The sequence below is a fragment of the Phyllobates terribilis genome, unplaced genomic scaffold, assembly GCF_046119375.1.
Source record: "Phyllobates terribilis strain yellow unplaced genomic scaffold, ASM4611937v1 Scaffold_7__3_contigs__length_470593459, whole genome shotgun sequence".
In the NCBI taxonomy this organism is placed as follows: Eukaryota; Metazoa; Chordata; class Amphibia; order Anura; family Dendrobatidae; genus Phyllobates; species Phyllobates terribilis.
This window is the reverse complement of record NW_027362767.1, coordinates 372,717,427-372,861,605: the sequence shown is the minus strand read 5'-3', so window position 1 is coordinate 372,861,605 and position 144,179 is coordinate 372,717,427. Positions and strand designations below refer to the sequence as shown.

The 144,179-nt window shown below is 43.6% G+C and overlaps 2 protein-coding genes across 3 annotated transcripts in view; one reads left to right on the top strand and one right to left on the bottom strand.

Annotated features, from left to right (window-relative positions):
- The first annotated feature begins 29,359 nt into the window (after positions 1-29,359).
- On the top strand, positions 29,360-138,872 carry LOC141154854 (fibronectin type-III domain-containing protein 3A-like). Of its 2 annotated transcripts, none has more exons than XM_073641360.1 (26): positions 29,360-29,529; positions 77,783-77,920; positions 94,485-94,560; positions 95,065-95,141; positions 101,673-101,904; positions 102,750-103,028; positions 105,974-106,032; positions 107,949-108,106; positions 114,889-114,948; positions 115,115-115,253; positions 115,374-115,427; positions 116,736-116,857; positions 117,766-117,940; positions 118,062-118,148; positions 119,419-119,557; positions 119,644-119,712; positions 121,943-122,061; positions 122,664-122,769; positions 123,325-123,500; positions 123,698-123,811; positions 126,245-126,394; positions 127,869-128,152; positions 128,320-128,532; positions 128,955-129,121; positions 129,745-129,866; positions 130,287-138,872. In XM_073641360.1, exons 2-26 carry the CDS (start codon positions 77,810-77,812, stop codon positions 130,602-130,604), a joined length of 3,606 nt encoding a protein of 1,201 aa, XP_073497461.1. In that variant the 5' UTR covers positions 29,360-29,529; positions 77,783-77,809; the 3' UTR covers positions 130,605-138,872. The 2 variants fall into 2 exon arrangements, with proteins under 2 accessions (XP_073497461.1, XP_073497460.1); XM_073641359.1 differs by having other exon boundaries at positions 94,470-94,560.
- Positions 138,873-140,721: 1,849 nt separating this feature from the next.
- Positions 140,722-144,179, bottom strand: part of LOC141155515 (growth hormone secretagogue receptor type 1-like) — a 10,250-nt gene continuing 6,792 nt past the window's right edge. The window contains exon 2 of the mRNA XM_073642383.1: positions 140,722-141,023. Within this exon, the coding sequence (XP_073498484.1) occupies positions 140,722-141,023 (302 nt within the window). The remainder of the gene's footprint in view (positions 141,024-144,179) is intronic.

Here is a 144,179-nt window from a genome sequence, read left to right as displayed (position 1 = left end):
GGTGACTACCTATTGAAGCTCATCAAGAGAATGCCAAGAGTGTGCAAAGCAGTCATCAAAGCAAAAGGTGGCTACTTTGAAGAACCTAGAATATAAGACATATTTTCAGTTGTTTCACACTTATTTGTTAAGTATATAATTCCACATGTGTTAATTCATAGTTTTGATGCCTTCAGTGTGAATGTACAATTTTCATAGTAATGTAAATACAGAAAAATCTTTAAATGAGAAGGTGTGTCCAAACTTTTGGTCTGTACTGTATATAATAAGTACAGTGACAGTGTTGGTTACTGTACTTGTCATTTAGTGTTAAAATAAAGGATTTATTAAAAAAAAAATTGGCGTGGGGTTCCCTGTAATTTTAGTCTCTAGCGGAGGTTAAGCAGATGGCTGGGGCAGATGTTTGAAGCCTGGGAAGTGGGTAATACCCACGGAGCTTCCCAGGCTACTAATATCAGCCCCCAGCTGAATACCTAGCCTTTACTAGCTATTAAAATGGGGGACCCCAAAAAAATGACGTGGGGTCGCCCCTATTTTAATAGCTAGCAAAGGCTAGGCAGACAGCTGGGGGCTGATATTAATAGCCCAGGAAGGGTGCCATGAATATTGGTCCCCTCCCAGGCTAGAAACACCAGTCGTCAGCCGCCCCAGAATGGAATGGGCGATACGGTAAGTAGAGTTTAATTTAGAATATTTAAGTATTGGGTCTTTATTTCAATTAACCGGTTCCCGACCACCCACTGTAGATAAACGTCGGCGCTTGCTGGGCTCTGTGCAGCGCCGACGCTTAAAAACGGTGGGTGGTCTCGCAGCGCTCAGAACCCCCAGGGTCCTGCAAGCGCTACGATTCCGGTGCAGAGCGTTAGCTCTGACAGGGGACATCATCGGGATCTGATTGGATCAGGTCCCAATGATGCTAACCCTTTGCTGTCTTCTATATGCCGCGATCTATAGTGATCGCGGCATACAGAAGACAGCAGGAGGAGAGGGGGTCGTCCACTTACCTCTCCGACGGCCCCCTTATACCTTCCAGGACCTGACGTTGCTATGGCAGCTGGAGGTCACATGACCGCCTCCAGATCTGCCATATATGGTGTCTTGCCTGGCTCAGCCTGCAGCTGAAGCCTGGCAGGAGACTCTGACTGTGAAACAGTCAGCGAAGATCTCATGTAATGTAATACATGTCTATTACATTACATGAGATCAGTGATCAGAAAAATACAAATTAATGTCCCATACAGGGACTAAGTAAAATGTAAAAAAAAGTAAAAAAAAATGTTTTTAAACTGTTAAAAAAAAAAATCACAAAATAAATAAAAATAAATAAATAAAATATTAAACCAATAAATCCGTATATTTATGCAAAACCAAAAAAAGTACACATATTTGGTATTGCCGCGTCCGAAACAACCCGATCTATAACACTGTCACACTAATTAACTCCTTCTGTGCACACCGTAATAAAAATAAATAAAAAACGGAGCAAAAAAATATGCTTTTTCATCATATCGCCAAACAAAAAGTGGAAAAAAATGCGATCAAAAAGGAAAATGGAAATAAAAATGGTACCGCTGAAAACGTCATCTTGTTCCGCAAAAAAAAAGCCGCCATACAGCTCCATCAGCCGAAAAATAAAAAAGTTATAGCGCTCAGAATAAAGCAATGCAAAAAAAATATTTTTTCTATAAAATTGTTTTATTGTGTAAAAGCGCCAAAACATAAAAAAAATATACAGTAAGTGTAGTATCGCTGTAAACGTACCGACCCGAAGAATAACGCTGCCTGATCACTTTTACCACACGCAGAACGGCATAAAAAAAACCTCAAAAAACAATTCCTGAATTGTTGGTTTTTGTTAATTTTACCTCCCAAAAAACGGAATAGAAAGCGATCAAAAATGTCAAATACCCAAAAATGGCACCAATAAAAATGTCAACTCGTCCCGCAAAAAACAAGCCGTCACATGACTCTGTCGGCTGAAATATGGAAAAATTATAGCTCTCAAAATATGGCGATGCAAAAACTAGATTTTGCAAAAAAAAGCGTCTCTTAGTGTGTGACAGCTGTCAGTCATAAAAACCCGATATAAATCTGGTATCTCTGTAATCGCACCGACCCGAAGAATAAAGTAATCTCATCACTTATACCGCACGGGGAACGGCGTAAAAAATAAATAAAACCAATTCTTCACCTGCTACTGATTTGTTTATTATGTCTCCCAAAGATCGCAGTAACGCTCTGCTCACATTTATCCTGCGCTCTGCGCTAAGCACTTGCGCCAGAGTTTCCGTGTAAATCTCTGAAATACGTGATTCAGACGGAACCCATGACGGAAGATTCCCTGTAATGAGGCAGATATAGGCCACTGTGGATGCCGTCTGGCCTGTGATCCCACGGTGTCATCTGTTTTAGGCGTGCATAAAAGTGCGGTTGGCCACAGTTTTGTGCACTTTTGAAAAAAAGGACACCGCAAAACAGAGGCCAGACGGAGTCCAGAGTAACTCTGCTGCCTCATTACAGTGAATGGATCCCACAGGGGTTTCATCTGAATTACATCACTTGGAAATTTAGATGGAAACCCCAATGTACAGTACAGACCAAAAGTTTGGACACTCCTTCTCATTTAAAGATTTTTCTGTATTTTCATGACTATAAAAATTGTACATTCACACTGAAGGCATCAAAACTATGAATTAACACATGTGGAATTATATACTTAACAAAAAAGTGTGAAACAACTGAAAATATGTCTCATATTCTAGGTTCTTCAAGGTAGCCACCTTTTGTTTTGATGACTGCTTTGCGCACACTTGGCTTTCTCTTGATGAGCTTCAAGAGATAGTCACTGGAAATGGTCTTCCAACAATCTTGAAGGAGTTCCCAGAGATGCTTAGCACTTGCTGGCCCTTTTGCCTTCACTCTGCGGTCCAGCTCACCCCAAACCATCTCGATTGGGTTCAGATCTGGTGACTGTGGCGGCCAGGTCATCTGGCGTAGCACCCCATCACTCTCCTTCTTGGTCAAATAGCCCTTACACAGCCTGGAGGTGTGTTTGGGGTCATTGTCCTGTTGAAAAATAAATGATGGTCCAACTAAACGCAAACTGGATGGAATAGCATGCCGCTGCAAGATGCTGTGGTAGCCATGCTGGTTCAGTATACCTTCAATTTTGAATAAATCCCCAACAGTGTCACCAGTAAAGCACCCCCACACCATCACACTTCCTCTTCCATGCTTCACGGTGGGAACCAGGCATGTAGAGTCCATCCGTTCACCTTTTCTGCGTCGCCCAAAGACACTGTGGTTGGAACCAAAGATCTCAAATTTGGACTCATCAGACCAAAGCAGATTTCCACTGGTCTAATGTCCATTCCTTGTGTTCTTTAGCCCAAACAAGTCTCTTCTGCTTGTTGCCTGTCCTTAGCAGTGGTTTCCTAGCAGCTATTTTACCATGAAGGCCTGCTGCACAAAGTCTCCTCTTAACAGTTGTTGAAAAGATGTGTCTGCTGCTAGAACTCTGTGTGGCATTGACCTGGTCTCTAATCTGAGCTGCTGTTAACCTGCGATTTCTGAGGCTGGTGACTCGGATAAACTTATCCTCAGAAGCAGAGGTGACTCTTGGTCTTCCTTTCCTGGGGCGGTCCTCATGTGAGCCAGTTTCTTTGTAGCTCTTGATGGTTTTTGCAACTTCACTTGAGGACACTTTCAAAGTTTTCCCAATTTTTCACACTGGCTGACCTTCATTTCTTAAAGTAATGATGACCACTCGTTTTTCTTTACTTAGAATTTGTATTATGGCAAGAAAAAAGCAGCTAACAGTCTATTCAGTAGGACTATCAGCTGTGTTTCCACCAGACTTCTGCACAACACAACTGATGGTCCCAACCCTATTTATAAGGCAGGAAATCCCACTTATTAAACCTGACAGGGCACACCTGTGAAGTGAAAACCATTTCCGGTGACTACCTCTTGAAGCTCATCAAAAGAATGCCAAGAGTGTGCAAAGCAGTCATCAAAGCAAAAGGTGACTACTTTGAAGAACCTAGAATATAAGACATATTTTCAGTTGTTTCACACTTTTTTCTTAAGTATATAATTCCATGTGTTAATTCATAGTTTTGATGCCTTCAGTGTGAATGTACAATTTTCATAGTCATGAAAATGCAGAAAAATCTTTAAATGAGAAGGTGTGTCCAAACTTTTGGTCTGTACTGTAAGTGCTCAGCCTACAGCGCCGGATAAATGTTACGTAAAATGTTCCCAATAAAAGCTTCAACTCAGTCCTCAAAAAAGCTAGTCCCCACTCAGGTCCGTCATCTGTTAAAAATATAAGGGACTTCCAAGTTACTGGTATCAGAAAGGCTCTGGAAAAGCGAAATGGCCCTTGCCCCCCAAAAGAAATTCAGAAAATTTTGTGCTCCCAAATCCTAATGCCTATTCTACAATAATTTGTTCTCCAATTGTAAAATAGCGCTTCGTCCCCCCCAGATCTCGCCGTATGGCTGAGCGGTATGATACAGCCACATATGGGGTATTGACACTTTTAGAAGAAATTGTGTGACACATTTCGGCACCATTTTTACCCATTGCCCTGTGTTAAAATGTAAAATCTGAGGGTAAAACATTTTTTTGTGGTAAAAATATAATTATGCTTTTTTCACTGCCCAATGGTGTAAATTAAAAAATACTCACTACTTCCCTAGATGAATTCCTTGAGAGGTGTAGTTTACAAAATGGGGTCACTTGTGGGGGTTTCTGCTGTTTCGGCATGTCAGCGACTCTTCAAATGTGACATGGTGTCTGCAACCTATCCCAGCCAACATAGCGCTCCTTTCTCTTCCGAACCCTGCCGTATACCAAAGCAGTGGTTTTCCCACACATATGGGGTAGCGGCGTACTCAGGAGAAATTGCACAACAAATTTCATGGTGCAATTTCTCCTGTTATCCTTATGATAATGCAAAATTAGGGAATGAAAAACATTTTTTGTGGGAAAAGTGTGAAAATTTTATTTTTACAGCTCATTATTATAAACTTCTGTGAAGCAGCTGGGGGCGCAAGGTGCTCACCACACATCTAGATAAGTTCCCTAAGGGGTCTAGTTTCCAAAATGGTGTCACTTGTGGGGGGTTTCCACTGTTTAGGCACATCAGGGGCTCCCCAAATGCAACATGGCGTCCGCTAATTATTCAAACAAATTTTACATTCAAAAAGTCAAATGGCGCTTCTTCCCTTTCAAACCCTGCCGTGCGCCCAAACAGTGGTTTGCCTCCACATATGGGGTATCAGCGTGTTCAGGAGAAATTGCACAACAAATTTCATGGTGCAATTTCTCCTTTTACCCTTATGATAATGCAAAATTAAGGGATGAAAAACGTTTTTGTGGGAAAAATGTGAAAATTTTATTTTTACAGCTCAATATTATAAACTTCTGTGAAGCACCTTTGGGTTCAATGTGCTCACCACACATCTAGATAAGTTCCCTAAGGGGTCTAGTTTACAAAATGGTGTCACTTGTGGGGGGTTTCCACTGTTTAGGAACATCAGGGGCTCTCCAAACGCAACATGGCGTCTGCTAATTATTCAGACAAATTTTACATTCAAAAAGTCTAATGGCGCTCCTTCCCTTCCGAACCCTGCAGTGCGCCCAAACAGTGGTTTTCCCTCACATGTGGGGTATCAGCGCGCTCAAGAGAAATTGCACAAAAAATTTTGGGGTCCATTTTTTCCTGTTACCCCTGTGAAAATAAAAAGTAAAAAAAATGGGTCTAAAGTAATATTTTTGTGAAAAAAGTTAAATGTTAATTTTTTTCTTCCACATTCCAAAAATTCCTGCGAAGCACCTGAAGGGTTAATAAACTTCTTGAATGTGGTTTTGAGCACCTTGAGGGGTGCAATTTTTAGAATGGTGTCACTTTTGGGTATTTTCTGTCATAAAGACCCCTCAAAGTGACTTCAAATATGATGTGGTCCCTAAAAAAATGTTTTTGTAAATTTTGTTGGAAAAATGAGAAATCGCTGGTCAACTTTTAACCCTTATAGCTCCCTAACAAAAAAAAATTTGGGTTCCAAAATTGTGCTGATGTAAAGTAGACATGTGGGAAATGTTATTTATTAACTATTTTGTGTGACATATCTCTCTGATTTAAGGGCATGAAAATTCAAAGTTTGAAAATTGCAAAATTTTCAAAATTTTCACCAAATTTCCGATTTTTTCACAAATAAACGCAAGTGATATCGAAGAAATTTTACCACTATCATGAAGTACAATATGAAAAAACAGTCTCAGAATCAGGGGGATCCGTTGAAGCGTTCCAGAGTAATTACCTCATAAAGTGACAGTGGTCAGAATTGTAAAAATTGGTTCGGTCACGAAGGCAAAAACAGGCTCTGGTGCGAAGCGGTTAAAGGATTTTATTCTGGGTGTTGGTTTTTTTTTAACTTTCACTATGGGGTTAGTAATGGGGGTGTCTTATAGACGCCTCTCCATTACTAACCTTGGCTTGATGTCAGCTGGCATTATAAGCTGACATCAACCCCAGCCCTATTACCCCACTGCCACCGCTACAGGGCAGTGGGAAGAGCGAGGCTAAGTGCCAGAATTGGCACATCCTATGAATGCGCCATTTCTGAGGCGGCTGACGGCTGGTGTTTCTAGCCTGGGAGGGGGCCAATATTCATGGCACCCTTCCTGGGCTATTAATATCAGCCCCCAGCTGTCTGCCTAGCCTTTGCTAGCTATTAAAATAGGGGGGACCCCACGTCATTTTTTGGGGGTCCCCCATTTTAATAGCTAGTAAAGGCTAGGTATTCAGCTGGGGGCTGATATTAGTAGCCTGGGAAGCTCCGTGGGTATTAACCCCTTCCTAGGCTTCAAACATCTGCCCCAGCCGTCTGCTTAACCTCCGCTAGAGACTAAAATTACAGGGAACCCCATGCCAATTTTTTTTTTAATAAATCCTTTATTTTAACACTAAATGACAAGTACAGCAATCAACACTGTCACTGTACTTATTATATATGTGACTGACATGTTTCTATCTATCTATCTAATCTATGTGTGATGCTCTATTCTTTCTGTTCTAAATTGTCGGGTACCGGTGTATGCCGCTGATGAATTGCCGGCCGCCTTTTTTAAAGAAACGGGTGCATGAAAATCGGAGGGCACTAGTGTGTTCTGAGTGCCCTGCTATGTTTTTCATGCACCCTCCTATATACCCTGCCTGCCTGTCTGCATATATATTCTGCCTGCCTGACGTTTAATTGAGCACTGTTCCCATTGATTTGGGCAATCTTTGACCTTCTGCAGACCGCCGGGGGGGGGACCGCCAGAAAAATGCTCGAGTTTCCCATAGACTTACATTGGGCTCGTTGCTCGGGTCGAGCACCTGAGTATTCCAATGTGCTCGACCTGAGCTTCGAGCACCCGAGCATTTTAGTGCTCGCTCATCACTAATTCCCTTTAAAGAATAGACATGGTGCAAATTTAAAAAATACTGCAGTTCTCACATTCAATCAAGGAATAAAAACAAAAACAAATGTGTGCAAATAAGCAGCAAAAAAACACAGGAAATACACAGCAAAAAAACGAAGCAAATACGTAGCAAAAATACGCAGCAAAAAAACGCAGCAAATTCGCGGCATAAAAATGCAGTAAATACACAGCAAAAAAAAACAAAAAATGCATCAAAAATGCAGAAAGACCTGCTTTTTGTAAGAAGCTTCTTTACTGCCAAAAGAGCAGGTTTTGCCTGCAGAAAAAAACGCAGCAAAAACGCAATGTGTGAACATTGCCTTAGACTCATACTTCCTGTTTCACACCTGGACATTAGAAAATTTTACAAGTAGTGCAGCCATTCTTGATAAAAACTTCTCCAACATTTTATTTCAGCAGCAGTAAAAATCCAGAAACACAGTCCATATAGAAAGTGATGCAAAAATATTTACAGCGTTAACCAAGCATATCAGACATACGTGTCCAAAATGCGATGGATTGATGCAATAAACATTTTTGCAACACTTTTTATATGGATTATGTTTCTAGATTTTCACTGATGTTGAAATAAAACGGTGAAGATGTTTTTCATCCAGAACGGCCGGTCTACTTGTATTTTTTTTTCGGCTCATGCTTACAAGGAAGCGCTGTCCATGCCAGGGATTCATCAAAAGTCTCTGAAGTAGCTGAGCTGGTTTTTCACTTACTTGCAATGTACGGACTCTGACCCTACAGAATTATATTGAATTATTTAATGTGTATTTCATACAAGCGATGGTAATTTTGAATGTATGGGGAGGAGGTGAGCTGTGACATCCCCTATTATGAATGGTGGAATTGTAACAGTAATTGTAATCCTGTCTCCAAAGATAATGAGACTGCTGAAAAGTCATCTGCATAGAGCAGGAGTTTAGTATCAAGCCTAGTGGCCAATGTGAAAAAGGAAATAATTCAGATTCTTTTAATATAGATGATTTTGAAAATTGTAAAAAAAATTATATATATTTTTTAAAATGTATATTTAATATAAAAACTTAATTTAAACGACAATACATTTTCTGATCATACATTCACATTAAGATGAAGAAACTTTTTTTTTGGAGGGGGGGAGGGTGATCTGTGTAGAAAAACAACAATCAAGCTCCAAAAAAGAAGCCTCCGCTCTGTCGACATGACGTCAGCAGAGGCAGCTGAATTGCAGGCAGGAGCGATCTGTGCCGAGCACAACAGGCAGGTAAGTAGCAACTATTGCACATTTTTTATTTTTTTTTACAAAGTTCTGGATATCCCCTTTAACCACAATCATCAGACTCCGACCCTACCTTTTGTACTGAAGTGTCTAATGAGCGTGTGCAAAGGTCATTGTAAAGGGAGAAGGAATGGCAGAAAAAATAAATATATCAGAAAGTTGTGAAACTTTTCATTGGATAGTAATTAAACTTTATTTATGGAAAATATAGAGAATCTACCATATACTGTATTCATGTACAGTACTGTTCAAAAGTTTGAGGTCATTTAGAAATTTCATTATTTTTAAAATAAAAGCACATTTTTTTCAATGAAGCTAACATTAAATGAATCAGAAATACACTCTATACATTGTTAATGTGGTAAATGACTATTCTATCTGCAAACGTCTTGTTTTTATCGCAATATCTAGATAGGTGTATACAGGCCCATTTCCAACAACCACCACTCCAGTGTTTTAATGGTACATTGTGTTTGCTAACTGTGTAAGAAGGCTAATAAATGTTTAGAAAACCCTAGAAAACCCTTGCATAAGTACAGTATGTTAGCCCAGCTGAAAACGGTTTGGCTGATTTGAGAAGCTATAAAATTGACTTTCCTTTGAGCTAGTTGAGAATCTGGAGCATTACATTTGTTTGTTCTATGAAACTCTCAAAATGGCCAGAAAAAGAGAACTTTCATGTGCAACTCAACAGTCTATTCTTGTTCTTAGAGATGAAGGCTATTCCATGCGAGAAATTGCCAAGAAACTGAAGATTTCCTACAACGGTGTGTACTACTCCCTTCAGAGGAGAGCACAAACAAGCTCTAACCAGAGTAGAAAGAGAAGTGGGGGGCCCTGCTGCACAACTGAGCAACAAGACAAGTACATTAGAGTCTCTAGTTTGAGAAATCGACACCTCACAGATCCTCAACTGGCCGCTCCATTAAATAGTACACGCAAAACGCCAGTGTCAACGTCTACAGTGAAGAGGCGACTCCAGGATGCTGGCCTTCAAGGCAAAGTGGCAAAGAAAAAGCCATATCTGAGACTGGCTAATAAAAGGAAAAGATTAATATGGGCAAAAGAACACAGACATTGGACAGAGGAAGATTGGAAAAAAGTTTTATGGACAGACGAATCAAAGTTTGAGGTGTTTGGATCACACAGAAGAACATTTGTGAGACGCAGAACAACTGAAAAGATGCTGGAAGAGTGCCTGACGCCATCTATCAAGCATGGTGGAGGTAATGTGATGGTCTGGGGTTGCTTTTGTGCTGGTAAAGTGGGAAATTTGTACAAGGTAAATGGGATTTTGAATAAGGAAGGCTATCACTCCATTTTGCAACGCCATGCCATACCCTGTGGACAGCGCTTGATTGGAGCCAATTTCATCCTACAACAGGACAATGACCCAAAGCACACCTCCAAATTATGCATGAACTATTTAGGGAAGAAGCAGGCAGCTGGTATTCTATCTGTAATGGAGTGGCCAGTGCAGTCACCAGATCTCAACCCCATTGAACTGTTGTGGGAGCAGCTTGACCGTATGGTTCGCAAAAAGTGCCCATCAAGACCATCCAACTTGTGGGAGTGGTTTCAGGAAGCATGAGGTGAAATTTCTCAAGATTACCTCAGCAAATTAACAGCTAGAATGCCAAAGATCTGCAATGCTGGAATTGCTGCTAAGGAGCATTCTGTGACCAAAGCATAGTCTGAAGGAGAAAATTATTCTTTCAAATAAAAATCATTATTTCTAACCTTGTCAATGTCTGGACTGTAAGTTCTATTCATTTTGCAACACATTTGATAAATAAAAGTATGAGTTTTCATTGAAAACACAAAATTATCTGGGTGACCCCAAACTTTTGAACGGTAGTGTATATGTACACCCACTGTCTCCATGTCTCTGGCATATTTCATCCGGTGAGCAATTGAGTAAAATAAAAAAACATTTACTCACTAATTTTAACCCACTGGAATTTTTTTTCTTCCTTGTTCGTCAGTCATGAAAGAAACACATTGGTTCTATTCAGGCTGGAAGTCACTGATCAGGATGTTTGGTGACCTAAAATGTTTGAGTCATATCTTTTCTTTGAAAAAGATGGTGAAGTTATGGCTAAATACAGAAATGTTCATGTCTCTCTGACTCACTTTCCACTTCCTTGTAAATGATGTCACTTCTCTAATGTCTCAGTCTAAGTCGTGTTTTCTAATACATCCTCTTCAATGAAGGTGTGAGGGCTACTCCATCAAGAGTACCAATATGTAAAAAAAAAATTTATATTTTATAAAATTCATGTGGGGTCCAGCTGTTAAGACCACCGCCAAGCGTGAAAAATAGGGGGGAGTTTAGTTCTGCATTGTCAGTAGGTTTCCGTTCTAATAAATGAATAGTGATCCTCTCCTCTCTGCAAATTGATCCCTACAATCTTAAGATTGTTGGGAGTTCCAGAGGAAACCCTATTACACCGGTGATATTTATTCATGTATACGGTTAATTTTACCATATAATGTACTGAAAAAATGGGAAAAATAGGGTGGAGTTTTGTTCTGCATTGTTAGTAGGTTTTCATTCTTATAAATGAATAGTTATCCACTCCTCTACACAGATTGATCCCTACAATCTTAAGATTGTTGGGGGTTCCAGAGGGAACCCCATTACACCAGTGATGTTTATTTATGCAAATGGTTAATTTTACCATATAATTGTTAGAACCCTCGTGTTTGTTTTTTCCATCTTGTGTTTTGCGGTCACGTGACCATCTGCCTTTATATTCCAGCTCCGCCTCTTTGGCTGTGCTGGACTTCAGTGTTTGACTGTTTTGCTAGCCAGGTGCTTCGGTGCCTATATCTCTCAGTTCGCTTGGTCTTTTGGGACCTCTAGTACCTTTTTGTCAGTTTATCTTTTGTTTTCTGCAACTACTTTCTCTGTTCAGGAGGTGTCCCATTTTTGTTCCAGTCCTTAGTTCTTTTAGGGACCCCTTCCCTTTATTCTATAGGTCTTCGTTTAGACTAGCTTAGGACTAAGGCGGGTCTGTTCGCTAGGAACAGGCAGCCCACTACATTGTATTGATTCGGCTTAGTCAATCTAATATTGATGCCTTATCTTAGAAATGTTGTCCACTACAACATTTTATCTTACATCCCTACAGAATCCCTGAGTCATTCTGCACCGCTGCCTGTGTCTCTCTACTGTCTATTCCCTTCATCTTCAAGCAGGGGACATCACTCGGCCACTGATTGCCTGCAGCCTTGACTTTTCTCTCTCTTATGGATGGAATGTCAAAACCTCAGCCAATCAGTGTCCACGGAATGTGGAAGAGAGGAGAACAGTGGGAAACAAAAATTACAGTGTGGAGGGTGGTGAGGATAGTCAGTAACTTTTTAAAGAGAACCTTCCTCTGGATTTTTTACCTCCTCCATCTGGGCCAATTCCACTAATTCTACAACAGTTTTTATTTCTTATTTTTTGTGCCCCTCTCTTCCAAAGTTATGCCCTTCCCATCCAAAAACAGAAATGAAAATTTTTACTACAACCAATACGGTGGATATCTAGTGGCGTAACTTGACGCTCCATGGGCCCCGAGGCAAAATCTCCAACAACGTCCTCCAACTATCACAGGTCATTAATAGTAATAGTCTTCTAATATGGGCCAAAGGGACATTTTGAGGCCCAGGTGCAATTGCAACCTGCACCTACTACTAGTTACGCCACTTCGGATACCACAGAACTGCTCAGTGGGCGCGGTTGTGTGTTTGATTGGTTAGTTTCAGAGGAGAACAAGAAAAAATCCACCCAGATGTTGTGTGCTATACGCCCAGTTGGTTGACAAGGAAAATTTGCACCATTATTACCAAGGGGTATAACTTTGGAACGGAGGGGCACAGAAAAAAAAGAAAAACTGTTCCTGAATTAGTGAAAGCAGCTTCAGTGGGAGTATATACTCAGTTAAAATTAAAAACTGCAGTGAAAGTTCCTCTTTGATATCACAGTGGGCCCATTTGTGTATAAAAAAAGTGTAGTGGACAACCCTTCAGGAACAGACATCATCAAGTTTAAAAATCGAGCCAAGCTCTTTAAGAAATTTGACCAGTGAATAAAATTACAAAAAAAAAGTCATATTCAACAGTAAGGAAATTGTAATTTGGCAATGAGTAACTTCGGGCACTTTTTATAGACAATGTAGGCAGTGTTTTGTGAGATGATCCTGGGTAGCGGACATTTCTTCCATACAGGAAATGTGTATCTAGGCTGCCTGTAATTTACACTTCTGGGTAAATTACACATTTACACAGTAAATACTGAAGTTTAACAACTCCCTCAGCAATTGCAGCACAAAAGCACTTTGATCTGCCGGGACAAAAAAAACAAAAACCTTTGAATTGCCCAAAAAATATTTAAATGCAAGTGAAAGGTTGTGCAAAAATACTTTCTATGTGACATCAACAGGTTTATGTCCCGAGGTTATACATTTGTATTATAGACACATCCCTCGGAGGACGGGGTGGAGTCATACTGAAATCCGAAACTTCAAGTTTCTCGAAAGTTACAAGTTTCATAGAACTACACAGATGATCTGTAGTAAAGGGACTCGGGCACCTTAGGACACTGAGGCTGCTTTTCGCTTTTTCATTATTCCACATTATTTGCTGCATTTTTGCCATTTTCCACTTTTGCAGTCTAGTTAGGATTATACTGCATTCGTTACATCTCTGGATCTTCAGACGACCGGTGCATTGTAGAAGCAATGTGGATGAGATTGGTACAGATGTTATCCACATGTAGCGGAAATTTACATGCAAATTTTGACTGGTGATGCAGGTTTTGCATGTTAATTTCAGTTTCAGAGATTTCTTTGCAGATTGTTCTCATTTGCTCCAATTAAGGGGAGTGAAAATCAGTAATCAAGTGTTTGTTTTACAAATTTTGCAAATGTTTCTGCAGAATACGCGAGGTTCTAGGGTAAAATCAATAAATGTGAAAAAAATTGTCCAAATAGAAATCAGTAAATGCAAGCAAGGCCATCCTAGGCTATGTTCACACGTTGGGTTTTTGCAGCATTTTTTGATGTGGTTTTTTTATGCAAATTTTCAGCTGCGTTTTACAGTACCAGCAATGTCTATGAGATTTCAGAAAGTTCATGCAGACACATTTTTTCTTTTTCCTGACCGTTTTGTCAAAGAACTTTGTTTTTGCAAAATGCAGCATGTCACTTCCTTCAGCGTTTTTGCAGCGTTTTTCATCCATTGAAAGCAATGAGTAGTGCAAAAACACTGAAAAAAAACGCAGGTATCAGGTTTTGCTGCGTTTTTGGTGCCAAAACCTGAGGAAAGTTGAATCAGGATTTTTTTTCTGCACTAAACTTTATCAGCACACAAGAGACAAATGTAACCTTTTTTACCACTCAGACCGAAAATACGGTGACGTGCATGAGCCCTAATATTGGGTGGGCGTCTTACTCTGATTTGGCACAGGGCCTTATTTTTCTTGCCAATGCCTTTGAGCTCTATGAAGTGAATTCATCATCAAGTTATGCCTTGTAAGGTACATATAGGAGAATTATATAGATCTATTTAGAAACATTGGAGGCAGGGCCGGCGTCAGCACCCAGGAAGTGCCGGGGCCCTGAGCAAGCGGGGGACCACACTCGCCTCCAGGGACCCTGGCATGCTATGGGGCGGGTGAGTCAGGAGAGCCCAGTACCTGCGTCCACGAGTGGGGCCCCCTGCTTTCTCAGGGCCCTGACCAGGCACTTTCAATAATTACCTCTCCTCGATCCTGCGCAGCTCCGGTGTTTTCTGCATCTTCTGACACTGTCACGTGTCAGGTCAGAGGACACGATGATGACGTCAGTACAGCGTGCCCTCTGTGCTGAGCAGTGGAGAGAGCTGGAAGACGGCGACACTGGAATCCTGACCTGCTGACAGCGAGGAGAGGTGAGTATTTGATTTTTTTTATGCATGGAGCAATATATGGGTCCCATACTGTATAGAGCATTATAAGGCGTCCATTATTCTGTATGGAGCATTATATGGGAAACATACTGTATGGAGCATTATATGGGTTCCATTATTCTGTATGGAGCATTACATGGTGCCTTTATTCTATATGGAACATTATATGGTGCCATTATTCGGTATGGAGCATTATATGGGGTCCATTGTTCTGTATGGAACATTGTATGGGGCCCATTATTCTTTATGGATCATTAAATGGGGTCCATTATTCAGTATGGAGCAATATATGGGGCCCATTATTCTGTATGGAGCATTATATGGGGTCCGTTGTTCTGTATGGAGCATTATATGGGGCCCATTATTCTTTACGGAGCATTAAATGCTGTAGCATTATTCTGTATGGAGCAATATATGGGGCCCATTTTTCTGTATGGAGCATTATATGGGGCCCATTATTCTGTATGGAGCATTAAATTGGGTCCTTTATTCTGTATGGAGCATTATATCGGGTCCATTATTCTGTATGGAGCATTATATGGGGTCCATTATACTGTATGGAGCATTTTATGGGGGTCCATTATTCTGTATGGAGCAATATATATGGGGCCCATTATTCTTTATGGAGCATTATATGGGGTGCATTATACTGTATAGAGCATTATATGGGGTCCATTATACTGTATGGAGCAATATATGGAGCCCATTTTCTGTATGGAGCATTATATGGGGATCATTATTCTGTATGGAGGACTGTGTGGTGCCCATAATACTGTATGGAGGACTACAGTATGTGGTGCCCATTATACTGTATGGAGGACTATGTGGTGCCCATTATACGTGGTGCCCACAATACTGTATGGAGGACTATGTGGGGCTCATTATTCTGTATGGAGGACTGTGTGGTGCCCATAATACCGTATGGAGGACTACAGTATGTGGTGCCCATTATACTGTATGGAGGACTATGTGGTGCCCATTATATGTGGTGCCCACAATACTGTATGGAGGACTATGTGGGGCTCATTATTCTGTTTGGAGGACTATGTGGGGCCATTATTCTGTATGGAGGACTATGTGGGGCCCATTATACTGTACGGAGGTGTCACGCTGTCTCTGTATACTGGAGGTAGGGGGCCTAAGCTGACCCTAAGCTGGGGCCCTGACTAATCCCTCAACCTGGAGGTACTGTTAAAGGTACAGAGGTCCAGGCCGCCAGCGTAACCCCTACCTCCTGAGGATCCCTGCACCTAAGTAATCTAGTCCTGAGAAGGACCCCGATCACAACAAAAGAGGACAAGTAATAATATGCCCACACACAGTACTTAGACGAACGAGACAGTACAAGGGAAAAACCAAAACCACCTTGCATACAAAAACTACACAACTACAACAGAGGAAACACCAACGGGAAAGGAGATAAATGATAAAGCGAGGAAGGGAAAAAACACTCCAAAAACACTTATCTCAGAAACTCCAAATACCACGATCCGCTCTGTAAGTCTGTATGAAATGCTTTCACCGACACTTCCCAAACAGACCAGCAGGCATTTGAAGGAGACTCACTACAGCAGCATTGATTGCAGCTGGGCGAGGCTGGACCTCGTCTAGCACAGAGAGAGAGAGAATTAACTCCCTCACTGCCGAAAACACAAAGCACCAAAAAGTCAGCTGCGAGAAGTCAGGCTGTGTAATCGTGACGATCTTCGTGGCGACACACCCGTGACAGTACCCCCCCTTCTACGAGGGGCCTCCGGACCCTCAGGGCCAGGTTTATCCGGGTGAGTCGTGTGGAAGGCCCGAACTAATCGGTCTGCGTTAATATCCGACGCAGGAACCCACATCCTCTCCTCAGGACCATACCCTTTCCAATGAACCAGGTACTGAAGGGACCGGCGATTAAAACGTGAATCGATGACCCTTGATACCTGGAACTCCAAGTTACCATTGACCACCACTGGAGGGGGAGGTAAAGGTGACGGTACCACCGGCGCCACATACCTCTTAAGCAACGATCTGTGGAACACGTTGTGAATTTTAAACGTAGGGGGGAGGTCAAGACGGAATGCCACCGGATTAATAATAGAACTGATTCTGTACGGCCCGATGAACCTGGGACCCAGTTTCCAGGAGGGAACCTTAAGTTTAATATTCCTGGTAGACAACCATACCCGATCGTTCACACTTAGGTCCGGACCAGACACTCTCCTCCTATCAGCCATACGTTTGTATCGGTTCCCCATAGTATTCAGATTCTTCAGCACCCCTCTCCATACTGAAGCGAGTGATGAGGAAAATCGTTCCTCCTCAGGAACCCCCGAAGAGCCCCCCCTACTGAAAGTACAAAACTGGGGGTGAAAACCATATGCCCCAAAAAACGGGGACTTACCAGTGGACTAGCTCCGCCTATTATTAAGAGCAAACTCTGCCAGAGGTAAGAAAGAAGCCCAGTCCTCCTGGTTCTCTGACACAAAACACCGGAGATATGTCTCCAAGCTCTGGTTCATACGTTCCGTCTGACCATTGGTCTGAGGGTGAAAAGCCGATGAGAATGACAAATGCATCCCCCGCCGTGCACAAAACGCCTTCCAGAACTTGGACACAAACTGAGACCCCCGATCAGACACTACATCGGAGGGTACCCCGTGAAGCCTCACAATCTCCCCAATGAACACCTGCGCAAGAGTTTTAGCATTAGGGAGAGCCGGAAGAGCGATAAAATGTGCCATCTTGCTGAACCTGTCCACTACAACGAGTATGACCGTTTTACCCGAAGACGGAGGGAGGTCCGTAATAAAGTCCATAGACAGATGAGTCCAAGGACGCTCCGGGATCTTCAAAGGTAAGAGGGCCCCAGACGGACGGGTATGTGAGGTCTTAGAGCACGCACAAACCCCACAGGACGCGACAAAAGTTACCACCTCCTTATGTAAGTTAGGCCACCAAAACCGACGCGAGAGGAGATCCACAGTTGCTTTACTCCCCGGGTGTCCTGCCAAAACTGAGTTATGGTGTGCCTCGATCACCTTTTGTCGCAACTGATCTGGAACAAACAGTCTCCCCGGAGGTCCAACAGGGGCGTCCCCCTGAGCCTCCAATACCTCCTCCTCCAGCTCAGAGCATACTGCCGAAACCACCACCCCCTCCTGAAGGATAGGAATCGGGTCGTCCGTATTCCCGGCCCCAGGGAAACTGCGAGATAAGGCATCCGCCTTTACATTTTTTGACCCAGGACGATATGTAACGACAAAATTAAACCTGGTAAAAAACAATGACCACCTAGCTTGTCTGGGATTCAGACGTTTCGCGGACTCCAGATATAGCAGGTTCTTGTGATCGGTGATGACGGTGACCGGATGGACTGCCCCCTCCAAAAAATGGCGCCACTCCTCAAAAGCTAACTTAATGGCCAAGAGTTCCCTATTGCCGACATCGTAATTCCTCTCAGCGGACGACAATTTTTTAGAGAAAAAGGCGCACGGATGCCACTTACCAGGGGACGAACCTTGTGACAATACTGCTCCCACCCCTACCTCGGAAGCGTCTACCTCTACAATGAATGGCTGTGACGCATCAGGTTGAATGAGTATGAGTGCCGAGGCAAAACATTTTTTCAAACAGGAGAATGCTTGACAAGCCTTGTCAGACCACCTAGAAAAATCCGTCCCCTTTTTAGTCATGTCTGTGAGAGGCTTAACCATGGACGAGAAATTACGAATGAACTTCCGGTAATAATTAGCAAACCCCAGGAAACGTTGTAGTGCCTTAAGATTCTCTGGCCGATCCCACTCAAGAACTGCCTGCACTTTCCCAGGATCCATACGAAAACCAGACGCTGAAACCAGGAAGCCTAAAAACTGGAGTTCCTGTACGGCGAACACACACTTTTCCCATTTGGCATACAGTTTATTATCCCGCAAGATCTGTAACACCTGCCTAACGTGCTCCTGATGAGACACCAGATCCGGCGAGTAAATTAAGATATCATCCAGATATATGACAACAAACTGTCCCACCAGGCGGCGAAAAATGTCATTAACAAAGTGTTGGAACACCGCCGGGGCATTAGTCAGACCGAATGGCATGACAAGGTTCTCATAATGCCCCTCCGGAGTGTTAAACGCCGTCTTCCACTCATCCCCCTCCTTCATCCTAATCAGATTGTACGCCCCCCTGAGATCCAACTTAGAGAACCATTTGGCGCCCACGATCTGATTAAAGAGATCGGGAATAAGGGGGAGTGGATACGGATCTCGGACCGTAATCCGATTAAGTTCACGGAAATCCAGGCAAGGGCGTAGGCCTCCATCTTTCTTCTTAACAAAGAAGAACCCCGCAGCCACCGGTGAAGATGAAGGTCTAATATGCCCCTTAGCCAGACTTTCTGAAATATAATCCTTCATGGCCTGCCTCTCAGGACCAGAAAGGTTATACAACCTAGCTTTAGGTAACTTGGCCTCAGGGAGCAGTTTTACAGAACAATCATACTCGCGATGAGGAGGTAGTTCCTGACACCCTTTCTCCGAGAATACATCCTCAAAGTCCGCCAGAAATGGAGGTAAGACCCAAGGAGTAACCGCACCGATGACCGTGTTCATGCAGTTTTTATTACAGAATTTACTCCATTGGCTTATCTCTCTGGTTTGCCAATTAATAACCGGGTTATGCTTAGTTAACCAAGGAAGGCCCAACACTATAGGAGTGGGAAGACCCTCCAACACGTAGCAAGACAACAGTTCTTTATGTATCGCCCCCACTTGAAGTTTTACGTCATGCACAGCTTGCAAAAAACTTCCCTGACCGAGAGGCCTGGCATCGATCGAGAATATGGGGATGGGTTTAGCCAACTCACTCAATCGCATACCTTGAACCCGGGCAAACCGAGCATCAACCAGATTAGCCCCGGCCCCACTATCCAGAAGAACAGATATCCTCTCAGTTCTCGTACCCACCACCACCTCCGCCGGTACGAGAAACTGAGACGAACCTAGGGACGAAATACCTACTCCCAGATTGCCGTCCACCACACAACCTGGGATCAACAGTTTTCCGACGACTCTTCACTCTGCAAGGGACGGGATGGACACCCCCCAATAAAATGTCCCTTTCTCCCGCAGAAGAAACACCTTCCTGTCTTATGGCGCACCACCGGTCCCCTCCCCCGAAATGATGTCCCTCCTAATTGCATAGGCTCCTCTGGACTGACCAGGGGAACCACCATATGAGGGGACCTTGTAGGAGGTGGAGTCATCACAGGGGGTCGAGTTATCCCGCACCTCTCCCGAAGCCGTCTGTCAACGCGAATAGCCAGGGCCATAGCGGCTTCCAGTGACGCGGGAGAGTCATACTGTGCCAACACATCCTGTAATTTGTCGGATAAACCTTGACAAAACTGGCTCCTAAGAGCCGGGTCATTCCACTGGGTGTCCGTGGCCCACCTACGGAACTCCGAACAGAATTCCTCCGCCGGACGATCTCCCTGCTGGATCCTACGTAACTTAGACTCAGCAAGGGAGATCCGATCTGGGTCATCATATACGAGTCCCAGAGCAGCGAAAAACCTATCCACTGACTGGAGAGCCGGGGAGCCCGGGGGAAGAGAGAACGCCCAAGATTGTGGGTCCCCTTGTAGGAGCGAGATGACAATTCCCACCCTTTGTTCTTCACTCCCCGATGACCGAGGCCGCAGCCGAAAGTACAATTTGCATGCCTCCCGGAAAACAAAAAAATTGTCCCGCCCCCCAGTGAACCTGTCAGGGAGAGCTACTTTAGGTTCTGGTCCGGCTTGCTCCTGAGGATGCAAAACCTTGGACCTAACGTCCGCCAGCTCCATGGACAAACTCTGCAACTGCCGAGCTAGACCGGCTACTGGATCCATGGTAGCTGGAGAAAAACTAAGTGGGTCGGTGAAAATGTCACGCTGTCTCTGTATACTGGAGGTAGGGGGCCTAAGCTGACCCTAAGCTGGGGCCCTGACTAATCCCTCAACCTGGAGGTACTGTTAAAGGTACAGAGGTCCAGGCCGCCAGCGTAACCCCTACCTCCTGAGGATCCCTGCACCTAAGTAATCTAGTCCTGAGAAGGACCCCGATCACAACAAAAGAGGACAAGTAATAATATGCCCACACACAGTACTTAGACGAACGAGACAGTACAAGGGAAAAACCAAAACCACCTTGCATACAAAAACTACACAACTACAACAGAGGGAACACCAACGGGAAAGGAGATAAATGATAAAGCGAGGAAGGGAAAAAACACTCCAAAAACACTTATCTCAGAAACTCCAAATACCACGATCCGCTCTGTAAGTCTGTATGAAATGCTTTCACCGACACTTCCCAAACAGACCAGCAGGCATTTGAAGGAGACTCACTACAGCAGCATTGATTGCAGCTGGGCGAGGCTGGACCTCGTCTAGCACAGAGAGAGAGAGAATTAACTCCCTCACTGCCGAAAACACAAAGCACCAAAAAGTCAGCTGCGAGAAGTCAGGCTGTGTAATCGTGACGATCTTCGTGGCGACACACCCGTGACAGGAGGACTATGTGGTGCTCATTATTCTTTATGGAGGACTATGTGGGGCCATTATTCTGTACGGAGGACTATGTGGGGCCATTATTCTGTAAGGAGGACTATGTGGGGCCCATTATGCTGTATGGAGGACTATGTGGTGCTCATTATTCTGTATGGAGGACTGTGTGGTGCCCATAATACTGTATGGAAGGCTACAGTATGTGGTGCCCATTATACTGTATGGAGGACTATGTGGTGCCCATTATACGTGGTGCCCATAATACTCTATGGAGGACTATGTGGGGCTCATTATTCTGTTTGGAGGACTATGTGGGGCCATTCTGTATGGAGGACTATGTGGGGCCCATTATATTGTACGGAGGACTATGTGGTGCTCATTATTCTTTATAGAGGACTATGTGGGGCCATTATTCTGTACGGAGGACTATGTGGGGCCATTATTCTGTACGGAGGACTATGTGGGGCCCATTATGCTGTATGGAGGACTATGTGGTGCTCATTATTCTGTATGGAGGACTATGTAGGGCCCATTATACTGTATGGAGGACTATGTGGGGCCCATTATTCTGTATGGAGGACTATTGTGGCGCCCCTGAGGGTTCGACTGCCACAGGGATGCTGCACTTCTCTAATGGAGTGTAGTGTTCCTCCTCTGAGGTAAGAACAGCGTGATGGTCGGGACCCAACCCTTACATGCATCACCACATTTTTCCACCAGAAGGGGCTAGTATGCACTAGGTGCTGCCCTCCTGGTTACAGGGAGACTGGGGAACCAAGAGTTAGGGGAACCAGTTAGTGGGTGAGGGTGGAGGACTCACAATTTAGTGACACTTTAAAATTCATATTTAATAAAAAGCCATTTTGGTTCTAAGTCTTTTGGTAGTCTAGCCCTTTGATGGTCTTTGGCGCTCAAGTACTGTGATCTCCCACCCTGATAGTGGATCCTGTGTGGGCCTGCAGTGAATGGAGACACAGCCCTCGTACCTTGGCCTTGGGACGGGGGGCAGGTTGTAGACAAGGAATGTCTCGACCTGGTCGAGGACCACGACCAAGAAGGCCCGGAGCTTAGGAGTGTAGCTCCACAGCAAATGGATCCCAGGGAGGATGCAGACGGAGCGGCGTACGCCACCTGTCCTCATCACCTGATATATTCAGAGGGAGTCCGGCTGCAAGAGGGTTACCGGCCCCCGACACTGCTACTCTATGTCCTGGTCGGGAAAGCCCGGTAGGCCCTGAGGATCCCACCGGGTATCGGAAGGAGCGGAGCTGCCACCCGTGCCCTTGTTCTGACAGGAGTTCAGAGGGAGACCTGGCCTATCTACACGCACAGACCGGAAAGGATACAGTCTGTAGTTCAGGAACACTCTGGTGCGGGGTCCCGATTGAACGCTGGACTTGCTCGGAGGTAGTCGGATCCCCGTCCCCGGTGACCGCAGGACTCCGCGGGGAGCAGGGAGTCGCCTTCCTAATGCCATCTCTACAGTGAGTAAAGCCTTGGAAGTTCACCCCTATGGCCTCCGGACTGTTTATTCTGCACTATACCGCACGACGAGGCAACCGTTTCCCTCTACTACTATCCCCTCCATCCTGTCTCTCTGCCCTGAGGCCCTTCTCCGCCTGTGGGGAGTAGTAACAATGCCGGCTGCCCTAACACCGGGCCTCAGCGGACTGCAGCAGCGCTGGTGGTCTTCACCAGGTACCACAGGTGGCGTAGTCGTAATCAGCCACTCAACCCGGATAAGCCCACACTATCCTTTTTAATGTGACGGCCCTGAGCAGGTGTGGGTCCGGGCCACGGCTGCACCCCATCTCTCCATCACAGGACCCGTCTCCGAGTCCCCCATCTCCCAGGGTAAAGAGAAGGGCTTCCGAGAAGAGGTGTCACACTATGTGGAGCCTATTATACTGTATGGAGGACTATATTGTCTGGTCTAAAATGAAAACTTTTGACTCCCCCCAGGGCTCGCACTGTGCGCTGCGAGGATTCGCCAGTTTCTGAGCTATTGTAGAATTTACTTCTTACATTACATGAGACAATACCTATTGTAAGTGAAATCTTCGGCCTTGTACTATATATATATTTCTCTGCGGTATCTGTGAATCATGAATCGTGGTATGTGTTACAGGGGCCCACGAAAACCTGGCACCGGCCCTGATTGGAGGTCTCAAAATTAGCAAATCGAAAACACAAAGGCCCCGATTCATCATTTGAGGGTTTTTTAAGTCACTTTTCTTTTTTGCCTACTGGCATTAGTTTTAGTTTTTGGCAACAAATTCATCAAAATCGGCACAAGATTCATGAATTTGGAGCAAAGTAAAATAAAAAGGGCTTTCTTCCTATCTTAAACTGTTTTTGAAACCTTTGGCGCCTAAAGTTGCAAGAATTACGTGTACTCAAAATACACTGGAGGGGGGAGACACAAGTAGAGTTGCACCAAATTTTGCAACTTTTTGAAAAGTCACAATTGATGAATCAGGTTAAAACATCTGGAATTGCTGGACTCGGAAGCGGAAAACCAAAAAAACATCCGAGCACATAAAACAAACTTCAAAAAGGGCACAAATAGAATAATGAGTTGAGTGCAAACAAAAAAAAGGCACAAAACAGACACAACAAGACAAAAAACATGTGCAAAAGAAATGATGGATCTGATCAGCTGACATGTGCCCCTAACAGCTGTGGATGGAATCGCGATCCACCTGCGGCTGTTAACATGTTAAATGCCACTGTCAAACTCCGACAGCGGCATTTAACATGGCCGGGTCATAACACCCCCCATCGGAGTGCTCGTCATATGATCGCGGGTCGCCGATGGGTTGGCATGGCAACCAAGGGTCTACAGGAGACCCCTGTGGTTGTCATAGCCAATCTGCTGTGAGCACTGCCCAGCAGTCGGCGTTCATAGCAGATGGGCATTTCTGCTACACATAGTGCTATGTGTAACACAAGCTATCAGATGATCGCAGCTTCAAGTCTCCCATGGAGACTATTGAAGCATGTAAAAAGTATAAAAAATGAAAAAAAATATATAATTTATATTTTAAAAATATAAAAGGTCTAAAGCACCCCCTTTTCACCCCATTCAAAATAAAACAATAATAATAATAAAAAAAACCACACATACTTGGTATCACCGCGTTCAGAATCACCCAATCTATCAATATATAAAAAGAATGAATCCAATTGGTGAACGGCGTAACAAGGAAAAAAATCAACACGACACAATTTGTTATTTTGGTCGCTGCAACACTGCAAAAAAATGCAATAACAGGCAATCAATAACATCGGATCTACCCCAAAATAGTATCAATAAAAATGTCAATAAAAATGTCAGCTCGGTGTGCAAAAAATAAACCCACACCAGGGGCCAGAAAATAGCTTTTTTTTTTTTTAACAAACTTACGATTTTTTTTTTCACACCTAATTAAAAAAGGACTTATACATGTTTGGTATCTACGAACTCGTAATGACCTGTAGAGTCATAATGGCAGGTCAGATTTTGCATTTAGTGAACACAGTAAAGAAAAAAACAACAACTGTGGAATTACACTTTTTTTCAATTTCACCACACTTGGAATTTTTTTCCCGTTTTCCAGTACACTATATGGCAAAACCAATGGTGTCGTTCAAAAGTACAACCTGCCCCGCAAAAAACAAGCCCTTATACGGCCATATTAACTGAGAAATAAAAAAGTAATGGCTCTGGGAAGAAGGGGAGCAAAAAACAAAAGCACAAAAACTGAAAATGGCCCCCGGGGCCAAGTGGAGGGATATTTTGCCAAGTTATCACCTAACTACTACATAGGTAATAACTTGATGATCAATGGGACCCCCACTGCTCTGAAACGCCCTGTTGGAATAGTGTGGTGGCCAGGCAGCGCTCGACTTTCTCCAGCGGTTCTTTAGACAATGGATGGAACAGGGGTCACCACTCCATTCCAGGGGGGGGCGTTCTCAGGTTTGCTGACCCCATTAACCATCATGTTCTCACCAATCCCATAGAATAGATCTTCTGATATGAGAATATAGCTGTGGACTAGAGTATAAGTAAATACCCATGATGCAGATGTCCGTTGATCTCTGAACGATCACAGACCACAATGCACAGACGACCTGAGTGTGACAGCCTCATACAAATATGTGAAGTGGTCATGATCCGGTCGGGAGTCTCATGGACAATCGGACCGAGATCTACGCACGTCTGCATCAGCCTTAAGTCTTTTCACGTAGATTATATCTATAAGTCGTCTATCTACTAACGTTCACAGGAGATGATGGCCGCACGGCTCAGCTACAGTATATAGCGAGTGACCATCCTATATTTGATCTACCAGTACATCAAAGGCTAGCAAGGTTCATAGGGACACACTCCGGAGATTACAGGTGCATGGAATCCCCCGCAAAACCAGATCAACCGGTTCATATATATGAAACACGTGCGCTGACCTTTCACTACTGAAGAGTTAATTTTAGGTTTATCATCAGGAAGTATAGACGGTGTGCAATATACGTGCAGTATAGAGGGTTTGTCTGCATGTTTCAAGAAAATGAAACCTCAAATTCCATAATGACTTAGTGTTTATTTAGTAGAATCAAAAGTGAAGGCAAAAAAAGTGAGATTCCAAAGGTGGGAATATAGATATGTGGCCAATAGGAAATTAGTATTTAAAGGGATTGATTGTACAGAGCAAGGCATGTTAGCTCTAAATAGATCTCCTTTTGGTCCTCCAAATAGATCTCCTTTTGGCCCTCCAAATAGATCTCCTTTTGGCCCTCCAAATAGATCTGCTTTTGGCCCTCCAAAGAGATCTCCTTTTGGCCCTCCAAAGAGATCTCCTTTTGGCCCTTCAAATAGATCTCCTTTTGGCCCTCCAAATAGATCTCCTTTTGGTCCTCCAAATAGATCTCCTTTTGGCCCTCCAAACAGATCTTCTTTTGGCCCTCCAAATTGATCTCCTTTTGGTCCTCCAAATTGATCTCCTTTTGGTCCTCCAATTAGATCTCCTTTCAGTCCTCCAAATAGATCTCCTTTCGGCCCTCCAAATAGATCTCCTTTTGGCCCTCCTAACAGATCTCCTTTTGGCCCTCCAAATAGATCTCCTTTTGGCCCTCCAAATAGATCTCATTTTGGCCCTCCAAATAGATCTCCTTTTGGCCCTCTAAACAGATCTCCTTTTGGCCATCATTAATATTCTATTAAAGGCTGTGTCTCATGTCCTATTAGGGCATAAAAACACCATAGAGGGAAGACCCCAACATTATGAGCCACATAGGGTGGATTTTGTGCCGTCAGATGTGGCTTGTTTGTGTATTACGAGGACACAAATTAAATTGAATGGCAGCATATAGTACCACCGCAGGTCATAGGTTCTGACTCACTGGGCCATCTTTAACCCCTTAGCGACTGCAGCTGGATACATGGGTGCTGTCTGTATTAAGTAGCTGGCACCCAAGCGTAAATGATGCGATTGGAACGAGCTTTGATTGCATTATTTTAACTTCTTTAAAAATTGACAATGGCATTTAAAAGGCACCTCCCCCCCAAGATGGCCACCGTCAGTTCTGAGCCCATGAGCCCACCGTGAGACGAGATTGCAGGGTGCGGATGGCTTGCCTTCTGAAGGTCTCCATTTCTGCCATGGCATTTCCTAGGAAGCTCAGCCTGTGGCTAGGCTTCACTGGAGACCAATAATTATATACTGTAATATTGCAGTGTAGTGTAATGGTGATCGCACGTTCAAGATCCCTAAAGGGATTAAAAAAAGAAGTGAAAAAAAAAATAGAAAAAGCCTAAATCTCCATATTTTCTCTAAACGTAAATATCAAAATGTAAAATATAAAAAAAAACAACAAAAAAAAAATTTGGAATCACTGCATGCATAATCAACCAAAGTTATAGGATAGAAAAATATGCATCTCATATAGCGAGCACCGAAAAAATAAAGGGTATAATTGTCGTTTTTCATTGGCTGAACTTTCCTTCCAAAAAATATATAAAAAAGCGATCAAAACATCGTAGGACTCCAAAATGTTATCAGTAAAAATATCAGTAAGAAACACGTCATCGCACTGATGATTCTATAGAAAGAAATGTAAAAAGTTATAGACCTCAGAAAATGATTTTTTTTACAATGTTATGGATTTTTATAAACCGTTTAAATATCATTTCTGCACAATGAACGACGTAAATGCAATACAAAAAAAAAGCAAAGGTGGAAAAGCATTTTTTCACCATTCTGCCAGACTTGGAATTTATTTTCCTTTTTTTCTATTACATTATACAGTAAAATGAATGGTGTCACTCAAAACTACAACTCCTGCAAAAAAACAAGCCCTCACATGGGTATTTCCATTGGGAAAAAAAAGTTCTGGCTCTAGGAAAAAGGGGAGGAAAAAAAAAAGGAAAAGTTTAAAAAAGGGTTTTTACCACGTAATATGAGAGCAGCATAATGTAGGGGCAGAGACCCTGATTCCAGTTATGTATCACTTACTGGGTTGCTTGCTGTAGTTTTGATATAATCACAGCCTTATTTGCTGCAGATTTCTGAATGCTGAGCTCGGTATAAGCCCGCCCCCAGCACTGATTGGCTGCTTTCTACCTATGCAGTGTGAAACACAAAGCTGCCAATCAGTGTTGTGGGCAGGGGTTATACAAAGCTCAGCATTCAGAAGAAAGCTGCAGCAAATAAAACAGTGATTTTATCAAAACTGCAGCAAGTAGCCCTGTAAGTGATACATAGCTGGAATCAGGGTCTCTGCCTTTACATCATGCTGCTCTCTCCTAGTGTAGCAAACACCTGGTGACAGATTCATTTCAAAGACATGTGTGCGTATCCTAAGGGTGTGTTCACACTGAGTTTTATAAAAGCAACTTTTTAGGGTGGATTTTGGACAGTTCTGCTCCAAAAAAACCTCATCCCTTAGGCTGTGTGCCCATTATGCGTTTTTTCAAGCGTTTTTGCAGCAGAATTTCCGCAGTGAAAACGCTTAAAAAACGCTTGGTAATACGCGCCCCATGGTCCCCAATGATAATCCGCATGTGCTGTGCACATGCTGCGGAAATTGTCCATTAATTTTGCGGACAAGCAGCGTAATTGCCGTCATTGACTTGCATTGAATCGCTTAATATCCGCATCACTACATGTGCACATACGGATATTAAGCGATTCAATGTGCGGATGGTGCCCGGGTTTGGAGAAGAGGAGACTCTCCTCCAGACCCGGGTACCATAGTACCTGCAAAAAAAAAATTAAAATAAAAAATATACATTATACTCACCTTCTGATGGCCCCCGGTCTCCTCTATGGTGCGTCCTGGCTCCCCGACGGCTCGCGATGGTGTGAAAGGACCTTCCATGACGTCATTTAGTCATGTGACGCTGGCGGTCGTGTGACCTGTCACATGAATAAATGACGTCATGGAAGGTCCTTTTACACCACCGCGAGCCGTACAAGACACTGGACGCACCGGAGAGAAGACCGCGGGCCATCAGAAGGTGAGTATTACGTTTTTTGTTTTTACCATTTTTATTCTTTTTTCAACTATTAACTTGGTCACACTATATAAATCTATGCCGGTTGCATGGATTTATATAGTGTGACCAAGCTGTCAAGTACTTTTCAAGTGATGCTAAAATCGCTTGTAAAGCGCTTGATAACCCGCATGCAGAAATGCATGTGAAGAACGCCTGACAAACGCTTCTACCTCGCAGGAAAAACGCATGTAAAATCCGCATGTACAATCCGCATGTACAATCCGCATGCGTTTTTCCTGCCAGGGAGAAGCGGAAAAAATCTGTAGCATTTCTGCATCGTGGGCACAAAGCCTTATTAGAAATGAATAGAAAGTTTTCCAAGCGGTTTTTGAGGAGGAATTTGGAGCGGATCCACCAAAAAAAAAAAGCTTAGCCTGAAGGGGCAGCCTGTGTGCAGACAGAACAGTGCAGGCTTCAGCAGCCTGTGCACAATGAGGGGCTGTGTGTGGATTTCCCATGCAGTGAAACTATTTGCACAGAGGAGGAGGAGGGGGTCGCTCGGATTCTCCTGGCGGTGCACAGAGGAGGGGGCTGTCTCTGCCACTGAGTGGGCTGCTCCTGTCTGGGCTGCTGCCTGTGCCCGGCCTCCTGCCTGTGCCCGGCCTCCTCTGCGCCTGCGCACTCCCCGCATTCCAGCATGGCGCTGCAGCCCGGCAGTGGAGGAGCTGCGCACTGAGATTGCAGCGGCCCCGGGGGACACGGAGCGGAGCACGGGAAGAAACGGACACCGGGTGATCCCCTCTCACCTCCCGGCACCGGGGCACCGGCCGCACACAGGTAAGGGCTGCGGGGTCCGCTCCGGTTCTCCCAGCTCCTGGGTACCCGCGGTCGGCTCTGTGCAGCCGGCATCACCCTCCACCCAGCTCCACATGCCTGCAGGAAGACTGGAGCATCCGAGGCCGCCTTCCCGCTCCTCCTCCGTGGCACACATTGCAGCAATGCACTTCTAGTCACCGATCACGATCGTGCTGTGTCCTGACTTGCTCCGATTTTTCTTTTTTGCATTGCACTGATGTGTCAAGAAGGGGTTAATTGTAGGTGCAGACCCCTGGATTTGCCCTCTCAGCCTGTAGCCCCCTCCCTCTTGTCTTTGCCTCCTGGAAATGCCACGTAGGCTTCAGTGACTGCAGATGGAGAGGTTCCTGCGCCCTCCCTGCTCACTTTTTTTTTTCTCCCCCCCCCCCCCCCTCCTCCTTTTTCCTCCTTCAGTTCCTTCTTGCATTTAGTTGAGTCTGATTTTTTTTTTTTACCTTTTTTCCTCTTTATTTTAGGACTTTTTGTTCTTTCTTACCCCTTTCCTCATTCAGGCGGTGCAGGTTACCCCCCTCTCCTTTTGGTCCAAGTCATAACAAAGGGCTATTGACTTTTTGGTTGACGTCACCCCTATGGACAGTTACTTGTTGCAGGCGGTCTCTAATGTCAGTAAGAAAAGTGGGGGTGGGAGTGAGTTTTGGGGGTGCAGAAATATTGCAGAATGGCTTTAATCTCTGCTCATCGCTGGGTGGACACATTGTAACTTTGTGTTTTTTTTTTTTTTTTTTCTTTAATTGTAAACAGTTGTGAAAAGTTTGGGAAGTGACAAAAGTTTTGTTACGGATGATCAGAAGGTTTTGCTGCTGTTTTCTCTACTATAACTCCCAGTATCCTCCTGTATTGTCGTCTCATCAGGCTCCTTCTCTTGGTGCTTAGGTGGTTATTCTAGATGGAGTTCTGTAATATTTGCTGCACTGTGGGCGCCTTTCCTTGTGAGAATGGAGGACTCTGGACTTTACAGGAATATTTGCCCTGGGGTTATACTAGTTGTGCAGGGCAGGAGGGCACCGCACCATAGTGGCACCAAAGTCAGAAAAGTCCATGGGAAGGAAGTGTCATGGCATTCTTCACCAAGCGTATGGTAAAGTTTTTGCCTAGGTTGTAAAGACATAATTTTACTTTTTTATGGTCCTGCTTGATAGGTCTATAAAGAAAATACATGCAATTAATTTGCTTTTACTATATTTTCAGATCCAAGTGTCCTTTTTTTTTTCTTTTTCCCCAAATATGATCCTGAACAGGGGTCATAAAGTGGCCAAAATCCAGTACTGACTTTTCATGTGAAGTAACTGTGGTTCTCATCCCAATTATGATTGATAGTAATTTAATAGAACTTCTCAATTCTATTGTTCATATCGAGACATTTCAGTAAGGCCTCATTCACACGTGTTCTTTTTTTTAAACGTGAAAGTTTTATCAGTGATTTTAATCAGAGTTTCATCAGAGTGTGGTCCAGGTGTCATCAGTTTTTCTCGTACATGATAAAAAAAAAAAAAAAAAAAAGTTTCTCCACCTTTTTCTGTCTAAAAGGCCTGTGCACATGTTGAAGATTTGGCATTGATTAGTGACCTCCATCTCGCTCCATGAAACACTGGCAGGTCACAAACTGCAGGAGACAGACTGGAGCAGGGGCGAAGACAGATGAAAACGCCGGAAGCGGAGTATCAGATAGGGACAGGGGACTTGGATTTTAATCACCAATCCAGTGGTGAAATAAAAAAAAACCCAAAAAACACCGGAGTGGTGCAGTCAGGTGTCAACCGAGTGCTGTCCGTTTTTTTTCCAAGGGTCCCACAGGCTTGCATTGCCAATTTTGATCCGACACGTCTCAGCGATTTTCCGTGGGAAAAAAAAAAAGCACAAACGTGCACAACCCTGTTCACTATTATAAGTATGAGTGCGATTTGTGATAAGCACAGACAGCGCTCGTACACAAAAAACAGTTGTGTGAATGAGCCCTAACCGAAAGTAGAATGTTCCATTCATCTGCTATATCTAGGAGTTTGGAGTGATGCAAATGAATGTAAAGTGCAGGAAAATGTTATAATCCTATGAATTCCATGTATTTTTTTAAGGGTTTTTTGCATGACCAGTGTCTACTTGGAACAATATGGCCACGGAGCAGCCGCTTCTTGGTGGTCGCTTGCTCTGTTCTCATCCATTGTTTTTACCGGTGGCAGACAGGGGCGCTGGTTACTGTGCTGATGAATTAGCTTTGGGGCCACAATTGGTTTGGATACTTGCACTACTTAGGTATAGCCGTGCCTTTTGCATGCACACATGGATCAACCCACTTATTGACTGTGTGCTTTGTTCTGGAGACCTGACAAATGGGGGGGGGGGGGGGAACCCTAACATCCCATGGACAGGACAAGGACCGAATATCCACATGAAAAAAATGGTAGCATGCACTAACTCTACCGTAATTCAGGTGAGAATCAAGTTTATGGGTGCGCAAAAAAAACAAAAATGAATAAAGTGCATAGCATCTGATTTTTATGGATACGTTACGATTCTTAACATAGAAAACTGTATCTGGTCTTATACATTTTATTTTTTTTCTGTATAAAAGTGCATGTCATACAGATGACAATACTGATGAAAAATCATCTGTTTTCTGCATGAAAATCAGACAGTTTTTTTAATTATTATTATATATTTTTTTACAGTCATGTGAACTTTGCCTTGGCATGCCATACGCCAATGTTTGACGGCATTGGTGCATTTGATGTAGCCTTTTTCTTTTTTTTTTTTTTTGCTGCCTTCTACCCTCATAACTTTTACGTATGCAAAAAAAACCTGAACGTTTTTCTTCCGTGCTTTTCATCACAGTGTAAATTTTTAGCATCAAAGTTTGGTCAGTTTCATCAATTTTTATGTGTATGCAAAAAAACCCCCAAAAAACTGATTTGAGGTTTCTCAAGCTTCTCCTATCGAATAGTTCAAGGAAAACGGATCGCATCCGAATCGGATTTTTTTTTTTACAGGAGCCCATAGACTTACGAGTTGGATGAATGATTTGAATTAAAGTCTGACTTCTCCATGTTTCACTGCATCCTATAACCTTGTCTATAAAAAATGCACAGACGTGTGAACAGCTCCATAGACTATAGTGGGATCTATCCTAATGAATGAGCCCTTACAGTGTCTGTGTGATGGGGCGGCTTACTAATAGGACAGTCTGAGTGCCTTTTTTTTTTATTTTTTTTTATAGACTGCTGTGCTATATAGGACACATCTGTACATATGTTGTAGCCATCATGTCCTCGGTGCCTTCTTTTTCTCCTTGTTGCAGAGAGTGACGCTTCGTGCCAGGTTGCACATTATTATTGCCGTAATTTCCTTATTGACACTTATCTGGAAATGAGCGTCCTTCTCAGAATGACAGCAAGAGGAAATGCCTGACTCAACAGTTTCTCCAAATATAGGCTTTATCAGTCATGTGAGTCTTTCTGACTCCAGTATTGCAATTTATGGGAAAGAAAGAGAACGAATTCAGCAGCGTAATGAAAAAGGGAGGGCATTGGGGCAGAATTTACCTCTAGGATTAGCTACTTAAAATGTTCAATTCTATTTCACCGGGAGGAAATGGCATGAAATAAATTAGACGCATTACTTACCTGATAGATCCAGCTCGGTTCTTATGCTGGCGGAGCTCCTCGCTTGTCTTGTCAATGGTGATTGCATCCCAGATTACCCACATGAAAGCGTCAGTCAGTTATATTGGTTTGTGATGGGCTGCAGCGGTAACGTGGGTAGTCAGCAGGATAATTGCTGGACATTCCTGTCTTTGTTTACCGTACTTGAGTGACGGCGACCCCGACTACCCACATGACCAGAGCTGCCGAATACTGCCCTCAAATATAACGCTGAGGTCAGTGATAGACTTCGTGACCACTGCAGCCAATCAGGATTTCTTTAGATGGGTGCTGAAACGGCAAAGATTTATCAGGTAACAGAAATAGTACGAATCAATTCACAAGACCTGGTTCAGCAGCGCGTCTTCAGTCTTTGGCTGCCAGACTTGGAGTCGTGCTTACCCTTTCCTACCTGCCGGCACCCTCGGCCTGGCGCAACGATGCCATCACGCTAGGCCGGCTAATAAAAAAAACGAGCATTGGATTCTGTAATATAAGGCGGTTCGCAGGGCTCGCAGCCTACAGATGTTGAGGTCACCGGACCGAGTCTGATGAATCAATTCACACCATTTTTAGTAAGCAGTTTGTCTTTAATTTTTTTTAATCTATTTAAAAAAAAAAAAAAAAAAAGAGTTGGAAGTGTACCTCCACTGACCCTCTCCCACCCAATCAGACGTGTGGGGTGACCAAACCGCTTATTCGGCGGTACAGGTGCCGAATTGGGCAGTAGAGTATCGGTGGAAGTGCTTTTTTACTTCTCCTTTAAGATCCGCCTCGTCCTCCTTTTCTTTAGAAATGGATGACTCTCCTCTCCAGCTGTTCCTACCTATGAGATGTTCTCATCTTTGGCAAGTACGGACAGCTTCAGTGGAACAGCTGTGGAATTGGCACCGGCTCCTTCTCTACCATATGATTCAGCCTCAACTTCTCCATTCTCTAAGCCGTCCCAGGGCGTTGAGGTTGAATTCCACAACAATGAATCCCGATCCATCTTGAAAAATTGTAATGGAGTGAATTTGCTCTGCTGGCGAGGTGGGCCGCCCGTCCCTCAGATCTGCAAACATTCTTTTTTTTTCTTTCCACCTTGTCTGTCTTTCCACATTATTACATGGAACAAGCCGTCACTAGCGCGACTTCGGTTTACCTGCTCACGTACTGTTGGGACAAGCTCACCCACCCTCACCGCTCCTCTTGGCCTGGGCTGGATTCAGGCAATACCTTGGCAATGACATTGGATAATGAACGTCTAGAAGTGTTTCCTGGCAGACCTTCTGCCTGCCTATAAATAGCCTTTTCAAAAAATGAGAAAGCTGATACTTTGCTGGGTTGGCTTTATTTTTGCTCATATAGATGCTCTCTCTTTCCCATAGAAGAACAGAGATTTCCTTGTTCTCCAGAAGATATCAGATCTCCTTTACCTGTCGTTGCGATGTTCAGTGATTAGCTCGCCGCTCTGCATTGCTAAGTGCTTCTTAAAATGACTGCCGAACAAAGATTCTTAAGTTTGGGCCCTTAAAGTGTAACTCTGGGGAAAACCTGACCCTTGAGAGCGAACTTCTACCTCTCGAAACCTCTCAGTTGCCAGAGTCTTTGACCGTTTCTTCTGGATTGCTTCTCGTGGGTCATGAATATCTAACGTGCGCCGCCAATACTGCATATATATTGCTTTGTCCTCTAATACCTACAAGAAGGAGAAATGGTTTCCACGGACATTTGCACATTATGGCTCATCTCTGCAGACATTGTCATGTTCTGATTGGAGGAGGTCCGGAGAAACCCTGAGATCTCCTTATCTAAGGACCACGTGTAAGGCCCCCGTATTCATTAGATAAGTCAGCTGTACCTGCTGATTTCGACAAGCAATCTAATATGGTTGGATGGCCTGCTGACCGTGTGTGCGTAGGTGGGGACCTGTGGACCTGAGAGGGCTTGTGGACTGGGGGGTGGGGGGGACACCTGCAGACTCTTTCCCTTCAGATGTCAGGGAGAGAGGGATCTTTGAGGCCTATTCTATTGTGTTTCTTTAAGGTAAGCTGCCAGAGGAGTCTGGAAGCTCAAATAGAGAACAAAGGAGTGCTCGACAAGCGTTCCTGTGTAGGGGGAGATATCTTTCCAGCATGTAAGGCCAGTTTAAGGTTTAACTGTCGTTTTAATCCTTATTTCATAAATCAATAGTACGTGAAAATAAGAGACTTCGCACTATATCTTATCAGAGAAATCTGCTTCTTTCTCCTCCTGCACTGATCTTTCATTCTCAAAATTCTCAATTCATGGATAAAATCTGTATTCAGTGAAGACAGATTTCCCCATTACAGAGATAGGAGATGACAGTTGGTGCTTATAAAATTCTATGGCGGAAGGAGGAGCTAGAGCCGGACAACAACATTCTGCTGCAAGTTCTCCTAAAACATCATTTACAGATCTCCATAAAACTTTGAGCACCAACTCCTCTTTCAGAAATGAGAAAGTGTCTTTGACGCACCCCCTGGGCCGTGTGTGGGGGAATACCCGGAGCCGGGTCTCTGTGTAATGCTAGGGGTTGTAGTCTCCGTGGCGGCGACCTGGTCCCGTGGCTCAGGGTGGTCAAACCAGTGGCGGATCTTTTTATTTGTTTTTTAATGTTCAAATGTCCGACTATGCCACCCTTGGATTGCGGTCACTGAGAACCGCCGCTGCGGGGCGGGGCAGACCGCTGAGGCTAATGTTGTGTGCGCAGCAGAGGGTAGTATAACTCCCCACGGGAGGAGTATAGCCTCAGGGCAGTGAGTGCAGATGGTGGGGGTGATGGTGCGCGGGAGCAACAGTAATGACTCAGAGTCCAGTGATGCAGTCCAGGGTCTTTACTCACAGTTTTACACTCCAAGCCACTTCTGCGCAGGTAATGGCTGCCCACGTCGTACTGTGCTCACCAGGTGAGGGGCTCGGCCAACTCGTGTGTCCTTTCTCTGGCCTGTCGTACCCCACAATTGACCACGTTTCTGTCCACCTGCCTCGAGCCTTGGCGGGCAAACGTATGTTCCGTTTCCCTGGGCCCTATATGGCACCTTCCTAACGGGTGTAGTGAGGGGCTGTAACACGTGCAATGCCACCGCCTCCGGTTACTAACTGAGGGTAGTTGCTCTCCTCCACTAGATGAGGGATCCGGTTCCCTTTCTTGGCCTGACCCCCCTACTCTGGTAGCGGCGGGCGTACGGTGGCGACTGGCTGGTCCACACCCCTGGTGTCCCTTCACTCCACTCCTGGAACCTCCTCCGTTCCTCTCCTCTCTGACTGAACTCAGCAGCTCTTCTCTTCTCTAGGCTTAGGCCTTGAGACTTGGCCTCCCTGCGGAGCAGAGCCCGTACAGAGCCCCTGCTCCCAGTCTTCTTCTCTCTCTGACTCCAAGATGGTGCCCACCTTATATACTCCCCTTCCAGTGCACCCTGGATCTACTCTCCCCACCCACACACTACCGGGTTCCCCCTTTCTAGGTGTTCCCTCCCCCCCCCCCCCCACTCCAGCCAGGGACAGGAGCAGTTGTGCTCACTCTTGGGTGCATTGTCGCCCTGCCCCCCGGAAATGTAGTGTAGTGCATGTGGGTGTTAGGGTTCTGAGCCACACTCCATCCTTACCTGGAAGTGGGATATTACACCTCTGGGTGAGATGCAATACCTCTGTAGCGACCGAACCCTCTGCGCGCTACATCTTCACTGAATACTGATTTTTACCAATGAAATTAGAATTTTGAGAATGAAAAATCAGTCCAGGAGGAGAAAGAAGGATGAAAACTTTTTTTTTTTTTCCCCTCTATTTTGAGGATGTAAAGGGTGATAAAATACCTCTCAAATTAAAACAAGAACCAACTGGAATCCATGAGCAGCTTTGTATCACTTTCCAAAGAATATTACAACTGTTCTCCAGTTTCATCTTGACAGCTTTTTTTTTTCTTCAAGTTTTTTTTTTGCATTATAAAGCCTCATCCATAAATAATTGAGACATATTTGATTATGATCAAATTCACCAATGCAAGTCTATGGGAAAAACTCGGGCAGCATAGTGATGGCGTCTTAGTTGCAAGGACAGACATACCATTGGTGCAACCTATGCAGCTATACTGGAGCCCAAAAGGTAAGGGGGCCCATTTCACCCCCAATGCAGCTTCTGTCATAGAAAGAACTATTGGTCTGTGCCTGGCCCACATACTGTTCTTGCAATGGAGCTTAGAAAGATAGGGGACAGGAGTGATGAGGATCGATAAGATAAACGGGTGTGGGACCAGACAACATCAGAACGGGATCCTCCACCACTCCCATTATTTTGCTTTCCAGTCACTGTATTTTCTACGTATCCTTTTTTTGTTGTCCCTACTAGGGATGGGCGGGACCGTTGTAAGTTCGGGTTCTGGTACTTGACCCGAACTTTTGAGAAAGTTCGGCTACCATAACTGTACCTGAACTCCCACCAGAACCTGATCCCCATTGAAAATAATGGAGACTCAGATTGGTAAGAAAAAGTCTCTCTTCGGCATTCAGGCGTGAACAGTGTCTGTCCGGTACAAACGCCAAACATTTCTGTTCGGGTTCTCCCATCTCTAGTCACCACTAAAGCAAAAAATACAGGGACTGGCTGGGGACCAGTTAGTGTTAGGTTGGGGGCAACTGGGGATCGGTACGTGGACTTTGTAAACTTGTATTATGTTAATAAAGCATGCAAAGATTGTTTGCAATTTTGCAAAAAGTTCTGAGTAATATTGGAGGTACCACCTGGGTCCATAGATTTGTGATCCCAAATAGATCACTTTTTTTTCTCGTGACACGATTGTCAGGACAAGTTTTGCTGGAAAAATGAAAGCAGCCATGTGATTAGAGGCAAAGGGCAATACCCCATGTTTTTCTCATCTCTAGTTTCTATCCCCTGGGAAGTGAGGAGGAGATGGTTTATGTAACAGCTAAACATGTTTCTGGACTGGGGAAAACCCCCACTGAGATGTGGAGAAAACTATGGCTGGAGGGGATTGTGGAGGGGATTGTCAGGCCCCTCCTTAGTATACATAGCTTAACCCTCAGAACTGGAAAAGATAAAAACCACATCAAGTTACCTAAAGACTAGAGCTGTCTCGGTGCTCCAGTAGGATTTCACAGAGGGTGAAATGGTCCCATGACTGTTTTTAAATTTTTGAATTGCGGTACGAAAAGAAAAAGAAGGCCTGAGTTATCATTTTTGTCAAGATCTTTTTTGATATCTGATGCTCTTTTTGTCTCGTGTGAGGCAACTAAGGATATTTCTATAGTGTGCGCCTATAAAAATAAATGTGGGATATTTCGAAATGTTGTCTGTCGAAGATTTTGGGTCACATTCACTCTTGCATGAGGAAGTAGGTAAGTATTTTGTGTCAACAGGTTTTGGCCACTTCCAGATGTCTATAATACGAGCCACCTTTTACGCTTTTGCTATGGATGCAACCTTTGGTAGTTTGTCAGAACTTGACATGGGGCTCCCCAGGCTTCTCCCGTACATTAAAATGGTTTTCTCATGTTTGAAAGTTATCTCCTATCTAAAATCGGTCGCTGAGGGTCCAATTGCCTTGGCCCTCACTGATCCCGAGAACTAGAATGAATGGAGCAGAAGTCGATCATGCACACTGCCGTGGATAGGGAATGAGTTTTAAACTTTAGAACATCCCTTTAAGGGACCGCTCACAATGCTTTTATATTCTCTTGCCAGAGAATCGGGCGATTATGCTCATGACACTCGGATGAAACTGTCAGAATTTGATCAGAGTGTCATCTTACTGTTATCCGATTCTCTGGCATAAGAATATCGGATCACTGAGGAGAAGACGGAGAACTTATATTCTCCATCTTCTCCATTGTCTCTGAGCGTACATCGGACTGCACTTGGCTGACATTCAAGTGCAGTCCGATGTTTCACATGCACCCATAGACTTGTATGGGTGAGCGAGATCTGAATATCTGTGCCACATGCACCATGCTGAAAGGGTTTGCTGGTGCCGAATTGGCATGAGAAAATAATTGCAGATCTGCAGTGCCCCATAGTATAACATTGGGCCGAGTGCTATCCTATAAAACATCACATAACATTGGGCTGTGTTTTACGGTAGTGTGAACGGGCCCGTAAAGAGTTGTCCACTTGTGGCTAAAATAATTTTTGCAGTTGTTTCATTAAACATTTTGCACCGTTTGGCTATTATAGGCTCTTCAACATTCAACTTTTTTGTGGTCTGTGGTCATAAATCTGCTGAGAAGGGCTCAGAAAAAGACAATGAGTTACAAACTCCCTGTCAGGCCCTCATAGCGGGCTGACTGACTCATTAGCCGTTGACTCATTCTGCAGTCAGCAATAGACAGTTCAACAAACAGGGTATAGAAGTCAAATGGTGAAAAATTCTTAATGAATGCCTTGTAGAATAAAATTTGCAAACAATCTAAAAATTGACATTTTCTAATATCTAATAAATGCGGCAGAGCTAATCGAGGCGGGGCAAGGGCGAGCGGGGCCGATAAATTCGACATAATAATTTACACCACAAAATTGGTGTAAATTACAACAGAAGTTTACCTGAATCCACTGGAGTACATCTCTTGTGCTTCACATGCAACAGCTTAAAGATGCGCCAAATCCACTCCTTTGGCTCAAGTCTGTACTCTGACATTAAAGGTTTGTTCCCCATTGCATTCGTTTTCCTAGATAAGGGTCACTTAATTTCTTAAAAGCCGATATAAAAGGAAGAAAGAAAAACAAAATTCTAGTGCTTTTTAGGTCTTTAAAGTGCAAAATCTTACAGAAGCACTTGCCAATTTTCCACTGGGTACCCGAGCAGAACGAAACTCTGGCCTAAAATCCACCCTCTCAGCCGCTGTAGCGTTACAGTTCAGCTCTGCCCTAAAGTTAACCATTGTCAGGATTAAATTAGAGCGTGCACCACCGTGCCCTGTAATTAATCCGTTATCCGGTTTCTACATTACGTGGAGCTGAGAACACGTTGACCCTATGAGTGAGCCGACCGTTTCCATGGTCCAGAAATCTTCACAAAGGGAAGGAATATTTTCGGTGACGTCATTACCTTGACATTATAAGGTTACCGGTGACCGGGTCGGATTATTACTTCTTTGTTTCCCTTGTCTTTTGTGTCAGATATTGCGGCAGCCTTACACGTCAGTAAGGTGTGTAGGTGGTGGTTTACCTGCGTTATTGGGCCTCAAAGTGGTTTTTATTTCCGATGTTTCCAGAGAATGTCACGTGGCATCTGTACACTAATTATTTTTAGGACGTTTGTGTTGCATCCATTGTAGTACGTACGTACGTACACGGGAGAAAAGCCAGAGCGTGCACCAGGGATTGATCTCCAGAGTCCTCAGTCCTAGAAGTAATAACTGAGACCTAGAAGTATTCGGAGTGACGCAACGAGATACAGATGACTTGTCTACCGTTGTATTTTATGGTGTGATGGTATAGGTCTACAATGTGAGCAATATTTCTGCATTCATCCACAAAGAAAGTGTAAAAACTATAGTGTAGACATTCACTTCTGTGGGATTGCAGAAACTGCTGACTCCCAAATCAGTCTCAAAGGGAGCAGCCCTGTTTTGCAGATCGGTGGGATTTCAAGAGGTGGATGGACCTCCGTCGATCATACATTTATCACTTATCTTGTATTTTTAAATAGAGGCTGACCTTGTAATTACCTGATCGTGGGTCTGGCTTCACTAACCCCCAAATAAGTTGTCACCAAAAAAAGCCACCCCCGCTCATTAATCTCTCACCCACTGCAGTTAATTCTAGCATTCAATGGCAGGCTTTAAAAAAAACCTTTCACTGGATGTTTTTAGTACCTTTTCCCTTTAGCCAACTAGGTGCATACAACAGAAATTCTCTGCAGGCAAGGCTGTGTTTTGATTGGCCAGCTTCAGAGGAGAAAAGGCAAACGCCCACAGAAAATTTTTTTGTGTACGCCCAGTTGGTTGAAGGGAAAGTTTGGCCTCCTTGGATACAACTTTGGAACAGAAGGGCACAAAATCGAAAGAAACTGTTCCAAAATTTGTGGAGCTGCGGCAGTTAGAGGAGGCATTAAATTAAAATTTTAAAAAATTCAGTCAATTCTTCAACAATAACTCTTTGGAGTTCCGAAGGTGTTGGTGTTATTGGACGTTCACTTTTGAAATTAGGGATAGGGATTTTAATGAAGATTTTAGCCTTCTAGTTAGATGATGAGCAGTGGTTTATTCTTAGTTTTCAGAGCCTGCTTCATGTATTCTTTTATTTTAAATTCACATTGGAAAACCCCTGGATAGCATTTTTTGGTATGTATTAGCCCGTGTATGTGTCATAACCTAGTTTTAAACGTTTGTAAAACGCGGACTGTGCTCAGTTTAGAATATTTTGCCTGACCACGGGTCTACTGACCTGTGATGACTACCTGGTCTGCCTATAAGGCCATAAGTTCTGGTCAGGAGACTAGCGGTCAGTCTGGGCTTGATGGTCCATATACAGTCATATGAAAAAGTTTGGGCACCCCTATTAATCTTAAGCTTAATGTTTTATAAAAATTGGTGTTTTTGCAACAGCTATTTCCGTTTGATATATGTAATAACTGTTGGATACAGTAATGTTTCTGCCTTGAAATGAGGTTTATTGTACTAACAGAAAATGTGCAATCTGCATTCAAACAAAATTTGACAGGTGCATAAGTATGGGCACCTCACCAGAAAAGTGACATTAATATTTAGTAGATCCTCCTTTTGCAAAAATAACAGCCTCTAGTCGCTTCCTGTAGCTTTTAATGAGTTCCTGGATCCTGGATGAAGGTATTTTTGACCATTCCTCTTTACAAAACAATTCCAGTTCAGTTAAGTTTGATGGTCGCCGAGCATGGACAGCCTCTTCAAATGATCCCACAGATGTTCAATGATATTCAGGTCTGGGGACTGGGATGGCCATTCCAGAACATTGTAATTGTTCCTCTGCATGAATGCCTGAGTAGATTTGGAGCGGTGTTTTGGATCATTGTCTTGCTGAAAGATCCATCCACTGCGTAACTTCAACTTTATCACTGATTCTTGAACACTATTGCCAAGAATCTGCTGATACTGAGTGGAATCCATGCGTCCCTCAACTTTAACAAGATTCCCAGTGCCGGCATTGACCACACAGCCCCAAAGCATGATGGAACCTCCACCAAATTTTACTGTGGGTAGCAAGTGTTTTTCTTGGAATGCTGTGTTTTTTTGCCACCATGCATAACGCCTTTTTGTATGACCAAACAACTCAATCTTGGTTTCATCAGTCCACAGGACCTTCTTCCAAAAAGAAATAGGCTTCTTCAAATGTGCTTTTGCATACCTCAGCCGACTCTGTTTGTGCGTACTTGCAGAAACGGCTTCTTTCGCATCACTCTCCCATACAGCTTCTCCTTGTGCAAAGTGCGTTGTATAGTTGACCGATGCACAGTGACACCATCTGCAGCAAGTTGATGCTGCAGCTCTCTGGAGGTGGTCTGAGGTTTGTCCTTGACTGATCTCACCATTCTTCTTCTCTGCCTTTCTGATGTTTTTCTTGTCCTGACACTTCTGGCCTTAACAAGAACTGTCCCTATGTTCTTCCATTTCCTTACTATGTTCCTCACAGTGGAAACTGACAGGTTAAATCTCTGAGACAGCTTTTTGTATCCTTCCCCTGAACAACTATGTTGAATAATCTTTGTTTTCAGATCATTTGACAGTTGTTTTGAGGAGCCCATGATGCCACTCTTCAGAGGAGATTCAAACAGGAGAACAACTTGCAAGTGGCCACTTTAAGTAGCTTTTCTCATGATTGCATACACCTGGCTATAAAGTTCAAAGCTCAATGAGGTTACAAAACCAAAAAAAGTGCTTTAGTAAGTCAGTAAAAAGTAGGCAGGAGTATTTAAAACAAGAAAATGATAAGGGTGCCCATACTTATGCACCGGTCAAATTTTGTTTGAATGCAGATTGCACATTTTCTGTTAGCACAATAAACCTCATTTCAAGGCAGAAACATTACTGTGTCCAACAGTTATTACATATATCAAACTGAAATAGCTGTTGCAAAAACACCAATTTTTATAAAACATTAAGCTTAAGATTAATAGGGGTGCCCAAACTTTTTCATATGACTGTATATGGACCATGCAATATGGCTCCTGGAAACTGTCCATGGATGGAGGTAACCCTACTCTGACATTCATATAATCTGGCAGAGCATATGGACAGGTCGTCACTGTTAATATCCACGAAAGAGATCGAGATGACTCTGTAGTGGCCGAAGAATTTTAAGACTTAGTTATGAAGTCCTTATCACTCGAGACACTTTGTAATTTGCTATAAGGCTGGCGTTGCAGCTTCTCGCTTGTCAGTGTTTTCCTGTTGTTAGAGAGTTCAGCACTGAGGTCGTTGATCCCAATTCCTGGACGCCTCTTGTTCACATGAGCAGTGCTACAAATTGGCCCGAGGACCTGAGATCGGAATTATCAGACATGTTGCTGCCAGCGCGGTAACAGCATTTCCGCTTTCTGCCTCCACCGGCAGCACAGGGTCTCTGTCATCTGAAGGAGCATTTAAAGTTAAATTTAACCAAGTTTATTGCACATGTAAAATAAGGTTGTATCCTTTTAAATAAAATTAAATAGGACAAAAATATAATTAATAAACAGTATTTATATTTTGATAAAGGGTCCCCCAGTATGGATGCTGAGACCACCAACCATCTGCTATTAACTATGATGGAACGAAGAGACATGTTTATTAAAACTGTCTAACACGGAGACTAGACAGTCTTAGTAGTGCCCATCTCAGCTAAGCGTATACGGCCGAAAATGATGCATCATAGAGCACACTGTGACTCTGTCTGCATCATTATAGTCAACGGCCCGGTCGGCGCATGTGCCCAAATCTCATATTGTGGGGAGGTTCGTATGTAAGCCCCAATAGGGCAACTGAACGTAGGAAAAACTGCTATGTGAACTCAGGCTTCTTATCCTAAGTCGTGGTAAGGCTGGTTAATTGATTGATATTTGCTTTTAGGATTGCTACCCCCAAAAGGTGTCTCTTGATTTCCAGTCCTCTTGCTCTCTGAAACCTCTAATTTGCATATTTAAATTCCCAGAGGAGCATTGCATGACCTATAAGTCTCCTTACACTGCTGGCTTGACACTCTACACAAGGAGAAATGTTCCATCTTGGACCCCTTTGTCTGCCCAGGTAATGCATGGACTTGCTGAGTTTTCTTGAGAGAAGACACTCTTTGTAGCCACTCACTCTCAACTCTGGCTTAGAGAAACGAGAATGAGACTCTCGTTAATTAAAGTTGGTGTCTGCCTTTTGGAACAATTTTTTTTTTTTTTACTTCTTAAAATCTCATAATTTTTGGCATTTGGTTTCATTAAGAGGGACCTGTTAAGGCGATTCATGCTCCCCAAACTTTCCCTCACTTGTACATAGCAAGAAACCTGTCAATCAGCGCTTAGAAAAACCAGAGCTTTTCATAGAATAATATATCTGACTGCAATCGTTCAGCCAGGCTGTGATTCACGCTACCCGTGGTTTGGACACCACAAATTGCCTGATGGGTTCTCTTTCTAGATGGGTGAATTTACTTGAGGAAAATTAAATTCTACTCAAATTTTTAAAAAAATCTGATTCTGGAGAGGATGGATTTTATTTTTTTTGTAATTTGCTCTGCACAAATTCAGCAAATTGGTGGGCACCTGTCTAAACACTAGAGGGACGGCAAAAAGTTAAAAAGATTAAAAAAAACCCATACACTCTCCAGTCTTCACTGCTCATCTCTCTGGCCAGCCCCGCTGCTCCCTACCCATTGTCGCGCCTCCGTTCCGTCTCTTCTCCGGCCTAGTGTCCGGTCTAGGCTGGAGTTCCTGGCTGTCAGCAGTCTGCGGAGTTCACTGCACATGCTGTAGGGTCTGCTCGCCAGGGCTGTGGAGTCGGTAACCCAAACCTTCGACTCCGACTCCTCAATTTCCATTACTCCGACTCCAACTCCGACACCACGACTCAGACTCCGACTCCCTCATATATGGGTCATGTTTAAGTGATAAATTTACGGACACATTTTTCTCACCTAAAAGTCTAGACGTTTGGATCAGGAATAGGACAGACATTTATAGGACATTTCCCAAATTCTTATAAAAAAATATTCCCCACAAACTGCATTGAACTACTGTACCCAGTTTATTATATATTTTAGGAGTCGGTCCATTTTATACTGACTCTGACTCCACCAAAATGGGCACAGACTCCACAGCCTACTGCTCGCGGCCAGAAGGCCTGGCCTAGAGTGAAGACCAGCATGGACAGCAGACTAGGAGCAGTGGGATGGGCTGGAGAGGTTAGCGGTGAGTATAAGGATTTTTTTTTTATTTTTAATATCTTACATTTGCTATGCTGTGTGGTCTACAGCAACCTCACAACATAATAAGGGACATTAAATTCACAGAAAAGTTCTCTGCAAATTGAATTTCCCAGAAAAATAACAAGAAACGTGCGAATTAGTATTTTGTCAGATCCGCTCGTCTCTACTTCCCTTGCCCATAACCTCTGTTTTGCACTGGTTATCACTGGCTGCAAAATTGTTTAAATTGTTTAAATGAGAGTCTGTTATTATAGGCTTATTTTCCACACTTTTTTTCTTACCTGCGTTTTTGAACACTTATTAAAAAAAAAAAAAAAACAACTAAAAATACCGCGTAGTGTGAAACTTCTTAGCTGCAGAGGTATCATCCGGTTAAAATCTGATCTGTCATGTCACGTCCTGCGTTGTAAATGCCATTGGTAGAAAAAAGTGTTATCTTTTCAGAAAGCAAAAGCTGTCATATTTTGGATTCCTGAGTTTACTGACCTTTCCAGAAGCCTTTAGGTCAAAAGAGAGAAAGAAATGTGATGGTTTCTTCTGAGAATATGCAGAGAATTTGCATGCTTTCAGATGCCGTCTTATCAAATGACCTTTTAAATTGTTTGCTAACAGGTGGGGTTTTGTCTCGGACCCCACAATACGCTTTTAATAGGTATTTAATAGGCTTTTTATTAGTATTTTGTCAATTATATTCCTTTCTTGTTTTAATACATTTCAAATAAAAAACTGAGCAAATATTCTTGATTTAAAAAAAAAAAAAAAAAATATTCTACTATTTTCGGTCCACTGCTCCAAAGCATACCTTATGTGTCTGCGTGGCGTCCGATTTACGCGTACAAGTGCTAGCCGTGGTTTCCACATGTCCGAATTTTTCCTCGGAGCGATTGATCTGCGGAGAATATCAGAAACATGTCCGATTTTTTTTTTTTGTCCGAGGGTCAGATCAAAATCAGCAATCGAGTCAATAGGTCAGTGAAAAATAAAGGACCAAACTTGGATGACACTTGAGTGCGGTCCAGTTTTCACGGCCTGTCAAAGGAGAAGGTGGAGACTTTTTTTTTTTTTTTTTTCCAGTGTACTAGAAAAATGGTTGACTATTGGACCACACTGATCAAACTCTGATCAGAATAATCGATCTGTTTTCCCCATACATGGAAAAAATTGGATGTGTGAATGATCCCTAGTACTGTATTTCTCCTCCTTTCCAGCCAACAGAGTCCACAAGGTTTTTGTTGTATAATCTGTTATCACGGAGACGCATAAATCTGCATGGGAGCAGATGAGACTTAATAGATTTAACCATCTTTAACGTTTCTTTTTACTAATTAGTGGAAACCCCCCCCCCATTTCTCATTCATAGGGATAAAGTATTGTATAGCTTAATATTTGAACTAAGATTTATCAACTTACCCTGACCAAGTTTTAAAAGTTGCTTGAATTTTCTATCCCTGAAAGATCTGCGGCTGCTGTGTTCTGGGGACCCCACAACTATATTTATAGGAACGTCCAGACAATCCTAATTGTGGTCCACTGCTTTAGAGACCCCCTGAGCAATGTTAGACCATTGCTATTGTCACTTCTCCAATTATTGACCCCATAATCACATTGATGAGAAATATCGGCTCGGGTGTGGCCAGACCCTACATTGCTTTCCCGTAGTGTTGGGATCCCACACTATAAGAGCTGGTCAGGCCGTCCATGGCGGAGTATATAGCTCTTTACATGCCATCCCCCCACATGTGAAGGGCGGGACCCCCTTTTCATATCGTACGCACGACAATGCCATGAAATGTAAAAGCCGTTGGTCCATTTGGTCTTGAGAGGGGTAACGACGGTGTGACATCTGGTTTTCTAGTTTTTTGGGGCTTTTTTGCGCCAAGGGTGTACTTGGTTTGTGCTGACAGACTCCTTTTTTTTAACCCCCTCAATATCACTGGTCAAGGAAGAGTCAGGAGGACCCTATACACATTAGATGTCAGGTGTTATTGACAGATTTTGGCCAACTTTAATGTGTATATGGGCGACTATGCCATGTTCACACGATACAAATTTTCTTTTTGGATTGCTTTCTTCAAACAGATCACTGGCAGGAAGCACCTTGACTATACTTGTATATTTCTATATTTTCCTGGAGAGGTGGAAAAAGCCTAGTTACTCATTTGAGGAATAGATCTATCGTTTCTTCTTGGGGATGACGGATAAGATTCTTTATAGTTGGATTAATAGAAAATGTCTTATGGGCAGACTAAATAGTTTTCTTATTATTTTTTGGACAACGAAGGGGTTAATCCTGTCGAAGCAGCGTAGGTTTGCTCGCCTCAGATATAGTGCTTGTGTCATCAATCATGTCCTGGTACAGAATTGGCACCGAGCGCCTGGGGATAATTGTATTTAGGCCGTTCTGCTTCGTCCTCTGTTCCGTGCCAGCTTCTCCTCCTCTGTGTTTTTGTGCCTCGTCGTCATTTATCTCCTCTCTGAGTCTTCAGCCTGAGGACTTCTCCCTTGCAGACTACACAACGACAGAGGGCTCACCGTTGTTCCCAGGTCATTTGTCGATATCGATCAGTTGGACAGTCTCCATCTGCAGTTTTGGGAAAGTTCTTCTGTTACTATCGTCATTCGGGCCTGTACGTCAATACTTCACACTCGTATCCTATTTTGGGCCTAAAATGGCAAAACGACTCCTAGACCTCACACGAAGTCCCCGGGACGCCGCGCTACTGAGCTGTCGACAGGCTGTGCGTCACTGTCAGGTGCTCCGCATCATGGCACAACATTTCAGAAATGTTTTCAAAGCTTTTAAGGAAGAACACTTTTGTAATACTATGTATGTTTGACTAAGAAATTATTTTTTTTGTTTTTTTCTTTTCAATTTGTATTCATTAGGCTCCATAGACTTCTATGTCGTCCATATTATAGCGATGTACAACTCCAAGGTTGTGAGGAGCTGTAGTAGGATTTATCGCTTGAGCTTTTAGTCTGTTCTGATTTCCACTGGTATCTGATTAAAGCTGGCCATACACGTCATTGCTGAAGGCCGAGCGTTCACACGGCAGACAGCCATCACTCCTGAATCCCTCAATGACATTTGGTGATTTTAAAATTCTATGGAGAGGTGGGGGGTAGCTAGATTAAGACCCAGACATTCTGCTGCAAATTCTCCTGAAACGACAGTTACAGTTCTCCATAGAACTTTATGAGCACCAACTGTCATATCCTGACCCAGGAACGGAAAAATCTGCAGTCACTGAAGACACATTTTACCTATTTTTGAATTTTGATTATCAGTTCAAGAGAATAAAGAAACTGATTTCTTTGAGATAATTAAGTTTTTTATCATCACATGTACTGTTGATTTATTAAAAAGAAAATTATTTAAAAGGACGGTAACTTTTTAAAGTGATGATGAGAGGTTTTTCTATCCAGCAAAGCGAATTAAAAGCAAAAATTATTTATTGTGACGTCATTAAAATAGTAGCATGGGCATGAAATTTTTTTGACGCGTTTTGAGTCTTGCTGAGTCTTAATCATAGATATAGTTTAAAAAAATAATAAAACTACTGGTATGTACGTTTTTTAAAGGTGTTGTCTACTACTGGGTAACACCTTCTTAAAAGAAGCATCCTAAAATAAAAAAAAATGACATACTTACCTCCTGGAATGGCAGCACCCGACCCCAGCGTGACTGCTTTATAAAAATATCTGCAGCCGTCACGCTCGGCTGAGGAGAGCCGCCGGCTAGTCCAAGCACTGCGTTACGATCTCTACGGCTGTCTGACTGCGCCCTTAAGATGTGAGTGCTATGCTTCTCTGTGGTCGCGGGACATTGTTGTTTCATGACCGCTGCATCTGATCAGCAGCCGCTGATTGACTGTGGTCTTCTCAATTCCTGCAAAGCGAACGTCCACTCTGATGAATACTCCATTCTTGGGAGATGATGATTTTTTTTTTTCACGTCCTCGCCCAGAATTAGATAACCCTTTTAGATGTAAAGTCACCATGATGTCACCCAATGTCTACCGTATTTTTCGGACTATAAGACGCACCTAGGTTTTAGAGGAGGAAAGTAATAATAAAAAAAAAATGTAAGCAAAAAATGTGTTCATGATGCACTTTTAAGGGGGAGGGGGTCTTCTGCTGACACTGGTATAGGGGAAATATCCCCCAATTCTGACAATATCCCCTATCCTGGTATATATCCCCCCCCCCCCCTTCCTTTTATTCGTGGTCCCCATCCTGGTATGCCTGTCATCCCTCCATCCTGGTATGCATGGCACCCCTCATCCCTGTCCTGGTATGCATGGCACCCCTCATCCCTGTCCTGGTATGCATGGCACCCCTCATCCCTGTCCTGGTATGCATGGCACCCCTCATCCCTGTCCTGGTATGCATGGCACCCCTCATCCCTGTCCTGGTATGCATGGCACCCCTCATCCCTGTCCTGGTATGCATGGCACCCCTCATCCCTGTCCTGGTATGCATGGCACCCCTCATCCCTGTCCTGGTATGCATGGCACCCCTCATCCCTGTCCTGGTATGCATGGCACCCCTCATCCCTGTCCTGGTATGCATGGCACCCCTCATCCCTGTCCTGGTATGCATGGCACCCCTCATCCCTGTCCTGGTATGCATGGCACCCCTCATCCCTGTCCTGGTATGCATGGCACCCCTCATCCCTGTCCTGGTATGCATGGCACCCCTCATCCCTGTCCTGGTATGCATGGCACCCCTCATCCCTGTCCTGGTATGCATGGCACCCCTCATCCCTGTCCTGGTATGCATGGCACCCCTCATCCCTGTCCTGGTATGCATGGCACCCCTCATCCCTGTCCTGGTATGCATGGCACCCCTCATCCCTGTCCTGGTATGCATGGCACCCCTCATCCCTGTCCTGGTATGCATGGCACCCCTCATCCCTGTCCTGGTATGCATGGCACCCCTCATCCCTGTCCTGGTATGCATGGCACCCCTCATCCCTGTCCTGGTATGCATGGCACCCCTCATCCCTGTCCTGGTATGCATGGCACCCCTCATCCCTGTCCTGGTATGCATGGCACCCCTCATCCCTGTCCTGGTATGCATGGCACCCCTCATCCCTGTCCTGGTATGCATGGCACCCCTCATCCCTGTCCTGGTATGCATGGCACCCCTCATCCCTGTCCTGGTATGCATGGCACCCCTCATCCCTGTCCTGGTATGCATGGCACCCCTCATCCCTGTCCTGGTATGCATGGCACCCCTCATCCCTGTCCTGGTATGCATGGCACCCCTCATCCCTGTCCTGGTATGCATGGCACCCCTCATCCCTGTCCTGGTATGCATGGCACCCCTCATCCCCGTCCTGGTATGCATGGCACCCCTCATCCCCGTCCTGGTATGCATGGCACCCCTCATCCCCGTCCTGGTATGCATGGCACCCCTCATCCCCGTCCTGGTATGCATGGCACCCCTCATCCCCGTCCTGGTTTGCATGGCCCCCTCATCCTTACCCTGGTTTGTATGGCCCCCTCATCCATACCCTAGTCACACTCCTATTCACCTTTCTTCTCTCCTCCAGCGCTGCGTCCTGTCTGCCTGCACTGATCTCTCCATGTGAGCCGCGCATGACGTCACTGCCATGCGCGGCTCACATGGAGAGCTCAGCTGCTGGAAGTCACTGCTCCCCACGCCGGGACTGTGCTTGCAGTGACTTCACTCTTCTTCATAGCCGGCACACAGCTTAGCCGCGCTGCGGCTCCTGCTGCTGCCGGGCTGTAGCGTGTGCCCGCTTATTAAAGGGCATGAATATTCACCCTTTATTCTCCATGGACGTGGAGAGAGGTTGAATATTCATGTCCTTTAACAGCGGGCACAGGCGATTCCGGCAGGAGCCGCAGCGCGGCTACACTGTGTGCTGTTATTAAGGACCATGAATATTCAGTGCTCCCCACACCCCATGGGCGTGGGGAGCAGTGAATATTCATTTTCTTTAGCAGCGGGGACAGTGTAGGCTGCAGCAGGCGGCTGCTGCCTCCTATGCCCCTCTCCTCCACCGCTACCGCTCCCCCCACACCCCACATATATATACACCCCCCCCCCCCTAACATTCGGACTATAAGACGCACCCCCCATTTTCCTCCAAAATTTTGGAGGAAAAAAGTGCGTCTTATAGTCCGAAAAATACGGTACTTCAGCATTCTCCGCTCTGGATGCTACCAGTACTTACATGTAGGGCTGGCTTTGCTTTGACTCCCGTCTCTCGGATTGCACTGAGCAGCCTAAATTACCGCTCAAGAGTTTTCAAAATAAGTAATTAGCGTTTTCATCCTTTCTGCAAGTTATCTAACTTGTGCTGGCAGCTCCATAACACTTAAGATAATGAGCCTGTACCTATGAATGACTTACAGCCTTATCTGGTGCTGATTAGGTAAAGGTCTGAAAATCTTTACAAGACTAATTAACCTCCATAAAAAGGCATGTGTGACAGATAGCGTGACCTCTTTTAGAAAACTCTTTTTATCTCCTTTCATATATAGATTACCATTGTTTAAAGCGGATCCGCAATACAAATTGCATACAATATTTGTTAGATCCCTTAGTTCTGATGAGGCTAGTGCACTTACTTTGAAAATCTGTCACCCCAGCTGTATAATTCTTAAATTAAAAAAAAAAAAAAATTAACTTGTGGTGGTGGATGCAGATGTTAATATTAGGGAGGGGGACTTTTAAAAGGGATGATACAGCTATTCTGACATGGACTTTCAGAATAAGTACACCAGCCTCATCAGGTGTAAGATTGATTTAATAATATAGGAAGTTTGTACTGTGAAATCTGGTGAAGAGGAGCTGATCTGCAGTACGGGGAGCAGTGTGTTGGAGCTGTGCTGTACACTGATTATCATAGAATTATAGAATGTTGGATGGGATTCCGGGGTCATCGTGTCCCATCGCCTGCTCAGTGCAGGAGTCACTAAACCATCTCAGACAGATATCTGTCCAGCCTCTATTTAAAGACTTCCATTGAAGGAGAACTTACCACCTCTCATGGCCGCCTGTTCCGCTCATTGATCACCTTCAGTGTCAACATTTTTTTTTTAATATCTAATCTGTATCTTCTCCCTTTCAGTTTCATCCCATTGCTTTTCATGTTTCCATGTGCGAATGAGAATAAGGATGTGACAGGCCTTGAGATATTTGTAGGCTGCTATTAAGTCTCCTCTTAGCCTTCTTTTTTGCAAGCTAAACATTACCAGATCCTTTAACCTTTCCTGGTAGGACATAGTTTGCAGTCCGCTCACCATCCTGGTAGCTCTTCTCTTGCATCCAGCTTCCGAAAGAGCTAGTAGCAGCAATCCCTTGGAGTGGTAGGTGATGGAGCCCAACTCATTTGTCATTTATAACAGATCATCAATATGCCTTTCAAGGACAGACCATTTAATGACCGTTTTGATTGGAAAAATTAGCAGCGTTTATCAGATGTGCCAAATTTACACAATTGCCCACTTTCTAGTTTACTACATTTGTGCATGTCTGATCTGCCTAGGCTGTCCAACATTTGTAAGGTCAAAAATGTTGCATGCTCTTAGGCCTTGTTCACATCATATTACATTATTGATGTACTATTAGCTTGCAGACAGGGAAGAGCACCCAGCATGCACACTAAGCGTATCCATAGGGCTCCAGGAACTCATTGGGTGGCCAAAGAATGTCCTTTTGGCCTCCACTTGGTTGGTATCTCATAAAGAAAAAGGTATGGAATAGCGTGAGAGATTCTGCTATTCCATGGAGTCCAATACATCAAAGGACTAGAAGTATTGGCTCCAGATTGGAAACTCTCGTTTGTCAAACCGGTGGTGCGTTGGTTTGGCCACCTCGTTTGGGTCTTTCTTGATATGAGACCAGAGCTGAACATTAGACATTCAGAATTTGTCTTCATCCTTTATATACCACTAGTTTGGAGATCTTGGTCATTGAGCCAGACACTAGTCCTAGCCTCGTAGATTTCTGATATTGCCTTCCAACCGCTGCATCTTTCCATGAGACACGTTGGCCAAATGTTTCCTTTGTAACAAAGCGTTTGCATTCTGTCAGAGTTCACATCAGCATCAAAACAAACAGTCGCGGTGGATTCCCAGGCACACTGGGCTTTTCAGACTTGGCTGAAAGGGTCAAAGTGACCTTTGCTTTTTTCTCTATGCAAACACAGGGCCGGAAACAAGGTCCTGGAGCTATTGTGCCCTGGTGTTCTTTGTTAATCCTTTGTTGTAAACTTGGAAGAAAACCGGCTGGTTTTACCATCTCTCTGCTTTGTACAACTTCTTCCATCCTTGATGTTTTTATAACTCTTTCCAGATCCTCGGCTAATTTTGTGGTTTCCTGTGTATTGATCACTTTCACTCCTGGCTTTCATCCAGATTGTTGTGGAATTTTAGCAAAATAATACTTTTTTTTTTGGATTTGAGATGAACTTTTACCTTGGAGATTTTGTTCTCTCTTCCATGAAATGATGATGGTCTTGTAGGATATTGTGTCACTCCAACTTTTACACTTGAATGTCATGGATGGTGACGATAGGTGTGTCAGATAAGGTGCATTATTTACACTGGCCAACGTGCCGACGCAAAACGACCGCTAATCGCCTACTTAAGTCATTCTGTGTGTACAGAACATTCGTTTATACGAGCTTTAAAAATCATTTCACCTGACGAGCGAGCATGTGACTGGCAGCCTTTTTACATTGGCTGATTATCGGAAACGAGCTTTCCTGGGAATGGGATAGCCCTAGTTTCTGATAATCGGCAAGTGTAAATACACCTTATGTTTGGCCATTGCCTTGTTTGTGCGCAACGTGCAAAAGGAATGACTTTTTCTCCTTGACTCATGTTTAGTGACTAGCCATTATCTAAACTTAAAAGGGCCAGCCAGGTAAATATCGCCTCCTCCTTTCCATGGGTATGTATTGGGTCCAGATCACAGGCAGATATCAGGTGCGTTTCGTGTGATTGCCGCATCAACTGTTGCCCCAAAAATCAGTCTGTAGGTATACATCGAAGGTAAAAACACTAAAAATTTTGCAAAACACACTATTACCTAAGAACGTTTTTTTCCGAGTGGGGTGTGCATATTTCCCGACCCTTTTCAGACAGTGATATGCTGTCTCAATGAATTCGGAACAAACCCATCAATTTTGGCAACCATGCATGCAGACCCGGTCCACTTTTATAGGAATCCAGTTCCCTTCTCTGTGTTTTTGGGTTGTAGTCGGAACCAACGCGAACACCCAAGAGAACATTCAACCTTCATGTCGGTGTAGAACTTGGTTGGCACTGTGGTATTTGGAGGACATCGGGTGTAGCTTTAGTTGACTTCTGGGTAGATGTCCTTTTACTCCGTTAAGGGCTTTTTACTTTCTCATGAACTCTAATTTAATGCAGATTTCCCTTTTTTTGTATTAATTTCATAAAGTAGAAGAATGCAAACCATTGTCACAATAGTGCAACTTGAAACTCGTGGGGGGATATGTTTTGTTTTCGCTTTTTTTTTTTTTTTTTTTGCTGCTGTCAGATAATTGTGAAAGAATTTCGGAAGAATCGGAACTTTTAGGAGTTACATAATACGCGGGGACATTCAAGTATTTTTGTTTCTCTGGGACTTTCTTTTACTAGATTTATAGGGAATCTCTTGGTTGTCCTTTTCCCAATAAGGGTTTCCCTTGTTGCATATACCTCTTCTTTAGAAACTGTGTGACGTGCTGACAATGAAATTGAGGTCTAGGTTTCTTGACTACCTTCTCCCCCAGCATCTCCCATTGCGTTAGAGGCAGAATTTTGTTTATCGTATATTCATAACGTGGAAACTGCTATAGATTGCACAATCTGACCACAATATGGAGAGTTATTCTCTGCTTTTACTGGCGATCATTTTCACTTGTGGGGATTTCAACATGTCAAAACTGGACAAACCTTGAAGTTTTCACAAAATGCTTGTTTTGTAAGTAGGAAAAGTGGATTTTTACTTGTTCTTCCGAGAAGCTTCTATTTCATATGAGGCACTTTGTATGTCAAGATTTCCAAAACTTTCAGTTTTTTTTTATTTTTTAGTTTGAAATCCTAACATTTTATGTTTTTTCTCCCATGGATTGGGTAATAAAATTAGTCTGTTTTGTCTTCTTTGCCTATATGGTGCCAAGATGTCTGATAGCGGTGGACTAACACCAAGACAAAAGTTGGCACACAAGTACTACAGAGAATACCACCCAAATTTCTTCATCCAGATGTTAGCGCTCCGGCCCATGACTCGACTGTCAGCATAGTTTTATCACACTTTGATAATAAGTTGAAGCGAAACTTTAACTGGAACCGGTTATGTTTTCTTATGCTTTTTATTTTTGAGCATATTGAGCACACATTACATTTTCTTCTCCCTTTTCGTTAAAACATAATTATCTGCAGATTTATTATTGGGTAATTGCTTATTAGAACGTGATTGTCAGAACTGTGTTGTTTCGACAAGGTCTATGAACTTTTCAAAGCTGCGAGCAATGACTATCTGGCAATACAAATTGTCCTCCTTTATGAGCTTGTCGAAACTGTGTTCCACCATATGGTCCTTCAAGGAGGCGCAGAATATTCCTTAGGCCAGTGATCCCCCAACTTCAGTCCTCAAAAGCCACCAACAGCTCATGTTTTCAGAATTTCTTGAGTATTGCCCAAATGATAATTCCGTCACCTGTGCAACACTAAGGAAATCCCGAGAACATGATCTGTTGGTGGCTCTTGAGGACTTGAGTTGGGGGGCACTGGAACACAAGCACGGACTGGCCACTGCTCTCCTGTCCTGAACCCATGAGCCTCATAGGCATATTTGAGGCTGCTGAGTTCAGGTCTGGAGACTCTCGACCGTTCCACTCTGTGACAATACCCTAAAACTGAATTCATAGGGCTACGTGCACACGTTGAGTGTTCGTTCGCAGCAGATTTTTCTGCTGCAAAAATCCAGTGTTGTCAGGAAAAACTCTGCGCAAAATATGCACATTTTTGACGTGTTTTTACTTGTCTTTTCACCCATTTATTAAAATGGATAAAAAAAGCTAAAAGAATTGACATGCTGAAGATTTGAAAAAGAGCATTGATAGTTCACTTCCGCAAATGAAAAAGAAGCAGCGCTTGCAGAAGATTACAGAAAACACTATTTTTCACAATTTTTCTAAGGATATTTTCACATTTGGTAGTTTTGTTGTGTTTTTTTGCAGAAATTTTCATAATTGTCCCATTTATTTGAATGGGGCTTGCAGGAATTTTTGTTTGCAACTGCCCCCCTCCAACCCCGTTCAGAGAAATCAAAATCAAACTGTCTTTATTAATCAGTTATATGTGGATATACCCTAATGAGTCTTGGTAGATTTTCACTGCTCATGGAAAGGAAATACCATAGTGAAAAAATTAAGGAAAACCTAAGAGCCCACATTTCGATGTTTCGCCCTTCATGGTGTGCTACACTCAGCTTTTAACACATATTGAACAAAACGGAAAAAAAACTGCTTTAAAGGCCCCATATACATAAATTTGGGCAAGTTTGGTGGTAACTACTGACCATCTGATGAGTATGGGCTCTGTCTATCCCCCATGACAGATTATATTGGGGGCGGGGGAGGGTAGCATGGGCAGTTTAAATATCCGATTCCCTTGTTTCCCAGAGAGATAAGTTTATGCCAGAGCTGTCCTATCCGCCAGCGATTTTCTCCATTCCCCCCAACGAAAATGCATCTATAGGGGAATTGTGGGGGGTGGGGGGGGGGGGGGGGGGGAGAGCGGTTGTGGAGGGGGGGGGAGAGAGCGGGGTTGTGGAGGGGGGGGGAGAGAGCGGGGTTGTGGAGGGGGGGGGAGAGAGCGGGGTTGTGGAGTGGGGGGGAGAGAGCGGGGTTGTGGAGTGGGGGGGAGAGAGCGGGGTTGTGGAGTGGGGGGGAGAGAGCGGGGTTGTGGAGTGGGGGTGAGAGAGCGGGGTTGTGGAGGGGGGGAGAGAGCGGGGTTGTGGAGTGGTGGGGGAGAGAGCGGGGTTGTGGAGTGGTGGGGGAGAGAGCGGGGTTGTGGAGTGGTGGGGGAGAGAGCGGGGTTGTGGAGTGGGGGGGAGAGAGCGGGGTTGTGGAGTGGGGGGGAGAGAGCGGGGTTGTGGAGTGGGGGGGGAGAGAGCGCGGTTGTGGAGTGGGGGGGGGAGAGCGCGGTTGTGGAGTGGGGGGGGGAGAGCACGGTTGTGGAGTGGGGGGGGGGAGAGCACGGTTGTGGAGTGGGGGGGAGAGAGCACGGTTGTGGAGTGGGGGGGAGAGAGCACGGTTGTGGAGTGGGGGGGAGAGAGCACGGTTGTGGAGTGGGGGGGAGAGAGCACGGTTGTGGAGTGGGGGGGAGAGAGCACGGTTGTGGAGTGGGGGGGAGAGAGCACGGTTGTGGAGTGGGGGGGAGAGAGCACGGTTGTGGAGTGGGGGGGAGAGAGCGCGGTTGTGGAGTGGGGGGAGAGCAGTGGCAGAGGGGGACAACGGTTGGTCAGATTTTCTTTCCGATGGCTCCCTCCTGTATTTTCTTTTTTTTATCTTTTATTCTTTTGAGTCCCAGTGAGAACTTCGGCTTCTTTATAGTCTCACTTGTTGGATGTGACAGACGGCTAGCCATGTCTAGATTGCGTGTCGCCATTCCTCCTGCCCACTCTTCTGAATCTACCGCATACACTTCAGTCTAGACTAGTTGAGGGTATGCAGTGAGATTGTTACGTGGTTGTGTTTGGAGAATGGCAGAATGTGGGCTGTGTTTTCTGTCAATGCCTCCTATACAGCGACTCCACGTTGCGGCTGACAGGCGACGTGCTATGGGTTACAGATGTTAGGCTTTTCAGTAGCCGTGAGGACTGTACTCGACTGTGTGACACCTTCATTCTGTTTATTTTGAACGTGTTTTCTCCTTTTGGAAAGAACAGCACACAAGGTGTAATTTACACGCCACGCCTGTTTGATTTTCCTTGGTGGTTTGGTTTCCCCAACAATATAGATATTTTTCTCTGCCGGCGACGTAACTGAATTTAAGGCATTTTAAGTAAACAAATTATAAAAAAATAAATAAAATGTTTTATCTCCAAGTTATATTTAGTTTAAAAATCAAGTTGTCACAGTACAACGGGTGTCCAACAGGGAATAAATATTTCTTGATTTTTTAAAAATGAAATTATATACAACTTAAAGGAGTTTTCCCAAGAACAAAAGTTCATTTTAATCCATGGCTGTGTCTGACCGTGCAGGAACATGGTCTGATCATACCACATCTCCTGGGCAGGGGAGGAAGCAAAAGAGTATACAGACAGGACAGCAGGGGATCACAAAGGATACATTTTGTGAGGTAAAATATTGTTTAAAAACAGGCAGTGAAATGTTTTACCTCACAAAATGAATCCTCTGCGATCCCCTTCTGTCCTGTCTGTATACTCTTTTTGCTTCCTCCCCTGCCCAGGAGCTGTGGTATGATCAGACCATGTTCCGTACACGGTCAGACACAGCCATGGATTAAAATGAACTTTTGTTTGTGGGAAAACCCCTTTAACTAATATACCTGAATAAAAAAACTGCCCTGGGGTCCTGCGTTCAAATCCCACCAAGGACGACATCTGCAAGGAGTTTGTATGTTCTCCCCGTGTTTTCGTGGGTTTCCTCCAGGTTCTCTGGTTGCGACACTCCTGATTGGAAATAGTGAGAGACAGAAACTCAGATGCAAACAACACAGTGAAGATAAATCTAATCCCAATGGACCCATGTTATTGCATATAGGACTAATAAAGAGAACGGGCCATCATCTTGTAACAATAAAGATAAGGGGGGATTGTTCCTCTGTGAAGCAGAGAAACAAAAAGATGGCCACACAAGTTCAAAATTGTAAAGAAGTAAGAAAATTCCTTTATTAACACATGTAGTAAACACAAATTACAAAGATAAATGCGGACGACAGAGTAGACAGAGTGCTGGATCCACATGAATAAAACAATGTTAAAAACTGTGACACAGCGCCCGAAAGGTCAGCCTATATAGCACGTTTCGGTAGGAAAACCTTTTTCAAGGGGTGAACCTTGAAAAAGGTTTTCCTATCGAAACGTGCGTCGGGGTGACGGTAGCAGAGCCGGTCTGGTGGCCTTACCCAGGTACATAGCTATTTTAGCTTATTTATGACCAATTGGTTGCATTACTTCCATCTGTATAAGGGTTTTAACCCTTTTGTTTCTGGGTATTTTGATTGTGATGGGATATTATTGTTTTGGGGGTACTATTTGTAAAAGGTATTCATGATGGGTGGTATATATTTATTAATACATGTGACCCTGTCGCTGTCCCCCTTATATTTCCACTTGCTATATAGGCTGACCTTTCGGGCGCTGTGTCACAGTTTTTAACATTGTTTTATTCATGTGGATCCAGCACTCTGTGTCTACTCTGTCGTCCGCATTTATCTTTGTAATTTGTGTTTACTACATGTGTTAATAAAGGAATTTTCTTACTTCTTTACAATTTTGAACTTGTGTGGCCATCTTTTTGTTTCTCTGCTTCACAGAGGAACAATCCCCCCTTATCCTGATTGGAAATGTAGATTGTGAGCCCCGATGGAGACAGAGATGTTGTCTGTAAAGCGCTGCAGAATATGATGGCGCTATATAAGTAAATATTAATAAACAAAATAAACAGTTCTGGGTCCGAGCTGCTTCACTTATGGGTCGGATTGGACACCAGAGCGTTTTCTGTGCCCTATGGGAGGGGGCTGGCTGGCTCATTTCAGTAGGTAAGCCAGCCCCCTTTTCTCACACAGCTGGTGTTTTACAGAGAAGGGGGTACTTGACTATTAAAGTTAGACCGAGAGACATTTTCGAATTCAGATTTATTAATAAGGCCGAGTTGATATGGCCGCACTAAAACGCAGGCCAGTGCATATATTCCAGATGTGACTGGCACTTAGTGTAGCTCTGTGTGTTTTCTGGCGTAGCACTAGCTTGGTTGGTAAACACAGACTAAACTAGTTACTGCTCCGACTTTTTACACACCGACCGTCAGTCTGTATGGAAAATCGCTCCTGTGTGCTGTAAGGCTGTGTTCACACATTGTGCTTTTGATCTTTTTTTTTTTTTTCGCATACAAAATCTGATCTCATGATTAGTAAAGAAGTTACTTACAAAAAGCAGGTTTTGCGGCTTTTTTGCTGTCCCACCCCCTCCCCTTTCCCGGTGTGGATTGTATGTCTACAGTACATTTTAGTACCGTATGTACTCGAGTATAAGCCGAGGTACCTAATTTTACCACAGAAAACTTGGAAAACTTATTTACTCGAGTATAAGCCTAGGGTGGGAAATGCAGCAGCTACTGGTAAATTTCACGGGCATGGAGGATCGCTGAGCCGCAGCGGGAACTGCGAGGCTGCTGACACTGCGTGTTATTAAGGCAATGAATATTCACTCCTCTCGACTCCCATGGGCGAGGAGAAGAGTGAATATTCTCCTTTAGCAGCGGGCACACGTGGTGGCTGCAGCAGCTTCTTCGCCGCCGCTTTTTCTTTCAGGGAGATGCAGAAACGCTCAGGAAAAAATCCAGAGCACTTCTGCATCGTGGGCACATAGCCTTAGGCTGTGTGCCCCCGATGCGTTTTTTAAGCGTTTTTGCAGTGGCAATTCCGCTGCAGAAACGCTTAAACGCATGGTAGAAGGCCTGCCATGTTCCCCAATGATAATCCGCATGTGCTGTGCACATGCTGCGGAAATTTCCGCTGCGGATTATCATTGCGGAAAAAAACGCAGCACTAGCAATTATTTTGCGGAAGTGCTGCGTTTTCGCCGCCATTGACTTGCATTGGAACGCATGGAATCCGCATCACTGCATCTGTAGATGCGGAATCCAAGTGTTTCAATGTGCGGATGGTACCCGGGTGTGGAGGGCAGGAGACTCTCTTCCGGACCCGGGTACCATAGAACCTGTAAAAAAAAGAATAAAATAAAAAATATTATATTTACCTTCTTATGGCCCGCGGTGTGCTTGTCTTCGCTTGCCCGCAGATCGTGGTGGACTGAAGGACCTGCGCTGATGTCATAGTCATGTGATGGCAGGTCCTTCAGTGTAGTGTACCGCGAGCTGCTGGCAAGCCAGGACGGAGCGAAACAAGACTGCGGGGCCATCAGAAGGTAAGTATAGATTTATTTTTTACCATTCTTTAAGGTCACACTATATAAATCCATGCCGTTTGCATGGATTTATATAGTGTGACCAAGTTGTCAAGCACTTTCCAAGTGATGCTAAAATTGCTTGGAAAGCGCTTGACACCCGCATGCGGAAATGCATGTGAAGAACGCTTCACATCCGCATGTCCCTGGCAGGAAAAACGCATGTACAGTCTGCATGTACAATCCGCATGCGTTTTTTTCTGCCAGGGAGATGCAGAAACGCTCAGGAAACAATCCAGAGCATTTCTGCATCGTGTGCACATAGCCTTATACTTAGTTGCATTTTATTTGCAGCATTTTTGCACTTCTATTGCTCTCTATGGTGGAAAAAACACTACAAATTACTCTAAAAGAACTGACATGCTGAAGATTTTAAAAACGCAGCAGTTTTCCAATTTAGTCAGGAAAAAAAGAGATTGTGTGCATGAGGTTTGTGAAATCTCATAGCTTTTGCTGGTACTGTATAAAGCAGATTTTAATTTGCATAACAATGCAGTATAAAAATGCAACATGTGAACATAGGTTTATACAAATTACTATTGGGACAGCACAGTACCTGAATAACCGTTCACACTTTGCGTTTTTGCTGGGTTTTTTAATGCAAATTTTAAGCTGCATTTTACAGTACCAGCAAAAGCTGAGATTTAGAAATCCCATGCACATGTTGTTTTTTTCCTCCAAAGACATACTGATAGACAGTGTAGATTGTGAGCCCCAATGGGGACAGTGATGACAATGTCTGTAAAGCGCTCTGGAATATGTTGTCGCGATATAAAAAAATAAAGAGAAAGATTAGATTAGATTTCCTGACTGAATTGGAAAATTGCTTCATTTTTGCAAACTGCAGCATGCCATTTCTTTCACCATTTTGCAGCGTTTTTTCACCTATGGAATCAGTAAGTGCAAAAAACACGCAGGTATCAAGTTTTGCTGCGTCTTTGGTGCAGAAAGCTCAGGAAGTTACTTTTTGGGTTGGAGGGGGCACTAAATTTTATTAGTATGTACAAGAGACAAATGTACCTGATGAAAACGCAGCAAAAACTCATCAAAACCTGCTTTTTTGACGTTGCTTCTTTACTGCCAAGAGAGAAAGTTTTGTCTGCGGGGAAAAAAACGCAGCAAAAACACAACGTGTGAACATAGCCTTAAGGGTTCTTACACACCAGATATTTTGGTACATGCACTATCCTTTTCAAGAGTCCTTTTTTTGACCAATTGTCTGCAAAAAAAAAAAAAAAAAAGACATGCTGAAAATGGAACCAGAGAGAAAACAAGGACATATTTTTTTTTCACATACAAGAATTTATAAAAGGATGTTTGAAGCCGGTCTTAAGCCACATTCAGACATTTGTGATTTTTCACATGCGCAAAAAAAAACAGTCAGCTTCACTAGTGTTGTTTTTTTTTTTTTGCTTTATTTCAGTGTCCGAACCTTCTGTAGATGATTTTTGATCCCTAGGACTTTTTGTACTTTTTCCCATTTTAGTTGCTCGTTCAACTTTATAAATGGTTGCACGTAGAAAAAATAATTGAAGGGAAAACTTCAAAGGTCATCGATGCTTGAAAGCCTTTGATGTTGTCGTCCTCCCGGCCGCACACTGAAATTTTTTAATTTCTGAGAATGGATTGTAATTTTCAAACGCTGGATTTGATTTGTAGGATGTCCAGCAATGTAGAAAGAGTTAAGTTTTTTATTATTATTATTGTTATTATTTGATTTTCTCGTCTCATTCCAAGGCTGGCTTAGCTTGTTTGTTGATTTGGATTTCCAGGGTCACTACAACTCATTCCAGGGCTTTTGTTGCATTCCTGACCTTAAATAGTACTGTAGGATTTCCTGTATGAGTGTGTGTGGGCTGCCCATCCCCCACCCCCCCACATGGCGTGGACCCCTATGGTATTGTGTTCCTCTTAAGGACACTTTCTGTACATCCCAGTTTTGTGCTGACTAATCTCTGCATTCAGAGGATATCCAGTTCCTTGAAGCTTTTGAGAGCGCAGTTATTCAAAGAATGACTGTAGAGCTGGGAGATTCCTGGCCCCAGGCGTGGAGTGGCATGCGAGGGCTCGGGTGCTAGGGGGGCTTCATTATATGCCCTCTAATTAACATTTCCAATAATGTTAAAAATTTCTGCCGTCGATTGTGGGAAAGTCAGATGATCGTGACTCAAGGGCTTATCTGAATTGTCGTAAATTCTTTGAGTACTTGTGAATAGTCTATCCGGATTTGCAGGCAAAAATTCGAGGAGCAGCGAACTTCACCGAATCTCATCCATTCACTGCAGAATAAGGGCTCATTCTCACGTCCCATATTCACGCACGAGTTTTTCACTGATGGCACTCGTACCTGTTATATAGTCTATGTCCGTGATTTTTCTCAGTCTGCGGAAAATCGCCGAGACGTGTCCGATTTTGATCCGAGGGTTGGATCAAAATCGGCATTAATAGTCAGTGGGTGCTCTCCGATTTCCACGGACTGTCAGAATGGAGAAGATGGAGAAACTTTTTTATTTTATTTCTTCACATATGGGAAAAAACAGATGACACACTTTCAAACCACACTCTGTGCAAAATCTAATTAGAGTAATCCGTCTGTTTTTCTAGGATGTGTGAATGAGCCCCTTAGTCTGCGGTGGAAATTTTAAATGCCGTAATCAGGGCTGTGGAGTCGGTAAGCGAAACCTCCGACCCCTCAATTTCCATAACACCGACTCCACAACTCCGACTCCCTCATACATGGCTCATGTTTAAGTGATAAATTTACTGTAGCACAGATTCATCTCCGCTAAAAGTCCAGACCCTTAGATCAGGAATAGTACAGACATTTATAGGACATTTCATAACTTTCCCAAATTCTTATCAAAAAATATTCCCCACAAACTATATTGAACTACTTACTGTACTCAGTTTATTATATATTTTAGGAGTCTCAGTCGGTCCGTTTTATATCGACTCCACCAAAATGGTCACCAACTCCGACTCCGCAGCCCTGACAGTAATGCAGATTTTCACTGCTGTTTTGTAACGCAGAGTGAAATTTGTATTAAAATCCACAATGGAAAATGTTCCTGTTTTTAAGGGTGTGTTCTCACTGCTTACATTCTGTGGAAAGTACTGCCACTGTCCCATTCCTCCGAAAAAAAACAAAACCCTTTCACAGAAATGAAGCCGATTTTCAGCAGCAGAAAAATCTGCAGCTTGTGCATTCACCCTGTAAGTACTTAAAGATTTTTCCACCGTTTGATTTTGTTACCGATTTTCTGCAGCTATCTCCCTGTTTTTTTTTGCAAAAAGTGAAGTCTGCACAAATCAACTCACTGCTGATTTTTTTCTGCGGAATTGGTGATGAGATTTGTGAAGAATTGACCCTCTTGGCTGCTTCTTCAATACTCTGCAGATTTTCTGAGTGCAAATTCTGGCAAAAAAAATCTGCAACAGATATGTAACATGTGAACATAATCCTTTGGGCTTGTTGACACATAGCGTTTCCCCCCCCCCTTTTTTTACGCTGCAGATTTTCTTCAATTAAATTTATTAATTTTTTTTGCTGAAATCTTTCAGAGTGGTAACAGGTTTCTCATTTTGAATTGCAGTATAAATCCACGCTGCAGATGAATTTTCCAAGTGGATGGTTTCTGCAATGAGTGAATGAGGTTTTTTAAGATTTTCCTGGTACTATAATACATTGTGGATTTTTCACCTTCAGTTCCACATGGAAAATCTGCTGTGGATTTTCTGCATGTCGTGCTGCCCCAGGGTTGTGTATCCACTGCTGAATTTTTCACAGTGATGATTGGTGTGGAAATGCTGTGGATGGATTTGCATTGCTAAGGGTGAAATCCGCAGAATTTACCGTGCACGCTCTGGATTTCAAATCCACGAGGTCGATCAATTTACACTTCCAATTTTCTACTCGGTGTGGATGAAATTTCGTAAAGTCTTCTCCACAATGCCTCCACTGTGATACTCCGCCCGTACCTGAAGGTATCCATTTTTGAGCTCCCTTTGAATTATTGGGTGTAGCTAGTATTGTGAAAAGTCACAAAAGCACAAGAACAAGTTTGGATCTTTTGTTTCCAGATGCTTCATACATTTTGACGATATTGATAAATCGGCGCAGGTTTTCCAGACCTGACCTAATCTCTTCCTTGCATCCGATTTTTCCATTCCGTTACGGGGAATCGTTCCCAGACATGAGATAACATTGTTATAAATACATGGGGACTGTCAGCCAGAGTGACGGCTTTGGGTTCTCCAAAAGATGTAGTCAGATAAGAATTTGAGTTAATCGAACAGACATAAATTACCCTATATCAATCTCATCTTTGGACTGTATCACCGTGGCGCAATTCACGTCCTCCCGCGTCTGCTTATTTTTAGAGTTGAGCCGCGTTCACACATCGGTATTTTTCACATACAAGGAAGATGGACTGCTTTTTTTTTGTTTGTTTCTTAATCAGACTTTGATCAGAGTTTAGTTTGAGGGTCATCAGTTTTTCCTCATGTGGAAACAAATTAAAATAAAGTTTCTCCATCTTCCCCTTTTGGGGCTGCACTCTCATGTAATCTGAGTGCTATCAAATTTTTTTTTTTTTGTTGTTTTTTTATGAACCCATAGACTTGCATTGCCGATTTTGATTCGACAGTCGTGTCAATATTGGACATGTCTCCGCGATTTTGCACAGACCACTCGCTCCGAGATAAAGATCAGACCCGTGAATGACCCCATAGACTGTCATAGGTACAAGTGCTATCCGTGAAAATCACAGACAGCATTCGTACAAGAATGGACGTGTGAATGAGCCCTTTTTTCACATATGAGTGCTTTTCATATTTTTCGTGCATAGCACTCGAACCTATGACAGTCTATGGGGCTGTCCACATGTCAGACTTTTCCCTTGGTCCGAGGGGTCTGTGCAAAATCACGGAGACATGTCCTATATTAATACAAGTGTTGGATCAAAATCTGCAATGCAAGTCTATGGGTGAGTGAAAAAATTGAACAGCACTCGGATGCCATACGTGTGCTATCCATTTTTTACTGACAGATAACAGAAGCTTTTTTTTTTCTCATCGGTGGAAGACTCCTTGACGGCACTCATGAAACTTAGTCCGTTTTCCTCATATGTCAAAAAAACTGACCTCTGAATGAGGCCTAAAGGGGAGAAATTCTGATAATAGTAACATGTCAGATAATTACTACTAAAGCAATTACCTATTATATATTCTGTTATTTAAAATGTTCTTTTGGTCCACGGACTACATTACCATCTAAAATCTTCATTCTTGTTCATTCATTCTAGTTCTCAAGTGAATAAACTTAATATATACAGGTTTTTTGTTTTTTTTTTGAGGGAAGGATTAGTACCAAATATGACAGAAGCTCCCTGATCTAGGTTCTGACGCTGGTGTCATCGGAGCCTATATATAAGGCATCATTCACACGTCCTTGTTTAACCACGTATGGGAAAAATGGTGCTGGTGTCACCAGTGCTTGGGTCATGTGCCCGTTTTTACCATCGGTGTAACCTCTGTGCTTTTCACGGATGGCTAAATAAATTCCAAAGCGTTTCCTATCCTTTGCAATGTTAAACACTGATGACACGCGGACCATCCGTGAGATGTAAGTGTTTTTCTCAGACCCATACACTTAATTGACCCTTTTCATCCGTGATACCAGAGAAAAAATTGGACATGTCTGTGAGTTTTCCATGGACACGGCCTGTGAAAAACGCAGATGTGTGATGACTGAATAGCACAGCAGGTTATAATGGGTATGTATTCTATTTGTGAAGAAAACGGATAGAACACGTATGTGAAACAAGGACATGTGAATGAGGCCTAAAGGCCCCGTCACACTAAGCGACGCTACAACGATCCCGGCAACGATACGACCTGTTAGGGATCGTTGCTGCGTCGCTATGTGATCGCTGGTGAGCTGTCAAACAGGCAGGCTCACCAGCGATCAGGGGAGCAGCGACATCGTGGAAAGAATCTTTCCACGATGTCCTGCTCCTGGTTACCAGCCTGCTGAAGCAGGAGCAGGCTGGTAACCATGATAAACAGCGGGTTACTAAGTGCGCGTGTGCCCCTAGTAACCCGCTGTTTATCATGGTTACCAGCCTGATCGCTGCTCCCGCTGGTCACACACAGCGATGTGTGCTGACCAGTGGGAGGGCAAAGATCAAAAAATGGTCCAGGACATTCTGCAGCGATCAGCGACCTCACAGCAGGGGCCTGATCGCTGCAAAGTGTCACACATAGCGACATCGCTGGTGAGGTCGCTGTTGCGTCACCAAAACCGTGGCACAGCAGCGATCTCGCTATGTGAGAGACGGGGGCTTAAGATGACTGGTTGCCAGTGTGGATAGGACAGAAGGGAGAAAATCAATGTCAGACAGGAGTGCGAGTCACTTATCTACCTTGAAAGCTCAACTTCTGTCAGGAGGCCCCTATACACAATAGTTGATCGGCCTTTCCCACCTGGGTTCAGCTGACTTTTATCTTGTGTGAATGGGGTCCTTGTACAGATTAGAACCCACACTTTTCTGATTGTTGGTCTTCCATAGTTGGGGGCTCACACCTAATCTCCGTGGTCTGTTAGGAGTTGCATTGGGCCGTGGTCTTCCTCGTTTTGCTCTGCAGCTGCTCTAAGTATGAATTATTTCCTCCTTGGAATTTCGGTGCTTCCGTTGTTATGCGGTTTGCATAGTTTGGCTATTACCGTGATCTCCCGGCTGTGGGCGGAAGCGCCCCGGCTGTATGAGACAACATCTGTAACACATATTTCATATCTTCCGTTTTTTTTCCCCTTACTAATAATCTTGTGTGGTTTCTATTATGATTGGATGTTTATTGGTGTATGTGACAGTTCCGTGTAAATCTGCCACGCTGTTTTCTTACCAGGATAACGTTTGTTTCTCAATTTCATGTTATTGTGGTAGAACGAGCCGGGAACATTATTATTATTTTTTTTTTGTGGTGTTCAAAGGAAAAATATTTTCTCATAGATCACTAAGCCATTGATTACTTTTCTTTTCCATCATGTGTTTGTAGCATTTGCTTTGCTCGCTTATACGGTGCTTTCACGACCTATGTTTTTCTTCTTTAAGTAGTTTAATATATCTGTAATTATAAATGTCTCAACTGTACAATAGTCTGGCAGGTTAGAAGAGAGGTGCCTTTGCCTATCCAGGTAGCACAAAAACTCCCATGTTGGTCAGGAAAAATTCCATATTGTTCTTTACAATTTTCAACAGCATTATTTGATCTAATGAATATTATGCACTAAATATATATTTATATTTGTAAATCTGTGTGTATATTCCACTGTGACTGTCAGTTCTTTGATGTGTGACTGTTGCAATTTTTGGTGCTGTTTAGGCCACCCTAGCCCCTTTATCCAGCAAACTTCCCACAAATCTGTGATTATGGAAAATTTGTGCTTCCGGGGCTTGGGGAAGTGGGGACTGAAGCATGGATGGAGGGAGAACAGTTGGGGGGATAGTTGTAGCAGGTGTCACCGACTCTTCCAGAATTTCTGGAGGGTCCACCTTTTTTCTAGACCCTGTAAACATCTGGGTGGTCTACCTTACTCTGCACTGACGTTCTAAAACTCAATTCAGAGTAAGCTGCTGACACGAGATCGTGCAAGAGCAGGAACCCAGCTGTCAGACACAGCCAGACTCCCCATAGAGCAGGCAGAGGTGTTTTATTACCATCTCTGCTTTTTTGATTGCTGTATACAAAGTGCTGAACAAGCACTGTGCTAGGAAACGCTAACAGCGCTTCCTCTTCTGACCCAGCAATCATGTCCTTATCTGATGCGTCCGGTCTTCCCGGTGTCTGTCGGTGGTCTAAAAGGACCTTCCATGACGTCATTTAGTCATGTGACAGGTCATGAGACTGCCGACGTCAGCAGTCGCGTGACCCGTCACATGACTAAATGATGTCATGGAAGGTCCTTTTAGACCATCGCGAGCTGCCGGGGAGCCAGGACACATCGCTATGGAGATCGGGGGCCATCAGAAGGTAAGTATAATGTATATTTTTTATTTTAATTTTTTATTTTTATTTTTTTTTTACAGGTACTGTGGTACCCGGGTCTGGATAAGAGTTTCCTCTTCTCCAAACCCGGGCACCATCCGCACATTGAATCGCTTAATATCCGCATGTGCACATGTAGTCTTGCAGATAGTAAGCGACTCAATGCAAGTCAATGGCGGGGAAAAACACCGCGATTACGCAAAATAATTGGTAGTGTTGCGGATTTTTCCGAAATGATAATCTGCAGCGGAAATTTCCGCAGCATGTGCACAGCACATGCGGATTATCATTGGGGACCATGGCAGGCCTTCTGCCATGCGTTTTTTAAGCGTTTCTGCAGCTGAATTGCCTCTGCTTAAACGCTTAAGAAACGCATAGTAGGCACACAGCCAAAGAAGTGACATGCTCTATTGTGCAAAAGAAACATGCAAAGCACAAAATACTGATGACACAAAAACATGAGACATCTTAAATCTCATAAACTTTGCTGGTACTGTAAAACGCAGCTGAAAATTTGCATAAAAAAAAAACGCCTAGTGTGAATATAGCCTAAGGGACAGGACAGCTCATGAGTAAGTTCAGCTCTGGCAGACTGGCTCATCTGTGCAAGATGTGGTCATGAGTTAATCCCAGGCTGACATCCCATTTAAGATGAGCCTCAGTCTTAAGATGTGGATCTAGAAGTATGTAAAGATTTTGACAAGAAATTTTCGACCCAATGACAGAGCGTTACTTGGTGCACAGCAAAGTCGTCGTTCGTTCGGTCTTCTCCTGTGATTGAAACATAATCTTCCAATATGGTGAAAGAAGATAAAATCTGCAAACTCTCTTCCTACCATTTTTCTTTGCTTCAAAGCAAATCCAGGCAAAAGGGTAATTGCCGTTACCCATCTGCAAATTAAGAATGGACTGTTAAATATACATGTTGTCAAGCGTTTAATTAGTGAGAAATGTTCATTATTCACAGTTTGATTTAATTGGTTTCTTTGTTGGAGTGCAGACACCCAGGCAGCAGAGGAAGCCATAGAGGAGCAGTCCTCAATTTTTCCAGGGGAAGACGACACGTTTTTAGCAACTTTTTTTTTTGTATCCTACTACTAGTTTCTTGCAAAAAAATACACGTGCATCACTGTGTATAAACTTTTTTTTTTTACATTTCTAATACAATATTTCTATTAAGGGAAAAGGGAAAAACACAAATGTCAGGGATAGGATAAACTGCAAGCTAAAAAAAATGACCTAAAAATGTAGGTGTATTCATGATTTCCTGCTCATAGAAAACATCTGGACATTGATCTATATTTTATACTTGTAATGCAGATTCCATGTGTGGCAGTCATCGGCAAACTCGCAAGTTTATAAATGTAATATCGGAAGCAAATAAGACGTCTGTGAATTGTGTATGTTCATTGTTGTTTTTTTTTTGCGAATCTGGTGTCCCCCATAAAAAATCACGGAGACTTCTGTTTTTGATTGACGTCAAAGAACAAAATTACCTTTCAAGTTTTTGAGTCCATGAAAATCAGAGATGGCGTTTGAAGGCATCACCAAAACACTGATGAAACTTTGACCGTCTTTTGGGTAACCAGAAAAATCACTGACATGAATGAGGCCTCAGTGTAAGAACTGCAAAAAGAGGAAAAGTGTGATGGGGGTGCCTTGCCCATTTGTGTGCCGTTCCGATACATGTAGCCAGTTTTGGAAGTTCAGTCCTTTTGTTTTTTGGTGGGTCCTATAGAAATCTTTGTTTCTTGATATGCGCCATCAACCCTTACCTGTCCTTGGCAGCACAGAGTAAAAAATGGCTGTTCTAAATCATGGATTTCTGGGTGTTGTTTTTTTCTTAGTTGCGAAAAAAAATCTTTTGGTGTTCTGTGGGAATATCTTTAACACTTTGTAAAACCACTTTGGTGCCACGGTTGCTTTTGACTAAAGCATCTAAAGCAGGGATGTCAAACTCCAACACACAGGGGGCCAAAATGAAAAACTTGTACAAAGTCGCAGGCCAACGAGTATACAGTATAATGGGCCCCACATAGTCCTCCATACAGAATAATGGGCCCCACATAGTTCTCCATACAGTATACTGGGCCCCACATAGTCCTCCATACAGAATAATGGGCCCCACATAGTTCTCCATACAGTATACTGGGCCCCACGTAGTACTCCATACAGAATAATGGGCCCCACATAGTCCTCCATACTGTATAATGGCCCCACATAGTCCTCCATACAGAATAATGGCCCCACATAGTCCTCCATACAGAATAATGGGCCCCACATAGTCCTCCATACTGTATAATGGCCCCACATAGTCCTCCAACAGGATAATGGGCCCCACATAGTCCTCCATACAGAATAATGGGCCCCCACATAGTCCTCCATACAGGATGATGGGCCCCCACATAGTCCTCCATACAGGATGATGGGCCCCCACATAGTCCTCCATACAGGATGATGGGCCCCCACATAGTCCTCCATACAGGATGATGGGCCCCCACATAGTCCTCCATACAGGATAATGGGCCCCCACATAGTCCTCCATAGAGGATAATGGGCCCCCACATAGTCCTCCATACAGGATAATGGGGCCCCACATAGTCCTCCATACAGGATAATGGGCTCCACATAATCCTCCATACAGAATAATGGGGCCTCACATAGTCCTTCATACAGGATAATGGGCTCCACATAGTCCTCCATACAGAATAATGGGCCCCACATAGGGGTACTGGTGTCGTGGGCCAAATATAATCACCCTGCGGGCCAGAGTTTGACATGTATGATCTAAAGGGTTAAGCAGCTGGTATATTTATCTCCGCACTAGGGTGTTTGCTGGGTAATATAGCCGGCATCTGCAAGTGACTGGGTTGACAGAACTCCACGCCATCACTGTGCCACAATGGTACATGGGTTTGCTGGATCGCCCAACCCAACACATAATACTATGTTTTGACTAAGGACAAGGCTTCTACGTTTCATTCACAATATCCTGTTAGCAATGTGCTGCAGAAGTGACTCGTGTCCTCTCTAGATGTCCTTATTTTCTCAGCTAAGTGTCAGGCATCTATTTAGGTGAATTCTCCAGATGTCTGCGACCTGAAAATCCCAAGACAGAAACTCTTAGGCTTATGTAAACCACCGGGGTAGGTGCTGGAACAGCAGATGCTTTGTGGCTTGTCTCGTTTTTCACAAAGGCTTATTTTAGAATAAACCATTTGAATATATGAACATTTTTTTCCCCGGTCTTAACAAAGAAGGGATTTTCCCAGTTCCTCCTTGCTTGTGTCTGACAGAGTTCAGCCTCCGTAGATAGGATGTCTACCTGAGATCTAGAAAATAGATTGTGTGCAGAACAATGTCAGGTTCACATTCTACACTACATTTTTCTTTCGTGTTTGGTGACAAAGTAAAATGTTCATAGTAATATGTCAAGAAGGCAGCGATGTCAAGTTTTCATTTTGGCAGCCAAAAATATGCAGATTGTTAGGTTCAGACTTCATTGATGCCTACAGAGACCCATGGTCACAGTAGTGTCATCCAAGCCCATACCTATTAGGACTTACCCCATTTAATCTTCTTTAATCACTGGCACGCTTGCTATGTACTTTTCAGAAGGGCAAAGTCCATACCGTGCTCAGACCCTCTCTGGCTGCAGATCACTTGCCTCCGTAATACGTTTTCCGCATTATCTGCCATCAGGGGGAAGTCAGGACACCACCATACACACACGTCTACCAACTTTTCACCGTCTGACCCAGGGCTGTGGAGTCGGTAAGCCAAACCTGCGACTCCGACTCCTCAATTTCCCTTACTCCGACTCCACGACTCCGACTCCCACATATATTGCTTATATTTAAGTGAAAAATTTATTGTAGTACAATGTGAACATTATGTAAGTGGCAAAAAACAGTTTTCAACCAAAACATACTAAATAACATTTGTGCAGTTTATGAATTTGTTCTAAGAAATAGAATTGCCTCCATCAGATCTTCCTTCATAGATGACCTCAAATCTGACCTAATAATTTTAAGGCTAGAGAACAACTTCTCTACACTAACTTGGGTTGGAGGCAAAGCCGTTGCCACATGGGCAACATCTCTAACAATTTCCGGGTATAAAGGAATTGCCTCATGCACAGTCAGTTTTGATGAACGGTTGAATTTTTCTGTTTCTTTGAGAGCAAGTGAAACATTTTGCTGAAATATGGTCAATCTGCTTGCTATAGGAGACGGAGTGAAATCTTTTTTCTTGCAGCAACGCGTTGCCTGCTCCATGTCATCCAAATACTTGTCAAAGTCAAACTCCTCATCTGATGAGGATGAAGATATGGCAGCAGTAGCACTGTCAGGACCCAAGTCCTCTTGCGCCTGGCAGTCCTCCTGTAGGCCACTCATCCTAACTGCTACCTCAGTCAGAGCTTCCTTTCCTTTAGTAAGCTGTTGATCATCAAGCAGTATACGATGACTTGGGTCCACATAAACAGCTGCCAGAAATTTTTTATTTTCCAATAGCTGTGTCTCTCTCCGTTTCATTGAAGCAGAAATGCCATCTGCGATTAAACCTCCTCTTTGGGACAGGCAAAATAGCAAGTTCCTCCACTCCCTTATGAAAATGCCAGGAGTTAAATCCTCAGCTTGTAATTTTTTAGTCACGGTAAATGGGTGATTAAGCAATGGATAGATAGATAGTGGGATAGATGGAGGAATAGATAGATTAATAGAGGGATGGATAGGTAAACTGAGGGATGGAGAGATAGATACAGGGATGGATGGATAAATATATGGATAGATAGATGATAGATAGTCATATGGAGGGATAGCTGGAGAGATAGATGAAAGGATGGATAGAGGGATAAATGAAAGGATAGATGGAGGGATAGATAGATGGAGAGAGATGGATAGATAGATGAATAAATGGAGGGATAGATAGTGTGATAGACAGATGACAGCTACCGACAGCAAATAGTACATTGCACATATAGTTCACACATTGTACAGAGAGCACATAATAATCACCTACAATATTAGCATTAGTTACCTTCCTGTGACAGAGATGAGCAGTAGTACTTTCACTTTCTCCAGCTCGGGGCCCAGGAATCAGATCCTGTGCAGGGCAGGCACCCCTCCCCCCTCCTATCTCTGATGAAGACGGCAGAAGACAGGACAGAGGAGGGGAGATTGCCCCCTGCAGTCTGGAGCCGGTGCAGGACTGGAGCACTGCAGAATACAAGTGAGTTTTGATAGGTGCGTGCCCCTGCTTCTAGCCCCTCACTGGCTACGGCCATGATTCACACACAGCGTTTTTGCGGATCCGTTTTTTGCAGTAAAATGCAGTGACACTGGGCATCCCAGCAACCAAGTCAATGGGTTTCAAGATCTGACACTCAGACACATCGTTTTGTGAGGATCTGTTTTTGGGCTCAAAAACGGATCCTCACAAAGAATGAGCATGTCAGTTTGTGCGACATTTTTCTAATCTGCTTTTTCTGTTGAAAACATTATCTATGAGCTCAAAAACCTTTCAGGTGATACATTTTTTTAAAAAGCTGATCTGCTTTTGCAGCTGAAAAACGTATCCTCAAAAACGCTGTGTGTGAAGGTAGCCTTAGGTCAGGAATAGAACAGCCATTTATAGGACATTTCATAACTTTCCCAAATTCCTATGAAAAAATATTCAGCACATTCTACATTGAACTACTGTAGCCAATTTATTATATATTTTCGGTCCATTTTATACCGACTCTGACTCCATAAAAATGAGCACTGACTCCGACTCCACAGCCCTGGTCTGACCAAGACGGTAGTACATTTGTGGGGACTCTATCCCTTTTAAAGAGTACTTGCCACCAGGATGTATTGTCTAGATTTTGCTTTTAATTCATTCCCGCTGCTCCCCTGAGTGTTTTGTTTGTTTTTCTAAAATCCACCATATGGTTCCAGAGATATGGTCCTTTTTATTTAGCGGTAATTTTTTATGGGCGTGGTCCAAAGGGGCGTTACCCACAGGGTAATAATACAAAGCAGCCTAAAGACACGCCCCCTTGGAAAGACCATGAAAAAATAGCACTGAATAAAAAGGCCCATATCTCTGGAATTGTTTGGCGGATTTTAGAAAAACAGAAAGCAGAATACTCAGTGGAGCAGCAGGAATAAAATAAGCGCAAAAACTGGACACTTTTGACCTGGTGACAGGTCCTCTTTAAGTCCGAGTAAGAGGGAGTGTTCTGAGAAATAGAAGGTCTAACACACATTCTGATTTATCTCACACATGTTTCTTTACTCTGTGTTTCCATATGTGTTCCTTCATGGTTTTTGCTGCCTTCAGTCTGAATCTAAAATGTGCAGATTCCAGTAAGAATAAGCAAAACCACTGCAGGAACAAACCTTTAACCAGTACTGTGTATAAATTTGTTACGGCTCTTGGAGGAGGAAAAAAACATTAAGTTTGCACAGCGCTTAAAAGGTTATACTTGCTACGTATATGGCGGGCAGACATGTTGGCCTATTTATCATGTTCCTGGAGATCCTAATTAAGGGGAACTGTCCCTTTAAACAATCCTCAATATCTTCTTACAGCCTGAGGAAGTGATGTGCCTATGTGAGGCGATGCTGGCACTGACTATGATGTGATCCTGCACAATATATAGGAAGTTGGCATATATTTTAATCATGGATCAGTCATTGTGGGCTTGGCCAGAAGATTCATTATATGTACATCACCGTGCTCCTCTGTATTGAAGGAATTTTCCATTTTACGGTGACTTATCCTCAGTGTCATGCCCTTTGTGATCATTACTTTTAACCTATTTATTCACTTTCCATGGACTATGGAGAGTACATTTTTCACTGCACTTGGAGATGACACGTAATTGCTCTGTCTGGAGCTATATCCGATACAAAGCTCCAACTTCTGGAAAATGGTGGCAGTTTGACGGCATAAAAGCTCGGCTCAATCACACGGGGAAACTAGTGCATTTTCGTTTATTGACCGGCGGTACATATTGGCCGATAAAGTGTCAGCTCACGTGGGCGCCTGAATTGGAGACTGCTGAATGAGTGTCATGAATCTCGCTGCGGAGCACAGTAGTCTTTTGTTGTATCCCTGTAAAAAAAAAAAAAAAAAAAAGACACCAGATAAACGTAATATGGCATGACAAGTTTCCTCTATGCTGTCATCTTTATTTTTTTTTCATGGGAATGCTCAATGCCTTTAACACGTGAATTATTGGGTAAAAAGTTGTGTTTGTATATTATGTATATGTGTGTACACATGTATGTCTGCTTTTATCTGTACATTATATATATTCCTTTCAATCAGGAAAAGTGGTAAAATAAACAAAACCTTATCCTCACCTGGTATATTACCCACTGATCCGGTAGTGACACACATGACTGCTGTCAGCTTAGGGCAGTGGTTGCTGCAGTCATGTGTGATTGGTTGGCACATCATCAACAATGAGTGGCGGACCACCGGAGTATCGGTGCTAGAGGGGCAGGGGTTTACCAGGTAACTTGACTAACTGGTTTTAATGGAACTTGTCAAATCTCTTATTTCCAGTTTAGATTGGGTTCATATTGGCGTTCGGACTACTGTATCTCTATAGCCTAAGGGCTCATTCAGATGTCCGTGTAAATCGGTCCAAGATAGGACCTCCATGCTCGGACGGCCGCAGGTCTCCCGGCCCAAGCGTTCATATATTTCCATGCAGCTGTCCCGCTCAGGTTGGGAGACCCGCGTCCGTCCGTGCATTGCGGTCCGATCTCTGAATGTGCCGTTATAGGAACTGAAAATTGTAACCTGTAAAGGAAATGGCGCTCCAATGAGACAGTGGCCGGACCCCCACTGATCAGTGATTTACCACTTATCTTATAGACGGATGATCATTTCTAAACATCGGAAACTATATTAAGCCATTATATATATTTTTTTGTGTCCAGGTGGTGGATGTGAACATCTGTCGATGAATGATCATTTCAGCCATGATGGCCGACCAGCCTCCTCCGTTGGAAGCTACGCCCTTAATGAATGAAGTATCGCTTGTGCCTCACATGGTGAATGGCGATAGCACGCAACAGGTAAGCTTGTTTTCTTCAGTTTATTACCTTTCTGCAGGTTATTTGACCTTTTTAGTTTGTGTTTAGTGCAAACGTTGGTGCGGGAGGTAGCTGAGGTTATTGAGTAACAGATGTTTTGTGCCTCCTATGGGCATTTCATACGATAAGGTACTTTATAGAAGTCCGGAGTGCCCACCTGAGATCATAGCATCGGAGTGAGACCCTCACAGCGCCAGCGACATCACAGGCTGGGCTAATGAGCGGCAGCTTTATCAAAATGCAAATGTACTTGGAATCTACTTGTTATGGGAATACAGACCACTATAGGGGGAGATAATCACTGGGATATTCTCGGAAGCCCCCCGTTCATCTATTTGGTATGGGCAGCTTTATGGCCTTACCACAATTCACCAATTTGATCAGTCGGAATGGAGTGATATGCCAGCGTTTGTAGGAGGTGACGCTCATGTGGATACAATGACCTACATCTTATTGCCTAAGAAAAGGAGTAAAATCTCTGACGTTACTATATATATATATATATATATATATATATATATATATATATATATATATATATATATATATATATATATATATATATCATTATACCGACAGTCCAGTGGAAACACATTGTACCGCTCCAGCTGAGGGCGTCCGTGACTTGTGTAGTGGTATCGCTTCCTTCCACTTCACTAGGCACTGACATTCTATTTTTCTCATAATCGCTGAAGCTCAACCATCCGCAGCCTTCACAAGTGCTGGTGGTTTCAGTACAGAATTATTCTTAGAAATCCTCTGTATGAGTGTATACGAGAGCGAGAAACCGCCCAGATGTCAGGGCCGGTCCTGTGCATGCACTGATATCTCCTGTCCACCTGTTTATCTAAGATGCTCCAGGGATGGAATCTATATATCTGTGTTCTATTCTTTCTCTCTCTTCTATTCTTTCTCTTCTATTCTCTCCCTTCTATTATCTCTACAGTGGCTTGTGAAAATATTTCCCCTCCCCCACTCCCCCTTGGCATTTTTCGTGTTTTGCTACCCCACAAACTGGAATTTCACAGATTTTTTTTTAGGGTTTGCTTCAGTTCTTGTAAAGAACATGCATACAACTGTGAACATTTGGTTTTATTTTTATTATGAAGCAAACCACAAATAGGACAAAATAACTGAAAACTTCAGTGTGCATAACTATTCACCCCCCTAAAGTCAGTACTTTGTAGAGCCTCCTTTTGCGGCAATTACAGCTGTAAGGCCCTTTGCTTAAGTCTCTGAGCTTTCCACATCTTGCCACTGAGATTTTTGACCATTCCTCAAGGCAAAACTGCTCCAGCTCTTTCAAGTTACATGGTTTCCTCTGGTGAACAGCCATTTACATGTTTCCCCTTAAACCACTCAAGTGTTGTTTTAGCAGTATGCTTTTTGTCATGGTCTTGTTGGAAGGTAAACCTCTGTCTCAGTCTCAAATCACCGACAGACTGAAACAAGTTTTGCTCAAGAATATTCATGTGTTTCGCACCATCCATCTTACCCCTCAACTTAGACCATTTTCCCTGTCCCTGCTGACAAAAAGCATCTCACAGCCTGATGCTGCCATCACTATGTTTCACTGTGGGGATGGTGTTCTTGGGTTTATGAGCTGTGTTGGTTTGGTGCCAGACAAAGTGTTTACTTTTTTGGTCTCTTTTGACCACAGCACCTTTCTCCATACATTTGAGGAGTCTCCCACATGTCTTTTGGCAGCCTCAAAATGAGCCTTACAATGTTTGTGTGTAAGTAAAGGCTTTTTTTTCTGCCCACTCTTCCATAAAGGCCACCTCTATGGAGTGTACGGCTTATTGTGGTCGTATGGACAGATACTCCGGTCTCTGCTTGGGAACTCTGCAGCTCCTTCAGGGTTACCTTTGGTCTCTGATTAATGCCCTCCTTGCCCAGGCTGAGAGTTTTGGTGGGCTGCCCTCTATTGGCAGGTTTGTTGTGGTACCATGTTCTTTCCATTTGATGATGATGGATTTTATGGTGCTCCGGGGATCATCACAGATTGAGATATTTTTATAACCCAACCCCGACTTGTACTTCTCAACAACTTTGACCTGCGAAAATCACATGCAACAGGTATGGTATGGATACCGCGGCGTTTCTATGAAGCTGTGTACACCAGACCTGCATAGACCTGACTGTTAGGCCATGTGAACACGATCAGTATTTGGACAGTAAAGGTTGGCCATTTATATGGATACACCTAAATTAAATGGGAATGGTTGGTGATATCAACTTCCTGTTTGTGGCACATTAGTATATGGGAGGGGGGAAACTTTTCCAGATGGGTGGTGACCATGGCGGCCATTTTGAAGTTGGCCATTTTGGAAAAACAATGGTGTGCTTGGTTTTAACGTAACTTTATTCTTTCATGAGTTTTTTTTGCAAGTTTATGACCACTTATGCAGCATCTGAAACAACGGATACTGGAAGCCTGTGCTAGCATTTCTTCTGCGGTGTTGCTATCAGTGTGTAAAGAGTGGGAGAAGAGGGTTGCATTGACAATCCAACACAATGGGCAGCACTTTGAACACATTTTATAAGTGGTGATAAACTTGTAAAAAAAACTCATGAAAGAATTAAGTTACGCTAAAACCAAGCACACCTTTGTTTTTCTTATGAAATTCTCAATGAGTTTGAATTGTCACATGACCCTCTTCCCATTGAAAAAAAAAAAAATGAAGGATCCAAAATGGTCGACTTCAAAATGGCCGCCATGGTCACCACCCATCTGGAAAAGTTTTCCCCCTCCAATATACTAATGTGCCACAAACAGGAAGTTGATATCACCAACCATTCCCATTTAATTTGGGTCTATCCATTTGTATTTGTAAGCCAAAACCAGGAGTGGGTGATAAATACAGAAGTGATGACGTGTTTCTATTATTTATACTTTTCCTCTGACTGTTCCACTCCTGCTTTTCGCTCACAAATGCTGAGGTAAAAAATTGCTAAATACTCAGTGTGCACGTGGCCTAAGGGTCTGTGCCCATGTTGTGGTTTTGTTACATTTTTTTCTGCACAGATTTGTCGCAAAACCTAAAGGATTTCCTAGTTACCAGCAAAGTGAATAAGATTCCTGAAGTCACATGCACACATTCCTTATTTTTTCCTTGCAGAGTTAAATCTGCCGCATGTGTAAAAAAAAAAAAAAAAAGTTTTTCTTTATCATCAAAATTGCGTGTATTTCCTGTTGCGTTTTTTCTGCCAACACATCAGTATTTCCAGTAGATTTTTCTGCTGCAAATACTGAAGACTCGCGCATAGCCTTATATGCCGGTCGGGGGCACATGCTATGTTGCACGCTGTGCACACCTGCCTGCCTCTCCCCAGCACGCTGCCTCAGTAATAAGTACGCTGCTAATGAAAAGTATCATGCAATGCCAGATCCATTATAAGAAAGGATGTCAGGATATTGATGACTCATTGAATGGGCCCAATATTTTTTTCAGCCGACCCATGATGTGCTCCCGTAGCAGAGCGATGTTCATACTATTCCAGAGTCACACTTTAGGCCAGGTTAAAAGATATTTGGTCTCCATACCCATGTGACACTCGCCTATGGATCCATGGAATTTATAGAAGTTGAAAAAGGCAGAACAATTACATAACCATCATTTTTCTTAAATTTTTTCTGTCCATTGGCTGGTGCTGCCTGAAAATACCAAAATGAGCAGTAACTCCCCTTTCCTTGCTCCAGCAATAAGTGTTTGCTCCGGTGTTGAACCGTATAATTTACTGCTTTTTATGAGGCAATAAAATAATATTGAGCAGTATTAAGTTCAGCTGCTTGGTTTGTGTTTCCACAACAGTCTCAGATCCATATGGGGCCACTTGAGAAATTTTAAATTGCCCACTTTTTTTATTTATTTTTTAATAAGTTTTATATCCAGTCTACTGCATGGGGGCAGATGGGTACATTCAGCAATCCATGGTTGTGCCGAAAGAAAAAAATTAAATACCGCACAGTAAGGCCACGTTCACACAACGCTGCAAATCCACAGCAAATTACAGTAACGTGCAATGCAAGTAAATGGACTTTTCAAAATCCCAGTCAGACGACGTGGAAATATATCTGCTTGAAAATGAAAGCATTGTGTGGATGTTAAATCTGCAAAATGCTCATTACTATACGGTTAATAAATGGACCATGCAAATCTGCAACAAAATCCACACCTCCCTTTTGTATGTTTGGATCCATTTCTGGCTTTTGCAACTAAATCCCTGAAGAATGGGATTTCTGACCTACCACTTGTGAGCCATTTATTAGTTTTATGCTTTTTAGTCATCCTTTCTTGCCCCCCCTATGAAAAGACAGACACCCAATATGTAGTGAATGGCTCCGACAGGGGCACGTCGGAATCCTGTTGTTTTTTGTTTTTTTTCGGGGATTCAGGTAGAAGCCATTAAACCAGAACAGAATGCTGTTTGTAATTTTTTTTTCCCTAATCGGGAAAGACCTTGATAATAGAATTGATCGTGTTGTTTTGCACTTTTGTAGTAAATCATTTATTGGGCGTGTTGGGAGCTTTTACGTCTGCACCTCCTTTTCTGTATTCCCTGTGGAGTGAGGAGATATTGGTGTATAACACATCCAGAAGAGAGTCAGACTGATCAGCATCTAAATCGTGCAGTTCTACACAAGTAGCCATTTCTTGGTCTAAAGTCTGCCGGTTACTATTAAAATGATTGTCCAAACCAAGCACAGGCGCTTTGTACACCCTTGGTGTGGCCGAGCAGTTTAGTTCATCTTCCCACCTATTTGTTTTCCATCTGTTGACACCCACCTGTGCATTGATGGCCAGTTCTGGCTTTACGGAAGCTAAATAGATGGAAACAAGTTGATGGGAAGTTGCACCGAATTGCTCAGCCTTCCAAGAGTGCACCAAGTGCCAGTGCTTAGTTTGAGCAGTAATTTTGTGCTGACTATCTACAACTGGTGGTTATTTTGTCCTCATTAGGTTGATTGGTGTGATAATTAACCTTGCATATATGAAGTATTTGATTAGCTCCCACACTCAGCATTTTTTTTTGCACTACCCCTTTAAGACGTCATTCCCTTTCTCACTGTTCGCACTGAGCTGTAAAAGGGGATGATGTCTGAAAACTCTCTGCTTGTATTGGCTCCCTCGTTATTATTTTCCATGACTTCACGCCACTAATTACATGTGGGTAGCTGCAGCCAGGAACAATGCCATAAATCTCGCAGTAACATTGTTGAAATTTATAGCTCGCCTCCGACTCTAATTCTTTTTTTTTATCAGAATTTTTTTTATTCATTTTTTTATTTAAAAAAAAAAAAAAAAGGGACTTGTGATTGTACGAACGGGTCTGAAATGAATTTCCACGCAAATAAACTCTCATTGGCAGCTCGAATGGACAAATTGCTCCTCTGCAACTGTGAAACAGATGTTTTCTTGTTTTTAAAGCCTCCAGTTGCGCAAGAAGTACAGCTGAAATAAGCTTCTAATTGTTTAGCATTTCTCTGAAATACCGCCTGTGACAGACGGGCCACACTCAGAAACCAGCAGCTGCTAGAAACTAGAAATATGTTTTTTTTCTCTATTTTTATGGAAAGGATGAGTCGTCCATGGCTTTTCCATCGTGAGGTCTCGTTGCCAGGACTTGTCTCACCTTGTATTGGAGAACGCAGAAGCGCTGGCGTGAAGAACCAGTATCTGGACCTTTCAGTCGTTCTCCATGGGTCTTGAGGCCTCCTGCCCCCTGACAGTCTGGCAAGGCCCACTGTAATGATCTGCAGGTGCAGATAGCTGTGCATCCTCCCATCTGGTATATGCACTTATTTACTTTGAAAGTTCAAGCTCTGTGCTCCGAGTGTCAACAGCCGCGGCTCGAAACTTACATCTTCTTGTGTTGAGCTTCTGGCTAAGAGTAAAGAATGAGCTGGTTCTTGGAGGAACGCTTTGGACAAGCTGATACTTTAGGCGCAGCCTTCAGATGTCTGTGTATGAACCACGATGTACAAACTGGCCTCGGGACTCCAAAAATTTCATACATAACAATGAGGTTGGTGAATGCCGGTTGGGAGACCCGTGGTCGGTCCATGCATCATGGTCCATACATGGACCGTGTTTCACGGACGTCTAAATTCCGCCTTAAAGAGTCTATCCAATTTTTGTCAATTAAGAGGACATTTTTTTTTTAGTATAGACCATTGATACATTTGTGGGGTACAAACTTTTTGCACCCTTCCCCTCCTTACCATTCGGCTTGTGCTATCACTTGCTTGCATGCATCATGGTTGTCTTAGCTGACAAGTGGCAATACTTGGCGTCGCTGCCTGGAAAAGTAAGGCGCCTGCCTTCAAACTTACATTAACACGGAAGAGACGTCAGTGGTTGCTCGATTGGTGCAGCCCCGTTAAATGATCGACCGGGGTGCCAGCGGTCAGTCAGGCCCCCCACTTTAGACTCCCCATTGGTTAGACTCGCTTCAAACATCTCTAAAACACTTGATAAATTTGGCGCACTCCTGTATGTTACTTTTTTTTTTAGGGCTGTAACAGTGTGTTATTCCTACTATAGGGCCCCTAGGGGGCGGAGTACAGTCATTCTGTTTTGGGCGTGGCCAGATTTCCTGTCATGCCCCGCCCCCTTGGTTCCTGTAATAGGGCTGCAGTTCGCTTAATTGAGCACATTCACTTAGCATTTTTCCTGCTGCCGGTCTTACAATTGCAGATGACCTTTTAAGGGGGTTATTGCAGGAAAGTTTCCGTGTTTTCTTTTATAATTTTAGATCGATTCTTTTACTTGGATATAATTGCTCATGCAGTTTCTTAATGTTTCTTGTAAAGTACTTAAAATATTAAATTGTACATTTCAGCTTTTTTTTTCCTACTGCTATTTTACTGCAAAAGCCGGTCACACAGTTTTAGACAGGGATACAAGTTTATGGGAGCAATCTGTTTGCTAATTACCTTTGTTCCCATGGGAAGAAGTCTGAGGGGCTTAAAGGGAACGTGTCACCATGACGGAGCAGTCCAATCTGCAGGCCCCATGTTATAGAGCAGGGGGAGCTGAGCAGATTGATATATAATTTTGTGAGAAAAGATTCGGTATAACCTGAGTTTTCATCATTTATTCCTCTGCTCTTTCTAGGAATTTCAGTTCAGTGGGCGGTCCTATCTCTGTATACACACTTGTACAAGGAAGGCTTTCATCACTGATAGGACCGCCCACTGGACTGAAAATCCCAGTGTAACTCAGGTTATACTGAATCCTTTCTCGCATAACTACAACCCCTGGCAAAAATTATGGAATCACCAGGCTCTGAGGATGTTCATTCAGTTGTTTAATGTTGTTGAAAAAAAAGCTGATCACAGACATGGCACAAAACTAAAGTCATTTCAAATGGCAACTTTAGGGCTTTAAGAAACACTAAAAGAAATCCAGATTAAAAATGTGGCACTCAGTAAGGGTAATTTTTTTCAGACCAAGCAGAGGGAAAAAATTATGAAATCGCTCAATTCTGAGGAAAAAATTATGGAATCGCCCTGTAAATTTTCATTTCCTAAACTAACACCTGCATCAAATTAGATCTGCTCGTTAGTCTGCATCTAAAAAGGAGTGATCACACCTTGGAGAGCTGTTGCACCAAGTGGACTGACATGAATCATGGCTCCAACACAAGAGATGTCAATTGAAACAAAGGAGAGGATTATCAAACTCTTAAAAGAAGGTAAATCATCACGCAATGTTGCAAAAGATGTTGGTTGTTCACAGTCAGCTGTGTCTAAAATCTGGACCAAATGCAAACAACATGGGTAGGTTGTTAAAGGCCAACATACTGGTAGACCAAGGAAGACATCAAAGCGTCAAGACCGGAAACTTAAAGCAATATGTCTCCAAAACAGGAAATCCACAGCAAAACAAATGAGGAACGAATGGGTGGAAACTGGAGTCAATGTCTGTGACCGAACTGTAAGAAATAGCCTAAAGGAAATGGGATTTATATACATAAAAGCTAAACATAAACCATCATTAACATCGAAACAGAAAAAAAGCAAGGTTACAATGGGCTAAAGAAAAGCAATCGTGGACTATGGATGACTGGATGAAGTCATATTCAGTGATGAATCGCGAATCTGCATTGGGCAATGTGATGATGCTGGAACTTTTGTTTGGTGCCGTTCCAATGAGATTTATAAAGATGACTGCATGAAGAGAACATGCAAATTTCCACAGTCATGGATGATATGGAGCTGCATGTCAGGTAAAGGCACTGGGGAGATGGCTGTCATTACATCTTCAATAAAAGCCAGAGGTGGTGCAACAAAATACTAGTGATGTATTGGAGTGTTCTTTTGTGCGTTTGTTTTTCATGATTCCATAATTTTTTCCTCAGAATTGAGTGATTCCAGAATTTTTTCCCTCTGCTTGGTCTGATAAAAATTACCCTTACTGAGTACCACATTTTAATCTTGATTTCTTTTAGTGTTTCTTAAAGCCATAAAGTTGCCATTTGAAATAACTTTAGTTTTGTGCCATGTCTGTGATCTGCTTTTTTTTCAACAACATTAAACAACTGAATGAACATCCTCTGAGCCCGGTGATTACATACATTTTGCCAGGGGTTGTATATATCAATCTGCTCCGTTCCCCCTGCTCTATAACATGGGGCCTGCAGATTGGACAGCATTTTCATGATGACAGGTTCCCTTTAAGATGACTGTCTAATGTGTTGTTGAGGTGTCTTAAGATGTATGGCCACCTTTCATTCCAGTTCTCTTACTGAAACAAACTTGCATGCTCAACCGATTACATATAATTATGCCGAAAGATAGCTGCTGGCCAAATGAGACAAGCGCAATGTGTGTGGCCAAATTTACTTGCTACCAGTCTTTAATAGCATAGATATCCACATGATATGTCTCCCGATCCCCCGTACGGACTATGGCTGAGGCCAGTGTGACTGAAGAGGAATTTTAAAGCAGTCACTGTGGCCCCTCGTTCTAGGGATTCGTGCATTTTCCAAAGGTAGGACTTGCGTCTATTAGAAATTTATGCCATAAATATGGCATCACGGTGGCTTAGTGATTAGCACTGCAGCCTTGCAGCGCTGGGGTCCTGGGTTCAAATCCCACCAAGAACAACATCTGCAAGGAGTTTGTATGTTCCCCCCCTTGTTTGTGTGGTTTTCCTCCGGGTTCTCCGGTTTCTTCCCACACTCCAAAGACATACTGATAGAGAATGTAGGTTGTGAGCCCCAATAGTGACAGCCATGATAATGTATGTAAAGCGCTGCGGAATATGTTGGCGCTACATAAAAATAAAGATTATTATCTGTGGTTGGGCAGCCCCTATCAAGTTGCTCAGGGTCCGACCACTTTCCCTCAACACCCCCACTCGGCTATCTGGAAAAATAAAGACTGTAGCATGCATAGGGTTTCTTTGCACAGTGACCCTTCCAGGAATCCTTGTGCAGGCACCTGTAACACTACTCCGTAGACTTCACTGGGGCAGGATCCTCTTTATTCAAGAATTTGTGAGGTCTCCAGATACCATTGAGTGATGTGAGAACCCCTCACATTCATTTGAGTCACTGTATGACCTCCTAGTCATGACAGGATAATTTTCAGACGCGCGGTCATGATACATTTGGGCTTTTGTTCTGAAGTAGCTGGTGGTCAACGTATTGTCATCACATTATGTGTAACGCCATGTTATCATTTCCGGCTTCTGAGCTGCTCTTCCTTATCTGATATTATACAACTTCTGTAAGGCTATGTGCAATCTGAGGATTTTGTGGAGCAAAAGCTCTCCAAAATCCTCCTCTAAATCTCAAGACTCCTCCAAAACTTTAAAATTCCGCTCAATTTCTGCTCCAAAAACTCTGATTTTTTGTATCACATAGCTTAATGGCAAAAAAAGTTTAATTTTGTCTTTTTTTTATTGTAATTAAAACCATATCTTAGAAAGTGCAAGTAAATCGAAATGATTATATTTTTATCTGGTTGTGCCGGATAATATTGAGCCAGTGTCTAATCCCGTAGGATTCTGCTCATACTCCCAATCACAATTGTCCACCATTTCCAATGCTTATGTTCTGGGACTAATGTCCTTATATGTACCACTCTTACTTCCCAAAGTACTAAATTCCTGATAATGCCTTGATGTATGAGGCATATGCCATCTTAGAGGGCACAAGATAACTGTGGGAGTTCACCTGCCAGGTAGAGGGTCTAGATTAACATGGTTTCTGATGACAACTTAAAGGCATTTAAACGTTCTCGCCTACCCTTGAGATGGTGAATAACTTTACTGGCCGGTGGGGCTCCAACAGCAAGGACCTGCACTGATCAGCAAAAGGGGAATTTTTATCCCCATTACAAAATGGAAAGACTGGTCAGATGTCAAATTTATTTTCTATGGGGCTGATGAAAAAAACCCTTAACGAATGATTGGATTGGAGGTAGAACATGTGCAGTGCTGCTCCATTCTAACAGGGATACAGGGATAAAAGTGCCCCGTTCTGCTGATCGGTGCGGGTTCATGCGGTCGCACCACCAGTGATCAACAAGATTTCACCTGTCTTGTGGATAAGTGAAATATTTGTCCGGTGAAAATAACCCCTTTAACTGCTGACCCCAACAGTTCTCGCTCTTCGGTCTTTTTCTTTGTTCGATCCTTCTCTCCCTCTTGGAGGCCAGTAGAACTGGATGTGGCTTCCTTCCACCATTTTTGTGACAATGATTGCCTTTTGCTCTAATGTAAATTAATAGTAGTTTTATGCTGTGTGCCTGTATCCTTAAAGGGAACCTGTCATGTCTTATCTACTATGTAAACTGCCCCCATGCCGTTGTTAGTGATGCAATGTGCATCACTAACACGCTTTTTTCATTAAAGTTTGTGCAAGTATAACTAGTGTATATATAACATTTCATATACTTATAATCCTACCTGCTCATTCAGTCAAGGGTGGGCGCCACATTCAGTCAGGGTTGGCGCCGCCCTCGTATTTGAATTTTGCTCCCGGCGAGCGCTGACATTTGTGGGGTGCATGCGCTGTATGACACGGCCAGGCAGTAAAGCTTCCAGCGCTGGGAGCTGCGCATGCGCTGTGAGGCTGTGTAGTTTCCAGCTTCACTGCGCATGCGCTATGACGAGCTGCTCCCGGCGCATGCGCAGTAAAGTTCCCAGCTTCACTGTGTGCGGCCAGAGCCGCTCGTCAAAGCGCATGCTCGGCTCACAGCGCTGGAAACTTTACTGCCTGGCCGTGTTATACATAGCATGCGCCCTACAAATGTCAGCGTTCGCCTGGAGCAAAATACAAATACATGGGCGGCGCCAGCCCTGACTGTGGCCGCCCGCCCATGACTGAATACGAGGATCACACCCCTATGACTGAACAAGCAGGTAGGATTTAGAAGTATATAAAATGTTGAATACTCATTATATTTGCACCAATTTTAATGAAAAAAAGCGTGTTAGTGATGCACATTGCACCACTAACAATATTATGGGGGCAATTTACATAGTAGATGGGACATGACAGGTTCCCTTTATAAAAAGAGCAGCAGCAGAACAGAACCCGTCTCTTGGCACAGCCACCGCTGGATACTTTGGGGTACCGGGCCTTGTGCTGTCTGGTGAGCTCTGGGTTTACATTCTTTCAATAAAACTAGCAGACCATGATACCGCTGCTGGAGGTTATCCATCACTCCGTACTTGGTCACTTCTTTGATCTTTTAAATTACTTCAAATGATTCAGATGTTTTCTTGGCACTACTCAAGTGTTACGCGAAGAACCGTCACCAATTATTCCTTCTATACCTGATAACTTTAGCTGGTAGGCCACGTAGCAGCAACACATTGCAGGACTATTCTGAGGAATCGGAGCTGGATAACCTGCAGAAACCTCAGGGCAGGCCTCAAACTTATGGGATTTTTTTTATTTTTTACGTTGAAAGTTCAGACTGTCTCCTTAGTGCAGAAGTTGGCAATGTCTAGCTAAGACATGGATACGTTTTGTCCTGAGCTTTTTTTGTGCAGAAACTTGCATAAAAAGTGGAGAAGTCGCCATAGGCATCTATAAGATTAGAAAAAGTAAAGTGGGAGACTGATTAATTGATATGATCAACTTCCCAAAGACAGTGTTTTGGTGACCTGCCCATAACACCCTTTTGTTTCTGGGCAGCTCCTCTTATGGGTTAATATAGAACACACACATCAAACTCTGGCCCGATTTATTTTGCCGCGCGACGCCATCACCGACATTGCAGTTTCAACTGTATCTGCATCCTGGATGTGGGGCCATTATACTGTATGGAGGACTATGTGGCGTCATTATACTGTATGGAGGACTATGTGGGGTCATTATACTGTATGTAGTGCCCATTATTCTCTATGAAACTGTGGAGCCCATTATACTGTATAGAGGATTATGTGGGGCCCATTTTACTGTATAGAAGACTGTGGGGCCCATTATACTGTATAGAGGACTATGTGGGGCCCATTATACTGTATAGGGACTAGGTGGGGCCCATTATACTGTATAGGGGACTATGTGGGGCCCATTATACTGTATAGGGACTAGGTGGGGCCCATTATACTGTATAGGGGACTATGTGGGGCCCATTATACTGTATAGGGGACTATGTGGGGCCCATTATGCTGTATAGGGGACTATGGGGGGGCCCATTATGCTGTATAGGGGACTATGGGGGGGCCCATTATGCTGTATAGGGGACTATGGGGGGGCCCATTATGCTGTATAGGGGACTATGGGGGGGCCCATTATGCTGTATAGGGGACTATGGGGGGGCCCATTATGCTGTATAGGGGACTATGGGGGGGCCCATTATGCTGTATAGGGGACTATGGGGGGGCCCATTATGCTGTATAGGGGACTATGTGGGGCCCATTATACTGTATAGGGGACTATGTGGGGCCCATTATGCTGTATAGGGGACTATGGGGGGGCCCATTATGCTGTATAGGGGACTATGGGGGGGCCCATTATGCTGTATAGGGGACTATGGGGGGGCCCATTATGCTGTATAGGGGACTATGGGGGGGCCCATTATGCTGTATAGGGGACTATGGGGGGGCCCATTATGCTGTATAGGGGACTATGGGGGGGCCCATTATGCTGTATAGGGGACTATGGGGGGCCCATTATGCTGTATAGGGGACTATGGGGGGGCCCATTATGCTGTATAGGGGACTATGGGGGGGCCCATTATGCTGTATAGGGGACTATGGGGGGGCCCATTATGCTGTATAGGGGACTATGGGGGGGCCCATTATGCTGTATAGGGGACTATGGGGGGGCCCATTATGCTGTATAGGGGACTATGGGGGGGCCCATTATGCTGTATAGGGGACTATGGGGGGGCCCATTATGCTGTATAGGGGACTATGGGGGGGCCCATTATGCTGTATAGGGGACTATGGGGGGGCCCATTATGCTGTATAGGGGACTATGGGGGGGCCCATTATGCTGTATAGGGGACTATGGGGGGGCCCATTATGCTGTATAGGGGACTATGGGGGGGCCCATTATGCTGTATAGGGGACTATGGGGGGGCCCATTATGCTGTATAGGGGACTATGGGGGGGCCCATTATGCTGTATAGGGGACTATGGGGGGGCCCATTATGCTGTATAGGGGACTATGGGGGGGCCCATTATGCTGTATAGGGGACTATGGGGGGGCCCATTATGCTGTATAGGGGACTATGGGGGGGCCCATTATGCTGTATAGGGGACTATGGGGGGGCCCATTATGCTGTATAGGGGACTATGGGGGGGCCCATTATGCTGTATAGGGGACTATGGGGGGCCCATTATGCTGTATAGGGGACTATGGGGGGGCCCATTATGCTGTATAGGGGACTATGGGGGGGCCCATTATGCTGTATAGGGGACTATGGGGGGGCCCATTATGCTGTATAGGGGACTATGGGGGGGCCCATTATGCTGTATAGGGGACTATGGGGGGGCCCATTATGCTGTATAGGGGACTATGGGGGGGCCCATTATGCTGTATAGGGGACTATGGGGGGGCCCATTATGCTGTATAGGGGACTATGGGGGGGCCCATTATGCTGTATAGGGGACTATGGGGGGGCCCATTATGCTGTATAGGGGACTATGGGGGGGCCCATTATGCTGTATAGGGGACTATGGGGGGGCCCATTATGCTGTATAGGGGACTATGGGGGGGCCCATTATGCTGTATAGGGGACTATGGGGGGGCCCATTATGCTGTATAGGGGACTATGGGGGGGCCCATTATGCTGTATAGGGGACTATGGGGGGGCCCATTATGCTGTATAGGGGACTATGGGGGGGCCCATTATGCTGTATAGGGGACTATGGGGGGGCCCATTATGCTGTATAGGGGACTATGGGGGGGCCCATTATGCTGTATAGGGGACTATGGGGGGGCCCATTATGCTGTATAGGGGACTATGGGGGGGCCCATTATGCTGTATAGGGGACTATGGGGGGGCCCATTATGCTGTATAGGGGACTATGGGGGGGCCCATTATGCTGTATAGGGGACTATGGGGGGGCCCATTATGCTGTATAGGGGACTATGGGGGGGCCCATTATGCTGTATAGGGGACTATGGGGGGGCCCATTATGCTGTATAGGGGACTATGGGGGGGCCCATTATGCTGTATAGGGGACTATGGGGGGGCCCATTATGCTGTATAGGGGACTATGGGGGGGCCCATTATGCTGTATAGGGGACTATGGGGGGGCCCATTATGCTGTATAGGGGACTATGGGGGGGCCCATTATGCTGTATAGGGGACTATGGGGGGGCCCATTATGCTGTATAGGGGACTATGGGGGGGCCCATTATGCTGTATAGGGGACTATGGGGGGGCCCATTATGCTGTATAGGGGACTATGGGGGGGCCCATTATGCTGTATAGGGGACTATGGGGGGGCCCATTATGCTGTATAGGGGACTATGGGGGGGCCCATTATGCTGTATAGGGGACTATGGGGGGGCCCATTATGCTGTATAGGGGACTATGGGGGGGCCCATTATGCTGTATAGGGGACTATGGGGGGGCCCGTTATGCTGTATAGGGGACTATGGGGGGGCCCGTTATGCTGTATAGGGGACTATGGGGGGGCCCGTTATGCTGTATAGGGGACTATGGGGGGGCCCGTTATGCTGTATAGGGGACTATGGGGGGGCCCGTTATGCTGTATAGGGGACTATGGGGGGGCCCGTTATGCTGTATAGGGGACTATGGGGGGGCCCGTTATGCTGTATAGGGGACTATGGGGGGGCCCGTTATGCTGTATAGGGGACTATGGGGGGGCCCGTTATGCTGTATAGGGGACTATGGGGGGGCCCGTTATGCTGTATAGGGGACTATGGGGGGGCCCGTTATGCTGTATAGGGGACTATGGGGGGCCCATTATACTGTGTGGAGGGTGGGAGGTGTGTTGATCATAGTTGAGGCATACGGTGTTGGGGTCACCATACTTTGCTGGGGGGGTACAGTAGGTTCATCATACAATGTGTGTGGAGGAATTCACTGTGGGCGTATCATACTGTGTTGGGGGGCACTTTTGTTGGCATCATACTTTATTCTCTGTATTAATTCAAGGATTTTTATCCTTTATTATATATTTAATTAGGCCATGGGGCCATATGCTTTTTACTTCTCTTACATAAAATATTATATTATATATTATTCCAGTATGCCCCATTTGTGATTGTGCTATTTTTATTCTAAGATCTATTAATTAAAATGTACATTGTTCTTAGAAAAACCCCTTTAAGTTTTTCCATATGAAAAGGTTCATTGTTATATTTGCTGATGAGGAACGACTTCCTCAATTGTAGACATCTTTTTTTAATAAATATAAAGGTTGGCACGTGAATGTCCTAGTATTTGATTTTGTTTCAGTTTGACATTGCTGATTTAAACAGAAAATTTAAAGGTGTTGCCCAACCCCAATATTTCTTATTTTCCTACAACCAGCCAAAAAATAAAAAACAAAATGGTAGTACTCACTACTGTTGCCTGGTAATTAACACTTCCCTGATTTCCCGCTGGTCTCTGTTTACTGGACTCCATTAATATCATGCGACTGAGGTCACCGCTGTGGCCAGTAATTGGCTGTGGGAGTCACATGGCCTGTTGATATGTCATTGCTGATGGTACAGAGACTGGTGGGGGACTAGAAAAGCATTGTCACAGGGGCAGCTGGGGATTGAAAAGGTCATCTTAGAACATTATCAGCTATTTGTTAGAAATGTTATGTGGTTTAACAATCAATTTTATAGCCGTTGTACAGGGATTAAAAAAGAAAAAGCATGACGGCTTCTCCTTAAACCAGTTGTCCACAGGCTTTGTGTATTGCATCTCCACCCAATTGACTTGAGTTGATCTGAGCTGCATTAGCAGATTCAACCTATGGACAGTTTTGGTGCTGTTTTTTTTGAAGAAAGCTGCCATGTTTTGCCAATCCTATAAATGTAATGAAAGTCATCTATTTTTGACACTGGTAAAAACTCGAACTCTTCCAAACAGCCTCTTTATTTGCAGGTAATTGTGGTGCAAGTGAACCCCGGGGAGACCTTCACCATCCGCACAGAAGATGGACACTTTCAGTGTATCCCAGGTAATCAGCGTGACTGACCGATCACTCTCTCCATTCCTGGGGTTTCCTCTCTTGTACATTGAGATGAATGACACGTCGTCTATATACCGACCACAACTCTTGAGATATAAGAACTTCCTGTAACTGCAGGCCTAGTTATCAGCACTGCCGCCCTTTATCGGATACTGAGCTGTATAGTGATGTCACTTAACCACTGATGGTTTTCTACATAAAACCATTTTTGCTTAACTTCTTTTTTTTTTTATATATATATATAAAACTGTATAAGGTCATTTTTAAGTCAGGAGGGTGAAGGGATTTTCCATTTTTTTAAGTGCAGTAAACTTGAGTGCCCTATTTCTTTCCTTATAACTGTCACTATTTTCGGTAGTTGGGGCGATGCATTGCTGATGTAATGCCCCAGTTGGCTATTGCTCGTTGAACAGTTCCATAATAAATGGAATTTTAAATGGAGTGCCAATTTTAACTCTTGTTAAACTTAAAACTTTTTTTTTTCTTGTATAGGTCCAGCACATGTTCCTATGATGTCGCCAAATGGGTCCATGCCTCCTATATTTGTGCCGCCTGGTTATGTGTCTCAGGTATAATTCCTTTCTTACTTTTTTATATTATTATTATTTTATTCTCATGGTGACAGACATGGTTAATATGGTTGATTATCAAAAGATCTGCCAGGCTCAATTTTTTAGCAGTAATTCTAATTTAATTGCACGAGAAAAAAAAACAAAACAAGATGGTGTGGATATTTTCCTCTGCAGCTCGCTCATTCTTGTATGGAAAAACGTCAGATTTTACTCTTTTGAAATGCAGACATGTATCTGGGCTTAGCCTAAAACTATGTTCACACTCGGTGTTTTTGCAGCCAAAACCTGCTCTCTTGGCATTTTAATCGCAGTGTTTTTACTGCCAGCTTTGTGGCTTTTTTTACAGCATTTTTGGGTGCAGATTACATGTCTGCTTTGTCTACAGTACATGTTTACAAGCTGTGGTTGATCATATAGTTTCATTTGCATGGGAGACATAGGTCCCAATCTTGTGACAAGTTTGGGGTCCCTGTGGTCACTCCCCACCACCACCAACAGCCTTATCATCCATCCTGTGGATAGGTGATGAATGTTATTGGTGAGAGAACCCCTATAACATTACATAGTATTTGATAGACTTGTATGTGGATAATTGTGTAAGTTCCATAAAGTTTTCGTCTGCATTCTTGCAGCTTTGTGATGCACATTATTGATTGGATCCTGATGCTTTTATCTCCCGTGATGGGAACTTTGAACGTGTTTTTGGCATCAAAATCAAGTCCTTGTTCGTCATTCTTGTTCGGCTTGTGTAGGAAATTGAGCAATCTTCCAAATGTAGAGAAACCAGGAACCGGAGTTTCTGTCAAGTGTCATCAGAAAGTGACAGACTGTTTTAAAGAAAATCTTTCACTAAATGTTTCATGTTGAACCGGACACACAATGTAATAGGCGCTGCCAATTAGAATAAAACTCTTTTTTGCCTCTCCGTTGCAGATATATTAGTAATCTAAGTATTTGACGCCTAATTAAGTTTTTTGGTGGTGACATGTGCTAGAGAATGGCACACCCGAGTGTGATAAACAGCTCTATGCTCTCATCTCTGGCAGTCAGTGTGAGGGTAGGGGTAGTAGAACAGAAGTTGAGTCTCATCACAAACACTTAGGCTGTGTGCACACGATGCGTTTTTAATGCGTTTCCGCGGCGTTTCTGCAGCTGCGGAAACGCATTAAAAACGCATGGTAGAAGGGCAGCAATGTTCCCCAATGGAAATCCGCATGTGCTGTGCCCATGATGCGGATTTTTCCGCAGCGTAAACGCTGCGATCAAAAATCCGCAGCATGTCCATTAATTTTGCGGAAATGCTGCTTTTTCGCCGCCATTGACTTGCATTAGAACGCATGGAATCCGCATCACTGTATATGTAGATGCGCATTCCATGCGTTCTAATGTGCGCATGGTACCCGGGTGTGGATGAGAGGACTCTCATCCAGACCCAGGTACCATTAAAAAAAAAAAGAATAAAATAAAAAATATATTATACTTACCTCCCGGCGTCTCGCGCTGCGTCCTCCTGGCTTCCCGGGCACTTCGCGATTGAATGAAGGACCTACGCTGACGTCAGAGTCATGTGACGGGTCACGTGACGCTGACGTCGGCAGGTCCTTCAGTCTTACACTGCCAGCAGCCGGGACGGAGGGAAGCAGGACACCGGGGGCCATCGGAGGGTAAGTATATATTTATTTTTTTATTTTTTGACATTCACACACTATATAAATCCTTGCCGGTTGCATGGATTTATATAGTGTGAAGTACAAGCACTTTCCAAGTGATGCTAAAATCGCTTGGGAAGCGCTTGTCAACCCGCATGCGGAAATGAAAGTGAAGACCGCTTCATCTCTGCATGCCCCTGGCAGGAAAATGCATGTACAATCCGCATGTACAATCCGCATGCGTTTTTTCCTGCCAGGGAGATGCAGAAATTCTCAGGAAAAAATACTGAGCATTTGTGCATCGTGTGCACATACCCCTATAGTAGCTCTCTTCTCAAATTCATATTGGCTTTATTGGCAAGACCAAATACACATTCGCACTGCCAAACCAAGTGTAGTGCTGCCAACTATGCTATAACGCACACAATCACACTCAGGTCTGCTGTGCTCCAGCTCATGTCATCACGCTGCAGTGAGGAGAGCAGACTGTGTCATTATGTCACACACAGGAGTAGCCTGTTCTAAGCTATAGTGGGGGCGTGTTTTTTTCTCCTTTGTGTTCCCATCTGTTTATGATTGGTCATTGTCAGAAACAGGAAGAAGTACACGCCCCCAGTGAAATCTCTGCCCATTTTGAATGTTTAGGTGCCAAAAACTTTGATCGCTAATTTCCCAGCAACAAAGAAGTGACATTTAGAAAAAAAACACTTTATCCTTACTGCTCTGTACAGATTACTTTTTGGCGGCCTCATTGCCATCACAGGGAGGAAAATGCGTCTGCACAGATCAGAGCCTCCCAAGGAAATACTTCTGTAGAAGTCAGTGAGTCAGAGCTGTTGTAATTCTTTATAAAGTGCATGTGGCTGCTGTAAAGCAAACCTCTAAATGCTGTTAAGCTCAAGCACGAAGTCTGCCGCCAAAATCTTGTACAAAAAAAGAGAATAAAAAATAACTAAATTAAAGTTGGTGCAATTCAGTTTGTAGGATCTGGTCCATCGGGCCATGTCGATGTGTGACCTCTGGACAGAGCCCTGTGAACCACCTCCTACCTGACAGCATTTGTGGCTCTTCTATTGATTAGCCGGCCTGGCTAGACCTCACATGTGCGTCACGTCCCAACCATGACGTGACTCCAGGTCGACTAACAAAGAAGAACCTCAGATGCGGGGCAGTAAAAGGCAGTGTCCGGGGATCCCGTCCAGCTGGCGATTTTCTTCAACTCTGTTACTGATCCATTCCCTTTAAATGGTAAAAAACATATATTTTCCCCACAATTTTTTATTTCTGCTGTCTTACATTTATATCTGTGCATTTTGAAATAATTTGCTTTATATTGTGCTCCTTATGTAGAATTTGTGGTTGGTTCTTAGGTATTTCCCGTCCTTTTAGTGGTTGGAAACCTGATCGGAAAATATGTAAACGCTGCATGTACCTATAATGTTAATTTATTCCATTATGAGACCCAGATGATATGTAATCACGAGAGCTGAGCAAAAAGAGTCACACTGCCCTGATCCGGTGGCCATTCGGTAGCTGAACCAGAGCTGTGTGAGCCATTCTTATCTGGCCCTCGAATATAGTAATCGCAAGGGGCGCCTGTGATGCCGACATTCAGTTTTGACCACCGTAACCAATAGGCACGCTACCATTATCTAATCAGTGCAGCTCCCCATTATTGTCTCCAATAAGAGGTATGCCCCTTTTTGTTGTAGCGCGCATTGGGTGGAAATTGTTCCCTTGAAAAATGGAGAAGAATTCCAAAATCCAAATCTTTATAAAATCACTATTGTAGAAAAATATTAGTCACCAGTCCGTAACAACTGATTACAAGCAAACGCGTTTCAGACTGCTGTCTTTAATCATGCAGCGACTAAAGACTGCAGTCTGAAACACGTTAGCTTGTTACCATTTGGTTATGGACGTGGACTTATTTTATAATTTTCTACAATAGTGATTTTTGTAGCACTGCAAGTTTTCACTGCATTGATCTTCGTTATATGGGTGAGCTGACCCCCCCCCCTAAGGACTCATGTGAGCCACGCCCCCCTAAGGACTCATGTGAGCCACGCCCCCCTAAGGACTCATGTGAGCCACGCCCCCCTAAGGACTCATGTGAGCCACGCCCCCCTAAGGACTCATGTGAGCCACGCCCCCCTAAGGACTCATGTGAGCCACGCCCCCCTAAGGACTCATGTGAGCCACGCCCCCCTAAGGACTCATGTGAGCCACGCCCCCCTAAGGACTCATGTGAGCCACGCCCCCCTAAGGACTCATGTGAGCCACGCCCCCCTAAGGACTCATGTGAGCCACGCCCCCCTAAGGACTCATGTGAGCCACGCCCCCCTAAGGACTCATGTGAGCCACGCCCCCCTAAGGACTCATGTGAGCCACGCCCCCCTAAGGACTCATGTGAGCCACGCCCCCCTAAGGACTCATGTGAGCCACGCCCCCCTAAGGACTCATGTGAGCCACGCCCCCCTAAGGACTCATGTGAGCCACGCCCCCCCAAGGACTCGTGTGAGCCACGCCCCCCCAAGGACTCGTGTGAGCCACGCCCCCCCAAGGACTCGTGTGAGCCACACCCCCACCCCCCCAAGGACTTGTGTGAGCCACACCCCCACCCCCCCAAGGACTCGTGTGAGCCACACTCCCACCCCCCCCAAGGACTCGTGTGAGCCACCCCCCCCCCCATCAAGGACTCGTGTGAGCCACGGCCCCCCATCAAGGACTCGTGTGAGCCACGGCCCCCCATCAAAGACTCATGTGAGCCACGGCCCCCCATCAAGGACTCATGTGAGCCACGGCCCCCCATCAAAGACTCATGACTCATGTGAGCCACGGCCCCCCATCAAGGACTCATGTGAGCCACGGCCCCCCATCAAAGACTCATGACTCATGTGAGCCACGGCCCCCCATCAAGGACTCATGTGAGCCACGGCCCCCCATCAAAGACTCATGACTCATGTGAGCCACGGCCCCCCATCAAGGACTCATGTGAGCCACGCCCCCCCAAGGACTCGTGTGAGCCACCCCCCCACCCCCCCAAGGACTCGTGTGAGCCACACCCCCACCCCCCCAAGGACTTGTGTGAGCCACACCCCCACCCCCCCAAGGACTCGTGTGAGCCACACCCCCACCCCCCCCAAGGACTCGTGTGAGCCACCCCCCCCCATCAAGGACTCGTGTGAGCCACGGCCCCCCATCAAGGACTCGTGTGAGCCACGGCCCCCCATCAAGGACTCGTGTGAGCCACGGCCCCCCATCAAAGACTCGTGTGAGCCACGGCCCCCCATCAAGGACTCATGTGAGCCACGGCCCCCCATCAAAGACTCATGACTCATGTGAGCCACGGCCCCCCATCAAGGACTCATGTGAGCCACGGCCCCCCATCAAGGACTCATGTGAGCCACGCCCCCCTAAGGACTCATGTGAGCCACGCCCCCCTAAGGACTCATGTGAGCCACGCCCCCCTAAGGACTCATGTGAGCCACGCCCCCCTAAGGACTCATGTGAGCCACGCCCCCCTAAGGACTCATGTGAGCCACGCCCCCCTAAGGACTCATGTGAGCCACGCCCCCCTAAGGACTCATGTGAGCCACGCCCCCCTAAGGACTCGTGTGAGCCACGCCCCCCCAAGGACTCGTGTGAGCCACGCCCCCCCAAGGACTCGTGTGAGCCACACCCCCACCCCCCCAAGGACTTGTGTGAGCCACACCCCCACCCCCCCAAGGACTCGTGTGAGCCACACTCCCACCCCCCCCAAGGACTCGTGTGAGCCACGGCCCCCCATCAAGGACTCGTGTGAGCCACGGCCCCCCATCAAGGACTCGTGTGAGCCACGGCCCCCCATCAAGGACTCGTGTGAGCCACGGCCCCCCATCAAAGACTCATGTGAGCCACGGCCCCCCATCAAGGACTCATGTGAGCCACGGCCCCCCATCAAAGACTCATGACTCATGTGAGCCACGGCCCCCCATCAAGGACTCATGTGAGCCACGGCCCCCCATCAAAGACTCATGACTCATGTGAGCCACGGCCCCCCATCAAGGACTCATGTGAGCCACGGCCCCCCATCAAAGACTCATGACTCATGTGAGCCACGGCCCCCCATCAAGGACTCATGTGAGCCACGCCCCCCCAAGGACTCGTGTGAGCCACACCCCCACCCCCCCAAGGACTCGTGTGAGCCACACCCCCACCCCCCCAAGGACTTGTGTGAGCCACACCCCCACCCCCCCAAGGACTCGTGTGAGCCACACCCCCACCCCCCCCAAGGACTCGTGTGAGCCACCCCCCCCATCAAGGACTCGTGTGAGCCACGGCCCCCCATCAAGGACTCGTGTGAGCCACGGCCCCCCATCAAAGACTCGTGTGAGCCACGGCCCCCCATCAAGGACTCATGTGAGCCACGGCCCCCCATCAAAGACTCATGACTCATGTGAGCCACGGCCCCCCATCAAGGACTCATGTGAGCCACGGCCCCCCATCAAAGACTCATGTGAGCCACGGCCCCCCATCAAGGACTCATGACTCATGTGAGCCACGGCCCCCCATCAAGGACTCATGTGAGCCACGGCCCCCTGCAAGGAATCAGGTGAGCTGTGCCCCCCACCCTCCCAAGGAATCATGTGAGCCATGCCACCTTGACCTTAAAAATTAGCATAAAGTAAAAAGGCCCTATCTCTGGAACTGTATGACTGATATAAAAAAGTCAAAAAACTGATTATTCAGGGGAGCACCAGGAATAAAATAAAAGAAAAAACTGGCCACTTTAAACTTGGTGACAGGTCCCCTTTAAGAATACTATGCTGCATATTGTAAAAGTGTCGCAGATCATTGTGATTGCTGCAGAGTTCATCCTATCTCTCTATTGTTACAGGTTGTTGAAGAAAATGGAGTGCGCAAAGTGTTGGTCTTGCCACATTCGACAGAGTTCCATCCATCAATGCATGCCCCGCCACCTCATGTCACCCATTTCATGCACCATCACCCCGCTCTGCTCCCTCATCCTCCCCATCACGTGTACCCACCAGTGCCTGGCACAGGAGAGCTGCCTCCTCAGTTTATACACCAGCACCCACCGCCCCCACCACATATTTTCCAGGAACAAGGTTAGTCATTTTACAAGGTTCTTCTCTCTGGTTTTGTTGTACACTCAGACCCACAATTTGATAAAACCAACATTACAGATAATTTGTAGTTGCATTTAGGTGTCCTCTTACATCTGAACCTCTATCTAAATGTAAATACGTTGCATTACTTAAAGGGGCTTTCTGATTTCGGATATCCCCGGCCGCCTCATGTGCAGGCATTGCAGGACCTTGGGTATCCATGGTTACGACCACTGATATAGTGACAGTTGACTAGTTGCTAGTGGTCGTCACTATGGATACCTAGGGTCCTACAATGCCTGCACATAAGGAAACAGACATAGTGAATCAGAAAAACTATACTGCATTTCTAATTGGAGGTATTTGCTAATATTATTATTATTATTACACCTACTACATATTGGGATAGGATTTTGGAGATTGGAATACCCCTTTAACTCAGCTTACCCTCACTTGGTCCAGCACTTGGTCTCTGCTGCGGCGCTCGATGTTAATTATTGTCTGCAGCGCTGATGTCCCATCGACACCGCTGCAGCCCATCAGTGAGCTCTGTGGCTTTACTCGTCGACAGGACAGCACAAGCCGCTCAGAGCTGCGGAGCTCACTGATTGGTTGCAGCGCCATCGATGTGTTGTTGGCAGTAACAGACACTGGTAGCACAATGCACTGGCAGATGTGCTGCTGACAGCAATAATTTGCCAGTTCCTTTACACCAAAAGTACAGACATCTGCACTGTACAGTAATATGCAAATTATTATTTTTTTTTTCATTTATTTTTCATTTTTATTTTTTTATTAATCTTTTGCTTGTCGTATTGATTGTCCATCTTCTTTCCCTACTTTAGAACTACGGTCCCACGGGAGGATGAACTTCCCCCAGAGAGACGAGAGAAGCATGAAAGTGCAAGAGCAACTTCGGAAAAAATTAAAAGACCGTCAAATTAGCACCCACAACAACAACAAACTGCACAGCCCACCCTCCTCCCCTCACAAAGCGCACATTGCTGCCAATTCACACATGCAAAACGGATACACCAAGGGCCAGCACCTAGCAGGGGGGCCTATTAAACTGAAGCAAGCAACCAGAATACGAGGCAGTCCGCCTGCGGAGAATGAGCCGGGAGGTATGTTGTGCTCAGCATGTGTCCGCTACGTCATCTATACATAGAGGGGTCTAGCTGATTGGCACATGAAGCATATATAGTATAGACCGCCATCATGGGGTAGCGGAATCGCCTTTCTCTTATTGTCAGCTGTTGGTGTTATTCACTTGATCATGGGATCAAGTTTAAAGGGTCATGCTCAAGTTCATAGATAGTACTTGTAAATACAAGCAGTTTTGCAATTTACTGCTTATTAAAATGTTTAGCCGTTCTTGAGATATTCACATTTTTCTTCTGTTTACTGCTCGTTGCCTTGGAGTCCGACCACCTCTGCTAGATACAACATTGCAGTGCTTTTTTCTATTGAGCGTGTAACCATTGTTTTGAAGCTAGCCACAATCCCTGGAGCGAGCTGTTGCCCCCTAATCCTGGCCAGCTTCATCTTTTTGCTCATAAGCTATCGAGCAGTGATGGTCGGTCTCCTTGATAACTAGCTGTAAAGAAAAAAGTGTTAATATCTCATGAACGGCTGCAAATTTTAATAAGCAGTAAATTGTAAAAACAATCTGACAATATCCATCCATGAAGAGCAGGAATAACCCTTTAAAGTGCAAAGGTGACTGTCCATTTTAAGGGGTTCCAAAAACAGCACTAATTTACCTTCAGGTTGTGTCTCATATTGCAGCTCAGCACCCTTTAAGTTAATGCTGCAAAACTGTAGCTGTAATGCCACACACAGCCCTAAGACTCGGGTGCTCTTTTTGAGTAAAGGGTATTCTAGACAACCCCGTTGGGGCTGTAGAAGTGGCCAGACACATTAAATAGACATTGTCAGATTGGGATCATCTAATGTGTATGGTGGTGTCATGACTGACAGATGTCGGGAATTCAGCATGCCCAATCCTTTCTTGTTCTCCAAGAAAATAAGCTAGCGCCAGAAATTATCTGACATTGGCTTATTATCTTTCTTCTGCATTGGGGGCTTAGGATGAATAGCTGGCCAAATGTGCGTTCGTCCAATAAGTGTCTAAGGTGTTGGCCAACTTTACTTGAATTATCACCATTCACTGAAACATCCTTTGCTGCGGTTGCCTAAATTTCTACGCTGGTCCCCCATGATTTTACTAAGAGAATGAACATATCAGTTATGTGGGAAGAGATCATTTTTTGTTGCCTGCAGATTAGAAATGTTTCTGGAATGGTCACTTTCTTTGATTAAATTACAAGCAGATGTGAGAATAAGATGTAAATCCATCATCCCCCGATCCAGGATATGTTCTATGTCTGCATCCCGTCCATGTGGATGTGAACACCCCCCTGCAGCTGAGGCCGCCCTTGGGATCCAGATCCTAGCAGTGTATATTAGGAATTTGGAGCAAGACATCTGCTCAGTTAGTTCCTTTTTGTATGTAAAACTTTTATTTTTCAAGTAGATTGACACTCCTATGCAACATTTACCAGTAAGTGTAAGCTGTCCTCCATTTTTTAGCATCTTTTAAAGGTTTTATTTTTCCAGGGTTTTCCGCTAATATACATATTGGGGGTCTGACCCCTAGGACTCCATGATGGTAGCCGAATAAAGCAGCAGTATAGTTTAGGTAAATCAACATAGGACGCAATGGCTATAGATTATATTAGCACAGTTAAAATCTGCAAGGAGAAGGCAGGGGGTGAGATTGTACAATTCTCATCCGCCTTTTTCAGCTCTTTCCATTCTGGAGTGTGAGCGTGCTTGTTCTGTTGAGGCGCTATTGGAGATTTTCATTGGATTTCACCACTTTTGTGTAAAAGGGTCAGTCTGCAGACTGGATGGATTTGGGTTGAACATTGCAGCAAAACAATGTCCGTCCTTTGTGAACACGGCCTTACCTGATCGTCTGCACGAGTGCAGCCATCAATCGATCATAAATCAGTCAAAGGCAGTGATTCACCATTAAATGATACATTGTTTAAATCAGGTTTTACTTTAAATGTATTGAGTGTTTTTTTTTTTCCCCCAAATAGCCATATAATTATCAATAGTTTTAAGGAAAAAAAAATAAAAAAAAATAATAATAATAAAAAAAATATATATATAATATACAGAAGAATTTTCACAAGTGTCATTATTATCGGAATCAAGATTTCAATGAAGGGTAAAAACTCTCTATATGCAGTATAATATAGTGTCCACCTTTCACAGTAGTTGGTCACATGGATACCTAAGGTCCTGCAATGCCTGCACATGAGGAAAGACCTAGCGAATCAGAACAGCTATACTACATTTCTAATTGCAGATATTTGCTAATATTATTATTATTACACCTACTACATATTGGGACAGGATCTTGGAGATGGGAATACTCCTTTAACTCAGTAGACAGTTTAATCTGAAGATCCCTTGTGATTTGTGTAGCCCACGTGACTGATACAACAGCCAAATGTCCCGACATGCTATATGGACAGGAGTTTACGGATTAGAGCTAGCCCTTTAAGAACTTTTATAGGACTTTTATATGGCAGTCATATTGTGCTAGATATGACCTTTGCCCCATATGACATATACACATCCCTTTGTACTTGTTTGTGCCATCAATGACCTTTAAATACACTTCTATGGAAATGTGCAACACTAATCCAGGATATGCAGCCGGACACTGGCCCGAGCATCGCTGCGGCTGAGGCGGAAGTGTGGGATAGGATTTTCCAGATGAATAATGTCTTCTGTTGTGCAATCCTTGGCGCTTGCATCATTCCTGAGCTCAGATGGTGGTAAAGTGCATTGTCTGCGTATGCAAATACTAGTCCCCAGATTAGAGAATAACATCTGTGCGTCTTGCCCGTCCCCTGACTGTGAAATCAATACCAGTTGGCGGTTTCTTAAAAGCTTTAGATAAAAATAAACCCAGAAAACGATTTTTGCCGGTGGGCCCACTGTGCGTGCAAAGGGCTTATAATCTATTTCTCATTCTTTGTCTTTGTATTAGATGGAGAAGCAGAACCGAAAAAGCTACAGGATTTAAGTCCCAGCATGGCCAAACCAGTCGTAAGTATATTTTGATCTGCAAGATTGGCGTCTTTCCGGGCAGCCTATTGACCTTGTGTGCCAGGACACTGGTGGCATTGGGCTGAGCATATAGGATGTTTGAAGAGCACATGCTTAGTAGATGTACGAGATCAATTCTGCCCCATGTAAGAGACATCAAGGATGACATCCTGCACAATCAGAAGCTCAGTTGGCCGAGTGGGATCACGGGAGCAATGTACGGCATGTTGGCCATCATGTAAAATAATGTGACACGTGACCAGAACTTGAAATTGTGCAAGTTAACGCCTTAGATCCGGTCTGGGGCCCTTGTCAGTAATCTGTGACTGCCAAACAGGGGCCCTGCGAATTGCCTCATACCTCGTGACATTCCCGGCTTTTCTTTTGATTAGCGGACTTTGTGCCAGGTCATTGTGGTAGCATGATTTACATGTGACATTGCGTCAGGATGGCCAATGTGGGCAGGTAGTAAGTGATTTTCTGGCTCCCGTCTGGGGACCACAGATTACTGACCGAATCCAGATGAGAACTGTTGGTACAGACACTTTTTTGGAAATACAAGTTGTTTTTTTTTCAGTGTCTTACTTTTTCTTGCTTACATAAACACTAGATAGATATCCATTGTTAGAAAGGTCTTCAAAAGCTTAGTCCCGTTTGTCTCATCTCACTTCCCAGTAGAGAGGTGAGCAAGGCTGGTGATGTATACGGATACCTGCCGGGAACATGTACGTGATCAGCCTGTCCCCTTTAATAGAAAATATTGGTAGATGTGACCTCACCCAAACTGTTTGCCTCTCAATATGGAAGTGATCTTGGCATCAAGAATTATGGATAGTACAGGTCAGCATAATTAAGAGGTTAGCCCATCAAAGCAACAAGATAGGTGATGGGTTCTTAGGCGCTGAACACTGGGACCGCCACTGATCCAGAGTATGGACCGCTTGGACCTCCGCTGATTTGATGTATGGAGCTCTGGTGTACCCTGACCACTGGGACCTCTTCTGATCCAGAGTATGCAGCTCTGGTGTACTTTGACTGCTAGGACTTCCACTGATCTGATGTATGGAGCTCTGGGGTACCCTGACCGCTTGGACCTCCACTGATTTTATGAATGGAGCTCTGGGGTACTCTGACCACTGGGACCGCCACTGATCTGATGTATGGAGCTTAGGGGTACTCAGTTTTTGATGGTCCTGCATTCACACCTGCTCCATTGATTGTCTACTAGAATGATAGATGAGTACAGAGCTCCGCTATCTCCATCAGTCCCTTAGAAACTAAGTGCATCAGTGGTGCACATGCAGGACCATCAACAATGGGAGATCCAAGAGCTCCATACTTTGGATCAGTTGGTGTCCCAGTGATCAACAAGTTCTCACCTGTCCACAGGAGAGCTGGGAAGTTATGGCAGGCCAATCACTTCAAGATGCACTTTTTTTGATGGAAGCCACTTTGCTAAGCTCTCACTAGCGCTGAGAGCTGCATGTATAGGCCTCTGTAGGCTGCAGCCTTATGTGCTCTGAGGTCGGACCCCGTCAGATGACTATTTCTTGTATGTTATGGGGGTATTCAAGGACACACAGTTCATTCTAATCACATTACATCACTCCATTAACAATGCCTTCTCCAGCGACACTTCCTGAATAAAGACTCTTTCATTCTCATTGGGGGTTCTCGCTGTAACGTAGCCGGCCATTTCTCAGCTTTTTCTTTTCTCACATATCTTACCTTCTGTCAGCAATCTAAGAAAGAAGGAAATGATTTTTCTTTACATGGTTAATTGTATTTATACTTGGCTTTACTACTTATATACCTCCAGTAGGAAAGGTTGGATGTTGTTTCTTGTGGAATTTTTTGTGAGTAAGACCCTATAACCTGACGTGCTTTATGTATATTTGTTTATCCTTTTCCTATAGATTTCTAACTTGGAAGCTAGGTCAGTTGCGTTGTCCTGGAGTGTGCAAATCACCTCCCTGAACCGAGACAGTCCCACAAGCCATTTAGCAGGAGCATTCATGTATGAGGTGACCGTATCCAACAGCGGCAAAAACGGAAAGTTCAAGCCTGCTTCCTCGTAAGTTGTAAATCATCCTGTCTATGAACTTGAGAACCAGGGATTTTGGGACCGTAAATGCTACTTAAATCGCATGGAGGATCTCGATCACTTAAAGATTCAAGCTGAAAATATAAATTATGTAATGATGTATCAACGGTCAGTGGAAACCAAAATCCAATGTGACTCATTAATGTTTACAACACCCCACATGCCTCTTTGTTCGTGACAACATCTGGGCATGATCCCGATGAGGCAGTGGATGGTGTCCTAAGGGATCTGTTTCCAGACCTGGAGAAAGACGTCATTGACTTTCTTGACAGTCTGTGGCTTCTTGGTGGCGACTGATATGTAATGTCCTAGAGGTTTTCATTGGGATTCAGGTCTGGGGAAAATGAGTACAGGTCAGTGTCGGACTGAGGTGCCAAGGGCCCACCAGTAACCAACTCTAGGGCCCCACTTTTCTACTGTGACATTATCCTCAATCACAAATTTTTATAACAGTGAGCTGGGTAGATTATTAAATGAATAAGATGCTGCCTTTGTCTGTACATAGTGATTCAAGTATATACAGCTTTGGCAAAAATTGAGACCACTGCAAAATTTTCATTTTCTGATTTTTCTCTTTATAGGTATATTTTTGAGTAACATGTACATTGTTTTAGTCTATAAACAACTGACATGTCTCCGAAATTCAAAGCTAAAAATGTATTTATTTGCAGCAAATGATAAAGCGTCAAAATACTAAAAAAGAAACAGTGCTTTCAGACCTCAAATTACTCATGTTTTAACTGTGAAATCAATATTTGGTGGACTAACCATGATTTTTAATCACAGCTTTCATTCGTCTTGGCATGCTTTCCACCACTCTTTCCATGCTTTCCAATAGAAAGCTGTACAGTGGTCTCTTAATTTTTTCCAGAGCTGTAGTGCCAAGTACTGCTCATATAAGAGGGTGGTGGCCCACCGGAGGATTCTCCTGTTCTCCTGGGTCAGTTGCATTTATGCTTTCATCATCTAGGAGCTGCCTTATGAAGTTGGGCATGGCCGGCACCAGGTCCACCACACCAACGTCCTTGGGTTATTGTTGATGTTGCCTTTTTATAAAGTAATGGAATATTGCTAGCATTTTGCTATTTTATATTCAGTGTATGGCCAACTTCTGAAACCCTAATGATTCTACAATTGAAATGGCTATAGTGAAAGTTTAACACTAGAGATGAGCGGTGTTCGACTAGAACTGTTCGCCAATCTCAAATTCGAGCTGTTTTGGGCGGTGTTCGAGTTGTTCGACGAACCCGAACGATTTGCAAAAAATTCGGCTGTTCGAGGTTATGTTCGATAACTGTTGGTGCACCAAAAGCGTGTCCTGCATGTCTGGCGCTATTTAGAGCACCAATCATGCAGGGATTGTCTGCCACTCACTGTAATGCCACAGCCATGGTGGTTGTGGCATTACAGTGATTGCCCAAATCGATGGGAACAGTGCCAACAGTGAAACATGAAAAGCCGGCAATTCAGCAGCGGCATACACCTGTACCCGACAATTTAGAACCGAAAGAATAGAGCTTCACACATAGATTAGATAGATATAAACATGTCAGCCACATATATACGAAGTACAGTGAAAGTGCTGCTTACTGTACTTGTCATTTAGCGTAAAGGATTTATCAAAAAAAATAATAGTGTTTTCATGCACCGTCTCTTTAAAAAAGCCGGCCGGCAATTCAGCAGCGGTACCCGACAATTTAGAATAGAAAGAATAGAGAATCACACATAGATTAGATAGATAGAAACATGTCAGTCACATATATATGAAGTACAGTGACAGTGCTGCTTACTGTACTTGTCATTTAGCGTAAAGGATTTATCAAAAAAAATAATAGTGTTTTCATGCACCGTCTCTTTAAAAAAGCCGGCCGGCAATTCTGCAGCGGTACCCGACAATTTATAACAGACAGAATAGAGCTTCACACATAGATTAGATAGATAGAAACATGTCAGTCACATATATATGAAGTACAGTGATAGTGTTGGTTACTGTACTTGTCATTTAGTATTAAAATAAAGGATTTATTATTAAAAAAATTGGCGTGGGGTTCCCCTTAATTTTAGGCTCTAGCGGAGGTTAAGCAGACGGCTGGGGCAGATGTTTGAAGCCTGGGAAGGGGGTAATACCCACGGAGCTTCCCAGGCTACTAATATCAGCCCCCAGCTGAATACATAGCCTTTACTAGCTATTAAAATGGGGGACCCCCCCAAAAAAATGACGTGGGGTCCCCCCTAATTTAATAGCTAGCAAAGGCTAGGCAGACAGCTGGGGGCTGATATTAATAGCCCAGGAAGGGAGCCATGAATATTGGCCCCCTCCCAGGCTAGAAACACCAGCCGTCAGCCGCCCCAGAAATGGCGCATTCATAGGATGCGCCAATTCTGGCACTTAGCCTCGCTCTTCCACGCTGCCCTGGTGCGGTGGCAGGGGGTAATAGGGTTGGGGTTGATGTCAGCTTATAATGCCAGCTGACATCAAGCCCAGGTTAGTAATGGAGAGGCGTCTATAAGACACCCCCATTACTAACCCCATAGTCAAAGTTAAAAAAAACACAAACACCCAGAATAAAGTCCTTTAATTGAAATAAAGACACAATCCTTTATTGTTCTAAATTAAACCATACTTACCGTCACGCCCATTCCAGCTGAAGCCAACGATCTCCTGCAATAAAAGAAAAATAATAAAGCAACCTCATCCTTACCTTTCCATGGTTCCCACGACAGCTTCAGCTCTGCTACATCGAGATGACAGGCTGGACCGCAGCAGAACGCTGCCATCCAGCCTCTCATCCCGCAGACACTGAGAAGCGCAGGCTTGCTTGCGCTGCTCAGCGTCTCTCTGTGACGACATCCAGATGAGCCGAGTTCATGTCCAATGAACTCGGCTCACCTCATGCACGTCACTGACAGCGTGGGAAAATTCTCACGCTGAAGCGGTGAGTGCAGGAGAATTCTCCCACGCTGTCAGTGACGTGCATAAGGTGAGCTCATGTCCAATGAACTCAGCTCACCTCCTGCACGTCACTGACAGCGTGGGAGAATTCTCCTGCACTCAGCGCTTCAGTGTGAGAATTCTCCCACGCTGAAGCGCTGAGTGCAGGAGAATTTTCCCACGCTGTCAGTGACGTGCATAAGATGAGCTCATGTCCAATGAACTCAGCTCACCTCCTGCACGTCACTGACAGCGTGGGAGAATTCTCCTGCACTCAGCGCTTCAGTGTGAGAATTCTCCCACGCTGAAGCGCTGAGTGCAGGAGAATTTTCCCACGCTGTCAGTGACGTGCATGAGGTGAGCCGAGTTCATTGGACAATAACTCGGCTCATCTGGATGCCCTCACAGAGAGACACTGTGGAGCGCAAGCAAGCCTGCGCTTCTCAGTGTCTGCGGGATGACAGGCTGGATGGCAGCGTTCTGCTGCGGTCCAGCCTGTCATCTCGATGTAGCAGAGCTGAAGCTGTCATGGGAACCATGGAAAGGTAAGGATGATGTTGCTTTATTATTTTTCTTTTATTTCAGGAGATCGTTGGCTTCAGCTGGAATGGGCGTGATGGTAAGTATGGTTTAATTTAGAACAATAAAGAATTGTGTGTTTATTTCAATTAAAGGACTTTTTTCTTGGTGTTGTGTTTTTTTTAAATACTTTTCTAGAAATTCATGGTGGTCATGTCTAATATTGGCGTGACCCCATGAATTTCGGGCTTAGGGCCAGCTGATAATGCCAAGCTGGCCCTAACCCATTTATTACCCAGTGAGCCACCGCATCAGGGCCCTGGATGAGTTGGGTACAGCGCCAGAAGATGGCGCTTCTATGAACGCGCCATTTTCCGGGGTGGCTGCGGACTGCAATTTGCAGCGGGGGTGGCCCAGAAAGCTTGGGCCTCCCTGCGCTGCAGATTCCAGCCCCCAGCTGCCTAGTTGTACCTGGCTGGACACAAAAACAGGGCGAAGCCCCACGTCAATTTTCTTTAAATTATTTCATGAAATAATTAAGAAAAAAAGGGCTTCCCTATATTGTTGTGTCCGGCCAGGTACAAATAGGCAGCTGGTGGTTGGGGGCAGCCCGTTCCTGCCTGCTGTACCTGGCTGGACACAAATATAGTGCGAAGCCCCACGTCAATTTTTTTTAAATTATTTCATGAATTTCATGAAATAATTAAAAAAAAAAGTACGTGGGGCTTCGCCCTATTTTTGTGTCCAGCCAGGTACAACTAGGCAGCTGGGGGCTGGAATCTGCAGCGCAGGGAGGCCCAAGCTTTCTGGGCCCCCCCCCGCTACAAATTGCAGTCCACAGCCACCCCGGAAAATGGCGCGTTCATAGAAGCGCCATCTTCTGGCGCTGTACCCAACTCATCCAGGGCCCTGGTGCGGTGGCTCACTGGGTAATAAAGGGGTTAGGGCCAGCTTGGTATTATCAGCTGGCCCCAAGCCCAAAATTCATGGGGTCACGCCAGTATTAGACATGACCGCCATGAATTTCTAGTAAAGTATTTAAAAAAAACACAACACCCAGAAGAAAGTCCTTTAATTGAAATAAAGACACAATTCTTTATTGTTCTAAATTAAACCATACTTACCATCACACCCATTCCAGCTGAAGCCAACGATCTCCTGCAATAAAAGAAAAATAATAAACCAACCTCATCCTTACCTTTCCATGGTTCCCACGACAGCTTCAGCTCTGCTACATCGAGATGACTGGCTGGACCGCAGCAGAACGCTGCCATCCAGTCTGTCATCCTGCAGACACTGAGAAGCGCAGGCATGCTTGCGCTCCTCACTGTCTCGCTGTGACGGCATCCAGATGAGCCGAGGTCATGTCCAATGAACTCGGCTCACCTCATGCACGTCACTGACAGCGTGGGAGAATTCTCACGCTGAAGCGCTGAGTGCAGGAGAATTCTCCCACGCTGTCAGTGACGTGCAGGAGGTGAGCTGAGTTCATTGGACATGAGCTCACCTTATGCACGTCACTGACAGCGTGGGAGAATTCTCCTGCACTCACCGCTTCAGCGTGAGAATTTTCCCACGCTGTCAGTGACGTGCATGAGGTGAGCCGAGTTCATTGGACATGAACTCGGCTCATCTGGATGTCGTCACAGAGAGACGCTGAGCAGCGCAAGCAAGCCTGCGCTTCTCAGTGTCTGCGGGATGAGAGGCTGGATGGCAGCGTTCTGCTGCGGTCCAGCCTGTCATCTCGATGTAGCAGAGCTGAAGCTGTCGTGGGAACCATGGAAAGGTAAGGATGAGGTTGCTTTATTATTTTTCTTTTATTGCAGGAGATCGTTGGCTTCAGCTGGAATGGGCGTGACGGTAAGTATGGTTTAATTTAGAACAATAAAGGATTGTGTCTTTATTTCAATTAAAGGACTTTATTCTGGGTGTTTGTGTTTTTTTTAACTTTGACTATGGGGTTAGTAATGGGGGTGTCTTATAGACGCCTCTCCATTACTAACCTGGGCTTGATGTCAGCTGGCATTATAAGCTGACATCAACCCCAACCCTATTACCCCCTGCCACCGCACCAGGGCAGCGTGGAAGAGCGAGGCTAAGTGCCAGAATTGGCGCATCCTATGAATGCGCCATTTCTGGGGCGGCTGACGGCTGGTGTTTCTAGCCTGGGAGGGGGCCAATATTCATGGCTCCCTTCCTGGGCTATTAATATCAGCCCCCAGCTGTCTGCCTAGCCTTTGCTAGCTATTAAATTAGGGGGGACCCCACGTCATTTTTTTTGGGGGGTCCCCCATTTTAATAGCTAGTAAAGGCTATGTATTCAGCTGGGGGCTGATATTAGTAGCCTGGGAAGCTCCGTGGGTATTACCCCCTTCCCAGGCTTCAAACATCTGCCCCAGCCGTCTGCTTAACCTCCGCTAGAGCCTAAAATTAAGGGGAACCCCACGCCAATTTTTTTAATAATAAATCCTTTATTTTAATACTAAATGACAAGTACAGTAACCAACACTATCACTGTACTTCATATATATGTGACTGACATGTTTCTATCTATCTAATCTATGTGTGAAGCTCTATTCTTTCTGTTGTAAATTGTCGGGTACAGATGCTGAATTGCCGGCCGGCTTTTTTAAAGAGACGGTGCATGAAAACACTAATATTTTTTTTAATAAATCCTTTACACTAAATGACAAGTGCAGTAACCAACACTGTCACTGTGCTTCTTATATGTGTGACTGACATGTTTCTATCTATCTAATCTTTGTGTGATGCTCTATTCCTTCTTGTCTAAATTGTCGGGTACCGGTGTATGCCGCTGCTGAATTTGCCGGCCGGCTTTTTTAAAGAGAGTGTCTTCTGAGCAGTTTGTCAGCTTTTGGACACCTTTGCAGGTGTTTTCTATGTGTTTCTATGTGTTTTTGTTTGCCTGCCATTGGTTTTAACGGTGTTCTAAGGTGTTCGACGAACAGTTCGACGAACAGTTCCTCGAACATCCCGGTGTTCGACGAACCGAACCGAACCCGAACACTACGGGGGTGGCTCAACACTATTTAACACTACATCCACTTCTAAGTTATGCAGAATAATAATAATCCATCCATTTGTGAAGGGGATGCAACTCCAAAGCAGCACTGTCCCCCTTCATTCTCAGGATCTACAGACCACCACCGGTTATGAAGTGCTGGCATGTCCTAGCGATATGAGACTGGAATACCTTTTTGCTTGTGTGGTCTTACATTAGTAGTATGAGCATATAAGTTGGCTTTTTGATTAGTGTATAATTGTTCTTTTTCTTTTTCAGAGGAGATACTACAGCATGCACACTCACAGAACTGCGGCCAGCCACAGACTACCATGTAAAGTATGTATCTAGGACTGTCTTGCGTATGGCCAAATCTTTTTCTGCTGATTTTTTTTTGGGGGAACAAAGAAACTTCCATCTCTCTATTCATTGTCTCTCTCCTGGCCTGATCACCTGGGGGAGGTCTCATTGCTAATAATAATGGGTGATGATCATTGTGTTGCAGAGTTACTGTCACGTGTCCACCTTTAGAAGGATCCATCTCTGAATTAGTGAGTTTTACTACGGAAAGCTGTGAGCCGGATTCACCAGCGCCTCCAAAACTCATTAATAGAAGTCGAAATTATTTGAACCTGCAGTGGAAGGTGTGTAAAACCGTGTTTGTCCTTTTTAGCTTATTTCGGGTATTCTGTAAACTAAACTTTTTATTTCAGATCCTGTTAATTGTTCATTTTGAAATGTATCTTTTTATTCTTAACTTTCAGGCGTCTAATGACAATGGATCAAAAATTAATGGCTACCTTTTGGAATGGGATGAGGTAATGGATTTTGGAATTTTATTAGCACATGTACATATATATACTTTTATAGGGAATCTGTCAACAGGTTTTTGCTATGTAATCTGAAAGCAGCATGATGTAGGGGCAGATACCCTGATTCCAATGATGTGTCACTTGCTGGTCTGCACATTGTCATTTTGATACAATCACAATTTTCTCTGCTGCAGATCTAGCAGTGCTTTGAATGTTGAGCTCTGTATAACCCCACCCACACCACTGATTGGCTGCTTTCCGTATATTGCCATAAAGCTACCAATCAGTGGTGTGGGTGGGGTTACACAGCAGGATGACTAGGAGGCACAAGGCAGCTAGTTGTGTAGTGATAATCTCTTGCTAATACACTGATATTATTGAAACAGCAAAACACAGCCTATTAAGTGACACATCACTGGAGTCAGGGTCTCAGCCCAAAATCATGCTGCTTTCAGAATACATAGAGAAAAAGCTGCATACAGGTTCCTTTTAATGATAAGTAAAGCACTTTTGAGCTCCTATAATAAAAACTTGCACATGCTTTTGAATGCATCTCTGCTGTTAACTCGCGCAGTATACTATTGCTTCAGAGCTGCAGCTACAAAGCAGGAAGAGTAAGTTTTGAGTTGTCAGTCATTTTTTTTAAGCTGTTGAGGTTTGAATAATGGGATAAAAATAGTTTTACTACATTTTATTGAAACATTTTTTTAGCACTTTTCTTCCTCAGGTTTCATGTATTACAAGCCACAGCAAGCTGCACTGTTCTGTTCAGTCTCAATTCAGATAGGCAGCTCGCTGTTGGCTCAGCCTGCAGCCCCTCTCACGTCTTGTGAATGCACATCAAAGCTCAAATCCTACCCAACTGTGCACATTCAGGAGGGAGACCTGGGCCGCTGACTGAGCCAACAGGGAGTTGTCTGTCGGGATTGAGACTGAACAGTACCGAGCAGCTGCTTGTGTATTGTAATACATGCAAGCATTAGAAAAACATAAGGAGTGAGCACCACCCATTTAATGGTTCGTGCAAATATGTCGAAGATCAGACCGTAACACATGGACTGGCTCGGGTCAGAAGACCCGCGGCCAACTCATGCATTAGTGGTCTGTCCTCGGACCGATTTGTACAGACAACTGCAAGAGTCCTTATGGTGTTGTGTATCTGTATTGTCTGCTGTCAAGGCCAGAACCTAGCTCTGCATTATGTGGAAGGGGTGTTGCAAGCCGTTTTGACCAAAGATAAAGACAACCAAGTGGGGTGTAGTGGAAACCTTTTACACATCCTAATAAGAAGCTTATGGTTTTCTCATTCTTCAGGGGAAACATGGACCATATAAAGAGTGCTACTTCGGACACCTCAAGCAATACAAGTTAACAAAGCTGTCTCCATCTACAAAGTATGCCTTTAGAATAGCAGCCAAAAATGACATTGGGATGAGGTAAGATTCATTTCATGGTGATGTCTAGCCGGCTCTCCTACATGAGAAATGCTTTTCAGATGCATTGTTAGGACAGAAAAGTCAAAAACTCCCTGTGATGTTTCTTTTCCTTCTACTTTTTTAGTTTTCAGTCTTGTTTAACTCTAAGGGTCCTGTATGGTCTGGGCTTGTCGAAAGAGATGCTACCCTCTAACCTTCTCAGCTCTCCATGCTTTCCTTTTGAAATTCTGGAGATTTTTTTGGATTGCGCCTTTCCTCTGTTATTCTTCTTGTAAATATCTGCATAAGTTAACAATTGATAACTATAATTTCCCTTGTTAAAAGGAATCTGCCACCAGGTATTTGTCATGTAATCTGAGAGCAGCATGATGTAAGGGTGGAGACCCTAATTCCAGTGATGTGTCACTTTCCGGTCTGCATGCTGTCATTTTGATAAAAATCACAGCTTGCTCTGCTACAGATCTAGCAGTACTCAAAATGCTGAGCCCTGTATAGCCCCGCCCACACTACTGATTGGCTGCTGTCTGTGGGGGCGTGGTTGGACCAGAAGACACGAGACATCTAGTCCTGCAGTGATAATCTGCTGATTAAACACTTATTTTATTTAAACTACAACATATAGCCTAGTAAGTGACACATTGCCGCAATCAGGGTCTCATACCCTGATCCCATAGTCCATACATCGTGCAGCTCTTCCCTTTAAGAGGTTGTCCTTTCGCTGTCTGACACAATTAGCACTGTTTGGATACTGTGATAACGGATATATACATTTCCAAGAGTAATAACTGACGGTGCCAAAAATCAGATATGTTTGGAAAACTGATAAGCGTTCTTAAAGTTTAAAACTTTAATGCTTGGAAAACCTTTTTGCTATGGAGCCACGTGCAGCGACTGTATTTGTCTTTCAGTGGTTTCAGTGAAGCCGTGGTATACTACACAGCAGGCAGCGTACCACCCGTGCCCTCACTGCCGAGGCTCAGGCAAGCTGGCATATCCTGGCTCTGTCTAGAGTGGAGTCCACCGAATGACATGCCCTCAGATGAAACACTAACATATGTCCTAGAGATGGAAGAGGAAGGCTCGGTGAGTGCTCCTGTCCCATCCCGCTTCGCGTATCTCTCGCTCACTGCACATCCGGTGCTGCCGTGTTGTGAACCCCTGCCGGATTATCATAGGAATTTCACACCATCTTTTGATTTCTTAGGGTTATGGTTTCAAACCTAAACAGAACAGTGAAGACCTCACATGCACTTTACGGAACCTGAGAAGGAATACTTCATACAAGTTTAGGGTATGTTGTGTGATTGCACTCTGCATCGGGTATGTGCTGTGCATTTAGCCTTTTATATTGTTGTACAATCTTCCAGCCAATATATGTATTCTGATGTGTCATGTAGACACGCGAGAAGGAAATAATGATCATCTGACGCCTAATAGGGCACCATTCATTTCTGAGAGTACACATAACTTTTTAAACTTTTTTGATATGTTCTATCCTGTATTTAGTAGAGTTGTTAGGTGATGGTCTGAGATGCCCACAAGTCACTTATAGCAACGGGCAGAATTGCTTAGATTAGTCTCAATGCTCTCTATTGAGAATTTGCTGAGCACTTCTGCCGCTTGGTCTGAGTGATTAGTGATGTCTTAAGGCAGCACGGTGGCTCAGTGGTTAGCACCACCAAGGACAACATCTGCAAGGAGTTTGTATGTTCTCCCTGTGTTTGTGTGGGTTTCCTCTGGGTTCTCCCGGTTTCCTCCCACACTCCAAGGACATACTGATAGGGAATCTAGATTGTGTGCCCCAATGGGACAGCAATAATAATAATTATGTATGTAAAGCGCTGCAGAATATGATAGCGCTATATAAGCAATGCATAATAAATAAATAGGACCAGAACCCTTACTTATGAAGACCACTTACACTATTTATTTATTTTACTCGCTTATATAGTGTCATTAATTCCACAGCGCTTTACAGACATTATCGGCACTGTCCCCATTGGGGCTCACAATCTACATTCCCTATCAGTAGGTCTTTGGAGTCTGGGAGGAAACCGGAGAATCCGGAGGAAACCCACGAAAACACCGGGAGAACATGCAAACTCCTTGCAGATGTTGTCCTTGGTGGGATTTGAATCCAGGACCCCAGCGCTGCAAGGCTGCAGTGCTAACCAGTGAGCCACCGTGCTGCCCTATGTGGACAAGTGTATTGTGACATCCCCACATTACCCCTACAGGAGCTTTTGTGAACCCCCACAACCAGTTGTCCCCAGTAGCATGTCCACCACAGCCACCAGCCCCCCAGTATAATCAGACATTATACACCAGGGCTGAGGGGCCGGACGTTATACATCGGGGCAATAATTCAAGCGATTAACATATGTGTCCCAATTCTTTTCTCCGTATCCTGTCTCAAATGTTTCACAGTTTAGACGCCCTTTAAAGTTTTAACTATTCTTCATCTCCCGTAAAAGGTGAAATTTCGCATTGATTTGGGAAGTAAATAAGAATAGCCGCATGTTCCCATGCCCTTCTTGTCATGAAGCGCTTTGTCTTGGCAGGTCTTTGCAGTGAACGGTGAAGGCAGAAGTAGTCCGAGTGACGTTGTAGAATACACAACTTCCCCTGATAAACCTGGACCCCCATGTAAGCCAAGTACAAAGGGCAAAATCCACGCGCACAATGTAAAAGTTATGTGGGGTGAGTGTGAATTGTCATTGTTGCTACTTTTCCCTTTCGTATTTTTTTTCTTCTTGAATCTCTATAACAATCATATTTTATTGCAGACGCCCCAAAAGACAACGGAGGATCCGAAGTTATTAAATACATCCTTGAAATGGCTGAAAACTTAAATGGTGAGTGGATCGGAATTGTCTATTGTTATAAAGCTATGGGCGTGAAGTTGAAGGGGTTGTCTCTACTTGTTAAATTTACTTCATGACCAACGCATTTTCCTTTTTTGCGTTTTCATTTTTTGCTCCTCTTCTTCCCAGGGCCAAAACTTTTTTTATTTTTCGGTCAATATGGCCATGCGAGGGCTTATTTTTTGCGGGACGAGTTGTACTTTTGAACAACATCACTGGTTTTCCCATATCATGTACTGGAAAATGGGAAAAAAAATTCCAAGTTCGATGAAATTGCAAAAAAAGTGCAATTCCACAGTTGTTTTTTTTTTTTTTTTTTTTTACCACGTTCACTGAATGCTAAAACTGACCTGCCATTATGATTCTCCCGTACATTACGAGTTCGTAGACACCAAACATGTATAGGTTCCTTTTTATTTATGTGGTGGAAAAATATCCAAAATTTGCTGTTAGAAAAGAATGGCGCCATTTTCCGAGACCCGTAGCGCCTCCATTTTTCGGGATCTGGGGCTGGGTGATAGATTATTGTGTGCCAAGCTGACGTTTTTATCGATACCATTTTGGAGTAGATCTGATGTTTTGATCGCCCATTATTGCATTTTATTGCAGTGTTGCGGCGACCAAAAAAACGTAATTCTGGCGTTTTGAATTTTTTTCTCGTTACGCCGTTTATGGATCGGATAAATTCTTTTTTTATATAGATAGAGCAGGCAATTCTGAATTCGGCAATACCAAACATGTGTTTGTGGGGGTTTTTTTGTTTTATTTTGAATGGGGCAAAAGGGGGGTGATTTAAACTTTTTTTTTTTTTTTTAATATTTTTAAAAACATTTTTCTTTTACTTTTTGCATGCTTCAATAGTCTCTATGGGAAACAGTGGCATTTAACTGGTTAACAGCCACGGGTGGATTGTTGCCTGTTGCGAGCACGTCAGCTGTATAGATCAAGGGGATCGGACGTGGGGCGTACTATTACGCTCTATGCCAGAAAGGGGTTAAAAATCCTCTCTGTTCTTAAGATCAGGTTTTTTTTTTTTTTGTTCAAATTTTATAGTATGCTCGATACCAAGGGTACCGGCCACCTCTGCAGTCTCTCCACACTAGTCTCCTTGGCAGGGAGTTCAGTGCTTATTGCTCTTAAAGGGGTTGTCCACTAATTGGACAGACCCTTCTTGATCTAAATGTTTGGCCCCGATAAAATAAAGAAGCCTATACTCGCCTCCTGTGCTTGCGCCGTTCCAGCGGTGTTGGCACTCGTGGTCCCGGGGCTCTCGTATGGTTGTTGTGACACATGACCCCGGCGCCCAATCAGCGCTGTCACTGTCTCAGCCTTTGAATAAATCGAGCATGAAGAGTAAGTCCGGGCTGCAGCTCATCTCACTTTCACTTCATGTTCAGTTCGACAGGAGGCGGGGATGTGACCCCAGCGCTGATTGGGCGCTGGGGTCATGTGTCCCAACAACAGCTCGGGAGGCCCGGGACCGCGAGTGCTGACACCGCGGGAACGGCGCCAGCACGGGAGGTGAGTAAAAGCTTTTTTATTTTTTTGGGGTCCAGCGTGGAGTATGAGAAGGAGTTGTCATAACTTCTGTAAGCTGGCCGGATGGCTGGATTTGTTCCGCTCCTTTCCTCCTCTTCTGCTTGCTGCATGGGAGAGCAGACAATTTGGGCGAGCGGTGCAGTCATGCTTCTAGGCCAAATGTCGGTTTCGGAGCCTTACTTTGGGGAGAGCGGACAATTTGGGCGATCGGTGCAGTCATGCTTCTAGGCCAAATGTCAGTTTCGGAGCCTTACTTTAGGGAGAGCGGACAATTTGGGCGAGCGGTGCAGTCATGCTTCTAGGCCAAATGTCAGTTTCGGAGCCTTACTTTGGGTTAAACCAGTGTGCAGAAACACTCTGTGCATCCCTGTATTAAGAGTTGGGAACTACATAAAAGTTGTGTTCCCATCTCATAAAATGCCATCTCTTCTTGTTTAGCGGGGTCCCAGAGGGTAGCACATCGTGGCGATTTTGTGTATGAAGCAGGTACCGCGCTGGTGCTGTGCTTGCTCTTATTATTTTTTGGCACGGCGGTACTCCTGGCAGCCTGGCTGTGCAGGAATTTGCAGCTACACCCATACACTGTTCTTAAATAGGGCCTTTTGCCCCGTTCCTTGAACAACCAGGGGCCACTATCAATTTATCGGGGGGAAGATCTCTAAATATTTTTTTTCTCTTACAGGGAGTAAATGGGAGACCATGTACAGTGGACCTTGTAAAGAACATGTGTGCGATCATCTCAAACCTGGTACTTCCTATAGGTTTAAGGTGTATTGTGCCAATATCGTGGGCTCCAGTCAGGTAAGGAGAACTTTGCTGAACAATCAAGTACCCACCTTGGTGTAAAAGGAGATGTCATTTAGGTATACCCCCAAGTATCAAGGGAACTTCTTATGCTTAGTGGTAGTCACCGTCTAGTAGTCAGGTCCAGTTCCTCCATAAAAGCCAAACGGTACTTTCTTTACTGTGAATATGAAACTGTGCTCAAGTGAGTGGGACAACGTACTGCACATAAGCAAAAAGAAAATTAAACGTTTGGTCCGACACTTGAATAAAAATTTTTGTAGGCATGGATGGTTTTAAAATAATTCGTAGGCGCCCTTATGCACCTCCCACCCCCGTGGATCCATTGCATGTGGCTCCAGCTGTTAGCGTCTGCTCTGGAAGTAATATCTGCTCCATTCACAAGGTACCAGGACTGCTGCCGCCTGTGATTGCCTGCAGTGGTCAGGTGACTAAAAGAGCATGTCATCCGACAACACTTTCCTCTAGTCACCTGTCCTGGTAACTTCCAAGCGGAGCAGACATCGCCTCCAAAGACCTCAGATGTCAGACTACTTTTTTTTTATTTTTAGAACCACAGACAGCCCTAAATATTCACTTTTTTTCTTCTACCCATTTAGCCTTCTGATGTATTAACAGTCCAGACAGGCGTTGTTCCTCCAGGTCCCTGTCTCCCACCACGTTTAGCTGGAAAAGCCAAATCCAAGGAGTTGAGTCTGCAGTGGGGTATGTTTCATTTGTGTCGTTTCTAGGCTGACTTGTCTATTGAGAGGAAAAACCTAATGAAAAAAACACCTAATAAATAATAGTGGCTCTGTCACTGGTGGACTTCCTGAAAATCAGTGGTCCATATGGAGCATTTTATGAGTCCAGATAAAAAGTGAGAGAGCTCATGAGTCCGATCAATTTAGTTTGCCCACCAGCCTGACTGACAGCTGCAGCTTGTACAGAGCAGTGTGAGATCTCTCCAGCAGCAGGGAGGAGGGACACTGAGGAAATGTCAATTGGGCTAGGTGGGCAGAGATTGCGTTTAAACGTTCAAAAAAGATTATACAGATATTCTGGCATGGTTTTATAAAGTAAGTACACCAGCTACATCAGGTCTGACAGCTCTATTTATTATTGTATGCAAGGTTGTATTGTGAAATCTGCTGACTGATTGGCGCTGAATTATAAATTGGCTTTTTGCATGGCAGTTTTCTCAGCCTTTGCTGGTAGACCAGTGCTGCCTTTTTTGCATGTTGTTTCTTTCCTTTTAATAATCTTACACCGTCTCTGTAGATGCCCCCGGTGTAGATGGCGGTTCCACCGTAACGTCCTATACTGTAGAGATGACATTTCCCGAACAAGAAGATCGAGGAGCGGTCTATCAAGGTCCTGACCTGGAGTGCACAGTGAGCAACCTGCTGCCTGGCCAGACGTACAGCTTCTGGATAAAGGCTTCCAATAAAGCTGGGGTATGTGTTTTCAGGTTCTGACCAGCCTTTGGCTACTGGAAATCTCTTCCATTTGTCTGAACGGGGCAGTTGCAGAACTTTCCACCACACAATCTACATCTTATAAATTCACAGATGATGCATATAATTGCAATTAAACTCATTTGATATTTTTTTTTTTATTCTATCGTCTTTAATTTTTTTTTCAATTTACATAGTGTGGACCTTATTCAGAAGCCTCTGAGTTCTGCACCGCACCCGGACCCCCGGAAAGATGCAAAGTCCCATTAGTAATATGCAAGAGTGCAAATTGTGTGCTATCAAGCTGGGAGGTGAGTTAAGGCTGACTTTTCCATTGGTGGATTCTATATATACACTGCTCAAAAAAATAAAGGGAACACTTCAACAACAGAATATAACCCCAAGTAAATCAAAGTTCTGTGAAGTCAAACCGTCCACTTAGGAAGCAACACTGATTGACAATCAATTTCACATGCTGTTGTACAAATGGAATAGACAATAGATGGAAATTATTGGCAATTATCAAGACACCCTCAATAAAGGAGTGGTTCTGCAGGTGGGACCACAGACCACATCTCCGTACCAATGCTTTCTGGCTGATGTTTTGGTCACTTTTCAATGTTGGTTGTGCTTTCACACTCGTGGTAGTATGAGACGGACTCTACAACCCACAGAAGTTGCTCAGGTAGTACTGCTCATCCAGGATGGCACATCAATGCGAGCTGTGGCCAGAAGGTTTGCTGTGTCTGTCAGCGTAGTGTCCAGAGGCTGGAGGCGCTACCAGGAGACAGGTCAGGAGATGGGGAGGGTGCCGTAGGAGGGCAACAACCCAGCAGCAGGACCACTACCTCCGCCTTTGTGCAAGGAGGAACAGGAGGAGCACTGCCAGAGCCCTGCAAAATGACCTCCAGCAGGCCACAAATGTGCATGTGTCTGCACAAACGGTTACAAACAGACTCCATGAGGGTGGTATGAGGGCCCGACGTCCACAGATGGGGGTTGTGCTCACAGCCCAACACCGTGCAGGATGCTTGGCATTTGCCACAGAACACCAGGATTGGCAAAGTCGCCACTGGCGCCCTGTGCTCTTCACAGATGAAAGCAGGTTCACACTGAGCACATGTGACAGACGTGACAGAGTCTGGAGACGCCGTGGAGAGCGATCTGCTGCCTGCAACATCCTTCCGCATGACCGGTTTGGCAGTGGGTCAGTAATGGTGTGACCATCTGCAACCTCATCAGGAGCATGCCCAGGCGTTGTAGGGAGGTCATACAGGCACTTGGAGGCCACACACAATACTGAGCCTCATTTTGACTTGTTTTAAGGACATTACATCAAAGTTGGATCAGCCTGTAGTGTGTTTTTCCACTTTAATTTTGGGGGTGACTCCAAATCCAGGCCTCCATTGGTTAATAAATTTGATTTCCATTGATATTTTTGGGTGATTTTGTTGTCAGCACAATCAACTTTGTACAGAACAAAGTATTCAATGAGAATATTTCATTCATTCAGATCTAGGATGTGTTATTTGAGTGTTCCCTTTATTTTTTTGAGCAGTGTATTATGATCCAGTAATTGGGTGCGTGAACATTTAATTTTAAACGGGTCTTCTCTTCATAAATGGTTAAATTTGCAAAGTGCTTGTATAAATAAACAACTCTACAATTTACCTTGTGTTAACAACGCTCTCCATTCTTAAGTACGGAGAGCTTTTTAATGTTTACTTCTCATCACCTACGTTACTGGCCACGTCTGCAGTCTTTTAGAGGTGTCTGATCTCCTAGGCAAGGAGCACAGTTCTCTTACTGATGGAGCTTGCAAGCACTTTTCTGGATCTGACCCTTGCTGCAGAGGCTAAGTTGTCTGCTTGTAAGATCCTACAGTGCTCCGATCTGGCCATCCATGCAGCTGGTGTGAACTGTCAGTTAAGCAGGAGCACAACACCCACTGGCAAGCAGGAATTCGAGAGGCAGGGGAGCACTTCGCTCCTGAAGAAAGATGGTAACGCTTACTGGCAAGCAGGAAGTCTGGAGGCAGGGGAGCGCTGCGCTCCTGAAGAAAGATGGTGAAGCATCACCTTTGCAGAAAAAAATACGAAATGGATTATAATCACTTCATCCCATCCCTCATTGCTTTTCTGTCTCATTGGCTGTGTTCCCCACCGGTCTCCTCTCTTTTTTTCCGGCATGGCATCCAAATAGCTTGCCATCCCCTGATAAGGACAGGGATGACCTTGTGCTGCCAATCTGTGGTGGAAAAGGGATGATACTTTTCTGTGGTCGCCAGCAGATCTATTGCTCAGCACTCTGCGGCACGCTCACTGATGACCGACCCAGACCATGTTTGTGGAAGTGGTTTGCAGAACAGACTTTGCCTTGATTTGCGCTCAGTCTCATGGGATCAGATAGAACTGTGCAGTGATTTTTGGAGGATGCGGTGTTCAGATGATCCCGGTGGGCTGAAACCTCAGAGACTTATGAGATACAGCCGTCTGCTCATGTTCCTTTGCCGAGGCCTGTGGCTTGCTCCTTTGCCCAGCGTGCTAAGTCTACAACCCACAGGCTACACATAGTTTGGGTTAAGTTGATCTCATGCCCTGTTGTTTACCCCTGGTTGTCTCCAACCATCTCTTAAGTCCTGATTTGTTTGGTTCCTTTGATCACTATTCTGATCTCTTTGTAGTTTGTTCCTGTTTGTTTTTTGGCCTCTTGATACGCAGCAAATAAATGTCATCTGGTTTCAGGTTCCTGGATGTAATGGAGCCGAAATCACAGAATATCGGTTAGAGTGGGGCAGGGTGGAAGGATGCATGCAAGTCCTCTATACCGGCACCTCCTCAAGCTATGAAATCAAAGGGCTGACACCAGCAACAACGTATTTCTGTAGAGTTCAGGTATGTATATCGATGGGTGCATATTATTAGGAAATTAAAGCCGGTTTTCCAATCTTTAATTTTTTTTCAAAATGGGTTAACTGCAGTAAGAATAGCCCCTGATGTACTGTGGCATCTTCTGACCACAATCCTGGGGTTTGTATCTCCTGCAGCTCCGTCTGATGTTTTGACGTCGCACATCACCTGCCTCTTATCTCTGCTGTGTCCTGGCTCTTCCCTCTCTTAGTGCAGTGTTCAGTAGAAAACAGAATGAGGAGTTATTACATCAATAACTTACAAATTTGCAGTAGAGGGACAGGCATTCTGCCATCGTGGATATTAGTTCTTCACACTGGTTATCACACTGGCAGCACCAAAACAAAACTTCTGCACAGAGCTGGGCAAGATAATGGCAGAAGAAAACTACTTCTGAGCTATAGTAGAATCATCTAGTAATGATCCAGAAACAAGTACTATAACTTATTTACTAATTTATTTATTTAAAAAGCTCAAAAAACACATTTAAAGAGAATCTGTCAGCAGGTTTTTGCTACGTAATCTGACTGCGGCATAATGTAGACGCAGATACTCCGATTCCAGCAATGTGTCGCTTATTACTGGGTGCAGAAGGTTTGATACTCAGTTTTCTCTGGTGCATTTATAGCAGTGCTCTGAATGCTGAGCCTTGTATAAACCCCCTAGACCACTGATTAGCAGCTTTCTTTTTACAGTGTGCGCAGTCAGAAAGCTTCTAATCAGTGGAGGGGGTGGGGTTACACAGATGAGTTGACTAGGAGGCACGAGACACCTAGTCCTCTAGTGATAAGCTCCTTATGATAAAACTGATTTTATTGAAATAGCAACACACAGCCCAGTAAGTGATATATGCCTGGAGTCAGGGTCTCTGCACCTACATCATGCTGTTCTCAAATTACATAGCAAAAACTTGCTGACAGATTCTCTGTAAAGGGGTTGTTGCACCTTCCATCTTCAGGAGTGCACCATTCCCCAGCCAAACAGATTTCTGCTTGCCTTAAAGCGCTGCACTCCTGATGATTGACGGTTCAGGCCAGCGATATAGTTGTGCCGCTGGTCCGAATTGTGCACTCTCCAATGCTGTTATGAGGCAGCTTTTCCCTCTGCAGCATGGGATAAGCACATGGTCGCTGAAGCGGGCCTGGTCAAGTCAGCTGCAGAGTAGCACTTGCAGGCTGTATGTTGCTATTTCAATAAAATCATTGTTTTATCATCAGGAGATTATCACTAGAGGGCTAGGTGTCTCTTGCCTCCTGGTCAACTTATCTGTGTAACCCCGCCTCTTTGCTTAGGAAACCGGCCACTGCTGCAGAGGTAGACAGTAACTTAGGCAATGAGCAGTGAACTATAAAATTAAAGAATTCCTCTTCCTGAGAACAGAGAAGATTTATAATAATAAGTAAATTGCGCCCATGCTTGTTTTTTTTCCATAACATGACTGTGTTTTCATGCTGTACAGGCTGTGAACGTTGCTGGCACAGGGCTGTTCGGAGACACAGCCGTCATCACGACCCCGCCATCTGTTCCTGCAGCGGTGTCTGTACTGCAGGTTGTCGATGAAGATCTCCTGGAAACTCCTTTACCCTCGCCATCAGAGTGCCTTGCTCTTCAGTGGAAGGAGCCATGCTGCAACGGGGCAGAGATCACTGGCTACGCCCTCGAATATGGAGAAAAGCAGCAAATCACCGTCGACTCGGTCACTAGCTGTGTTCTCACAAATCTGCTCCCTGACCGCATGTACAGGTATGGTAACAGAAAAAGTGTGTGTATCTACGAATATAGATGTAGCAGAGCAGACTTTGTTGTCATTTCCTGCAATATGTCATCACTGTGTCGCGTTCATGCTCATTATATCGCATCTATTGTGCCTGGTTGCAGATAATTGAGTAGAATTTGCTCTTTCTCTCCAGGATACGGATTCAGGCCATAAACAGCTTTGGAGCTGGTCCCTTCAGTCCATCTATTAAAGCCAAAACCAAGCCGCCTCCGCCCAATCCTCCCCATCTGGAGTGTGCAGTCTTCAGTCACCAGAGCCTTAAGTTAAAATGGGGGGACGGGACAAGTAAAGCTTTAGCTACGGAAACCTCCCAGTACAACCTGCAAATGGAAGACAAGCTCAGCAGGTGAGTGCGCGCTGGTATCTGGAAGCATCGCACGTGATTCATGTGTCCTTCACCACCAGACGCTCGGTTTTTTATTTTAAGTCTCCATTAGTTTTATACCTGGTGGCGGTTACTGTTTAATAGGCTCTCATTATCAGTACTGCCATATTCTTATTTAATGGACATCGGCCGAGCTCATTAATCTCGGAAGGATCCCGTCATGTTTGCTCATTACTATCAGCTCACCGGATTTCTACCTTCTCCATGGAGGCCGTCGAAAGCCGCAGCAGATGTCATCCTGCCTAAATGACTCAAATATTGCAATATACGAGAAAGAGAGACAAAACACTAGTGGCGTGAGAATAGGAAGTGGAATTAACAAATTTATGATTTTTTTTGATTTTATTTTTTTAAAATTTGATTTATTTATTATTTGGGTATAGGTTTTTTACGATCTACAATGGACCATGTCATACGTATAAGGTGCAAAGACTGAATGAATCGACTACATACAACTTCAGGATCCAGGCGTACAATGATGCAGGGGAAGGCCCGTTTTCTGAAGTCTACAGTTTTGCTACTACCAAATCTGTTCCAGCTGCATTAAAAGGTAGGTAGCCATGATTTCACTGCCTGCTGAGCCAGATGGATGATTTCCAGGAGGCCGTGTAAAGTAGAACATTATTTTGGAAAGGTGGTGGGCAAAAAACTGTATAACATAAAAGCTAACAATTACTACCATGTTAAATCCGCCACTTCCCCCATCACCTCGGTGCCAGTGATCTAGCAGAGATTAAAATCAGTGTTTTGTCAACAGGAGATTTTCACTAGAGGACTAGTAAACCTACGGCCATGTAGTCCTCCATATTCATGAGCTCTGTATAACCCCGCCTCCACCACTGATTGGCAGCTTTCAGCCAATAAGTGGTGTGGGCGGAGTTATACAGAGCTCAGCATTCAGAGAACTGCTAGATCTGCAGCAGAGAAGTTAGGGATTTTATCAAAACTGCACCAAGCAGATCGGTAGGTGACACATCGCTGGAATCAGGGTCTCTAAATCATGCTGCTTTTGGATGGGGTAGCAAAAACCTGGTGACAAATTCCCTTTAAAGACCATGAATTCAGAAGTGTTTGCTTTTAAGTTTTCCGGCCTGTGTTTGATTATTGCATTGTGTAGTTATAGTTTTTGCTGTCACTTGGTACTTGCTAAATGATTCTCAACTTCTATTTTAGCGCCCAAAGTACAACAGATTGATGGTAATTCATGTGAAGTATCTTGGGAGACACTGCCGCCGATGAGGGGAGATTCAATTGTTTACATCCTTCAACTTACCAATGGGAGAGAGTTTGATCAGGTGAGATTCTGAGAATAAAGAATGCCGAAGATGTCTGGAAATGTTTTTTACCCCCCATGTATAGAGTAAGCCAAAGATGCATGTAAATGGCTTATTCTAGGGCTCTAATCATATCATACTGTGCCCCTTGAATATATATATATATATATATCTATTACACACACGTATAGGCTCGTAGTCTACTACTCTATTGTATACACACAAAAAAGTTATAGCGTATTCTGGCTGAATGGAGGCCAGAATTACACAGATTTGTTTTGTGAGATATATAGATAGATAGATATATCTATATATCATTTTACCATATGTATACACCAACTCTCTCTCTTAACAGGATGTGAATTGGGTTTTATACTCATTTTGTTTCTTTGTGGACATTTTGTAGTCTGATCACTGCTCTTCTATTCTTCTCCTGACCAGGTATATAAAGGAACAGACGCCTCATTCACTCTGCCAAACTTTCAAACAAACTGTGAATACCGTTTCCGAGTTTGTGCTGGACGGCAATACCAGGATTCCAATGGATTACAAGAATTGTTTGGCCCTTACAGCCCAAGCACCATGTTCTCATCTCAAAGACCAGAGTTGGATTTGCCGTGTGTTAATGCTGCATTGGAGACCACGAAAAGCAAAAGGAAGCCTCTCAGCGACGAGCAGTTCGCCACCTTGCTCCTCATGATGTTCGCTGTCGTGGCCTTCCTCTTTGCCGTCGTCATCCAGTACTTTGTAATTAAGTAGATTTTAAGTGCCCTGTTCCTGAGATTATCCTTACAATATTTTTTTTTCAATATTTATGTTTAATTATTTTAATTAAATTTATAGATGGAAATGATTGTATTATATATAAGTGCATTTCCATTCTTGCTGCTCATTCATCATGAGGCTGGGTTATTAGAATCCTCCTGTATGTGGAACATAAGACATCATGCAACTCTTAGAAAGGGAACTTCACTCCTGTGTTTCTAGGGCCATGGTGTTTAATGCCTTAATACACTCTTAAAGGTCAAGACGGTGCTGTTCGTTTATGTACTGGACCATTTGCTTTAAAAGCATGTCCCTTTTAAATGTTCAGCTTTGCATGTGGTAGCTCATCTAAAGAATGGCGTTTGTTACACAAGTTTCCGTTTTTCCATTTGCTTGTGGCCTTCATGGAGAAGCATATCTGACTCATAAGTGACGCCTTAGTGGAATACGATTTGGTGGCATCTACAAAGATACCGTTTTTATTATAAGGATATATGTGATAGTCCGTTTTTTTCACTGCCATATTATTTCTACTGTTATTGACCGCGATTTTCAGTAAAGAACAGAGATGATTAATTTAGGCCAAAATGAACATAAAAATATTTTTGTCTGGATCTGTCATCCAGTTTGATAATTTTGTCATCCATTTTACCCATGTTATGGGATCCAGGAGCCCAGATCTCAAGAATATCCCTCTTTTGATCTCAAGATCCACCAGATCCCAGTATCTGTTTAAGTGGAAAGGTGGCTTCACACTCAATTGTTCTCAACTCCCATTCTTTTAGTGGAGAGGAACCATGTTTCCCTCTCTTTATAAAAACTGGACCTATTTATTCTGGAGATCCTTGGGGGCATGGCTTGTTGGTTGACCACATGAATTGAATAAACCATAGACCTCCCATGTGGACATTCAAAAAATATTCCCATTAATCTTTATTTATTCTTCAGTTATGTTTTTATATGTCCATATAGAGCTACAGTATTTGCTAGTGCAACTAATCAAAAGTTAAAATTAAGGATTCGGACTCTTGTATATGCAGATTAACCAAATCCTGTTTCATATAGAGGGGCACGGTCTTGTCCTCCAACTCTGTGGTTTCTGTTGATGAAAGGTATAGAAATCATAAGAGGCTTTTAGAAAGATTTTGAGATTTCGATAATGACACAGTGATTATTTCAATGGAGTTATAGTAGGAAAAGCTTTGGAAAGTGAGTTCTAGTTCGGTTTCAGTCAAGCCGTGTCTAAAAAAACAATGAAGAGATATGTATGGAAAGTAAATGTGCTGTACAGAGTGGCCGCCAGTGCTCTAAAATGTTAAAATTGTTGGTTATTATGAGTGGCTGTTCTTTGCCGTAGCTATACGTACATTGGTTTTCCCAAACAAAAAAAGAACAATTTTGATATACACTGCCCTAGATGGCCTATTTGACGCGAGAGAAGGTCAATTTTATCAGATTATTAAGAGTTCATTAATTATACAGGGTCTGTCAATTACAGGAACCACCCAAGCATCTGTGAGATATTACGCTGAGCCATTATTTTTTACTCATGGGAGCCAATGTCTGAAAAAATACTTTTGTGATTTGATATATACAATTTTATTGAAGGTCATGCATGGGTTTTTGTAATAGTAATCAGTAGAGTTGAGCAAAAAAAAAATCACAAGACCCTGCTTCAGCTGTGACGTCCTTAGACCTTCGCCACCAGATCGAACATTGTGAACCTCGTCCTACCTGTTACATTCCCAGCACCTCTACTGATTAGTAGGCTCAGCGTGATGTTATGTGTGAACTGTACCTATAAAACAGAGGAGGCAAGGGAATTATGGCAGTTTGGAGGAAGTTTGCAGTGTTCTGGTCGGTGGGCATGGACTACTGTATCAGGGTCTTGCAAATCTTTTTGATAATCTCTAGTTATCAGTTTATTTCCAACATTGCATTTGTCAAGAGCCAAGGATAGTATGTGGTCCCTGGCCGGGTTCTCCCCACCGTGATCTCCATGACAGTCAGGTTGTTCCCTACGTACACAATTTTTAATTGCCAAGCAGAAGTCACAGTTAAGTGAATACCCCAGAATTCCTGTTCCTTCAGAATTGGAATTTAAAGAGGTTGTCCACTTCTTTTACATTGATGACCTATCCTTAGGATAGATCATCAATGTCTGACCGGCCGGGTCCGACACCTGTTATCTGTGTCGGCGGCTGCAGGCCGGAAGTACTCACTTGAGCAGCTGTTTTGTCTTCTCTTAGTGGCCACTGCAGGGTACTAAACATCCTCCTATTGATTTGAATAGGTGGTGGATGTTCAGTACCCTGCGCTACTACCAGAAGACTGAGAAGGTCCGCCAGTGAGTATTTCCAGATGGGGGGCTGCTTACACTGATAACTGATCGGTGGAGGTGCCGGGTGTCAGACCCTGGCCGATCAGACATTGATGATCTATCCTAAGGATGGGTCACCAATGTAGAAGTAGTGGACAACCTCTTTAAGAGAATGCAACATATGACTCCCTCAAAGTTAAGGGATCAGAAGGGTGCATTAAACTCCTAAATTATTAAAGCATAGCTTGAGCTGTACAGCAATGGTGGTCTTCCCCAGAAAAACACTGCAGGGGAGACTGAATACATAAGGACAAATTTGGGCTCCTGATGCTTCACTCTAGGTTTCCCGCTGTCCGTTTTTAAGTTCGGCCGTGCTTCATAACTGGAGCGTAAATGTTAAGGCTCCCTTTAAAAAAAATAACAAAAATCAAGCAAAATCATTAGTTTCATGCAGCTTATATATTCAGTCTTCTATCAGAATTTTATTATCTAGGTGATTTTATTGAAATATCTCTATTTTCTTAGGTAGAACTTGTGTGTAGAAGATTGTGCGGCTGATATTACACGTAGCCTGCACTAAAAAGGCGAGAGATAAAACATCCCTTAAAACTAAAGGATTAGTAACAGACATAACTATATTTTATTTACCTGACCAAAAGGAAAAAAAAAAGAAAATGTCTGTCTACCTCTTTAAAGCTTTTCATGGATTTTCTTTTATATTAACATCACTGTGAAAGCACTTTCTGGAATTACACTGTAACCGATACGTCTAATGAAACTACGCTATGTTATCCGTGAGGTTTTATGTCCTAAAAAAAAAAAAAAAAAAATCAGAGTTCAGTTACTAAACAGCACTGGAAAAATGAAGCGCCTGCTCTGGTTGCTATGGGCAACAGCAACACGGCCATTTCATGAGGCCTAGTGTGTTGTGCTGTAATGTGCAGCCTGACCGGTATTTCTTGCTGGTGGTTAAGCTCTGAATGTATATTTTATTTTTAAATGTACATACTGTATTTTATTTTTATTTTTTAACTATAGAATGGTTTTATAGAGGTAGTCTACCATGCTTTTTGGTGAGGTAAATAAACTGATCCATCATGGGATATTACTGATTTTTATGGAACATAGCTGTTGTGTTTATTAATGAGATCTGTAGACCAACACAATCATGATCATTTTGCCTTTTTATATGGTAGAATTAAATATATTAGTTAGACATGACACCAAAAAAAAGAAATGTTAAGATATTGCTACTTTTAACAAGGGCACATCATTCCTTGTAGACATAGGTGCCTTGTAAATGTGATACAGTCCATATTGTGAATTTTATGTCACCGGTTTCCCCTTTTCCGGTTGTGGAATTTTAATTCCTAGCTACTTTAACACTGTCAGGGAAATAAGATTCATCATTTGCACATGGACCATGCAAGTAAAGTATAAAAAATACACATTAATACTACAAAACTGTAGAAAAAGCATGAAAAGATATACAGATACTTCCAGACAGTAGATATATGAGCGATGGAGGGTGTACTGTTTCTTGGGGACATATCTGTTGTGATGATGGAAATCCTAGCTATTTATTTTGCTGCCCCAGGCCTACATCTAAATACCCCAGCCATGGATAGTGGCACAATAATGCCCATCCAGGCACTTGCCTTAAAGAGAACCTGTCAAAAAAAGTGCTGTTAATCTGCAGGTTAATAGCGTTATGAACCTGACCAGCACCTGCACTTAGCCGAACGCTAGGGGGAGAAAATGAACTTTATTCGCCCCAGCAGTGTCCCGGGTTCAGTCACCGATCTAAGTATACATAGTGGTGGCTGTAACCGCGTCGCGGTCCCTGAGTGACATTCGCTCTGTATTGGGACTGGCTGTCAGTCAGAACTGGGGGTGCGGTTACAGCCGCCGCTCTGTATACTCAGAGCAGTGACTGCACCGGCGGTCACCCCGTGACTGAAACCGTAACGCTTGTGGAGGGAATAAAGTTAATTTTCTTCCTCCAGAGTTCGACTAAGTGCAGGCGCCGGGCTGGTTAACCACACATCTGCAGGTTAAAAGCGTTTTTTTTTTCTGGTGACAGGTTCCCTTTAAAAGCATTCACTTTTTTCCTTTTGACTATGATCCTGCAATCTTTTTCCACTGTTAAGTTGGCTGTGATCCGATATTTTGACTCACTGTAGTAAAAACTGGCCTTACCCATTAGATCACTGGCAGCCATGTTTGGGTTGATGGCGATCTCTCCCAAACCGTGCGTACACCCAAACACACGTTCTCTTTAGGAAAAGTAAAGTTACATTTTGACTGGCTGATTGGCGAACTAGCGTTTTTGACTATTGGCCTTTGTTAACATGCCGGCATGTTAACGCCAGGTGGTCGGATCAATTTATGCGGCCATTAAAAAGAAATCATTGTTATCGGCAGCACATCTCCGCAGGATTTGCTGCCGACACCATGATGCTGGATTGGGACAATAAGGATCTAATTACGATCAGTCTTCTCCCATTATTTTTTGTTAGCCCAGTTAAACAGGGCAGTAAAAAAGTGGCGATTTATTTAGTCGATTGGCGCTCATTAACTCCTTACCAACCAACGATATACATTTTTGACATAGGTCGATAAGTAATATATGAAGCAATCTCAGGAGCTGAGCACGCACAATAAAAAGCCGACGCCGGCTGTGTTAAATGGCTGGTATCTGTGTATAACCACATCCGATCGCTGTAGTTTACTTAAATCCCGATCTCTGACAGCAGTATTTAAATGGCATCAGTACATGCGCACACTTTAATCTTCTCTCTGTGATGTAATTTAGGGGAACCAATGGGCTATCATGTTCATTGCCGTTTTGGTCCTCCAGTGAAGCTCAACTATAGTCTGAGCTCCATAGGAAAACCGCGCTTTCCCTACACTGCTTTTGCAGTATACAGTATTCATGGGTTCAAGTCCCCTAAGGGGACTACAAAATAAAACTAAAAAATTCTATATAAAAAGTAAGAAATCTAAAAATCAGTATTGCTTCAAATTTTCCACCATTAAAAATAAGTTAAAAAGAAACCTATTTGGTATCATTATGTCCCATAAAGGCTGATCTATCAAAATATAAAAGTATTGAAACCCTATGTTAAATGCCGAAAAGAAAAAAATCAAAAGATTAGAATCGCTGCATTCTACTACCAGACCCCCCCCAAAAAATCAATGATCGAAATCTTGTAACCTGAAGTGGTATCAATACAAACGTCAGCTCAGTGCCGAAAAAAAAACAAGCCCTCAAATAGCACTATGGAGGCAAAAAATAAAATTGAGTCTCAGAAAATGGAGACTTTTTTACACATTTCAGAATTTTTTTCACCACTAAAATATGGAGAGAAAAAACAACACAACATTTGTATACCATAATTGTTCTGACCTGAAGAATCATGTTGCAAGGTCATTTTTACTGCACAATAAATGGCGTAAAAAAAAAAGTCAGAATTGAGGTGGTGGGGGGGCTTCACAATTTCGCCAATTGTTGCAATAAATGGTGTCACTCAAAACTGCAACTTATTCCACAAAAAACAAGCCCTCATATGGCTAGGTTTACAGAAGGAGAGTTAAAAAAAACAATCTAAAATTCCTGATCCCATAATGGGTTAATAAGCAAAAATCGGCTTGTCTAAATATACCTGCGTGATTGATCTGGCTGCGACTTACCTCACCTAAGAACAAAGGTATTTGGTCTTTATTCCCCTTCAATCCCCAACATCTACCAATGTGGAAGAACCTGGAGACCCCCTCTACGCATTAGATGGTTGGCCAGCGTAGGGGTTCAGCCAATAAACATTTAATTTATGGCCAGCTTTAGAAAAGGGAAGGGTTGGACCTGCTGCTAGGTCTTTCGACTGATTGATAACCCACCAGCTGTTGGTGCTGGCAAAACATTTTTCTCTGTAGGGTAAAGTTTACAGGGAATGTGGTTGGTTGTAGTTTTTGGCTACTGTCTGGTATTATCTGGTTACCTTTTTAGTCTTGATTATTGGTTGTTAAGCTGGGTTTACACCACCCAACCGACGCAACTAAACGGCTGCCGATCAGCTACTTGTTTGCTTATCAGTAATTTTTTGGTAGCCTATTTTGACAACCTAGACTGCATTTAAAGGGGTTTTTCAGGGTGAGAAGAGAAGTCTGCAGGCAATCTGTGACTGTAGACAGCTGGATCTTGACAGTGTGCGATGTGCACACTGTCATGATTCTCCTTTTTTTTTTTTTCCATGTGAGTGTGAGAATTGCATACTTGCGGTCACGTGCCGACTAGCCTCTCCTCCATTTCTCAATGCTCTAGCGGAGGAGAGTCTAACGAGTATGCAAATTACATAAATACTTAATCGCACAGGGAGCATGTGGGATTCATAATTCGGCAGTCTGCAGTTACAGTAGAATTTATCTTCTCGGCCAAGAAAATTCTTTAATATGCTCACAAAAGGATCAGCACATGTGCTGCCGAGAATAATAGCAGCCTGTTTACACAGGACGATGCGCTGCTGAGATCGACGATCTTTAAAGTCGGCCTAAAAATAGTTTTACTCGTTCATCAGGTGATCAACAGCCTGTTTTATAATGTACGATTATTAGGAAAAGAGCATTCCTGGGAACACTAGTTCCCGGTACTAATGCAGTGTAAAAGCACCTTTTAGATTCACTTTTTAGATCAAAAGAATAAAACCTTTGCTACGTTGTTTGTGCCTCTCTAAGCCTAATTTGGCTAACTCAATGTGTGTTTTTTGTCTGAAAATAAAGTTGTAAAAACTGAAATGATATACTTTATACAATATACTATATTACACTATATATCCCAAATAATTCTATGTATAGAGATCTGTAGTTTTTTATTAGATTTGTTCTTTCAAGTCTAACCTTTTAGAATCCAAATAATTTTCAATATTGGCCATGGCCCATTCAGTATCGCACACCAGTGAATGTCTGGTTTTCGTAAAAAAGACGTCATCAACAAACCCCCCGCACCTCTTTAATAATAAAGGATAGAAAATACTGATTGTGCCTGTCTCTTAAAAAGTTTATCAACTTTTTTTTTTCTTAGAAGTGGTGCCATACGTTCTCGTTTAGAGAATGGGACTGTGGTGCAATACCAGACGGCGCCAATGGACAAGAGTGTTTTGAGTAGAGGGTCCATATTTGTGAGAATGGGGTCTGTCCATTCATTAAGAGCCAGTAACCTCTATGATGCCATTAGTTTGTAGTAAATTGGTATTGCAAAAGTTGGTCTAGCGGAGAAAGTACCCCGCTCCTCCAAGAGTAGAGGATACATGTGAACGTTTGATGCTATTATTAGTCTTTCCGATATTTGGTTGTCTCCGTAATGTTTTGCATGGCTTTAGCTGCTATCACCTCTGCGGGTTACCTGTATACTCAACATTGAAGTGTTATACCGGTGTGTTTCAATATGTCAATGTTATTCCTAGTGATGCTTTTACCACTGCAATATACACAGGCCTTACAAACCCACTTTCTGCGTATCCCGGCGTCGAACCTGTATTCATCCGTTGACCTGCTTTGCATTTCATTTGTGTTACACGAAAAAAATATATAATTTCTGTGCTTCTCAAGAATATATTGCAGCACTTTCTGAAAAAGCACAGATTTGTCTTTATGGAGGAGAAAAAAAAAGTGCATTTATTATAAATGTTACACTATTTGGCTCAAACTGAGCAAATGTTTTTATACTGTCTATAACCTTAAAAAAGGCAAAATAAAATAAAAAAGTGCACGTTTTTTTGTTTGTTTGTTTTTTTTAATGAGATGCCCATATTATGTATTATCTACTAAGCTAAATATTTTTACATGTAAGATGTTTTTTTTTTTTGTAAGAAATTATGCTGAAAATATAAATATATATAAATTTACATTCCATCACTTTATATTTGAGATTTTTTTTTTTTTTAAATCTCACAATTTTTTTTATTTTAATTTAGAATAGTTTTATCTGTTTTGCGCAGTTTTCTGCGTAATTTGCATCAATTTTTAAAACTGCGTCTTCAGACAAGAAATCATTGTATGGTTTTTATTTGGTGTTCAATCTCAGTCATGTTCTACAATTAAAAAAAATAAAATAAAAATTGTAGATGTTGTAGCGTTAAAATTTAATGTGAGGTATGTTACATTTTGGATCAATCCTGTTGAATTAATTTTTTAATTTTTTGTTCGCAAAACATACACTAGAGAAAAAATTGTATTCATGTATAGCATCGATACTGAATTATTAGACGTTACCTGTACTTTTTTGAATCTTGCCAGTTATCTACGAATATTTCCGCGCATAATTTCATTTCTAAATATTTTATAGAGACGTGTATTGCCACTTTCTTTACAGTAGTTACATGGTGCAATCTAAACAAAATGTACATTTTTATTCCTACACTTATAATCTGTGTATTTTATTTATTTTTCATTTTTAAAAGTCATGAAAAGTGTGAATGTTCTCTTTTTAAGTGTACCAAAAAAGGAAGAAAAAAAAAATCGTATCCCGTCACATTACCCCTTACTACTCACCATAACGATCGTCTTTTCAAGGAACGGGTTCAATGCATTTCGTCTGTGTGTGTGTATATGTCTATGCATTTGTTTCTGTACACACATCAGTTTCTAGTCTACAGGCATGTTTACATACTCTGAATTTTTATTTTTTTTACATATTTTCATCCTAGGGAAAAGAAAAAAATACTTTCTCCATTGCCAAAGGATTTTTATTTTTTCAAAACAGAATTTAAGATTGAACCTGAACAACAAACATTTCTATTGCGCTTTTCTCACAATGGACTCAAAGCTCATAAGCATTAAGACACTTTTTATTTTGATCTTTTTTTTTTTTAATTTTATTTTTTTTTATACATTTACATTACAATTTTTTTTTCCCCTCCCTCACTACACAATACCTAGTAGCACACCGCTATTTTTTTTTTTTTCTGGACATATTCATTAAGGGAACTATGGGATATATTGGTTCTATATTTTACAGTTCTTGTAATAAATATGGCCCCTGAAATATTCCAATTTTGACCATCATGAATCTGGTTTCTTTCTATTATACCATTTACAAATTATTATACATTCCAGCCTTAATTATTAGTGGTGTTCTTGTAAGAAATATGTTGCTTTGTACTTCATTGTTATTTGAGGTATCTTCTACAATATAAGATGACCTTGCATATGTATTACTAAATTGTTACTTTGAAATAGATAATATATTTAATGTCTAATAAAAAGTATAAAAATTGTCGTAAGAGAGTTTGCTTGTTCTATTCTAATACCAAGCATATTTTAAAATTCAGTAAAATATACGCAACATTGACCAGTCTTGTATTTTTCTTGGCCAGTCTTGTATTTTTATTGGCCAGTCTTGTATTTTTCTTGGCCAGTCTTGTATTTTTCTTGGCAAGTCTTGTACATTTGCCAGTCTTGTATTTTTCTTGGCAAGTCTTGTACATTGACCAGTCTTGTATTCAAAGTTGACCTGACCATGGGTTAACGAGTGAGTCTTGAGGAATATTCGGTGAAAATCCTCACTGTAGTCTTAGGGTATGATGGCAGAAGACACAGAATGGTAGAAGAATCCATACAGCAACTGAACTCATTACAGACTCAATACTCAGACTCAGGGGTGAGTTTAATTGATGAAGGGAGATGTCAATGAGGAACATCACTTGTAAGACCCGACTTGGTGCACAACAAAGGGCAGCAGCCATAGGGGAAGGGAGAGGAGCTCGGCCTTGAAGACAAGACTGGTGCGTAACAGTACTACATGAAAGAAGTCATCTCTGTCCCTTCTAGAGAAGACTGCTCGCTTCTTGGCATGTTCCTGGATTGCAGATCTTCCTTTGGATTGAGGATTTTACGCATGGCGGCCCTGTATTTTTGTGACATAATGTTGTACAGCATGGGGTTTATGGAGGCATTCAGGTAAAACAGAACCATAGAGATGAGATTTAGGTACTGAGTCAGGTGATAAAAAATGATTTCTTCTAATCCAGTCCAAGCAAACAAGATCCGGCCAATGTGGAAGGGCAGCCAACACAACACAAAGGACAATACGACAACAGCTGGAAAACACAAAACGATTATATACATGAAAAATCTATAGTATAGAAATATTGCATTTTGCATTCTAATGCCACACCATGATGATCTATCTAATGTAATAATCTCTTTTCTAATATACCTTCATTAAAAAGTCCCTACCATTCCATCTCTTCTCTCCTACTGCTTTTTTTTTTCAACCAACTTGCTGTTTGACCTTTTGTTTGAGAACCCCAGTGCATGCTGGGATACTCAAACTGGACATCATCAGGAGACAGAGACTGCTGCTACTGCTGCTGCCTCTCCCTGAAAAGATGCATCCTCAATGACACCCGTTTCAGGGGCTGGGCAAGTCCCTGCTCTGAGTATGCGTTGGTTGTCAATTCCAATGTATGCTCAGTAGGATCTTACCACTGTGCAATATTCGTTTTAATGCACAGTGACAGTGCGCTCTCTCGCTGGCTCTGATGAGAAGTGATGAGCCAGTAAGAAAGCGCACTATTAGTGCACTTTGTAAGAAGATAACCCAGCAAGGAGAGGCCAACCCTGCCCTCTGACACTTTCAGGGCTGGAACTGGTCCCTGCTTTTTGCATTCTCTCCTTTCAGTGAACGTTGACCGTGCAATCTCTTGCCGACTTGTCACTTCTCTTCAGAGCCAAGGGAGCTCACTGTCACTGTGCATCAAGAAGAATATTGCACAGTGACCAGATCCTACTGAGCATACGTCAGAATTGACAGCCAATGACGAGCTAACTAGCGATTAGTTGCAGCCATTGAGAATGATAAACCTTGTAGCTACTCACCAAAAAAAAGAGGAAGGACTGAAAGTTTAGCGTTTTCTTCTTTCTTTAACGCTCTTCTATCCACAATTAATCTAACTAACTGTCCTCAAGAATATTCCTACATCTTTTACCATAACAGTGAAACTGCCTTGAATCATCATGGGATAGGCAGAACAATAAACAAATGGACTGACAATACATCAATGCACAGTGTGTGTACATAGTGGCAAGGTAAAAACTATGTGCACACAACTGGTCTCTATATACAACCCCTGGCAAAAATTATGGAATCACAGGGCTCGGAGGATGTTCATTCAGTTGTTTAATGTTGTTGAAAAAAAGCAGATCGCAGACATGGCACAAAACTAAAGTCATTTCAAATGGCAACTTTAGGGCTTTAAGAAACACTAAAAGAAATCAAGATTAAAAATGTGGTACTCAGTAAGGGTAATTTTTTTTCAGACCAGAGGGAAAAAATTATGGAATCACTCAATTCTGAGGAAAAAATTATGGAATCATGAAAAACAAACGCACAAAAGAACACTCCAATACATCACTAGTATTTTGTTGCACCACCTCTGGCTTTTAATAACAGCTTGCTGTCTCTGAGGCATGGCCTTAATGAGTGACAAACTGTACTCTTCATCAATCTGGCTCCAACTTTCTCTGATTGCTGTTGCCAGATCAGCTTTGCAGGTTGGAGCCTTGTCATGGACCATTTTCTTCAACTTCAACCAAAGATTTTCAATTAGATTGAGATCTGGACTATTTGCAGGCCATGACATTGACCTTATGTGTCTTCTTTCAAGGAATGTTTTCACAGTTTTTGCTCTATGGCAGGATGCATTATCATCTTGAAAAATGATGTCATCATCCTCAAACATCCTTTCAATTGATGGGATAAGAAAACTGTCCAAAATATAAATGTAAACTTGGGCATTTATTGAAGATCTAATGACAGCCATCTCCCCAGTGCCTTTACCTGACATGCAGCCCCATATCTTCAATGACTGTGGAAATTTGCATGTTCTCTTCTTGCTGTCATCTTTATAAATCTCATTGGAATGGCACCAAACAAAAGTTCCAGCATCATCACCTTGCCCAATGCAGATTCGCGATTCATCACTGAATATGACTTTCATCCAGTCATCCACAGTCCACGGTTGCTTTTCCTTAGCCCATTGTAACCTTGTTTTTTTCTGTTTAGGTGTTAATGATGGCTTATGTTTAGCTTTTCTGTATGTAAATCCCATTTCTTTTAGGCGGTTTCTTACAGTTTGGTCACAGACATTGACTCCAGTTTCCTCCCATTCGTTCCTCATTTGTTTTGTTGTGCATTTCCTGTTTTGGAGACATATTGCTTTAAGTTTCTGGTCTTGACGCTTTGATGTCTTCCTTGGTCTACCAGTATGTTTGCCTTTAACAACCTTCCCATGTTGTTTGTATTTTTTCCAGATTTTAGACACAACTGATTGTGAACAACCAATATCTTTTGCAACATTGCGTGATGATTTACCTTCTTTTAAGAGTTTTATAATCCTCTTCTTTGTTTCAATTGACATCTCTTGTGTTGGAGCCATGATTCATGTCAGTCCACTTGGTGCAACAGCTCTCCAAGGTGTGATCACTCCTTTTTAGATGCAGACTAACGAGCAGATCTAATTTGATGCAGGTGTTAGTTTTCAAAATGAAAATTTACAGGGTGATTCCATATTTTTTTCCTCAGAATTGAGTGATTCCATATTTTTTTCCCTCTGCTTGGTCTGAAAAAAATTACCCTTACTGAGTACCACATTTTTAATCTTGATTTCTTTTAGTGTTTCTTAAAGCCCTAAAGTTGCCATTTGAAATGACTTTAGTTTTGTGCCATGTCTGTGATCTGCTTTTTTTCAACAACATTAAACAACTGAATGAACATCCTCTGAGCCCGGTGATTCCATAATTTTTGCCAGGGGTTGCACTTGAAAGCACAGAGGAAAAACACCAGCAAAGCTGCTTCGGAAGCAGCTTCAGGAAAAAGGCCTGACGTTTTTTTCCTGAAGAGGTTTTGCCTTGAAAAACTCCTATCGGGGTGTGAAAATCGACATGTGGATATACCCAAAAAACTGCTTCAAAAACTCTCGATAAACTCTTACAATTTATTTATATGGGAAAATCACTGTGTGGTTTATTTGAGGAATCTTTTAAGCTTTTTTGGAAAAGATTTAGAAAAATGCCTGGTGGAAAGAAAGAAAGTTCATGTCACTTCTTTTGAAGAAGATCCTGACGGAAACCTCTCCAAACTAAGGCACTGTGAAATCAAAAAGCAACAAAGAACACTTCAGGAAAAAAACTCCTTCAAAACTGCTTCAAAAAATGATTTGGGATAAAGAAAATTTCAAAACCTCACCAAAAAA

Coding starts and splice junctions, on each gene's coding strand:
- LOC141154854 (XM_073641359.1), top strand. CDS start 77,810: ATGATCATTTCAGCCATGATGGCCGACCAGCCTCCTCCGTTGGAAGCT. Junction 119,558..119,643: donor CAATGTAAAAGTTATGTGGG/GTGAGTGTGAAT, acceptor ATTTTATTGCAG/ACGCCCCAAAAGACAACGGA. Junction 128,153..128,319: donor CTCCCTGACCGCATGTACAG/GTATGGTAACAG, acceptor CTTTCTCTCCAG/GATACGGATTCAGGCCATAA.